The following is a 119,932-nucleotide window of genomic DNA, read 5'->3' on the forward strand; positions in this document are numbered from 1 at the left end:
ATCTTTGTGAATACTGAGTAAGACAACCAAACTAGACCATGAACTAAAAACACTGCTTTACACCACAATTTACAGCAATTACAACCCAGGTCAATAGCAAAGTTGGAACTAAATTTACTGGCCAACAGATCTTTGAAGGAAATAAGCTGTTTAATTATTTAATGATTTGGGAGAGGAGCTAAAGAGAAGGGAAATGCACAGAGTAAACATGTGGGAATGCAAACATTTGCATAGCATGGCAGCACAAGTGTGGACAGGAGAAATCCCAGTGTGGGTTTGCTGAGCTGTTTCCCACAGTACAGGGCAGGGAGGTACTGCATTTGCATAGGCAAATCGGGGCAGTTTTCCCTCTCTGCTCACCTCACTGTCAATTATTCATTTTTTATTTGATTGTTCTGTTTGTCTAGAACAGTCTTGCTGAGGGTTGTGTTTGTTCATGGAATAATAGGCTCAAACAGCCTCCAGCAGGAGGCCTCTGTCAGTGACTCTGAAGAGTCTTAGAAGTTTTTTCTTCCAAGTGTGCTCACTGAGCAGCAACACATTCCATAGGATCTGAGAGGTTTTACTGCCACAGTTTTATTTTTAATTCTTACTAAATATTCACCTGCTACACCTCTACCTTTGCCTTCTTTTTGTTTGATTAGGTTTTTGAATCAGCACAGTGTGATAGCTCACCATGAACAAGAGTTCAGCCTTTGCCCATTCCTTCAGTACCTTTCACACTGCAATTTCACAGAACTCAGAGGCCCAGCTGAGTGGGATGAAAGACTTTGAGATCAGTTTCTAAGCTGTGCCATAACTCAGAAACCTTTAACAAAATCTATACTTCGGGAAACCAAACAAAATTTGGGTTCTTAGCTAGCATCACTGCAAAAAAAGTAGCTTTTTCTATGAAACAAATCACGATGCATAAGCAAATGGAATATTGCATTTCTGAACTACTGCCAAGCAAGGAAGCAAACCCTAGGAAAGGATAACACTGGTGCTTTGAAGTGCAGCAAGGCTGAGAAAAAGTTTTTGACAGGTCTTAGGAAAGGACTTCTGCTCAGCTTGGCACATTTTGTTTGTGCCATCCTGAACTATACTGAGAATTACAAAGAGGACATGTGGAAGAAAAGAGACAAAGGTGTTTGTAAAGGGTCAAATAGTTCAACAGAAGCCATACAATAAATGGAAATTATAGACACAGTTTCATACATTCAATCATGTGTAGAATTTCAGTGACACGCCATTTAGGCTGTGTGTTAAACATCCTCAGGTAGGTAACACATGCTACAATGCACTGAAAACAGCACATTTTAAGCAACTTCTGTTCCATGTGCTCTGTGCGATTTTATTTGTAGGACTAATGAAAGGTATTCCTGTGACTCTCTCAGTAAAACTATTAGTACAAATGGAACCAACTCCTACAGTCACAGCATAATGCTAAAAAATTTAATAGGCTGTTTGGTAGGAGACAGACACAATAGATTCAGCTGTTGAAATGGTGACACTGACACTTTGCTCTTCGTTACCCGTGTTCTTATCTTTCCCCACAGAAAAATCAGTGTTGGATGCTGCAAGCTGTCAGTCTGTGGGTTTGTAGTTAGGCTGCACTGCAACGGCCCTGCTTCACAAAGAGGAATTTATTTTCCAGGAATATTTGTAATCTGTTGCTATTAAAGGTTTAATTAAATATAGCTTTAGGACACTAATTAACACATAATAATTACATGCTCTGACTCTCCTCCACACCCATCATCTAGCAAATATACAAGATTAAATCAAAATAGGCAAAATTAAATCAAAATTAAATCAAAAAAGTATATTCATGTCATGCCCTCTCTTCCTTCCCATTGAAGTCAACAATAAAGTTCTGAAATAATCAGGCAGAGAATTCTGTAGAGAATAAATTGCCTAAAAGTAAATTTTTGTATCCTGACAAGTCGGCATTACGTGACAGTTTTAGTATTCATTTATGGGTCACAGTTTTATTTTGAGTCCTGCTGACATTTTAAGGCACAAGGGACACACCAGGGAAAGGACACCTGAACGGAACTTTGCAGACACATTGTGTACCCTGAAACAATTAAAAAGAAAGATATGCAGTTGAAAAATAATTATCCAATCCAACAAAAACAAACCAATCCGTACATGAGATAAAACCCAATATAAATATGCCTTTCCAAGCAGGAAAGGGCCAGGCAGTTTTTTGCATCCTTCACAATTAATAGGCCAGAGCAATGTTTCCAGAGTTCTCTACTCCCTCAAGATTGCTTATCTAATCCATCTTTAATCCCTCTGTGTTTTCACCCAAGAGCAAGAGAAGAAAGCTCCACCATCTAGGCTCCCATCTTATTCTCTCCAATATTTATGAGATCAAAGAAATACTTGAACATGTTGCAAAGCATGACTAAGAAAAAAATATCATTCCTGACATGCCATCCCTATTACACCCACCCAGACAATTGTTTATTTGCAATGGCCTGGCCTTCTGCAAGGCTTTACAAGGGGTTTATCTGCCGTAGGAATTTGTTTCAGACAAGTCACTACTTAATGAAGCCACATCTGGAAGGAGGGATTGTTTTCCTCCTGCCATAGGCATTACCCTCTGAATCCTGTAGTGCTTTCCTGTCCCCGTCACTAGCACTGCAAGCAGCCTCCCCACAGCTTCGGTTCTTACACGGAGCAATGCGTGGGTGTCGCCGCGGTGCGCTACTCGCGGCCATAGGATTTAATTCCGGAAGACACGCATCCCATGGGGAGGGAGGTCCTTGGGAGCCGCACCAGGCCCTCCGAGCCCAGACCGGGCGCGGCACTCGGTGTTCTCGCGCGCCACCTGCCGGCAATGTATTGGTCACGGCCACCTCTGCCCTTCCAAGAGGAATTTTGCCTTCCAAAATTGCTACCCACAACGTCCAGCACCGCTCCTAAATCAAGCCTGTTGTGTTTATGCTGCTGCTGGTACCCCACCGTGGCTCAGCAGTTGATCCCAAGCCCCAAAGTGTAGGTCTCGACTACACGACTCTAAGCCCTGTGGTCATCTTGACCAGTGGTGAGGCTGATTCACCTCTTGCTATGAGATAAAAAAGTGTGTTTCATGCCAAGGTCTGGACTCAAAGCCATTAATCCCTCAAGACCGTGAATCCCTATGTCCCTGCAGCTCACAAACACGCAGATGTAAGACTCCAGTTCATGCCTATTCCTAGAAAGAGAGACTTACCCTCTGCAGACAAAGGCTGGGACACTGTTCTGGGAAGAACAAACGTGTTTGTACAGATCTCTGCCATTCCAAACCCAGCAGTATAAATACCTCTGAGAGTCAAATATTCCCATGAGGCACAAGAGACTTTGGCATTATCTGTGTGTGACAAACAGAATCTAAATTTACAAGCATATGAATCAAACAGGGAAATTCCAGAAGCATTTTAGAATGAGAAGACCATCGAGCTGCTTCTCTTCAAAAAAATCTCCTGCTACATGTAGGCTGTAGAATGAGGAAGAAATTCAGCCCTAAAATTCTCTGCTGATGACACAAAACTCAATTTGGAAACATTAGCTAAATAAAAATATAAACCTGTTCCTACAACCACAGCTATGAAGACAAATTGCATATACTCACCAAATGGAAATTAAAAGTATATTTAATAGCAGGGCTTAGCAGAAGCAAGTGTACAACTATTAAACCCTGTCATACTTTTTTTTTTGCCAAAGGATCAACCCTAAGAATAACTAAACCCATCCTGTAAGTATCTCAGTGCAAAGAGGATTCAGACATATGCAACCAATAAGGGATGTATTAATCCTGATGCATAAAATTATTTATATCCATACTCAGTGCTGAGGAAAATCCTGAATATAACCTTGTATTAAAATATTCCATGAGCAGCTGCCAGTTTCTGTTTGCACTTCAAATCCCAGCCTGGAATGCAACTTTTGGGATGCAAATTCACACAGCATTACTTGTCTGTGAGTCTAATTAAAGATACAGACCTGCTGCAAATGGCAGAGCAGTGCTGGTTCAGCTGCACATGGCAACAATCCTGCACTGCTGCTGTGCTCACACACAGTGTTCAATAACCCACCACACACTCTCTGCTCTTCTCTCCAATCCACTTTCAAATATCCCAAAGGAGAGAACTGGTCTCCCCTGAACAGCACTTCCATAATACCCACACTGTAAAGAAATGCTCCCTCCTAACCAGAATAATATAACTTTTCAGAGTTTTCAGTGCAATACTGATATGGCTGTAAACAATTCCATTCATTTTTTGGGCTTTTACGTCTCCTTCTACTGAAGAGCTCAGTGAAAAGAAGCTTTTTGTATACTAAAAGAAAAATCCTAAGAAACCAAAACAGACTCCCCTAGAGGAATTAAAAAGGCATACAAGCTATACAGCCACCAGATGATGGGCCACTGGATGACAGTCTTTATTCCCGGAAAATCAAAGCTATACCTGTCTTCTAACATTCCTTCAATCCTTTTTATGAATTCATGGTTGCTTTCTCAAGCATTCCCTGCTGTTCACTCAGAAACATTTACATTATTTGATTTTCACAGCTCAAGGAGTGCCTATGCTCCCTTAAATTTCTGTGTCATCTCCCACAGTTTTCTCCTGCTTTGTTTTTCTCCCATCTCAAAGTTCATAAATAATAGTAAACTTTCCTCTCCTCCTTCCTCACATGCATCCAGCTCTCCTCTTTCAGTTTTCCTTTCTATGCAGCACTACATTGTCCCTCTCTGCTCTTCTGTTCTTGAGCTATCAATCCTTTCACAAAGCAAAACCAACTATTTATGTACATGATGATGTGACAAATATGTTTTTATGGAATATCACAGCATCCATGGTACAAAATCACAGCTTCCCATCAAATGTGAGATCCCGGATGCTGTGCCCCAAAACATTAAATACCAGTTAAGTGTCTCCGCACAGAATCACCATCCCTTTTGCCAGCTCTTATCTCCTGTTCTTTCCATAGCATTTATTGCCTTGGATATGACTCTTAACTAATTTTTCTTCCTTTTCTGATGCCTTTCCACTTACCTTACCACTTTCTCCCCTGATCTAATAAATTCTATTTATTCCTCTTACTTGCTCTGAATTCTACATCGCATTTCAAAGAATTCCCTCTGTGAAGACTGATACAAACATAGCCAACTGTTCTTCTCAAGAGAAGAACTTCAAATTTGGACACAAAGTATAAAACCTTGGTTGAATATTTGTCCTGCAGCAGTGCCAAAACCACTTCCAGCAGTCCCCTGAAGCTTTGGGAGCACTCCCCAGCCCAAAGAGCATGTCTGTCAACATCATTATTCTGCTGCTCCCTTCACTGCCCATTTTAATGGAAAAACATGCAGGAGGAAGTTCTGATTTCTCTAGCACACTGCACAAGACCCCTGCTCACAAATAAGTCTTAAATTGCAGGACAACTATATACAGAAAAAAAGACAATCAGGGCTCCAAGGAATTTACTGTCAGAGATGGGACACAACATATGTAAATTTTCTACAAGGGAAGTAATGAGACACTAGTATTGGCCAACATGAGAAGTGTTAATCATACAATTATGACCAAGATTTTTGTCAGCATTGCTGTAAGAATTCATTTCAGAACTTTCAAAAAAAATGACCATGAAAACAGTTTGATCCAAACAAAGTAATTCTTAGCAATTAAGGGGAAACATTTTGCTGTTGATAGTAAGCTTGCCTGCAATGCAACTTCTAAAGATTAAGATTTTTTTTTTACTGTATCTGCCATAATGTAAAGTTTTTTTGCATAAAACAGCTAACAGAGAACAGCAGAAAAATTTATGTGAAGGAAAACCTGCATCCTTTATAAGATGTGATAAATATAAATGTCAGGCCAGCCAATCAATTTCAATTAACTGGAAATTAGAATTGCAAGGACAGACCTAATTAAGCCTACAGTGTGTTCTTGTTCTGGCACTGATAAAATAAAAGTAATAGCTATTAAATCAAATTATAATGAAGAGGTAATGTTACAAACTAAGAAACATTTTTCATTAGCATTAAGTTTAAAGAAATTTCAGTAACAAGTTCTTACTTTAACCAGCTTTGATGAAGGGATTAATACCATAAATGCAGCTGTAGAAATGTGAGGACGTATGTGGGGTTGTGCTTATACCTTTTTAAAATTTTCTCTCTCCTATAAGCGAATGATCACAGACACCATCTTCCCTACTTGCTAAACCAGCAACCAGAATCCTTCTGATCCTGGTTCTTGAGACAAGAGCCCCCAAGCCACAGAGCATGGTGTCGAGAGCCAAGGGGAGGAGAAGCCCTGAGTGCTGGCAGTGGCTCCTCAGGGTGCTGGGAGCTTTGGGGCTGGCCCAACACAGAGCTGATGAGATGCTTCATCCCAAGTTTACCAGGTAAAGTCACTTGTCTGGAACCTCAAGCACACCCTTCCAGGAGGATATCCACACTCCCCAGCACCTGGCACCACATTCCAACTGCTTACCTCTTGCAAAAGAGAGGGAAGGGAGCTGCTACAAAGGGAAAACTTGCAAAGCAACATTAACTGTAGTGCTTTGAAGGAGCCTCTGGCACAGTTCTGTACTGCAAGGCCAAATATCTTCTCTGAAACATGCACTAATATTCTCTCTCTCTTTCCTCCACTCTTTCCAGAGCCCTTGGGAAATCTCTCTCCTCCCACTCCTTACATCCTTCTGTTGCTCCTCTGCTGCTGAATGATCCCGTTGCCTGAGCAACCGCAGCCGAGGAGGGGAGGAGGGAGAGGGGCTTGGCCCAGTTGTGCACTCTGACCCTGCAGCAGCAGCCTCAGCTACTCAGGAAATGAGCAGCTCAGCTGAGGGAGCTGCAACCTCCTTATTGGTGCTGGGCATTTTGCAACCACTTTATATTTTTTGTGCAATTATTAATAAAATTACCTAACACTCAAGGCAGTCAAGCAAGTAGTTGTGCAGCTTATCTACACACTCAGATTATATTCTTAATGCAACCACATTTATTACTCTTCAATTTTGGTCCTAGTAGAACTCAGATGCACAAATTAACCAGCAATTAGTCTCCAGAATCAGAATCTGATCTAAAAATTTCAAATCATTATGCAATGCCGCTCTCCCCTCTGCTCTTTTCATTGTGTATTTTAGAATTCAGAAAAGTAACCAGAACAAAAATTGTCTATCAGTGACCTTTCCAGAGATCTACTTCAATATTTGTAGTGTGCTTTCTTTTTAACTTTGCTGTCTGTCTCTTGGTATTTGAGCAATATCAGGTGAAATGAGAATGTAGACTTGGTGCTATAGCTCTGCAAGAAATAATAATCTCTGCAATATATCCAGCAGAGATTTCTCTTCTAATATTGTTTTATTGGAAGAAATCCACTTTCTTTTTTTTCTTTTTTCTTTTTTTCTTTTTTTTTTTTTAATAGCATTCTTCCTATGTGGTTTTGTGTTCCTACAGTCTATGAAACTCCACGGGCTACCTCCCCGTCCCTTGATAGTTAATGATCAAAATGTTTGTAATTGGCTACTTGCTGCTCTGGCAATTCCAAGAGTTGTGCAGGTTTTCCTGCTTTTAAGCAACTCTCATTTGCTATGTCAAGCACAGAATAGTTTGTGCTGACATGTCTTAAATGACATTGCACTCTCTTTTTACTATCATTTAATTTTTACTCCTGAAGTAGAAGCAGTTAATTGCAGCTGGATGTTCCAGCTGCAACAGGTACTAATGGTGAGCTACTGGGAAATGATCTGACCTTTAAAATTTCATATCAATGTGAGCTTCATTCGAAATTAATTTACTCCATCTCATCCAAGTGCCTTCAGCAGCTGCATGCTTGCTAATCCTTCCCCCTGCACTGTATTTATAGAACTTTTAAATTAAAAAAAAATAGACTATGCTTATTTTTGCAGAGCATAAAATAGAGAACTGGAGTTCAAGCCTGACAGGCCCAACCACAAAAAGCTCAGAAGATAATCCTTCATTTTTTTTGCTCTGCTTTCCTCAGAGATAACCTACTTCCATATTCAGCTCTCCAGCAGAATAGCCAGACCGAGTATCATCAAAGCAAAACAGTCCAGAATTTATGGCTTACTAAAATCAGGGAGAAGCTTTAATTAATTAAGTCTTGAGTGCTGTGACTAGACAGCAGATTCCATCAATATATTTGGAATAAAACTACCAGGACTTCTCAGCGCATCTGGAAGTTTCAAAACAATCTGTCACAAGTGCTACTGTCTCTAGGCTTGGGAGAGCCTGGATCATTGGCCAGAGGTGCCTTTTCCAATGGCTTCAACAAAGCAGGTGGTTGTACCCAGCTTTGAGAGCTTTGAGGGCTGGAGGCCTCTCATTTTCCTTAATTGGGAATGCCTTTCTGGGTCTCCACAACTCCCCATTTCTTTATTAATTAAAACCGCTTCTTTTAAGGATTTTAAAATCAAATGGTTGAGGTAACTAAAGAACATAAAATGACAAAAACAATCAAAAGCATTCATGAAACAATTTTCAAAATGTAAGCCATTTTATGAGTCCTTAATGTCTGAACAGATTTTTTTGAAGCGTCTTGGAGCTGGTAGGAAGGGAGGTTTTCTTGGCATGGCTTGTCAGGAAACCGAGTCAGGAAAGGGATTCTTCAGCATGGATTAGCACTGTGGTGGCTGTTACCAGTGTGGTCAGCTGTGACTGAGCCTGTACATGGTAGAATAGGGGTGGTGTATCTGTTGGAACTCTAAATAGAAATCGTTAATTTTGAAGAAAAAAGCAAAAGTTGTTACCTTGGGAGATTTTTCTCCCCCACCCCCTCATATCTTCCCTCCCATTGCACTTAAAAGGAACTTTGGGAAAAGGGATTGGCAGCTGGGTGGCAAAGGTAGGGAGAAGCATGGCTGTAGGAGGGAGACCATGGAGAGGAAAGGGGTGTAGGAATTTGAGGGAACATAAAGAAAGGGTTTGGGAAATTTTTGAGAAGGCTTATTTTGTGGATGAAAAAAGGGGAAAGTGGGAGGGAAGTAGGGAGGCAGTAGGGAATGGGGGAGGGCACTTGAAGGAGTGTGACTTAGTCGTTCTGCAGGTTTTGCAAATAGAGTAATGGACTTTTGGTTGCAGGACGGATGATTGGTGTTTTGTGCTGTCTTTGCTTTTGGGTTGCTGCTGCGACTTGATGCCTGTTTGCTTTGGGCTTTATTTCTTTGGCTGTTGTGTGAGGGAGAATGTTTTTTAGGACATGGATAGTAGTTGCAGTTTGGTGTGTGAATGCTTCCTTGCACTGGGACTCCACTAGGCCCTGTAACATTGGCTGCTTGGGGGCCTTTTCTTCCCTGTACTGCATCAAATTCCACAAATTCTCCATCTCTTACAATTCGGAGATATTTTCTGGGGTTATTTTTTTTTTTAATTGCAGTTTGATGGACAAACACATCTTTGGTATCATTTTGGGTGATTAATCCGTATTTATTTTTCATATTGAACCATTTGACAGTTCCCAAAACTTTTGTGGCAATGACTTTACTTTTGCCAGTGAGTTTGTGTTCACGGCTGTGTTGTTGGACGTGCTGGTGTTGCCGTCGCTGTTGCGAGCAGGAAGCGGCGGGCGCGGAGCCCGAGCGGGGCGGCCGGCGCCGTGCCCGCAGTGCGGTGCGCACCGGCAGGGCTGGGTGCGTGAGGCTCAGCGGCGGGCGGGCGGTCCGCTTCTCCCGCTCTCTCTTCCGGCGGCACGGGCGAGGGGGCAGCGCAACTGACGCGAGGGCGATGCGGAGCGCTGGCGGTGCAGCTCGCACTGCCGCGGGTGGCGTGGCTTCCGGCGCGGAATTTCCTAGTCTAGACTGCTGCCCCTGGCTCCCGTTTCGCCGTTTGGCTTGGAGCCGGTGGGGTTGCTGAGGCGGCCCCGGGGAGGCCCCGGCCCGGGGTGGGGGGGGGTGGCCACGGGTTTTGTGGAGAATGGCGGCACTCGCCGTCCGCGCTGCGTCTGGCAGTGCCATGGCAACTGAGGCGAACACGTTCACTCCGTCAGACGCAGTCTCCTCTGGTGTCGCAGAGCTCCCCAAGCCGTACGACCACAGCGGGCTTCGCTCGTGCAACTGCAATTCGCAAGCTGGGTGCTGTGCTGCTAACTCCTCCACCCCTACTTCTGGGACCACGGCCGGGGAAACTGAGGGGAGGGGCCTGGGACCCGGGGGGCGGGGCGTCAGGGTCCCAAACAGGAAGGGAGGGACCCGACTCGGAAAGGGGAGTAAAGGGAAGAATGCGTGCCTTTATTTATGCGGTCTGCGCCATTTTGTGGAGCAGGACTAAGGGGAAAACTTGGAGAAGAAAACTTTTCTTGCGACAGGAGAGAGGGTGTAGGGAGAGGGGAACACGGAGGAGAGTTTTTTGGCTGGGGTTCAGCATTTCTTGAACATACATCAGAAAGCTGAACGCCTACAGCAACTGAAATAAACGAAGAGTTTTCATTACTGGAAACTTCATTTTGCAAGTTGCTCCCAGCCTCATTCCGAAAATTATCGTTTAGAAATGAGTTTTGTGGAACGTCAGGATAATGTTCAGACGACCAGTGTACAAAACAAGTCTCCCTTTAAAAACTCAGAATTGCTGCGATGAAGAATGTTTTTAAATTGGAGATGGACTTCCCGTTCTGAGTACATGTATCTTACTGGCATTTTCATCCCAAGTCTCTTCCCAGCACCCGAGATTAAAAGGAGAAAAAGTGAAGAGTGCCCCAAAGTTTCAAACTCACCACAGCCAAAAAGCACTTTCGGGGTGGTCCATCCAGATGCATTCACGGAGTAGAAGTCCCTGTTCGGGCGCCAGCTTTGGATAAATTCTGAAAACCTTACTCTCTTATCATATAAAATATTTGTGATTAAAAGCATGCAAAAAGCTTAGTTATGCCCATCTTAGTTCCATAAAACTTAGAGTAATACTTAAAAAAAAATCTCACAAATAAAAATAATACCATCACTTCCCAAGCTCTAATGAAATTTCTTAGTGAGGGGGTGGAGCAAAACCATCTTCTGTGTGGTAAGGGCACTGAGCTGGAAGTGGAGCTTGGATGGGCTTTGAACTTTTTCCAGTGATTAATGAATTAAAGACAGAAGATGAATAATGAACTAATTTTAAATCAGAAGAATTCCATGAAGCAGGAAGAACAGCTTATAACTCTCTTCTTCAGGTAAGTGTCCTGGGCATTAGGCTATGGAAGTAACCTCCCATTTCCACTCATTTCCATAGCTTTAATCTCCCATTTAGTAAGACCTTGTTCATTAACAGCTTAATTTCTGCATAAATCAAGGGTTAATGCTGTGGCTGCAGCACACCAGTCAAGTACAGACAAGAAGAAATTCAGCTTCTCACAGGTTGGCAGTAATAAATTGCATTGCACTTGTACATTTTGTTCATTCTTCAAGCATTGTAGAAACTCACAACTTCATCATATTTAGACCAGACAGTTTCATCCAAGTCAGGCACTGAGAAAATCATGAATTCTAAGTTTGACTAATTAAAAAATGGAAAAAAAAATAGGAGTACTGCCAGTATCCAAAATGTTTTGGAGTTTCTCTTACCAGTGAGTTTACAAGACAGCTTTCGTGCTTCTCTCATTGTGAAATCACCTACCTTTCCTTCAAAATAATATCTGAGATCAAAGGCAAAGGCAAAGTTCTGCATGGCATGGATCCTTACACTTGTTTGGGCATTTGCAGATGTCTAGCAACTAGCTTTTATGAAATTCCATTTCTTTTTTACATTTAGGGTGTTTGAATATTGCTAAAATATTACTTGGCTTTTACGGACAATCTCGGTAAAAGTACATTGACATCATGCTAGAGAATTTTTTAGAGAGGTGGTTTTTTTTCAAGATGAAGTGACTGAAAATTCTTGAGGTTACTGGATAAAGATACTGCATACATCTAAACTGGTTTAAATTTCAATGGATGATAAGAAACTGAGTCTTGGATTGGGAGGCACCAAGCTCTTCTGAAGGAAAGAGAGGCACACAAGGCCACTCCAGCACAACCCTTCCCAGTTTGCTTTAGATAGTATTCATTTGACACTGCACCTGCACTTTCTTACAGAGCTGGATTTCTAAAACTTCCAGATGATGCTGAATAAAAAGCAACTAACAAGTAAATATGTCAACAGCAGAATGACCTAACTCAGGCCTGCCTTTTGATCATGCATCCCTGATAGAAGTCCCTGCTTCACAGTGAAAATGGCTACAAAGGGGAAAAAAAAAGAATAAAGCATTGTGGTTTCATCCACCACTGTCTTGTTTGTTTTAACAAGCACTTTCATTTCTCAGCTGCTGCAAACATTAAATAAGGACCATGAAATCACTCTGGGGAGTGTGGCAGTTACGTCTACACTGCTTTCTTGCATGGTCAGCTTCTGTGCAGTAACAAAGTCAGTGAGTGACCTTTGCATTCACTGTTTTCACTCCTATGGTCAAAATCTGATCTATATTACACTATAAGTTGAGTTACGCTCTTAAGGGTTAGATACTTAAGGGCATATCACTCCACATGTAGAAAAGTGAACTTCCATGCCTTTTTCTACTCCTCATCTACACAATACTTCCAATACCTGTACATGAGTAATTCTTCTTTTACCTGCAGTTCTCCTGTGAATCCTAACTCCGCAGATTTATCCATACAATAAATATGCTTTTAAAGAGTGCCAAAATGCATTAAAACTGGAACAAACCAGCAGTTGCTATGTGTATCTTAATTTCTGAGATGTTATTTGGGAACACGTAGCAGTTACAACAGCAAATGGCATTCAGTATTCTTCCTGTTGATACTGGCTGTGGGCTGAAAGTTAAAAAGAGGCTCTGCTACCAGGCACACAGGGAGTCTGCAGTTGGGCATCTTTCCTTCCTTAAGGCTGAATTATCCATTTCTTAAGTTTAATATGATCCACATCCAGACAATTCCCACTGCAGCCCAAGGAGCAGATGGATGCATGTGACCAAAGCCTACATTTGTTCCAGGCAGGCATTTGTTGTTTTGACAGGATTTGTTAGATTATATTGATAATCTAATTTGTACTATGACTCTAGCAATGACCTAGCAGGGAACAAACAAAAAAGACCAAACACTGGGACATGCTTACACTGCATTCCCTTTGTCCAGCTCCCTCATGAGGGCCTGCTCAGAGCAGCTCACCCACACTGACTCCAAACCTTTGTGCGCACTACAGCAAGGACTCACCTGATGTACTGAAGCTGGCAACAGATGCATTAACTATTTCCATACCATTTCAGAGCTTTCTTCTCTTCTTCCAGTTCAAATACAAACGTGCACACATTCTCACACGGGCGTATTAAATGGACAAAGAGCTGGTACGTGTCGGTAGAAGAATTCTTAGCATCGTTTGTGATGCTCAGTGTTTCCTACACTGATTCTTCCCTTGCCTGCTGTCAGCGCTCCCTCTGTTGATGTGAAGAGGAACTGAATATCCTGATTTCCCTTCAAAGGTCCTAATGAATATCACTTATAGACTCTTACCAATATAAACCCTCATCGATACATTTATCATTTATCTGTCAACACAAATTCTTCATTTGCCTGCTGTAAGTGATCCCTCTGTTGACATGCAGAGGAACTACCAGCAAATGTGTTCCATCAGCCTGGCATCTTTCCCATCTCCAAGTATTCCATCCTGAGATAACTTTTCATGTTTATTTCCTCCACAAGAAATCTCTGTCTTAGCCCAGCCTTACAAAGTACCGGTGTTATAATTTGGAATAACAGTGGATACAAGAGAAAGTAAAACCCACATTTAAATATCCTGAATTTGCCCTAAAAAGCTTTTTACTATTCATATTAAAGATACTGCAGAACTCACACACTGATTTCAATATGGATTAGGAATCCAAAGACTGAGTTGAAAAAAATAAAGGTGATGAAATTAATGACACGTAAGAGAAATAGAGTGCATACTAATTTAAAAGGTTTAAAGGCCAAAATCCATGCTTGCACTCAAAATCATTTGTGAAACCCATAGCAGCAACAGATTGACAGAGGACCTGCAGGCACAAAAGTCAAGGGTAGTTTATTGGAGCAAGACCCAAAAGGCACATTGGATGCAAATAGTTATGTATGGATGCAGAAAACCTAATTTTCAGGAGTTTTGTCTTTAAATCCAAGCCCTTCCCTTAGCCAAGTCCAGGCAGATAATGTGTTAGCTTGTCTGCAGAGTGGTTTCCTGGCACTTGCTGCCAATGTGATTTGCTGCAGCTGTCTGCCCTTGGCTTGGGCTCCTGCTGCCTGGAGAGCTTCTGCCCCTGGGTCTGGCAGTGCAAGAAAAAGCTTCTCTGAAAAATTCCAGATCTTGGAACCAAGAAGGGTTCTGTTTATTTTTGTGTGTCCTGAGCACCAAGTGCTGAGGTTGAAGCTTGCCAAAGAGACAGCTCATAGAGGCTCCACTAAAAGCCAAGTGCTTGCAGAGTTCTCTCCAGGGAAAGCTGCCCAAAGGAGCACTTAATCCAAAGTCATCTGTAGGCTGGAATGGGAACTAAGTCAAAATTTCAAGTTTCAAAGTTTGTTATTAAAATTTTGTTGTGTTTTCTTTTTTTACTCATTTCTTCCAGTAGCCCAAACCCATCCTTTTTGTGATGGGCTGAGATAAAAACCAGCCCTCATAAATGAAAAATGTAGTTTTCTGTTGATAACACTGTTTTCAAAACTCACTGTCAAATTCTGTTGACAGTGAATTAATGCAGTGTTAGAACAGCTTTCCAACAGAAAGAAGCAATAATCTGAAAAATCAGCTAGCAAAATTATTCTGTATTTGTGTATGGTTACCTCTCCTTTTCCTTACGATAAAAAAATAAAGCCCCACTATGATCTTGACTGATTTCCCTGAACACTGTGGAAAAAGCTGAAATTAAAATTTAACCCTTTACTCGAAAACATAGGTACAAAGAACAATTTTTTTCTTTAAATAGAAATGTCCTAGAATGACAAAATTCAAGGAATACTAGAAGAGATGGTAACCTGAAAATCCTCCCATAAAATGGTCTGAAATATGGCCAGGAAATAAGAAGTAAAAATGGTGTCATCACTAAGCAACAACAGTATAAGGGAGAGAACATAAAGAAGAAAGAAAAGGACACATTTGACCATTGGCAAGTAAATTTCAGGGAGCTGGAAGTCCTTATAGTATACTGTTTTTCAAGTGAAATTACAGAAAACATAGCATCTGTGATTTGGAAGAACTAATTAATCAATGGCCAGAAAGAGAGCTATTTTTGAGTAGCAGTCACTCAGCAGGCTATAGGAGATGAGTTAATGAACGAATTTGTGTGTTTGATACCCAGGGATTACCTTAGCAATGAGATCCAAGCACCTAGAAATAGACTATTGCATTATAGGGGTTTTCAACAGCATCTAATGCCTTCCAGGACTCTGGGTGCTTTTGGAAAAGCCTCAACCTGTACGTTTTCATCTGTACACTCAGAAATAGATTTAAGGTTTGCTCGTCAGTTTTCACAACACACAGGACAGCTGAGCTCTGCAATTTCAATTCTTTTAGGGAAAAGGCAAAGGAAGAACCTCTGAAAATGGATGAAAATGGACTCCATGTGCACGGCTGCCACAGCAGCACTTTGACAAACACTGAAAGGGTCACCGAAAGAACTTCCAGTATCCTGGAGGGGCTGTATTCTGTGTGATGGCTGAACTGTGATCTTTCAAATTGCTACAGCACAGCACATAAACTTTTCGGATTTCCTTGTGAAATATCCAAGTGAGTCTCCAGCCGTCTCACCAGGGACATCACAAAATACAGAACATGGCAGGGCAGGATAACCACAGAACCATCTCATCAATTCAGACTTCAGAGCCAAATTCAGAGTCCAAACTGTTAAAGCCTTTAAAAACAGTAATAAAAAACTGTTAAGGGTTGGTTCTTTCCCTTTTCCCTCTGTGGAATTTTCCCCATTGTCATGCTAAGGTACCTGTTGACTGGGCCCTGGTGGCAAGGGGGAGGGGGAGAGAAGAGGGAAATCCTGCGAGATTCAAACAGCCAGAAGAGCAGAGGCTCTGGCTCGGCCCATTTCCCCCGTGGAGTTCAGACGAGAAGGACAATCGCTGCCTTGGTCCCATCCCCGTCATCTCAGTGCCGGGAGCCATCCTCACTGCTGTTGGACCCTGCACTGCTGACTTCTCGCTTTAACCTGCCACCATCCAGCACTCTGCTGAGCATCGGGACCGACACCGAGAGCGGAGGGCTCTCTCCATCTTTCTCTCCCCCTGGGACAGCGCTGCCATCACCCCCAGCCCTCCTGCAGCTCTGCGGGACCTGCCCGCCCCCAGCACCGGGAACTGCAGCTCAGGGAAAAGGTGCCTGCAGCCAGAAAGGACTGGGACTGAGTTACTGTTCTGTTTGTGGGTAATTTCATAGCTGTTGTTGTTCTTGTTTGTCTTGTTAGATATACTAGTAAAGAACTGTTATTCCTATCCCCATATCTTTGCCAGAGAGCTCCCTTAATTTCAAAATCATAATAATCTATAGGAAGGAAGGATCACATTTTTCAGTTCAAAGGGAGGCTTCTGCTTTCCTTAGCAAACACCTGTCTTTCAAACCAGGACAAAATCCCAAACCTAACAATCCAAAATTTTATAAACTAATATCTTTATATAAAAATATATTTTCTAAAATTGAGGATATTTTTTAAGAACTGAAAAGACCCCCTCAGGCAGATGATTTTTTTGTGAAACACCTTTTGCAGCATCAGTTAAATTCAGGTTTTCACGTTATCAAGGTTTTGTGCAATCATTAGCAGCTGTCATAAAAGGAGAAATATTTAAAAATATAAATTAAAGAGGCCAGAGACAATTAAAATATCAATGTCTTAATTTAAATAATGTATTTTGCACACATTTTAAATACTAATAATTTAAATATTAACAATTTATTAGAATTAATAATTTAGTTCAAGCTCCATTGCTCATTTCCTAAAGTATAATATATGTATATGTACACACATATATCTATAAATATATAGTATAACAGAGCTGAGTGCTCAGATTCCAGAGCTTTTAATCTCCCATGAAGAAAAAAAAAATTGCATTGCTTTAACCATTCTTGATTCTGGCAATAAACACCTCACATTCCCATTTGGCTGAAGTGAGGATATCCTTGCATACAGCAACATGCTGCCTTATCCATGGATGTATTTTTGGATATGATGTTATAGAGAGAGAATGAACAGGAGAACAACTTTCTGGAACACTCAAGTATGGCAGAATGAAAATAAAATGAATAGAGAAAATAATAGAGCAAGCTCCATGGTGCTGCTCTAAGTAAACAAAAAAAAAAAAGTCCCAAAAGTAAAGTAACTTTGTTCAAGATGATGAAAATGCAGAAAAATTTTCATGATAAGGCAGTCCCTAAATTCACCTGAGATTAAATAATCACTAATATTGATTAAAACTAAGGAAATCAGCACTTATTTGGACAGCTGCAGCAGCATATATTAACATATATTTTCTCTATGTGAGCACTAAATGTCTTTTGCACTTACAGCTGTAGAAAACCAAGGGAGCAGGGGCTGTGCGTTTTAGTATCTTAAAATACCAACCCAACTCAAGACATAAAAGCAGAGCCAGTATCCCTTTTTCTTATCAGTCTCAAAAACCAGGAATCTTGATTTATTCTAGGCCTTTCCCCTCTCAGTGTCTGAAAAAGGCAGACATAGGCAGGCAGGCATGAATCCCTCAGGAATTTCAGCAATAACCTTTGCGCAGAAGGGCTGGTAATGCTAACATGGGAATAAATGTAGGATAAATGCCATGGGTCTTTTTAGGTTTGTTGATTTTCTCCTGGTTTAGGACAGCTTTATAATTTCAAAACTCCTATAAAGTTAGGAAAAGTGGTTTTCAAGCATGAACCCTAGTACTATTCCTGGGATTATGAATTCATTGCAGTAACCCTGACTCTACTGCAGTATTTACAGGGCCACCAAAACCAGCTAAAATGTATCAATCCTTGATTTCTGTAACAACACAGAGGTCACAACCAGTCTGCTTGTGCCAATGGGAGATTAAAAAACAGCAAACCACTTTTCACACACTGTTAAGCGCTCATTTACTTGAAAACTATTTGCTGTCTTATGAAATGGACTATTGCATATAACATACCACTCCTTTACCCAACACAGCCTACATTCTCAGATTCTCATCAAAACACAGAAGGGTTGAAATTGTTAAAATGGCCCCTGCTGATTTATTCAAGCAGGTCCCGATTCTGCTTTGGCCTTTCCTATATTCGACTCATAAGCATAAAACCACCTAACAAGTCATTTCCAAATCGTGACTCAGGGCTCCTTTATTCCCAATTTACCTATGGCTTTTCTAGTTTTAAAAAAAATTGCCCACTTATACACCTGGAATTGATGTCGAGGAATCTGCAGGTGGCAAAATAGCTGTGAGGCATGTTTAAACTGCCTCCTCAGGAACCAGGATATCGAATTCTGGGATCTCACGCTGTGGAAAATCACAGGATCCCGGAATGGTTTGGGTGGGAAAGGACCATAAAGTTCACCCAGTCCCATCCCCCGCTATGGGCAGGGACACCTTCCACCAGACCAGGTTGCTCCAAGTCGTGTCCAACCTGGCCTTGGCAGAGACGCAAATACGACAAAAACCCGCTATCCCTAAAATAACAACTCCACCGACAGCCACTACAACAAACAGAACAGAGCCACACGGCTGAACAAGCCCTTCCTCACGGCTACTCCTCCTCTTTCCCTCACAACGGCCCCGCCTCATCCATCACAGCAGCTCCTCCTCCCCTTACGGCCACCGCGATGCACTGTGGGAGCCGCAGTTCTCGCCCACGCCTCCCGTGGAGGGACTACACCTCCCAGCAGGGGTGGCCCCGGCCGCCGCCGGCGGGGCATGCTGGGAGTCGTAGTCCCGGCGCCCCGTACGCCCTTCCCCTGCGGCGCGCACGGAAACCCCGTGCGTGGAGGCACGGCGCTCTCTTGGGCCACTGCCGCCATTCTGTGAGCAGCGCGGGCAGGCCACGCTCCGGCCCCGCCGCCCCTCCCCTCCTCGCCATGCAGATCTTCGTGAAGACCCTCACGGGGAAAACCATCACCCTCGAGGTGAGTCGCCGCCGCCGCCGGGCCGCGCCGGTGCGCCGAAACACGGGGATGCGCCGGTAAGGGCAGCGGAATGCGCCAGGAGAGCCCGGAATGTGTGGGCCGTCGCGGCCCTGCGCTGCCTGGGGCTGGTCCGACCACGCGGTGGGGGTCGGAATGGCTGCGGCGGCACCAGGCGTGTACCGGGAGCACCTCGTGGTTTTTCGGCCTTCGTAGGCTAATTAAAATGTGCAGCACGTTTTGATTCTGTTTTTGTGTCCCATAATAGGTTGAACCTTCTGATACCATAGAAAATGTAAAAGCGAAGATCCAGGACAAGGAGGGTGAGTTCTAAAGGCACTGACTATTATATATTGATATCAATCAGTATATGTTATATGTATTATTCTTATGTTGTATATATTATTCTGTCCTCAACTCCTGTGGATTGATGTCTGTCTCACACAGATGTAATTTCCTGCAGCAATCTTGGATTTTATTACAGCATACTATAGCTCAAGTCCCTCGTTTATTCCTGATTTGTGTCACCATTAGGCATCCCTCCGGATCAGCAGCGGCTGATCTTTGCTGGGAAGCAGCTGGAGGATGGACGCACGTTGTCCGACTACAACATTCAAAAAGTGAGTAGGAAAGGCAGGATACAGCAGTGCGGTGCCCAGGAACTGGCACGGGCGGAGCTGACTGATCTTTACTGCTGAAGCTAAGAAACATTTCTAATAAATTCACCCAAATCAAGGGATTGGAGTAGTGTTGATGCTGGGACGTTTGGATGCCATCTTAACAGCAGATAATCCTTTTAGAGCTTTCCTAAGTGTCTGGCACTTGAGATTTGCTTTTCTCTAAGCAGAAGGAAGAGGCCTGTTAAAATGCTGCACTTGCTTTGAGAAAGCATTTAGAGTCTGATTTTGTGTGCTTTACAAACAGGAGTCAACCCTTCACCTGGTGCTGAGACTTCGTGGTGGTGCTAAGAAAAGGAAGAAGAAGTCTTACACGACTCCCAAGAAGAACAAGCACAAGAGAAAGAAGGTTAAGCTTGCAGTGCTCAAGTACTACAAGGTAGGCAGAACTAGCTTGGGGGGAAACTTGATGGAAACTCAGCTCTCACCAGGGGAGATGTGGAGCCTCTAACCGGTTTGCACAGGTTCTGGTGTGTTTAAACTCCTTCTATTTGCAAATATCCCATGTGTTAAATAAAAACCACAATCTCTTGCAGTGGGGCACTTTGGACACATACCTCAAGAAGTTTGATGTAAATCCTGTTAGAAAAAACATTATGCCAGTAGAAAATGGCTCAGAATGATTATTGTTGCTGAAAGGTGGAGTTTATGTGAGCCCTTGCCTGTTTGTCCTTCCCAGGTGGATGAGAACGGCAAGATCAGCCGCCTGCGCCGGGAGTGCCCCTCGGAGGAGTGTGGGGCTGGAGTCTTCATGGCCAGTCACTTCGACAGACACTACTGTGGCAAGTGCTGTCTGACATACTGCTTCAATAAGCCAGAAGACAAGTAAATGTACCAGACAATAAAAACCTGTGCTTCTGTACAGCTGAAGGATTTATTTCTGTGGCACTGTGTTTCCTCTCTGCTGATCAGTGAGAAAAATCTGTGCACCTAGCTACCTGCCAGCTAGGGGAAATACTTGGTGTAAAACTGAAGCAGCAGTTTAAGAATACTGGGTACTAGTTGTAAAAAGAAAAAAACAAAACAAAAAAACCCCACCACCTAAGCTAACCTCAGAAATGGTGTCTTTAACATGAGATAGCTCTGATCTGGAAAAATAGGAAATTCAGAGATCTAGAGTCATGTTTGCAAGTGGGTCAGTACTAGAGAATGGGGTAGGGGAGGCCTGGTGACAAAATGCAGGCAACACTGAAATACTGCACAGCAGCACTGGGAGGGGAGAGAGGAGATGGCTCAGCTGTTTTGTAGCCAAGAGATTGTCATTAGAAATATTTTACCGTGGTGGTTTTGCACACTTGAAGTGCCTGTAGTTACCCTGATAGTTTACCCATGTTCCAGTGAGGGCAGCTGGTTGCTTGACATGATAGAAGAACAGAACATTTTGGATATAAAAATGTATCTGAAGTGCTCTGATGTAAAGAACAGCTCCTGTGCATCTCTGAAAGTTCATTTAATGGTAAGAGCTAAAGGCCAGCCAGGAACATAATAGATGTCCTTTAGTGTTCTTGTGTTATAATGCCTTTAAAATCCCGGGTCCCAGGAAGTTGTCTGTTGAACTTCTTTTTCTTCGTAACAGATAATTTCATCTCCAATACTGAACTCCAGATTTTTGTCCAAGCTCAATCCACAATCCATTCCTGTTTTTATTACCTGAACATCAACTTTATGGTGCTTCAGTGATGATAAACACCCTATAAAGAGAAAATGCATGGAATAGAGGCAACCAGCAGCAGAGCAGTGGTTTGGTTTGCCCTTCCTTCAGGATTAATGTTAAATTTTGTGGCTCCCCAAGGAGAGCAGGAAAATATAGGGACTGGGGGTGCTTGTGGTAAAATGGAAGTCAGACACCAGCTCCTTGTGGCAGGTAGATCCTGCGATGCTCCTACTTGCCTACTGGAGTGGGTGGTTGGAAAAAGGTCTGGGAACAATACACTGGTGTTAGGTAGCTTTCCTATCCATCCTGGACAGAATTCAGGATTTCTCTAGGATCCTGTGCACTGACTTCCCAGGGAACTAGGGAAAAAAACTAAACACAAATCCACATTTCGTGGCAATTCCACTCACCTTTCCAAATAACATCCCTATTACGGATTAGTTTAAACTTCATTTTTCTGTCCAGCAGCCCCTTGTGCACTCTGCATCCAGCCACTGGAATCCTGTTTCTTCCTACTGTGACTGAGAAAGTGTTGAGAACAGAAGCTTCCCCTAAAAGAGTAAAGTTGAAGTCCACAGGAATAACAAAAAGCACAAGGTGGAAGCAGGCTGCATTTTTCTACTTACCATGCTTTAAGATAAAAAAGCAGTTACAGACAAATTTAGTTTGCCACATTTTGAGGCAAAAATATATCGATGAAAACTCACCTATTGTAGTCTCCACCACAGTTGGGGGCAGCCTGCTGTTCAGCTCATCCTTCAAGTCTTCTATAAGTTTGTAGATAATGCTGTGAAGTTTAATTTTAATTCCTTTTTTATCAGCCAGCTTTTTGATACTTTGATTGGCTTTCACACTGAATCCAAATATTACACCTGATAAATGAAACAGCTGTCAAGTGATGACTACAAGGGATGAGTCTTTGAACAATTAAAGTGAAATTCTGCAGCACAGGGTACATTTTATTCCTGCTTCTCTTTTAATGGGGGACCATTTGCCTCCCACTATGGCTCATGGACTGCCACAAACCTATCAAAATAAATGGCCCAAAAAAAGCTCATCAAAGCTCACTGATGACAGAGCTGGAAGCATCAAAACAGAAAACAGCACACACAGTTTACATAAAGGGCACTGACCTCTCTTTTTGGGCTGGAAAACCAACTCTGTTGTCCAAATAAAGCTGGAAGTGAATTCTAAATGATTCCTGCCCACCTGTGGTGCAGGTGCAGTGACCTCACTCTACAGCAGGTGAGAATTATGGGGTATGAATAGCAACAACTGACTCAGTCCTAGATCCAGTTGCCTCACTGAGCAAAAGGAAAATATTTTCTAATCTGCTTTTCTAGCTTTGCCCCGTGTGAGCATCATAAAGCAGCCTGAGTCAAGAGCCAGAGTTTAAACTTAACTGAATTTCTGCCAAGAGCCTTTCCAGAGTCCTTCCATTTCCGTGAGACTTTCAGCCTCCCCTCCTGCACCAGTCTGATGTTCAAGGAAACATGTTAAAGATTCACAAAAGTGTACCTTACTGATGATGCTAATTATTACTGAGAAAACAAAACCCGACTAAGGCCTAACCATTTCAGTAAGTCAGTAATTTCAAAACTGTAAAATTATTTTTAAACACACACCATTAAATGCTTCAGCAAGACTGATGTCATTCTCACTGATATCTCCCATTCCAAAGTTGACAATCTCCAGTTTACATTCATCCTCACAATCGTAACTGTCCAGAATGTTCAGAATAGCTTCAACAGATCCATCCACATCACCTGCACAGATAAATGGAAGTACTGCTGGCTTGGTGTAAGTCAAAGACACAGAAATACAACTAATGTCAAATACAACTAATGTCAATTCCACACTGCAACAGAAGTCTTCTGACATCTGTCACTCTTACTGTATTTTGAGTACTATGTTAACACCCATCCAAAAAGTCTGTGAATTCCAAAAATAAACTGGATGAATACAAAAGGGTCAGAGGCTCTACATCTGCTGTCACTGTCAGGTCATGTATGCAGATTTTAAACTATAGTCATTGCTTGAATATCATTAAATGAGGTTAAACCAAGTTCCTCCTATCCCACTTTATCACATAACTGTTATTCTCCTGTATTTTGCTGATGCAAAATAGTTATAGCTTCTGGAGGGTTGTTTTTTTACATATATAAGGTTTTATATATGCGTAGTTGTATGTGTATATATATATATGTATTTATCTAGGGGTCTGTATGTATGGGTTTTACTCAGGAGCTCTGAGGTAAGTGCATTGGTCATGTTAAGTTTTCCTGCTGCTCTGGGCTGGCTGGTGGTGCATCCTCCTGACCACTGGATATTTTCTGATGCCTTGCTCTTATAACAGAAGTTCAATAACCAGTTTTAAACTGATCAAATTTCTGGTAACAGAAAGTGTGTTCAGTTTAGAGCTCTGTTTCATACTGAACATTTGAGAAGCACAGAACCAAAGAACAGCATACAGACAGGGACAGCACCTTTAACTATTAATGAGAGGGTATTTTCATCCATCTCTGTTCTCTCCTTAGGCCTTGAGAACATCAGATGCTTATTGGCCTTGTACAGCGCTGCCTTCCTCTGTCTCCAGGTCAGGTGGGCCAGCTTCTGCTGCTTCTTCTCATATTCCAACCTGTGTTCCTTTTGCTTTGCTTCAATAACTTCCACATCCTTCTTCATCCTCTCCTGTTGTTCAACATAGGTCCTCCAAGCAACAACTTCCTGTGCCCTTTGCTGGGCAGGAAGACAGAAACATTACCTTTAAAGCACTGCATCAGAGTAATCTGCAATTTCATTCTTTTGCATCTTCTCTACTGGCTCAGTCATTTTCCTTCACTTTTAACTATAGGTTTTGCTGCACAGATGGCAGAGAATGAGACAAGAGCTTTTCCTCCCTGAGCTACCACATGACTCAAGACCTATTTTTATATTATCTCTGCAATGCAGAAGAGAATTACTGTTCATTCTTTCAAGTGGTGTTTTTCCAGCTCTCACAACACCTACTTCAAGCTTCATTTTATGCATTTTCTTTTTGTCAGACAAGAGTTATGTCTCTCTCAACTTGAAACACTGATCTCCTCAAGTACTGGATTGCTCCAGTACAGATGAGGGCAGCCCAGCAGGGAAAGGTGGAAAAGAAAGAGGCAAAATGCAAACCCTCATTCCTCTTCCAGAGCATGTAGCTCAGGTCCCTCAATCCCCACATTCGACCTTTCATGGGATTACCCAGGTGATTAAAAGCTCTCACTTATTTTGTTACTCAGCTCCTTCCCATACTGGCAGCTGAAGAGTTCTTTCTGTACCTCAGACTCTACTTCAAGGATTTCATCTCCTGCTGAAGGGGATTCCTTCCAGCCCATGATTTCCACAGGGATGCCTGGTGAGGCTGCATCCACAGCTTTGCCATTCTCATTGAACAGGAAACGTACTTTTGCCCACGTCTTCCCTGCAACCAGAACACAGCCTTTCCTCAGAGTTCCTCTCTGGATGATGGCTGTGGTGAGGGGACTAGTGAAGAGCAGAGGAGAAAAGTAACAGACAAAATTCAACTGATGTTTTTCCCTGTCTTCATGGCCAGTGATCCATCACAGACAGAATATTCCTGTGATGATTTACTAGAGCACTCACCAAATTTTTCAGTGAGTTAAAAAGCCCCAAAATCTGTACTGTGCTCTTCATTTCTGCAGATGAATCCATAATCTGACATTTGTGAACCCAGCAACAGGACAATTTTACACATTAAGTGAATCCCCACCAAAAAAAACCCAAGCCCGAACAACAAATCCCAACAACTTTGTTAATTTCTAAAGAGGGTAGAACATACCTTGTTCATAGAACCTGCAAATGGACTAAGATACTTAAGGGTAGAAGGTCATGTTACACAAAACTTCTCAAGAATTTTGTATGCATTGACTGTTAACTTTATCATTCCTACTTTTTAAACAACATTTATAAAGGCACATCAGTTCCACTATTTAAAACTATTTCCTGTTGCAGGATTTTCATTTCAAGAATATGATGAATTTTGCCCCATCAGTTCATCACCTCTTGTGCTGCAGAGTGGTATTTCAAGGCTTTGGATAGGAACACTGCAAAGGAAGTGTTCCAGCTTTATTTACTGAGGCACATGTCCCCTGCCCAGCGTATCTGTGCTGTTACAAAGTGCTTCCCTGAAGCTGCAGAGGTGGCACTTGACTTACCCTTTCCCTTTGTCTTTCCAAGACTCAATAATTGTCCCTTCCACCAGTCCTGTCACATCTGCCTTCAGTTCCAACATTTCTGCCAGAGCAACAGTTGCCTCTGCCAAAACCATCAGGTTTTCCCCCTGCATAAAACCACACAAAAACACACATAAAGAATAAAGGAAGTGCCCAAGCAAAGTGAGACCAGAAGTTCAGCCCTTAGTTCCAAATTTCCCCACTGGAATGTGATGACATTTAATACCCAGGCAAGACTTCAGGACATCAGACACTAAAGTGTTGGACTGAATTACCAGTAGAAAAATTAGATATTACTGCTTGCTGGAAGTCTGAGCCACAAAATACATTTCAGTGTGTTTCAAATAATTCTGGCAAGAGCCAGTAGCACTGAGCTCATGACAAGATATCAAATACCAGGAAGAGAAGTATTTTATTTTCCAGCTACCAAATAAAAATGCATTTCTCTGCACACATTAGACACCCATGAATACCATCATTTTTTCTACCACAATCTTACCTTGAGTGCAGAAATATTTACAGCCTGAACATCACCTCCAAACTCTTCACAGACCACATCATGAGCCAGCAACTCCTTTTTTACTCTTTCAGGATCAACTTCAGGTTTGTCACATTTATTAATGGCCAGGATAAGAGGAACTAAAAAGAGAACACCCAAACTCAGCACCAACCAAACCAAAACCTGCTGCTACCACCACAGCTGCCAGAAGAGGTTAGAGCAAGTTATGGCCACTTAGAACAGATCATCTCACTTGGTGCCTCTTCCCTGAGCAGCCACTGAAATCTGAGCTACCAGGAGGAAGCTGGAGGAGTTATCCATGTAGAGAAGGTATAAAACCCCAAACAACAAATCCCTGTCTTGCTAAATATTTGTATTTTAGGATCTTTTTTGTATTACTGCAATGTTCAGTACATTTTCAAATATGGCAGGGGATGAAGAATGGGACTAGAACAGTTACTTTCCAAGTTCTGTGGATTCCAGTCCAAGGAGGTTTTTTTGAGAGGTAAAAGCAAGGTTCCCAAAGGCTCCCCACTCTGTACCTCCTGCATTTTTGGCATGCTGGATGGACTCTATGGTTTGCTGCATCACTCCATCATCTGCTGCCACCACCAGAATGACTATGTCAGTGATGTTGGTGCCTCTCGCCCGCATGGCTGAAAAGGCTGCATGGCCAGGAGTGTCAAGGAAGGTTATCTTCTCCCCAGAAGGCATGTGCACTGTGAACAAATGGTGCAGCTTAACATCAGCAACTCACCCAGCTTTATCTCATGTGGTGTAGATCAAGCATCACCCCTCTGAGAGCATTTTAATAATAATGACATATTTTTGGCAGTCAGGTAATTGTTGGCATGTAGGTCAAAGGTGCTGTGAAATCCTCAGGAATAACTAAGTGTCCTGGGATTTTCCATAACCAAGAATAGTCTAATGTCAGCTACTGAAGAATAATTTTAAAGTTCTATGTACATAGTTACAACAATGTACTTAGAACAAGGTATCAGCAACAGACATTTTATGTTATGGTTCCCTTTCTCACCATTTATGGGGCAACATTTTTACCCCAATGAACTGGCAGCAAGTCAGCCTGCTGTGTGAGATGGGGAGGAGACTGTGCTATACCTGAGCACAAGGACTTGGATCATACCAATAAAAGCCCCAATGTGTTGTGTGATGCCTCCTGCTTCCATCGACGCCACCTGGGTTTTCCGCAGGCTGTCCAGTAAAGTTGTTTTCCCATGATCCACGTGCCCCAGGATGGTGACAACTGGGGGCCGTGGGGTCAGTACTGCTGGGTCTGCAGGAGGTCTGTAATTGCAGCAAAAAACAAGGCTTGTAAAAAAATCCACTGGGCCATGGCCACCACACTCAATGCACTTGATGCCACCCAGCCTCCTCCCCAAACACCTGCAGAAAGAAGTAGAATAAAAAGACCCAAAAAGAACAGTTCACAACTTGCCTCTTCACAGCATCTGTGTTTTTTCTCTCCTTTTCCTCTTTCAGTTTTGCTGATTTATACTTCATTCCTGATTTTTGAACAACCATCTTGATGTGGTCCTCATTTAAGATGGAATCTGGTTCTACTGAATCAAGGTTAATGTCTGTGTACACCAGTGCTTCATAAATATGATCTGTAGCAAACATAAACACATTTAACAATTACATCCACAAAAACATGTGGGACAAAAAAAAATCCAACCCACATCATCAGACTTTTTCATTATTTTCTTTGTGCTATTAAGTATCATTCACCAAGCAGTTTTTCTTTGTTTAAATTTATCTAGAAGTTGCCATTAACCTATATACTTGCAGAGAAGAACTTTTTGCAGATTTACTGAAAATTACTACTCTGTTAGCTACTACAATCTTACTTTTCTACTCAGATATTAATGGCTTTCTTTTCCACTAGCTCCAAAAGAGAAAACAACTGAAACTCATCTAAAGCAAACAGAAAAGGAGTGATTCAAGGAGGAAGGAAATTTGATAAATCTGATCACATGCCACTTTCTTTGGTTGTAGAAACACAGAACATATTACAGTAGTCAAAAATTGTTGCAGGGAGCAATTCCAGACTTGCTGCTCCCAGTTAATCAAATGGGTGCTCCAATATAACACACATTGCTCCTGAACCCAAGATTCCTACTCCTACTCTGGATTTTGGGTTGAATCTCTTTAGCCTCGAGTTCTTAACAGGGTTCCAGCTCTGAGAAACCAGGGTGCAACGTTTTCCTTCTGGAATAACTTAGCCTCTGGGAACCACAAGGAGCAGCCTGCAGGGATCTGAGTCCTACTTTCCAGAAGGGACAGACAGACCTGGCTTCCTCACATTTAAATGTTTGCCCTGGTAATTTGGATGGCCCAACTTCTTTTCGCTTTAGCCTACACTGTGTCTCCCAGCATTTTCTTTGGGGTGGATCCACAACCACTAAGGCCACTGAAGCCAATTTTTCCTTTCCCACTGGTGGAAGGAGTGCAACAGATGTTGCTGTTTCATACTTCAGAGCAGTCTCTCACCTATGTCTTTGCCCATAGCTTGTGCCAGTTCCTCCACAGTCATCTTCTGCCTTATCTCCACTTCACCTTTCGTCAGCCGAATCTTCTTTTTCTGCGTTTTTGTCTCCTACATGGAATTAGACACATACACAGGAATATAAACTAAGAAATAACTAAAACAATACTAAAAATGGTCTCAAGCCATCTGAGGTAAACACATCTTCTTAACTAAAATACCAATTGATTACAATTAATCAATGAGCTAACACATCATAATGAATTTCAAATGTATAGCACACTACACTTAATCCTTCTGCATTTTTAACTTCTCAGAACAAGGCCAAAAATCAGTAAAACCCTTTCCATTTTTGTTTCCAATCATTTCCTCCTGTGTCAGCAAAAATTCATGATGCCATTGGTCCAAGTCAGTACTTGAGAGGAAATGGCAAAAAAATTACACATTAAGTATATTTTGTCTTATAGATTTGTAACAACTTCTCTATACTCATGAATAAAATATTTTTTTCCTTTTTAAAATAAAATGTTCAAACTGAGCTCTTGTACTTTCCACACAAACCCAGTGATTAGTGGATGTCCTTAATTACCTCCTTTGTCGCTAGATGTCTGCACTGTGATAAGGCAGCACTGATTAATCTGTGTTTTGGCCAGAACTGTGGATGCAGAAGGAGGGACCCCATGGGATATGCAGACAACTGCACAGGCTTCCATTGTGCTCCACAAACTTTCCTAGAGCACAGGGCACGCAGCTGCAGGTAAGCACCACGGAACTGCATCACATTTTCAAACCTCAGCAGCAACCCTTGGTTCATTTCCCCACTGAAAAACACAAAGCACACATTGAGATCAGTCTCGAGGCTCAAAGATCTTACTTCTCAGGATAAAATGGACAGGGACACAAGGCACAAATGTTATGTTTACAAACAGGCTTTTTAACACTGAAAAATTCAAACTGTTTAGGAACTGCTCCAGTTTTTCCGTTTCCTTCTGCCCTTCACCTTTCTCCACTACCCCACTGCAGACACATAGATCTATTAAGAGCTTACAGATCATTCATCTTTCTCCACTGACCTCTGATACAAACTACCCTGATATAAACTACCCATTGCAGGTTCTTTGACATTTCCTACAAAACCCCCACATTTGCAGTCCTCATGCTACACTGACAATTACCCAAGTGTCAGCAACCTCTCTAAGCCAGCAGAACACCCTGCAAAATGCCCTTCACCTGAGCATTTCAAGACAAAAGCACCACTGAAAGATCACAGCACGGCAGCGACACCAGCGCTGTCGCTAATATGTGGTCAGAGACCTCCTGTGAAGCTACGCCTGGCTCACCAATTAAGCTTCTGCCAGATCATCCCACATCTTATTTTAACCATCTGAACTTTGGTTTGAGTCGTTTTGCCAATTATCCCGTACAAGTCTCCTCCCCGAACTTCTTTTGCTCAGAGCTGCCTGTTCCGCGCTGGCTGCCCAGAGCAGCTTGGCTGCCACAATCCTGTAAGTGTCCAAGGCCAGGCTGGATGGCACTCCCTGGGATAGTGGGAGAGTCCCTGCTCACGGCAGGGGGTGGAGAAGGATGGTCTTTAAGGTCCCCTCCAACTCATTCTGTGTTTGTGTCCTGCTCAGCGATGGGATCTCTGTACCCTCCACGTCCCCTCTCACAGGTGTCCTTGTGTCAGTTCCAAAGGCAGGGAATGCTCCGGGCTCCTCTCAGAATGGCTGCGGGCCCTTTAAAACCTCCCTTACACCCGGATCCCTGCAGGAAGTGAGCGCATGACAAACTAACCAACCAAACCCAGGTATTTTGGTAGGCTTTTTTTAACCCTACAGAGAACCTTAAAGGGGCTGAAGCGGTAAAACTGAGCGAGCGGCGGAACTGCCACAAGACGCCGCGCACACACAAACAACACGAGGTTAAGGCCACACTGGCCCAGCACAAAGCGGCGAAACCCACGCCAGGCTCTGACTGTGGAAAACCCTTCCCAGCTCCCAGGGCGGAGCAGCAATACTCCCACTCTTGCCTCTCTCCATCGTTCTGGCTAATTAATACCTGTCAACTGCAGCCCGCCCTCCCCATAGGGGGGCAGCGCCTTTCTCCGAGTCGCCGGGTCCTGGCCTCGACAGCCCGAGGAATGAAGGAAGGAATGAGGGAAGAAAAGAAGGAAAGAAAGGGAAGAGGGAAGGGAAAGGACGCCACGCCCCCTCCGTGCCTCACGCCGGGCACGCCGCTCTCTGCGCACGCGCCGCGAGCTGGAGGGGGGAGGGGGCACTAGGCCACGGCGCAGGCGCAGCCACCACCCTGGGGGGGCGGGGCCTAGCCTCACGGGAGGCGGGAAATGCCCTCAGGGGAAGGGTAGAGGGATTCCCTCAGGAGAAGCGTGAATTGCCCTCAGACGAGGGGGCGACATGGGTCCCCTTGGGGGAGGAGGGAATTGTCCTCAGGGGAAGGGGGACATGGGTCCCCTCAAGGGATGCGGGAAATGCCTTCAGGACCCCCTCACGGGAAGTGGGACACGGAGCCCGTCACTATTCAGAGATTTTTCTGAGATTATGCCCATTCTAGGGTTTTGAAACTTACTTTTTAAAACATCTGTTTAGCTACACACTTAAATTTGTTTTACTCCTTCCTGTCAGGAGGCAGCAGCTTCTTCTTTGCAAAGCCTTCCCACCCGCATCCCATCTAGAGCTTTAACATGTTTGATTTTTAAGTCCTATCTAATTTGGCGTCTCTAAAATAGCGGCCACTTAAACAAAAGTAGCAAAAACAAAAATCTAAGAGGAAAAATCTTTAATGTTACCTGGTTAATGCTGGTTGTAAAACCCAGAGATAATTGCAAAGGGATTGGGACAGTGCTGATGCTGTGGCGATCCCTGTCCAGACACTGCAAATTGTTTGAGGAATAATGACCATAATCTCCTTTACATTATATTTTAGCTGTGTATTTCACACTCTTTGCCCATAATGTGGGACCTGTGATTTTCCATACGTTTTCAAGAGCCATAACTGCATGTTTTGCTGCCCTCGGTAGCTTTCCTACAAGCATTTGTTCATTTATGATGCTGAGTGTTGAAAAAAAAATACACATTCTGCATTTCAAAGGTGGGGTATTAATACCTTGAAACGCACAGGGCCCTTGAGTGTTTTTCCACGAGTGAAATGGAAAAAATAATATCAAAAATAGGGAGGGGAGGCTCAGGTGGGACGGAGACACATGATATCCGCGGCGTGAGCCGTGGGGGTTGTCGCTTAGCGAAAAGGAGTGCGAGTTTAAAGGATTTAAACCCGGTTCTGTATGGCGGGGTGCTGCCCGTAGGCGGGCCCGGGCGGGAAGGGGCTGGGGCGGGAAGAGAGGGACGGGAAGGGAAATGAAGCGATGGCAGCGGACTTGCGGGAGGCGCTGGAGCGGCGGCTGCGGAACCTGGGCATCGCCACCGTCACCGCCGAGCACCCCCAGGTATGGCAGCCTCTCGAAAATCCGGGAGTAAAGCCCTGCCTTGGCGCAGCGGGGTCAGAGCGGGATGTGGTTTTAGCACAAGTACCAGTGTGGAGGTTCTGGCGAGGCCTGGCGGAATGCTTGAGACATTTTTTTTGTCGCTTTGACTTCAGATCCACCACCTTCCCCACCGTAGTTTGAGGAGCGGCTGGCTCACCCACTTTTTTTCCCTGAAGTCGGCGGCATCCAAGATGCTCTCCAAGCTTTTCCTTGCTCCCAGTTACAAGCCAAGTGTGTGCGGAGCCACAAACGGGAGCATTTCCACCGCTGCCTTTAAAGCGAGACAAATGAGACAGAAAAGATTCTGAAAAGTCTGCCGGAGCAGTTCATCACATTTTTTTATTCGTGTTCTGTTAAAACTTATTCATAAAAGGGGCACAGCTTTTAGGCCGAGTAGAACATTCAGTGTTTTCTAAATATTTAAGGAAAGATACATGCCAGCACACGACTGGGAGTCTAATGGGACGTAAGAGTCTGACACCGCACTTGGTGCTGTTTTCCAGGTGTTCAATGTCCACACGTCCAACACATGAAAGGAGGTCACAGGAAAAAGTTGTTTCTTAAAAAGAAGAAAGGGTTATGGCTGGTGATGGTCAATTTAAACGAACTCGGTAAAAAAACTGGGTGTTGGAAGTTGAAACCTTAGGTTTGCTGATGAAAATGCCATGCTGGAAAAACTCAGAGTGGGTCAGGGTTGTGCCATGCTGCTCACCCTGTTCTGTGACCAGGATGATGTGAGGCTGGTGCTGGATGCTGCCTTGGTAGAAGGGGGCCACGAAAAATTCTATTTTCATCCAATGACAAATTCTGCAACCATGGCTTTAAGCCCCGATGACTTCCTGAAGTTTATGAGATCGACAGGCCACAATCCCATCATCGTACACTTCGATGAAGACATCGAGTAGAGAACTTCATTCTTCTATTACTACTCATAGATTTTGTAGAGCAAAACTGGTAAAAAATGTCATAAAAAAAACTGGGGAAAAAAATGGCTTACTCCTTTTTAATTTGTTTCAATTACATAAGTTTGTATTCTATAATCTGGTGAGAAAAAATACTCCCTTTCAATTATTAGAAGTTTAACAATGTTCTTAAAAAGACATTTTGCAATCTACCACTAAGTAGCTAGTAAGTAGAAAAGGCATTATTTAACTACTATTGTAGTGTTTGTCAGTAAATGGATAAAACTAGAATTTCCCAGGCATGGGACTTGGCCTTGAAGGTTTAAACTTGGCATCACTAGGGAAGAACAAATTCCAACTTGTAGATCAATATCCCCAGGATAGAGTGACTGTCCCTGCACCCATTTATGCCCTACTACACATTACTTTCTATTCTTTTTACCTAAAAATACAACTCACCTACACTACAGGAAATGCAATTGATTGTCATTTTTCAGTCACGGTGTGCTGAAGACAAAAGCAGCAGAAACTCCCTTGAGCCCAGTAAACATCCCATGGCAACGAGCACCACCCAAAACCCAAAGCCAGGGGAGCAGGGAGTGAGGGATGGAATCTGAAGGTGTTAGGGGTAAAGACTTGGATGCAGCCCAAGGAAAATGCCAGTACAAGCAGTCCCTCCAGGGCAAGAGCATCAGCACCGGCTGGGATGAACTGAAACCAAAACTACAAGAGCATTAATTAAAAACACGTAGGATTTGTGAACAACAAAACAAACAATTACTATAAACCTGAGCATGAAAATCATCATCTGCACTAAGGCAAGTTCCTTCCCTCACAGCCTTACTGGGGTTTCCTTCATCTGGAAGGACGTGGCACCTGTTCTCAGAGCTCTTGGTGACTGAATCCTTCACCACCCAGCAGTGTCAGTTCTCCACCTCTGACACACACAAAACCAACCCCATCTATGCTGGCAGTCATGCCCAGTGGGAAAGAAGTGACCAAAAATGCTGCAGCTGTAGGAAGAGTCACTAGAGAGATGCCCAGATTTTATAGACTGAAGGGAACATCTGGTATTTAGGAATACTGCATTGATGAATGAGCTCTGGACTGACAAATGCACCACTAAATTAACTCCACACCGATACATTAGGATGTGTCTTTAATATTAATCTTGCTCTCTCTCTGCCCTTCACTCTCCCTCCCCCTTAAAAGTTTTTTCTTTGTTGTACCCCAAAATCCCTTACCACTTCAAAAAAAGAATATTAGATTTGACTTGCCAAGGTTTTTAAATCTGCAATGTTTTAAATGTGACAAATTGTTTGAAGGATGTGCACAATCCTGGAATCTGCACTGCCTAAAGTGTGACTAACTTCATTCTCAGAAGGGATCCTGAGACTTGTCTCAGCAAAAGTAACTACTAGGCTTCAAATCTTCAAATATTACATTTGGCAAATCTAGAATGATTTTTTTTGTATTTACTTATGAAATCAGTGGGGGGTTTTTCTGTAATGATATAAAAATTATTGCAATTAGAAGCTACCCAGCTCTACACAAATCATACAGAACAAACTACACGTGGTCCAGAAAATTCTGCTACAGTTTTATCATTTTCCTTCCAGAAGAAATACTCACTGCACGCATCACCACAACACCAATCCCCTTCCAGTAACATCCGTTTCCAGAAAAGGTGTGTATAAATATCATCAGTTTCCAGAAAAAGTATGTATAAATATACACACACAAAATAAGAATAAAAATTACTTGGTTTGGCATTTTAATAACATCATTAATAAATGTATACAATGGCAAACATTAAAAAAATCAATATGTAAAGGAAATTACATTTTTAAATAAGAGCTTTTTAAGTTCAGTTTCACACCTTGGTACATTTCTTTAAGGCAGTTTTATTAATATCAAAGCATTATTTACATATACATCATCAGTTACCCCTAAAAATCACACATGAGCTCCTTTGTTAGGCTGCATCATGTCCTGGACAAAATTTAGAAATAATAATAATAATCACAGGTGTTGGGAATGTTACTAAATCCTCAGAGATTATCAGAAAAGTAAATAAAACACAGACATTGTATGGTATGAGAACCTCCTTTGTAACTTGGAGCCGGCAGTGCTGGGTTTGGGATTCTTGGGGTACAAAGGGGGTGTGTGTGCTCCTGTGGACATGGTCCCACAGCTGCCCTCTGCTTCCCTGGCACTGGGAGTAGCAGGAACTGTGAAGCTGCTCCCAAGTTAAATCTGCTATTTTTATTTCCCTTTAAGGGCACAGACTTGGGAAGGTTAAGAAAGAAAGAAGAAAAGGGGAATGGGCAGAGCACAGAGAGCCACGTGAACTTCTCTGCAAAGCCAAGGCAAGCCAAGCCAAGCCAAGAGCTTGGGAAGAGCTGAGCTGGTCAGTGAATGGGAGGGGGTCCCTGTGGGATGGAAAGGACACATCCAGATGTGCTCAGGGCAGTCACACGTGCCCAGCAGTGCTCCATGTGCGTGCCAGAGTCGTGACGGTGACAGTGAGTGTTCCCAGACACAGCCACCCGCTGGGATCCTGGCAGCATGGGCAGCATATGGCACTGCAGTTTCCTGGCTTAATGTGACAAGTGGCTCTGGCTGGGGGGGTTAGAGCTGCACCAGTCCTGTGTCAGCAGAGAGCGAGGAGAACCCAGACACAGGCCCTGAAATGAGCTTGAACATGCTGTGATTCAGAGTGCAGAGAGATTTCCTTCATCTTTATGGCATTTGAATTGTCTGTCATACCCACTATGCCCTTAGTATAGACCTTTTAGCCCATTTTATCACCAAAAACAATTTCAGAAGAAACTCATATTAAACAGACAGAAAATTTCCCGTTCTAAAGCTTATTGTGCATGCCTCTTTTTTCCCCTTTTTGAGAAAACTTCAAGCTTTTGAATCTGTTGAACTGCCTTCAGCAGTGAAGCTCACCTGAGGAAGCTGCAAGGTGACATTATACACCTGCCTGCTAGACACTGGGAGGTGACACAGGGAACTCAACCCTTTACATGAGAAACAGGAATGTGCTTACTGGCTTTAATAAAATAGAACCACTCATTTTGGGTCTCAGTTCCTGTCCCCTTGCTCTGAGCTCGCTGCAAATCTCTCCAGACAAATATATGCAACCACCAAATGTACCAATAACATTTTTTGACTTTAATATCAATCAATAATGAACAAAATGCATCTAGTAAAAGATAACCTTAGAGGGAACTGATTGTAAAATGCATATGATATTATTTACATTTCTTTTTGCCATCAAGAAACCTCCTAAGCTGCAATCAGCTCATGTCAAAAGACAAACAGTAAAAAAAAAAAAGAATTAGTCAATACACAAACATCTTAAGACAGTCTTATCCTGGAAATGGCATTTGTGGAAAACAGACTTATATTAAAATAAAAGTTGTAGAAAAATCAGACAGTTTCCTCTCAGAAACATCTGAACAGACATATGCAAAATAACTCGGGAATGTGAAAAAACACAAAGGACAAACAATGTCTCTATAATACCATTATCTCATGGCTCCCACTTCTGTAACCGAGCTTTTCCATGGATGTAAACAAATTTTTCTCTTGCAGTATGCAACGAAAATCAGCATAAACTTTTTTAAGAGCAATTTCATGCAGATTATGCTAACCAAATAAGGCAGTGAAGTGCCAGTAGCTGTAAGGTTTTTGTATCTGTATATACAGTCCATTTCAACAAAACTCTACAGCATTTCCTTTAGATTTACAGACGTAAATAGAAACTGCTAGTTTGGGGGAGTTTGGATGATTATTAGTAGAAGCTTAAGCAAATCGGTGGCTAATTTTGAAAACAGAATATGAAATAAGTTTTGCTTTTTTTTTTTTTTTCCCCCGGAGTAATTCTTGAGACCTAAAAATCCTTGGTCCTTAGGGAGATGAGAACTGTCCTTTATTCAGTAGATCTTAACAGTGCAATGTGCAATAACTCTTAAGACCATCTACACGTTTTCGGCAGTAGACTCCAGTAGAGCTCCTTGATTCAAGGAAGGAAGGAAGGTAGGTAGGTAGGTAGGTTTTATTTCTTGCCTGCTCTAGTCACGAAGAATGTAAAAAATTCCCTTAATTTTTATTAATGATTCCTACAGTCGCTGTCTTGTTACTTCAGATATAAAGGCTTCACACTGAGATACTGAAGGACACTTTTCTCTCTGTGTTCAGTCGAAAGGCAGAAAGAGAAAAGAATGTAAGAAAAGGCTTCAGGTGTAGAGGCACAACACACAGAGTTCAGTCACTAACAGCATGCACCAAAGGGGCTAAGGGAAGTCAAGAGGCCAGGACACCAAAAACAAGCTTTATAAAAAGGCAGATTCTGTGGGGTACTGAATACTCTGAGTTTTGTTCAACTAATTTTTCAGATTTGCCTGTTCCTGTCTAAAAACTGATTTCAGTATTATTTCCTGATGGGATTTCTTTCAACTTTCTTCTTTGGGAGATTGGAAAAATAAAAATAGATGTAATTTTTACAGGCAAAAGGCTGAGTGGGATGACGTTCCCTGCCTCTAAAAGAAACTCTGGAGAGCCACCCTCCTGGCCTAAGGAGTGAGCGCAAGAGAAGCCAGGTAAGCAAGCAGGATTTACATCTGGTTAATGCAATGTGCTCTGGGGCTGAGATGGAATGCTGTTAGTTTGCTGTAAATGAAATTCATCTCATTTACAGGTTGGGCAGGAAACTCACCACTTGGCCCACAGCTCAGGTAGTGGGTAATAGAATTAGGAGCTTTGTTGCTCCCTAGACCTGCTTTTTGAATTTCTGCTTTCTGGGATAGCTTCCACATCTGCAGAGAAAAGCATTTCAGGTTATTAATTGTGTTTATCAGGACATAAAAAAATACCCTCATGCATTGAAACACATTCTACTCATTAGGAGAGCAAAAGGATACATAAACACTTTCTGGGTGTTTTTAAGAGGAAAGGACAGAGGAGAGGGACAGAAGAAACTCACTGTGAGTGCTTGCTCATCTACACTCACTGACATTCATCTTAGCATTTACAACAGCCAGGTGTTATTCCTAAAGCCACAGTCAGATATCTGTCACCTTCAGCTGCACCAACCCTACATTTCTGCATTAATGGAAAGCAAAAGCAATAATAAGGTGCAATCACAGCTGACTGACCCTAGCAGAGAACTTCATTCACTGGAGTTTGAGCTGCTGCACACCGACGGAAATGTTCATGTTCAGTTCCACAAACCACAAAACTGTCTTTGCATGCAACAGCTTGAACATGCAAAATGCAGCATCTGAATTCACCAGTCACTGAAAGCAAAGCATCAAGCAAACCCTGAGTCAGGCAAACCCTGAGCCAGGCAAACCTCAGCTGTGAGCAAATGGCTGAGCCTCAACAAGAAAACCTTTCTGGGCAGCAGCCACAGATTTAGTGTTTATCAGGGTCATGCAAAATCCTAACTTAGCACTGTCCAAGGCAGCAGGAACCAAGGAGTGAGCAAGGGCTCCATGTGTTTCACAGCCTGCCATGCACAAGGCTGAGGAGCAGCAGGTATTGTGAATGGAAAGAATTCTATGGAACCTTCCACTGTTTGAACACAGGCATCCATGAACTTCTTGTTAAAAACCAGTAAGTGGAGAAAAAAGGATAATCCTTTCATCCATTACAACATTTTCTTTCTCTCATATGTAACAAATAAATATTGGGAAGTTATTATTCAGAGCCACTGAACACTCTCTTGCAGAATACTTCTGCTGCTGCCCAACTCAGTGGAACAAAACAAGTTATTCTCCTCAGAACTGAAACACAGTTCATTGCAAATTTACAAACCAAAGTAGAGTGGCTTGAGCTGGACAAGGTTAGTCTCCAACTCCAGCAGATTGGAGACACTAGTGTCCAGGACACTTATGTTTGGCTATTCCAAAGCCCTTGGGGTTTGAGAGGGACAAGACTGGAAGTTTTTGTAGGTGTGACTGTAAGGACCTGAGCAAGAAGAGGAAGCAATGGCACACCCGAGACTTCTGCAGCCAGAGCTGATCTAGAGCAGCTACACATCTTGTCCTGACCACTGTCTCTGCAGGGCACAGGGAACAAAAGCCAGGCCCTGACAACAAAGGGTGAGTTTGTATTAAATGCTCTCAGAGCTAGGATTACAATTCCTTAAACAACTGCAAAATGCCTTGTGCACACATCGCTTGGGATACCCGGTGCTCTTCACCTCCCACATAATCCCAACTCAACTGCAAGTGAACTGGAGTGAAGTCAAACGGCATGACCCAAGCCCAGAAAACTAGTCTTGCTCTGTGAGAAATTAAGATTATGTATCACAGATTTCTCATTCTTTTGCTGCTGAGATAGTTCCAGAGAGAACACAGCAATAACTGACCCAGCACTGGAAGAAGTGAGAGATTTATCAGCCCAGTGACAACGAGGGGTGCAGACCTGGGGAAGGATAGTGTCACACCCTCAAACAGCTATTTTATTCTCCACAAACATTCAATATTCTCCAAAATGCAGGACTTCCCATCCCACAGAAAACAGAGCCCTTCCAGACTCCCACATGGCATATCTGCTGTTCTTCCTTGGGGGAGCTATGGATTCACTGCCCCTCCCTAATTAAGCACGAAGGAATTAGAAGTTCAGCCACACAGTGGTTCTTTGACTGCCACAAAACTGCTGGCAGAATAAATGCAATTACACAAAACAGAGTGTGACATTTGTCATTTTCAATATATATATTTCAATTTTAATTGTTTTCCCTCTAGCTATACCATCATTCAAATTTTTGTAACGTATTTTAGCTCCCAAAACTCGCATAACCAATGTCCTCTTGAAAAGAAGTGCTCATGTCCAAAGCCTTGTGTAATTATAGCTTAAATATGATATAATTTTAAACTCTGTTTAAATTTACATTTACCATTGTGAAGTTTCAAGCATGTGCAGAAACAGTGGCACATAAAGTAATTACTTCTCAACATTTTTCCTTTAGCCTCTCACTAGAATTTAAGGAGTTATTTCCTGAAGTATTCATATCCTCCCATAACCTTGCAAGCAACTTTGTTATTTCTTCCTTTATTTGACTGCATTAATTTAACATATTCTGTTATTTTGTTACACCATTTGTTCTCTATTTTATCAGTGGTACTTCCCATTGGCAAGAAAAAATGAATTTCCACCATACTCAAGGCAGTTTTTTGTTCCTATACATGACAAGGAGCCTGTTATTTGACCCTTGATAAAAGCAAACACTTCACCATACTTGTACCCACAACTGGAAAGACAAAGCAGACCAAAGGGAAAAGGTGGAAAAGGTCATTTGTTCATGACAAGTGCTGTGTATCACATAACAATATACCACCTCTTTGAAAGAATTATCATTTCTGTTTAGGATTATGAATGATCTGCATGTTTATTACTCAATATGGAGAGTAATTAATATTTACTGTGCAAACTAGAAGCACTGAAGTATTTTGATTATTGGCATTTGTGCCTCATGCATTTACGCCATGATACGGCATAAATAAAAAGGGTGAGAAGACACTGACATCTCTCCAAATGTTTCTTTCCATTAGTACCTCATTTATGAAAGAAGAGGGGGGAAAAAAAAAGGTTTTTTTCAGTCCAAGCGGATGATCAGTGATAGCCCTGAGAGCTGGAGCACCACTGCCAGTGCTGTCCTTGTCCCAGGAACGCTGTTCCCTGCACCGTTCTGGCCATGCACTTGCTTTAACATGCAGCATTAACCGACAGGAAAACACCAAAGTATTTGCAATGTGTGACAAATAAAAATAAGAGCTTGTATTATAAAGGCATGCAAAGTATACACAGTGCAATTACTGTTTCATGCAGGCTTTGGTGGGATTACAATTCCACATTCAAACATGCCACAGTCTGCAGGGAATGACCACCCTGTGGATAAACCAGGAACATTTCCTTCATTGGAGGGAAGTTTTCTCTCTCATCCAGTGGACATGGAGAACACCTCTATGGCACGTTGGGCATATAGATGTATTTAACAACACAACTTTCTTTCACACACAACCATACTCATACCACAGGGTCTGGTTATCTTCTGAGACCAGCAGCGGGGACTGGGCCGTGCCAGAGGCAGGGACAGGGTCCCTGGTCAGAGCTGCCTGCGGGTTCCCCTGAGCCTTTGGAGCAGCACAAGGCTGTTCCTGGCTCCTCAACAATGACCTAAAGGCCGACATGTTTGCCTGGTCAGCTGCTTTGGAGGCAGGTCTCGGGGGCAATCCGCTGATATTGCTGACTAACTCGGTGTTGAGGGATAAAAACGGCTGGGGTGCAGTAAAGGAGCCTGCGCTGCCATTCCCAGAGCCGCTGGCTTTATCCCAGAACACGCACGCACTCAGCAAAGTCCTCTCACGACAATCTGGCCTTTCCATCCTGGAAGGCATGGGAAGCTCAGAGGTACCTCCTAAATGGTGTGGTGTGAGCAAGGGAGCTGGCTCCCCCCTGGCAGGCACACAGTGAACACAAGGAGAGGACACCCGCAGTGCCGGGTACTCACTGGAGCTGGGTGGAGCATTCCTGTCCACCGGGGCCGGGGCTGCATCCACAGACACGGGCGGCCTACTGTCCTTAGACAAAAAATCATGGATGCTTGTCCTTCGGGTGCTTCCTTCTGCTGTGGAAATCACGCTGCTGGCACGAGGTAAGGTGGCATAGGGGTTGCAGTCCCGGGATTGTCGTTGGGTCACAGTTGCTTGGATCTTTTCTTTCATGGACCGCGCCTTCCCTGGGGCGCTGGGGGTGAATTTGATTGAAGAGCTACTGAAGCAGAGATCTTCAGCCTTCCGGAGGTTGGGCCTTACCAGCTGTTCTGGTTTAAGGGATCGTCCATCTGAGAAATCCACTGTGTTTCTGACACTCAGGGATCTGATGATCCCACAGCCAGCCCCTGGCTGCTTGTGCAGCTTCTCCCTCCCTGCCAACTCCGCAGACTCAGACAAGCTTCTCATCACTTCGTCTAAAAGGTTCTCTTCGCTTGCAGATTTCATCTGTGAAAACAGGGAAACTCAAGTTTCTGAACTGCAATTTTTGTGGACATAAATGTAGAACAATTCTATAAAGAGTTAGGTTTCTCTTTTTAATTTCTCAGGTCTCAAAGCAGTATTAAAACATTTACCATGCATCCTCAGGAGTTCTCTGTACAGTTTACAAAAAAAAAGATTTCAGGTGAATGATATTCAGGCTCAGTGAAGAAAGAATGCAGTTGTTTTCGAAATGGTACCAGAGACAGTTGGAAAGAATTAAGCTAAGAGTGGAAGGAAACCCCTTGAATACCCTTCCACCCAGAATGAGTCTGTGAGGCTAAGAAAGGGATTCTGGGATTTGTGGACAGCAGTGGGCCTGGCTCGATGACTTATGTGGGGTTTCTTATTTTGTATTGCCAGAAGAATATTGTATAATGTTTAAACCCCAAAAATCCTCTCAGGGACATCACGGGTGAGAGCCATTTTAAGTACCCAACAAAAAAATGCAGAATCTTCTCCAGATCTGTGTCACCTGCCCCAGACAGTCCTGGATCCTCACACCTGAGAGGCCCCAGTCACAGTGACTGGCTGGCTTTATCCTGCAGCAGGATATCCTACAGGAGTTTGGGCAGATCTGCTCAAGAACCAGGGATGAAGAACCTGGAATACCAGCAGAGATGAGGTGATTTGGGACTTCTTAGAAACTGTCACTGATTTACAGAAACATTCCCTTCATTCATTGAAATCACTCCAGATTTCAATAAGCTCCAAGGTCACTTCTCATTTCACGGTACTGTTAAAAAGATGAAACTGAAGCAGACAAGAGTCTCCTCAGGGAATGAAATCCAACATGTTCCTTGCTGTTGATGCAGGACAGACATGACAGCAGCTGCTGCTGGACTGGAAGAAGACTGAGCCCACTCTGAGCCTGGTGTCCCATAAACTGGACAGCTCTGTCAGCACAGGTCAACTTTCCTACCCAACCCAGGCACCACTGAGGGTACAGCTGCATAATTCCAGATTTCCTGCTGGTGGAGCTGGACAGTGCATCAGGAGATAGTGCCTGTGACCCCTCAATGCAGGTGTGACCAATTGCTCCAAGAAATCTGTAAGGAATTCTACTCATTGTACCGTGCATTAGTTCTGAGCCCACAGATGGGGCACTGTGTGGTTAAATACTCTTAGACTGACCTCACTGGAGTTACTCTTGTTGCTTTCTTCCAGGAACTGCTGCAAGGTGACCACTTCACTGCCAGGGGAAGCTGTTTTGGTGTGTTTGCCGTGACTGTCGGCCATGTCGGGCGTCCTGTGCTGGAGCACAGGGCTGGACCTCGTGTGGCCCTTCAGGTACTGGATGGGGCTGCTGCTGCTGCTGGACCAGGCCTCGTGCTCGTGGAGCAGGCTGAACTCCCCACTGCTGTGGCTCTGGGGCCTGCTCTGGCTGTTCATTGCACCTGCTTTGGAGGGAAGGCAGTAAGTATTTCCATTAGAAATACACCAAAATACTGTCAACCTCTATAACCCTACTCCAATCCAGAATGTCACCAGACTCAGTTAGCATTCATTGCATTTAAAAGATTTTTAAAAAGTCCAGTTGTTATTTTTTACCCTGTAAAATTCTACTCCCCTGACTTACCTTTTGCAACTCTTCAAACATAGCATGATTTTTTAATAAAAACTACCTTTCACTTATAATCTGGGCCTCCACCTATGTAATATTACATTTCGAGAGACATCTCCACTCTTGTTCAGCATCGCTGAGAGGCACAGGGTAATTAAATGTTAAAGGAAATACAGAGGATTGAGTGGAAAGAAAATATTTTCTCCAACAAGAAGTACTCAGGAATGCTGCTTCTCCAAAAATCCCTGCTTTTACTCCTAGTTTGTTACAACTGGGACCTGAGGGAAGCACATGGTGTTAGATGCAAAATAAATTCCACAACATCAGTTCATTTTATTTGTCTGTAATTACGAATTGCTTAAAAAATACTGATGGATAATCCAGTATTTCCAGCTTCACATCACTCCTGAGAAATGAAATTAAGTCTCAACCAAGATAAACTGTTTATGGTGGAAATGCGTAATCCTATATAGACACTGGAATGAGGAGGACCTCAAGGAATCTTTTACAGAAGGGAGCAGTCTAACAGATATAAAATAAAATATTAGAAATACTCAGCTAGCATTCATTCCTACATTTCCAAACAAACAAGATGCAAACCATGAACATTAAAAGAGGTCTTGAGCTGGCAGTGTTCTAGTCTAGTCTGTACAACACCCTCCAGCCAAAAAAAACACAAGATACAAAAATGTATCAGGGTTCTTAGAGAACTGCACATTTAGAGAATACTGACAAATCCAGGGATGTTACCAATCTATTAAAACCAAAATACAAAGGTTTCCAGCATGAATCACAAATGCCATTTTGTGCAGTTGTACAGCTCACAGAGGCAGTGCAGTGCAGGAGGATGCTTGGAGACAAAAAAAAAAAAAAAAAAAAAAAAAAAAAAAAAAAAAAAAAAAAAGCAACTTCTCAGCTTAAAAAGCTTTTAAAGTAATTTGGGGGGGAATTCTTATTTTGTAACAATGTTATCCGGGTTAGGTTTGGTTTAAAATAGTAACTTAAAAACTGACACCACCCTTTTAATGCTTATTAAAACCATAAAATACCTGTGCTTCTCATCTGGAGAATGAAGGCTGTGAAACACTCAAGGAAGCACATGCTGTGGTGTGCAGTGGGAGTTGTTTGGCTGGGGGGTTTTTGAACCTCTACAGATGATTTTACAGAGAAAAGAATGGAAATGAAGCACGGATGTGAATTCATCCCCAGCATACCTTTGACTTCATGGAGTGAAGCATTGTTATTGCTATTGCTAGTGGATGTCCTGCCACTATCAAGGCTGGCTGGTCTGGAAGCTGAATGGAAAATTAGGAGACACCGTGATGAACATTTTAGCAGAGGACATGGCACCTTCACATTCTGCTGACAGAATGCTCAGAGGATCATGCACGACCTCCCAGGCTGAACATGCCCATGGCAACAAAGTGGTTTCTTACAGATCAGAAAGCGAAGGAATTTCCAGGTGGTCCAAGAGGACACTTTGGAAAAGGGCACTACAGGAATAGCGAGGTACAGAGGAGAAGAAAAGAGAGAGAGTGTAGTTTAGAATTGAAATAGAGTGCTCAGGGTGGGAGCAGGACTCAGACAGGGGCATGCAGGGGCTGCTGTTCTCAGGTCACTTACAACAGATCTGACAGGGAATCCTGAACAGGGCTGGAATGCCATGGACAGGAGGAGCAAGAGCATCTGCACAGCTAAAGTGCTGTACTCCTAAGCCAATACAAGGGAAATGCACTGTTAGTAGCCTCAAAAATGTTTGCTGCTTGTACCAATTGTAAGTGTTTATAGTACAGTTAAAACTTCACTTCTATTAATAGCCTATTTTTCACTTCAAAGCTTTGCTTGAAGGAACACGTAAGGAGTTTATAAACTACAGCACATGGCAAATTTGGGGTACGCTGAACAACAAACATTGAAAACTCAGGCCAGATTTGGATTTGCTTTTTTAAGATTGAAATGCTAACTTCCTTTATTTACTGTCAACTGCGAATGGAAATTGAAACATTTTCCCAGTAAAAGGGAAAACATTTTTATCCTGTTCAGATGCACTTCACAAATACTTTCTACCAGAGATACAGAACATCTGTCTGATCTAGTAGTTACGAGAGAAAGGAGAATCTGAAGAAATGATACAATACATTTGAAAGATATGAAAATCAGAGAGAGTATGCTCATTGCTGCACGTCATGCTCATTGCTGCATGTCATTCACTGCATTCTCACAAATTCATTAACATTCACATCATACATCCTTAATTAATTTCATTAAAGCTCACATCTTACCATGAACTCTTGATCCTGTACTAGAATCATCACTTATACCTTGTGGACTTACATCTTCAAAGGATGCAGTATCTACACACAGAGACATAAAGGAAGATTTAAAATAAAATAAAGTGGAAAGATTATTAAAATACATATAATTTGTAAAATGGTAAAAATTAAAATATTTTTCAAAGCAATCAACTTCTACTTAGGAAACATTCTGTAGGAAAAGCCTTGAAGCATTTTATAACTGCAGTTATTAAACCAGTTCATTATCTTAGCACCACAACTCAATTATTAAGATTGAAAGGACTTAAAACATTAATATTCACATAGTTACATCAGGGAGCAAAAAGCTTCTACCTATACCTTTATTATTTAGCAACTGCTTGGATCTGAAGCCTGTGGAGGAGTTGACAGTGGCAAAGTTGATAGCTGTAGTAGAGAAGGCCATAGCTCCCAATTCCTTCCTCCTTTTACCAGTGGATATATCATCAGGACCCTCCAGATGCTCAGAACTACCTGTCCATTGTCCTCCTGCCAGGACCATGGACTGCACCAGGTCATTCATGGCTGGGATGCAAATGAAAGCAAATGATCAGCATGGGCAATGAACCTGCTTGGGTATTGCAAAGGTCGGACAGTTCTTTAAGCATTTAAAGCCCCCGCAGCTGTCAGGAGCAAACCACACCCCAGGTACTGCATGCAAGTGGCTGGGCCGGGGGGAGGGGGGGTTGGAAGGCAGGGAGGGAGGCAGGGGGGGTTCAGGCTCCTGAGACCAGGGAGGTGCTCAAAACAGCTTTGTCAGGGATCACCATGCGCTGGATGCTGTTAGAAGCTCTGCTTGCTGTGAGAAAATGGGATGAGCGGGGATAAAACTGGGTGCTCATAGAATGGAGTGCCAGTGCTCACACAGGATCCTTGTACAGTGCAGGTTACTGCAGGCACACTGGGGTTTACAGAGCAACAGAGAGAGGATCTGAAAAATACCACAGCTGATGATATTCACCTTTACTTCCCCACACTCGAGAAAACTGTCCACCCCTCATTAGAAAATAAAACAAAAGAAATCAATGCAGCATTCTGGCAACGAGAACTGATGAACACTCACAGAGTGACAGACCACCAGAGAGCCTTGCACAATCTCCTATACTTGCTTTAAACAAAAAAACAAACAAAACAAAACAAACAAACAAAAAAAGCCAAACAAAAAAACCAACAAAACCCAAAAATTACAGTGACTTCTTAACAAAAGGCTTATGAAACGTGTTGTTTAAAACTATTTCCATTAATACAGTGCACTGTAAATTCATATACACATGGGGCCATGTGTATATAGACAGCCATGTATACAAATATATGCAGTCACAATGCACTGAATAGATTATATGCGTGTGCATGGCAACCCGTGGCTACGTGTGTGTGCACAGCTGCACAGACATAAAGTATTCAGTGCCAAAGTTTTTTGTTTAAAAAAAAGAGGGGGGGGTGGGGGAAAGAAAAAGTAAAAAGCTCCAGCTCCTTGTACCGTAGCAGGACTCGCACGTTGCAAAAGAGGAGGAAAAACAGAGCGCAGTCCAGGGAGAGGTTAGTGAAAAATTAGTAATGGAAGCCAGTGTAGCCATTGAGAAGAAGCTGAACTGTCATAAATCTTACACATGGAGCGACGGTAGAAGGCCTTCATTTTGTCTTTTTCCTTCGGTCTGTTCCTCAAAAAGGGCAGTCTTTTCAGTGCACCCACTTTTATGTCATAGCATGAGGAAAAACGGAAACAGGGAAATGAAAGAAAAAAAGGGAGAAGAACAGATGGAAGTTAAATGTTGAAACTAAGGACAGAAATGAATGTCTGAGTTTAAGCTAGGTATGCTATGCTAAAAGCTATCATTCTTCTGCTTCTGGGTGATAATGAAATATGAAAGTACACTGAAACAGGAAAACTTCTGTAGGTAACTCAGAAATGCACTGAAAATTACAGTGCAGAGGGCAATACAGTTTGAAGCTCTTGAAAAAATAAGTTTAACTTCTTTGCAGGCGATTCCAAGAATTGACCACTATGAAAAATAACTTTTTTTTGAACATAAAGAAAAATGTGAAGCCAAAAAAAGAGCTGAAAGTGAAAGCAACTCTAAGTACAATTTCTATGTTAACATATGTTCTCATAATTATTTTGGGGAGCTAATAACATCTGTAATGCTTTGCCTCCACATCTAAGAGGACAGAGTCTTCATCAGTCTCCAGTTCTTCCATTCTGTGCTCATTAATAACTCTGGACATCTACTGTCTCATAGAAAACCTGCAAGGGCCTTCTGGTCAATGTAATTTGTGGGCAGTATTTTGGTAAAATACAAAAATCAATCTGCTTCAAATGTGCAAAGACTTTAGATGAAAAAACACCAAAGGAAAAAACAAAAAAACCAAAACAGCAAAAGAAAATCCGAATGTGAGTGTCGCTGTAACGTTTTGGGAGGGCCAAGGAAAACTGAGTTAAAGTCTACCGGGAGAATTACTGAGTTAAAATTACAAACAGTATTAAAAGAGGGAGGAGGGGGAAGTCACGAGTTAATCTTGTCCTTGGGGTCAGAACTCTGCATTAGGAACTGCTGACTTGGCTTGGGGAAGTCTGGGGCTCATGCCAGGCACAGGAGCCACCATGGAAAGATCCAGAAGGTGAAAAAGGATGGAATTACCCAAAGCAGTGATTTCTGCAGAGGTCTGCAGGACCATGCTCTGCCTGGTTTGTCTCTGCAGCCCCTTTTGGGAGGTGTGCCCTGCTCCCCCAGCCTGGCACACAGCAGTTCTGTGTACAGAGCAGTGCATATATATCATATATACCATTTACAAGTGCACATGAGCTACCCTGGCAGTGAAACATTCCCTGTTCCTCCCTCTCCATTAGCTCTTCCTGTGTCTGCATCCACAGGAACAGGTTCACAAACCAATCTAACCACAGAAGTCATTCTGTTCTATTTCTACTTTTTGTCATCAAGATGACACAGAAAAAAAAATCCTCAGTAATTTCTAAAATCCTTTACAGAAAAAAAACCTCACCTCTCTGTAATTCTTTATGGAAGCTAACTGAACTCCTCTTCACTAAAAACTCCTTAATCTTATGAAAAAGTAACCAGAGGATGCTCAAGGAGCATTTGAGTCACCTGTCCTTCCTGTCCAATAACACAGATCCCCTCCAAAAGAGCTGATTTATGGGTCTCAGCAACAGTGCCCACCAGGAACCTCCCCTGCAACCACTCATGTCCTGGAAATCCTGCATGAAAAACCAAAATGCTTGGATGGGAAACCATGTCAGTAATGTCTGCACAGAATTCACCTCAAGAAATGTCCTGGAATAGTAATAATAATAATAATAATAATAATAATAATAATAATAATAATAATAATAATAATAAATACTGGGAAGGCATAGCTATAGCAGAAATCAACTGCTTTTTTTTCTTTTTAGTATTCCATGAACACCTTCTTGCTTTCTGAGCTCAGAATGAATGATGAGTATTGCAGAATTCCTCAACTGAAAAGGAAACATCCCATCTTGTAACTCTCCTGCTTGCCTGCAATCCTTTGGGGAATTCTGCTTTAGAACCCTCTCACTGTTTTCTTCATGCACAGAAGAAACTACAAGGCAGAAACCTTAAAAAAGCCTTGGTATTGGAAAATGGAGCCCTTATTCCCTCTGTGACACAGTGTGTCTGCTCCTGGTGTTCCCAGTGGAGATGGGAATTTACTAATGGCCCTAATTCCTTGGGAACTTGTTCATGTCCTGGAATGGCTAAAGTGGAAGCCAGCAAAGGATATCTGTATTTCTCCACAGAAAACAAAAATCCCCTCTGCCTGCCTTGGGTTTTCTCTAGAAAAGCTCAGAATGGCCCCATCCATCCAGAGGAAAAGCTCTGCACAGAGCATGTGTCAGATCCACAGCACTCAGCTGATCATTGGGGTAATCGATAATTTGGGGTAGCACCTGGGAAGAAGGAGACTGTACTTCTCCAGCAGGCATGAAAAGCCAAGGTGAAACCCTGCTGTCAGCAGCACACACTTCTTATAGCATTAACCTGTGCTGGGACAGCAAAAGCCCTCCTGGCATCCCCTCCTTTCCACAGGGATCACACACAGGCTCTGGTCACTCTGTGAGACCTCAACTGGTGTTCTCTGAGAGCAGGGTAACCTGATTTTTGTGCCAAGATCATCTTTCTCAGGGAAATAACAGCTCTCCTGGAAACATTTGGCTTGACAAAGTGGCCTGTGCTGGGAAAACACAAACTCCATCACCAGCCACGGAAGAGGAAAAACGACAGATGTGACACACAGCAAATACTTTTGAAACCAGTATCTCTGACAGGGAATGAGGGATGCGAGCCCTGTGTATCCTGGAAATCTCTTGTGTCAGATACTCAGTCCTGCAGCTCAGAACATCTCTTGTTTGTGTCCGGGAAGGTGAGCTGCCTTCTCAAGGACACTCACGACATTTCACCTCGGCAGCTCACACTGGAACCAGCTCCTTCCCCAGTTCTGGAGGTCAGGGTGGCACAGAGCTCTTCCAGAGCCAGAGCTGCCTTCAGCCAGCACAGAGAGCTCCAACACCTGAGCACTGGCACAAACAAGTGGCACTCACACGTTTGCTCCCTCCTGTAGCTCCTTTCAGTGCAAGCTGCTACCGTCAAACTGCTTCCCACGGAACAAAAAAGCTCCCAGATCCCAAGATTTAGGACTTACAGTCACTCCAGGAGCAGAAGAAACAGACTGCAAGATGTGAACCATCACCAGTCACACCGAGATATTCTCTCTGCTTTGAGAGGCAAAAACTGTCTCAGATCTCTGTCTCAGAGACTGTCAGAGCAGAGTTGACACAAGTCACATCTGAACTCTCTCCAAAACTCTGGTTTCCATGGCGACATGTGTAATGGAGGAAGGTTAGGATCCGGAACTAGATCAGCCCTTCCAGTTTGTGGATAAATACACTGGGATTAAGGGAAAACATGAACAAGGTCCATGGAGTAGAAAATTAATGAGGTCTGAACAGCTTCAAACCTCTTTTGAGGCCCAGCCACCGTAACTGCAGCCATGGCTCCCCAGGAGGGTAACTGCACACTACAAGGTCCCAAGGATCATGCAACGAAAACTGTCACAGGAAAAGCCCTTCCAGAACATGACATTGCTGACACAGATGCAGATGGGCTGAACCACAGTGTGCACACTCTCAGTTCCCACTGACACACATCCAGGACAGCTTCAGTCACTCCCCAGTTGCACACCACTCACAGTTTGTATGTAAAAGCAACAGTTGCTTTTTAAACAAATTTAAAAGTACCTGTTTTGAAGCTTACACTGAAAAAGGCCCAGCTCCCTGAAGGGATAACTTAGTAATAGAAGTGCTAAAATGTACCTTGAACAAATTTTCTTCAGTTATTAAAAAAATATAGATCTGATTTTAACTTTTACCAAAACAGCACTTCTTCGAACGTTTTTAGCTTTGACTAATTCTGCAAGAAGCACAGAAGAAAAAAAACCCACATCTTAATGGCTGTAATAATTCAGCTGGCACAAACCCCAGACATGCTGTCTTCTGAACCCCAACACATTACATTTAAAAGTAGTAGTTCAAAGGTTGGAAGTGACTGTTAATGCACATGGATTCTGATGCTTTTACATGCACAGCCAAAATGCCTTTGGTGCATAGTTATTAAATAGAACCATTAAATTCTGAAAACTTGGCTGCAATTATATCTCTCAAGTTGTGAGAAACTGGGCAGTTTATGATTCATGCCAAGAGTGAAGAACAAAAAACACAGATAATAAATAATAATACACAGAATCTGGCCTTATATATCATGGGCACCTAAATGGGATGGCCAACAAATCTTTCAAGGTGAGCAAATAGAATATTCCAGGCACAATCTAATCACACTTCTGTAAGCCCTTGTTCTCCCTCTCGAGCACTTCACTCCAATTTCAGGATCAGTAGCAATTCCTGCATTTTTAACAGATTGTGTTTCTACATTAACACTTCTTGTTGCATATCAAAATTTCATTGTTGGTTTTGTGAGATGCTGGGGGAACACCTTCAGACAGAAAGTGTTTTTAGCAGCTCAAGGATGTTAGTACAGCCACAGCTTGGAAAACACTTCCAAGACAAGGGGAAAGAGTCATGCTGGGACAACAGGGAGAAACTGAAAGGGTCCTTGTGGTGACACCTGACATTCTATCCCAAATCCTGCTCACCTGACCCAGTACAAGTGCCTGCTTCATCTTACCCAGGCACTGTGGGAGTGTATTTTAACACTTGCATCTTTAGATACAGAAATGCTCAAAAACTAGTTCTGCCCAAACACTTCAAGGAGTTTGCAAGAACTTCTGCCCTTAATAAATTAATTCAGGCTTCATTCCTAGAGACCTGAAAACGACCTTTACAAATACTCCACAACACGTAGACTTTTCCAACGTTTTGCCAAGGTTTATTCACGGAACGAAGCGGTTCGCAGTACTCACTGCTACTCTTTTTGGTGCCCAGGGTCTGCCCATCCTCCAGAGAATTGGAGCCCACAGAGGAGCTGTCCTGGCTGTCCTGGTGGGGAAGTTGCAGGAATCCCTCGCTGGACTCGGAGCGCGTGGGCATCAGTGTCACCGACTTGAGGCGCTCACGGTTCCCATCCTTCTTGGACTTGATCAGCTTCCTCATCTTCAGTGTGATCCAGTTGCCCCTCCTGTCATCAACATAGCACATTCACTGCATTTATAACACACTGCTTAGGCCTGCAGAGTCTCCTAATTTGTAAGCAAGACACAGACGTGATTCTGATCCTGTGAATGTCATTTTCAGCGGGAACATAACAGGTCTGTCATGCTCTAAGAGCTGGGTTTTATTTCACATCATGTTCACCAGTACCTTCTTGGTGGAGATGGCTCGTAAAATTTGTACTGATCCATTATCTTCTCCTCCAGTTTCTCCTTCTGCCGCCTCAATTCATTTAGTTTGTCACTGCAAACAGAAATTAATGGCAATTTTTGCTTCACAAATGTACACAGGACGCGTGGGCAGCACGTTCCTCTGGGAATCTGTTATCTGAAAACTGTCACCTTCTGTGAGGAGTTCTTACATAATACTTGTTTCTTATTGAAAAAGCAAGAGATACAGCAAACAATCAGCCTTAGAGTTAACTTCATGATACAGAATGGAATAAAATTTCATTTGCCTTTATTACACATTCCTCCTTTTTCAGTGAAGTGCTGTATTATTTAGATAAGCACATTTTCTCAAGTCCACTAAAGAAGTTTAGATTACAAATCTACATATTGATCTATAATGTATGTAGACTCACATATGAATGTATCAATCTACAAATACAGTGATTACAAATCTAAACATTGCCAGTAGTAGAATGAGGAATAAATACAGTTTTTATTCCTCATTTCCATGATCAGTAATGAACACAGTTGCACTGATCCTTTAGAACTACAAATACCACGTTCATATTTAGAGTTATTTGCCTTACATTTATCACTGAAACTCTTATTTTGAAGAGAAGCATTTCAGAAGCAGCACATGTGTTAAATTCTATATATAACATAAGCTTTAAAAAAAAAAAGCAGGTATTGGTATCATTGCCCTAATGACAGTGATTTCCTTGTCTTCACAACTCACATGTACTGCCTTTGCTCTACATGGAAGAGATCCTTGCTTTCCATGTTCTGCTCCAGTAATGTTCTGTTCTGTAGCATTAAGGTCTGGATTTGATCCAGCAGGTGTCTGTTTTCCTCCTCCAGGTTTCCTTTAAGTTGGCTGAGCAGCTGTTAAAACAGATGAAATTACCCATGCATTTATATGTGAGTGTACTTTACACACAGATCATGAGATTATTGAGACAATTTAGGACTACAGAGGGATTCTTTCTGAGAGTCAAATCAAACTCAAAATTAAATCACGAATCAACTGATAAAGGCCTCTTTTGATGCTTTAAATAATTTAAACCTGTTTTCTGAATATGAGCCTGAAATTCTGTATTGCCTGTACAGTAGGTAAATTAATTAGTCTTTAGATCCACTTCATTATCTATAAATGACTGATACTCCAACACTTCATATGATTCTGTGAACTTATAAATACAGTTATAAAAATATTCCAGTGACTCCAGCCATTACAAACAGCAGAATTTCCACATACCTCACACTGATTATTTAGTTTTGTTGATGTAATATCCAGTTGCTGATACTGTTCTTTGAGTTTGGAAAACTCTGCTTCCAACCGTGTTTGCTCCAGTTTGGAATTGTTCAACAATGTTTTCAGATTCTTGTGGTCAGTTTGGAGCACTTCATTCTCCCTCAGGAGCTGACTGTACGTGTGAGTGAGCCTGGGATGAAGAGACACCATCAAAGAGTGCTGGAAATGAATTTGTTACCCACACTCCCTCTGAAACATGACGTTTCCAACTACTCCATAAAACACACACACAAATTCCTTACTGTCAAGTCCTGTTAGTTATCTCAGCCTTGTTTTCCTAGGAATGTGTTCTGCCTTTGAGCCAAGCACTGTTCTCTGTATGTTTAAACACAAAGCAGCATCTCTACATCACAACTGGTTTTAAGATGCCACTTTTCAGAATAAAAACATTTTACAAAACAGCAAGGATTTCTTGCCAACACAAAACAGGAATGGCCCAAACTTTAGCCCAAAATCGTGGAGGTTACACATTTCCATTCGTGGGCCCCTTTGTCCCCTCCTGGGCCTTGCCATACCCTTTGTCCCACATGTCCCCTTAGGATATTAGGATTATTTTTGTGGGAGCATGAGTATCTGGAACAGCAGCATCAGGTATTGAAGAAATGCCAAGACCACACCACTTGTTTAGGCTGTGCCGGCAAGGTGCTCAAGTGCCAGAATTCTCTTTACCTTTCATTTTCATTCCGAAGTTTTTTATACTCTGCTGCCACAGTCTCATGTTTCTCACTTTGCTGCAGCATTTTGTCCTGCTCTGTCTTGAGAACCTTCTCCAGCTGTTCCAGCTGCACTTTCTGTTTCAGCAATTGATTGTACCTGCAAAGACAAAATTTGTGGAATGACCAAATAAACAAAAAAGGAATTTTGATGAAATGGGCTCTGCTAAATTTCAAATCTTAGTAACTAAATGAGGGTAATTTTATTCATTTTATCATTGTATTAGAGAGTGATTTCTGCTGATAGCATTTACCTATCCTCCAAGGCCTTGTGCTCCACCTCCAAGTTTTTGTGAGCAGCCTTGAGGCTGCCGTGCTTGACGACGAGGGACTCGTGAAATCATAGTGATTAACCAATGGTGATTTTATTAATTTTATTAATTCTATATTCTAGTCTATATTTTATTCATTCTGTATTAGTGATTTCTGCTGACAGTATTTACCTATCCTCCAAGTCCTTGTGCTCCACCTCCAGGTTTTTGTGAGCAGCCTTGAGGCTGCCGTGCTTGGCAATGAGGGACTCGTACTCGGCAGCCTGGCGCTCGTGCAGCTGCTCCAGGCGCTCGTGGTCCTTGAGCAGGGCCTCGTAGAGCCCCTTCAGGTCCTCGCGCTCCTTCAGCACCGCCTCGTTCTCGCTCTCCAGGGCCGACTGCTGGATCAGCAGCTGCGCGTTCTGGTTCATCAGGGACGTGCTCTGCGAGTTCAGCGTGGAATTCTCTACCTGCAGCCAGGAGCAGGGGCACAGCCTGGGTTATTTTAGCTCCCCACTTCAACATTTCTTGGGTTTAACCCTCAGCAACCTTCTGGTTGTTCCACTGGATGCCTTTTGGTTCCAAGGATGTTTTTTAGCAGAAAGGGTTGAAGCATGTGATTAAACTGACAGGGTTGGATCAAATTATTATTTACCTTTCAACATCTGTTAAAATGGGGCCATTTCCCTCCAGCACCAAGTTACCCTGGAGAAATGAATCACCAGTGATCCTAATAACAGCCGAATCCATGACAAGACTAAAATAAAAGGAACTTTCACACTGGCATGGAGATTTATTCTTAAAAAAAATAAAATCTGTACTGTCACCATAAAATCTTCATGGTATCCATGCACTGCTTTGCAATAAGAGCTCCAACAGGAGCATCCATTTAACAGAGAGAGGGAGATAAATAATAGCACCTGGAAGGAACTGCCCATGTTCTGTTCTGTGCTCTTTTGTGGAACTGCACCAGTTCTCCAACAGCTGTCCCAGAATAGTATTAACGTGTATTAATATACTGAAGCCTTCAACATTAGACAGTTTAAAAAAGCCCCAACCATCTAACAACTTCACTTTTTGTGCCTCTGGAAAAATCTCTGGATGTCTTATAGAATAAGATATCCTTTGTCATAATGCTTGTCACCTGACCTGTACCAGCTTCCTTCTCTTTCCTGTTCAAGGGATGAAAACCACAAACTACTGAGCCTTCTAATACCCTTGGGGTACCTGTTAAGTAAAAAAAAAAAAAAGAAATACATCTCTCACTCCAGTTCCCGCTGTTACCAGGGAACAAATCCTTTCCTGCTGTAACTGCAGTGTTCTTTGTTACAGATGAGAAAGTTGAACCTTTCACTGGAAATGAAGTCATGTCTGATAGCATGGGCGTGCTGGGAAACTTCCCAGGCTGAATCTGAGTTTGGTTAGGTCAGAATTCCCAGTTACCCTTTTCAGATATCCTTTCCCCTGGCTGCTCCTTACAGGTATCAGGAGGAAGAGAAGAATGAGTTGCCCAGGGACAGTTTTGGCACAGCTTAGGTAGAACAGCTCAGTCTACGCTTCAGTTTTAGCCAACAGTTCATCACTTTGATTTTCCTGAACATATTTCAACTTCCACTTGGATTTGCAGTTCATGGAGAATTGTCTTGCCAGAGAGGAAAGGCCTGAGCTGCTGGGCATGAGGCAGAAGAGGAACTACAAAGATTCCTAGCTTACTTTTTTTATTTGATGAAGGGAATTACAAAGTACTCAGAGAGCTCTGAATCCCAGCAATCCCCTCCCATCTGGTTAAATGGGACATTTCCATGTCATATCCACTGGTTTTAAAAACTAGAGGAGGCACAGGGTGTGCACCAATGTCCTGTTTCATCATGGCAGCAGAAAGTGCATCCATGGGACAACGTTCTGCTTTCCAGGAAGAGCCAGGAGGAGACTCCATGCATCCACCAAATGCATTCTTTGTTTCATTTAAACAGTCCTTGACATCTTGATTTCCATCAGCCCTCCATCCTTTCTGACACGCTTTACTATTTTTGCTGCCTTGTGGGGTTTTTATCCCCTCTTGAAGGGGTTTTGATTCTTAGAACTCCAAAAAGCATTAAATCCATTAACAAGAATATTTAACGTTTAAAGAAAAAAAGATATATATTTAATAACTCTATTAAACTATAAGAACGATATCTGAATTTTGGCCAGAAGACCTGCAAGACTCTGGGGACAATCTTTTTTGTAATTTCCATGGTCACACAATACCTTTTTTTACTGCCTTGCAATTATCTAAATTGATGTCTTCATATTTATGTAGCTTTCCATTTTCTTTTGGTTTTTTTTTTAAGATTTTCCATATTTAAGTGTCTTGATTTTCTTCTTCGGCATGGCTTTACTTTTTTTTTTTTGGATATTTATAAATATAAAGTTTTTTAGAATATGGTTGGACACACTGCTTCCCGGACCTAATTTAGATGTATAAATACAATAAAAAACCAAGGAATCTTGGAAACTGGATAAGAGACTCTACTCTGCTTCCAAGTATGAAGTCAAGATTTTACACTGGACAAGGGATTAAAACCAATTTCTAATTATTCATCAGCAAACAAACTATTATTTGACTGCACATCACCTTCTTTCCCACGTCTCTCCAGGAAGCCAAATGTGATTTTAAAGCCAACTATAATGATGCATTTTAAATTCTCCTTCAGAAAAAAAACAAACCTCTATTTTATTTTTGAAAGCAAACTAAGGCAGCATTACCTGCAGCTTGGCATTCTGAGTTTGCAGAGTTGTGTTCTGCTCCTGCAGGGACACAGTCTGTCTCTGCAGGGCCAGGATCTGGGCCTGCAGGTTGTTGTTCTGTGTCTCGTGCTGCTTGAGCTGCGTTTTCAGTGCCTGCTTCTCTGCCTGCAGCGTTGCGTTCTGGGGGGTTAAAATCACACAAAACCTCAGCTCACAGCTGTTCCAGGAACTCCTCAAGATAAAGCAGAAGTGTTTTCCAGGCCATAGAAAGCAGCAGGACTGTACAGAGATTTACAGGGTGGGATAAACTTGCACAACAAACACACTTAGGGGGGAATTCATCACTGGAAAAGCAGATAACAGATGTTGCACCTACAGAGGAACAGGAGAGGAACCTCCAGGACTGGTGTAAATGGGGATTATCTAACAGGGATTTGAGAGAGAGCTGTGGATTCAAAAGGGCAAATTCAGGTTTTCACATTTTCTTTTTAAATTCCTGTCAAGTGTTTTATTGCATCCCACAGAGCAGAATCCAGCTGTTACATGCACTGTATTTAATTCAGATTCTGCTTGGGATGGAAACGAGGTGATCAATTAGTGTCTTAACAGCACCCTCATTTGCATTACAGCTCAACACAAATAATTACCACCAGAATGATATTTAAAATACATCTTACATTCCTCTCCACCTCGATTAATCTATCTTTAACTTTCAATAATTCTCTAGTAGTCTCCTGATTTTCTTTCTCCCACTTATTGACAGACTGATTTTCTTCTCCACTTCTTGGAGAATTCTGAACCATCCTTTCCTCTTCTTGTCTTTGCTTGAGAGCTTCATAGTTCTTCTTCACCTGGAATTATTAAAACAACTTAGGTTAGGGTTAGCATTTTCCATTTGGTATGTCCAAATTTATTAATTACCTGATCACGCCCCTTCTCAAAGAACAGGAAGTGCTGTTACTGTATTTGTAAATTTGTTTCTGTACAAGTTTGGGGAGATGATGTACGAATTATTTATGGTTATGGACAGCTTAATGCAACAAACAGCAGGACTCTATTTTCTATTTCATTTCAGTGCTTTTTAACTGCATCCCCCAACTTTCATACTAAAACTCTACAACCAAGGTGAAAGAATTTCCTTTTCTAACCAATCTACTCAGGCCGCCCAAGGTAGGCCAGAAAATGTAGCTGGAGATGACATCCCAAATCAAATCAACTCCAGGTTATTTATCCAGCTGACATTTTCACAGCCAGTGAATAAACTCAGCAATTTTTCATGTGATTTCAACACAATCTTAAAAGCCTTCACACACCATTGTCCTGCTTTCTATCGCCTGAATGATGCCCATTTTTTGCTGTCTTACCCAAAAAGTATAGAAATAATAACAGCTCATTTAATATTATTGAAAAATGCCTGCTTCCTTACTGTTTTCAGTTCCTGACGCAGCTGCTGGTTCAAATTTGTTGATTCTTCCAAACGAGCCTCCAAAGCAGCAATTTTTTCTTCTTTTATTTCCAGAGACTTCTTGAGCGTGGATTCTAATTTGGACTCCAAAAGCTTGTACCTACTGGCCAACAAGAAGAAAGTCTGTATTTCAAATAATTATTTGAGGTATTCAAATTCCAGGATGTTTTAGAGCAGATCCATAGCTACATTCAAACACCCCAAAGTGCTGTTGTCGAAAGTATGAAGACAACTCAGCATCCACAGCAAGTAAAATAAAAAATAAATAACCAGAAGATGGTTGTCAAAACCATTTTTGACTCCTCCTATCTTTTAAAACATGTTAGACCCAGCAAAAGACCCCTTCAGGCCCACCAGGGGAGGTGCTGGGTTTCTCTGCATCATTAGTGAGTGGTGCCTGCAGTCTCCCTGGCTCCACTCCAGCAAATCCAGCGGGAACCTGAACTCAATTACAATGTGAAGTATTTGGAGAGCAAGATTTTCATCAGTTCCCATTTCCAGCCAGCTCCAAAGGGGGAGGACAGGGAAGGAGATGGAGCATGGGATAGTCCAGGTGCACACTCATCTGGTGCATTACTGTGCAAATTGCTCACTCAGACCAGCTGCTGATATTTTAAGGCTGTTGCCACCCTTGATGTGCAAAGTTTCCATTTTTATTCATATTCACAATACTGTAGGGCACCTAAACACACCCAAAATGTCTATTTGAGCAAGAAGCAGTCAGATTGAACTGTATTAATTTAGAACTGTACATTCATTATGGGAAATACCAAAACCCACACTTATTAATCACTTCTAAGCAGTTCAGTCCCTGTGTGTGGCTCAGAATCTGGAGAATATCCCACTCCTCCCCATAGCTGGATAAAATGAACCTAACCACTGATATCTCCCCTTTCCAATCCTGGCTGCTGAAAGATGCATCAGTTTAGTGAGGGGAATAAACTGCAGGAGACTCCTGAATGGACAACAGCATCAGATCCAGTCAGGAACTGGAGCAGAAGACCAATGGGAGAGAATTAATAAGCAGAAAGCTGTCCAGTAGCATCATTCAGCAGGAGGAAAATCTGAGATTTTTCAGTTATGACAACCAATTCCCAAGGATTTACAGAACAGTAGGGAGCCTGTGACTAGTAGAATATATCGTATTTCACCTTCTTCAGCTGAAGCACAGATTTGGCTACAAGTAATTCTTGCTACTGAAAAATGATGCAATTCTATCGAAAGCAAAGGAGGAAAAATAGTTAATAGCAGAGATCCAATACCCACTTACACTTTGAACAATAAGAGATGGTACAAGCTTTTTAATGTAACTGCAAGTTGGGTTATTTTGGATTCAGAGTCAACATCCATAAATCTGTTTGTCCAAGGACAGCAGGCAAGAGAAAATGGAAAACCCTTCAAAGTCATAAAACGTGGCCAGTTTAGACCTCAACAGAAAGACTCTGAGGTGCTACCAAGATAATCTCTTAAAAACCACAAGTAGCTCTTTGCAATCAGGAGCAGGAAAATGGTACATTTTTAATTTCCATCATCAAAATGATGGAGGCAGATGAAAAACTACACTGAGAAGTAGTTGTATCCCTAATGAACTCAGCTCTTCACAGCCCTGATGAAAGAGTTGGTAACAATTCACCTACCTATTTTTATGCAAGGAAAGCAATCCACGTATCTTTGGGATGAATGAAGAAGTCGAGAACAACGTAAAATCAGGATATTTATTGGCAGAACAAAATTTCAAACCAATCCTAGTTTTCACTTTGAAAACAAACACTGCCCTTTCATGATCCTCCAGCTCTACATGGAGCTTGGGAAGAGAAGCTCAAGCCAACAGCAGAGCCCAACCACTTCTAACCTAGAACTTGATTAAATATTGCTCCATTTGGGCTTCACCTAAGTTTGAGCTTCACCTTGGATCAAGGACTGGTGCATTTCTGTTGGGTATATTTATCTAAGGACACACCAAATATTTATCAAGTGCTGCATGTGGCACAGAAATGTTTAAATCAGAAAAAATCCAACCAGTCCAAGTTCTAACAGCTTTTCCTGAACTCATCTGGGAGCTGAGAAATGCAGGTGTGAAAAGCACCAGCAGAAACCAAGAAAGAGTAACACATTCACCTACAGGAGCCTGGCACCACCTCTGTGACAGAGTACAGGGAAAGGGAAGCTGGATTCAAACCCCAAGGGTTATTTGGGTTCCTCTGGACACAGAAGGCCCCATATCAATCTCCAGGCTCATGACAATCAGTTGCAATAACTGATCACGTCAGAAGAACTGCACTGGGAAGCAAAGCTTGGCTGGAAGCCCACACCAGTCTGCTCTGCTCCTGCCACTAACTGCCCTAAATCCCTGCAGGATAAGGCAAGGGAAGGAAATGCAGCAGAGGAAACAGATGCCAGGGCAGCAGCTGCTCTTAAGTGGCAGGTGTGAAGGAGTGGTGGAGTCACCACCAAGTTCTGGAGACACTCAAGCACTACATACTTCCCAGCCATGCAAAGTGGGAACGCAGCTTCCTTTAGGGTGGAAGAATCAGAAGGAAATGGTTGTATGGAAAGAGTGAGACAGTTTAAGGTAAGCACTAAAAGCCATTTGTGTCAGACAGACAGACAGAAAGGAAAAAAAACAACTACTTTGAGCTAATTATCTTTTACTGCTACTGTTGCTGACTAGAGCATAAAACATTTTAATTATAATTAACTATCTTCTGACATACTTCAGTGAGTCTCTTAGCAACAAAAAGTGCAACTCACTGTCACAGTCACAGAATGTGAAAGCATATCAACTAATTAATTTGCAAAAGTATCAAGTTCCTTTTTGGGTCCGAGAGTGTGCCTTGAAAACCTAAGAGCATGCATAGAACCAGTCTGCAAAACCAGTTTATGAATAAAAAAGATCCTCATTTGTCCTCTTTGTCATGCAGGCCCTACAATTCTCACCTGTCATCACTGCTCTGCTCATCGTGCAGGAGACGCTCCTTGTTCAAGCCAATTTTTTCGAGCTCATGGGCCAGTTTTTCTAGATCATTGTTCATCTGCTGAGTCTTCAGTTTCTCATTCACCAAGTCCTTGCACAGAAAAAAAACTACAGTCAGTGTTTTCAGTGAAATAAAGTAACGTAGTCTTAGTTCTAGAATGTTTTATCACTATGTGACTGGAATAATTCAACTTTAAGTCTTCTTCCAGTTGTCAGCTTTCAGCCATAGCAGACCTTAGGTTGTAAAATAGGATTTCTCTGTGCTCTCTTTCTTTCCCTTTAGAACTTTTCTTTAAATTTGGTCTGGAACACGGGAGTGAAGGGGAAACATTCCAGCAATACAATATTCTTACTTTTCATGACTGTGATTACAGAAATTTTGATTATTTAATGCATAAAGGCGTTAATAGTGCACAGATTAAAGCAGAAAAAATGCCCAAATCAGAAACCCAAATATAATTTCTGTACATTATAAACAGATTATGATGGGAATTGAAACTCCTTTGTGTTTACCTCTCTCAAAGTGACCAGGGTTTTCTTATCAATGGTAGCTCTTTTCACCAGTTCCTTGTTTTCCTTTTCCAGTTCTTTCAGGCGCAGAGACGACTCTTTATATACAACGATTTCTTTAAACAGAGATTTATTTTCCCTTTCCAGGTTACTGATTTTGACATTATTTTCTTCTAAGGTACTATCTTTAATTTCTGCTTGCTGTCGAAGCCTTTTATTTTCCTTTTCCAGCTGTTTCTTATCCTTTTCCAGTTGAGAAGTCTCTTGTTCCAACAACTTATTTTCCTTTTCCAACTGCTCCAGGCGCTTACTAGAGATTTTTAACTCTTCCAAGTTCTTTTGCAGGGTCTGATTTTCAGTCTCTAAATCTTGTAATTCGCTCTCTAACTGCTGAATCTTCTTATTGCTGTTTTCCAGGGCTTTCTGTAGCCTTTGGTTTTCTGAGTCCAGGCCTTGGTAACTGACTTCCAAGCGTTCAGTCTTCTTAAAAGAGGCTTTCATCAGTTCAAGGCTTTTTTTGAGCTGCTCCTTTTCACTCTCCAGCTCCTTATTTTCTAACTGTAACTGTGCCACTTTAATGCTTGTACACTTCAAGGATTCAATTGTCCTCCGTAACTCTAAATTTTCTTCATCCAGTTGCGAATTCTCCTTTTCTAAGGATTCTAATTGAAAAGTGAGGTTTTTCAGGCTATCCAAGGTTTTTTTCAGCTTTCTGTTCTCCATCTCCAGGTCAGAGTTCTCTTGTTCTAAGGCCTCGATCTTCTCACAAGTGATTTTTAGGTTGGTGATTTTCTTCTGTAATAACTCATTTTCCTTCTCCAGACGATGCAGCTCGTTCTCTAATTCTTCTGCTCTCTCCCCTTTCTCTTTGTAGTGTTCCAGCTCTTTCCTAACTTGTTTTTTTTCAAATTCAATCTTATTCAACTTACTGCTGGTCTCTTTGATAGACTCATGGAGGATTTTATTTTCCTTTTCAATTTCTTTCATTCTTGCCTCAGCACTGATTTGTGAGCGCTGCCTTAGAGAAGACACAGTTTGATTCAAGTGTTCATTTTCTTGTTCTAAGAGTTTAATCTAATTTGGGTAGAAAAATGGCAAAGTGATAAACAATGTGCCAACACAAAATTGCTTCCATATATAAACTAAAAGATACTCATCGTATCATATTTACCTTTTAAGTGAAAGGAAATCTCTTACTCTGCTAATACTTATGTGGAGAATTACAAACATTATTTCAAGTTTGATGACAAAGAAAATCTCTAAATCTCTTCCTCCTGAATATTAACAGATGAACATAAACCCTAAACTAATAAAGCACAAATCAAATGAAAGTTTTACACACTGCCTAGCACATTTAATTTCCATTTGTGTTTACCCTTGTTTGGATTATTTTTTCTTACACGCTGTGATTTCCAGAGTTGTGTGTCCACAAAGAACAGGACTGCAGCAAGTTCTAAACCAAACCTGAGATGGAGGGAGGTGTGGGAGCCACAAAAACATCTTTATTTTATTTGGAAAAGGTCGAGGTGATGGGTGGGAGATGAGGGAATCCTGACTGCAGTCAAAAACAATTTGAGAAGAAACATGCCAAAGTTACACTGATTTTTGAGTTAAAAAGAACCTTTGGATATACTGTTGCAAACTAGCTTCAGAATAAGTAAATCATACTGGAATTATTTTCCTAGGAATCATTTTCCCAGATCTACCTCAAGGATAAAGGTAGAACTTACACCTCAATTTTTAGTATTTCTTGACTTTTTAGGTTGCTCCAAATCATTTGGAATTATGTGGGCATGTAACACCACACAGCAGAATCCAGCAAAACTGTCTGGGAGAAAAAGCAGAAGTGCTGCTTGCAGCAAAAAACAGACTGAGAAATTATAGGCTGTTCTTCCATAGTGAAATCTCCATTGAACTATTAATTACAGATCCACAGCTCTGCTCCCATCAGTGACAAACTGCTCTGGAATATTCACCAAAAACTTGTTAACAGGTGCCTAAAAACACAACTCTGGAGCACCTGGCATGACACTGAATTACTGTCCGTTGTGCTTCTATAATCCCAATTCTACAAAAAATCCTGATAAAGGCCTCCAAGATTTTGGATGAGATCAAATGAACCTCCTACAGTTGACTCTAGTAAGTGTCAACACAGGATTTTGGAAGAGATATGGAAGATGCTGTTGACCCATTAGCAGTTAAGTGTATTACTTTTAAGTAGAAATAGTCCCACTAAAATATAAGTCTTAAAACAAATACATATGTTTAAATGAAAGTAAACCTTCCATGCCAAGCGTTTTTTGGGTTTTTTCCCCCTCCCATTTTTCTTCCTTCTGGAATTTCATTTACTGATTAAACAGGGCCTTTAAAAATATTCAGCATTTTTTGAAATATAGTATTCTGCATTTCAAAAGACTGTACTTTAAATTAAACTGAATGGCCTTGTCATCAGGAGATATAAATATAATTTATAAAAGCTAAAGGCAGTTCTAATTCTGAAGGACTGAATTCCTAAATCTGGGACTTGCAGAACTCTTTTTCCTGGTGCCAGTGCTATCCACCAGGCACAAGTACATCTTTTACAAAGATTCAGTTGCCAGTTTTTGGCAGCCACAAACCAATCCAGGTGGTCACAGCAGGAAGCCATCCCAGTGCACGGCAGAATTATGGAGCTGGACCCAAGGCTGCTGGAATTCCCATCATTACTCCAGCATCACTCCACACACTGCCAGCTGCCTGGGGCCTGTTCTCCTCCTCTGGGAACTGTCTGGCCTCTGTCCAAAGTTGCCAATTTTCTCTCCTGGCTGGGTTACACCATCCAAGCCACTCCAGCAGATGCCCACAGAAGTGTTTCAAGCACCATAAAGCTCTGAACCCACCAGGAAAGCCCCAGCCAGAAATGAGTCACATCTCTCACTGCCTGCAGCTCTCAGCAAAGCTGTTTTCCTGCAGGAACCTCCTTTTGGCAAATTCACTACATTTACAATCCCTTCATGTCTGTAAAATCCTACAAAAGGAGACCAGCAGAGCACAAAGCAGCATTAAAAACTTTTGGTTCTGCTACTCACTTGTCGCTCGGAGTTCTCTTGAAGTGCTTCAAGCGTCTTTTCAAGCTGGGCTTTTTCTTTCATCAGATCTTTACTCTGATTTTGACTGTTCTGAAGACTTTGTTTCTCCTGGCTAATTTCATTCTCCAGCTCTTCAAGCTGGGAAGAGAAACAGAAGTTTTAAGATGTACTTAAAATGACAGTATTAGCTGCGTTGAAGGCAGCCTCATAGAAATGAATAAAAAAGCTTAAAGGAAAAAATAAAACAGAATTTTCTAATCTTTAATTGAAACATTAATTTCTTCTGGGAGTACATTTACTCCTGTCAGAATTTTCTCCCTGGCTCAGACCACTGTATCTGTAAAGTACTTTAGTGTAAAATAAAAGGGTCAAATTTTCTCAGGCTCTGGATATTTCCTAAAGCATCATCTTTTTCTCTCAAAATTCCATTTTAGTGAGATATATATTGCTCCTCCAAGACCCTTTTAACTTAGGAAGGCTGAATGTTGTTTGATCTTACTTAACTATTTCAGGAGATAATTAGATGACTCCTTGGGAATTAAATATATCTGTTTGTTTTGTCAAATGGCTCCAACTTGCAGAGAGCAAAACTATTTAAAATTTAAAATACCCATGCATGATCTCTCTGTCACATTTAAGTGGTAACAAGCTGAGCTGAACAGTATTTGTGTGTTTTTTACATCTATTCCTTCCTTTTGGGCATGGCACAGAGGCTGCTCCAAAAAACACCAGCTTCTTAGGAATCAGGAACCTTATGGAAGCATGAAATACAGTAGGGATTTCTTTAATTTTCTTTCTTTTTAAAATTATTTCTTACCCACTCTAAGAATAGTCTTTCACCTGAAATAGCAGCTGAAGTCAAAGCTATTTCAGGAACTTTAGACATTTTCACTCCACTGTAATTAGTCCCAGCTTTTTTTTTTCCCCTAATTTTATTTTTCTATAAATACCACTGACTAAATTATTCTATTTGATACACATAATTTGAGAAGAGAAGTATTGTAGCTCAGCACAGTTGAAGCTGACAAACTCCTCAATTCCTTGACCCACCTTCTCCCTTCCTCAGCTAAAATGAGGACACAGGACAAAGTTTTCAGCTCAGACTTATCACTCACTCTCCACCTCTGCACTCACACTTTCTTCTGCTTCATAATTACCAAAATTAATGCTCTCCAGTATTCTAAGCCACTTTCATTACTCACCATATCCTCAATATTATTATTATATTATTATTTTTCCCCCTCACTGGTCTAAGACCTTTCTGAATAAACACACTCTCACATATTAAAAAAAGAGATAAACCTGTTGGAAATGTGGTTTTATTTTTTTACCATAAAATTGCTAACACTCTAACTCCACTTAGACCCTTGTAATGTCTTCCCCAAAATAACAGCAATTCATAAAATCACCCTTTAGGAAGAAAATAGCACAGAACATTTGGCAACTCTCTCACACACAATCCAAGCACACCCTGACCTTTACCTTCTTGCTAAGTCTTTGGTTTTCTTTTTCCATTTTCAGAATCCTTGAACTGCTGCCTTCCACAGAGCCCACCGCACCTTGCAGCTCTTCCACTGTCTTCAGCAAACTTTGGTTTTCCATTTCCAGCTTCAGCAACCTGCTGGATGTCAGCTCATTCACCTCATGGCCCAGTGATTTCTGGGGCACTGCAAGAGAAAAACACCAGTATTAAAATGAAAGGTAATATTTTACTTATATGCATTCTTAAATTTGGAGGATTTAACAGCCTTTCCAATGCCTTCTTGATGATCAGAGCTGATTAGGATTAGAAATATCAGAAATTAAAATATATTCCACTCTCCTAATGTTCCTAATCACAGCACAGATTAGTTTCCCACAGCTCAGGATACACCTCTAAATTCCACAAGTGCCTTGCAGTTTATACCCCAACATGTTACACTGGAAGAATCAATTTTTACCACAGCTCTTCTCCTTAACTTTGGGAACAGCAACGCAAGAAGACTCATGATCTGTGTTGCAGAGTACAGAAGTCTGAATGGCAAAATAATGTAATTTCAAGGTATGTATGGAGTTTACACCACTATTTAACTAAATAAGAACCACAAGAACAGATTTCTCATGTAGGCTGTATCTCCATGCATACATAGCAATCAGCATTTCATTTACTAATATTACCCAGCCTCTGAGATTTCCATTTCAATCACTTTGCACGTATTGACTTTGTTTACCTTCAGAAAGTTCAGTTGTCCTGTTTATCTGCTCCAGCTCCCAGCCAAGATGCAAAGATTCATCCATACTTTGTTTCTGAGCCATTTCTAGGGTCATATTTTCCTCCATGAGCTCCTCAATCTTCTTTCTGTCCATATCACGCTCCTTGAAAATTATTTCACAAGTATTTCACAAGTTAAAAGTTTGCATACATGCAAAGTTTTATTATCTATATTCTTGTATTAATATCCATATTCTATTATCTTTATTATGTTGTCACAGGGAAGGGGAAAGTGCTTTTTCTGATCTATCTCGACAGACAGATGGGGAGAAACTGGCAGAAGTTGGGAGAACTGGGAAGGGAACAGTAAAAAGACGATTACAAAGAACCTCTTCTCCTCAAAACCTACAGCAATTAATCCCTGCTCTTCCAAAATTTACCTCTCACTGAATATTAGAAAGCAAAGTGCATGTCACAATATCTAAGTGACAACTGAGTCACATCAAGCCTATTGCTCTTTAATATCTGCATTTATCATCACATTCTTTCCTCTGCTATTTTGAAGGCTTTTATTAAAAATGGAAATTAAATTCTATGTGTCTCAGTTGCCTTTGCCACCCTCCCCTGGCACTCACCATCTCCATATCATGCAATTTAGCTTTCAGTTGTAAATTCTCTTTTTCTAACTCGTGCAGTTTATCTGAACGGGCTCGGGTCCCCTCTAATTGATCTTCCAACATTGTCTTCGTTTCTAGCAGCACTTGATTGTCTTCCTTCAACTCCTGCAAAAATGGAGCAACAACAACAAATTAATCCAAACCAGAACTATTCCCCTGCTCATACAAACTTTGATACACATCACAACCACTTTCAGAAACCTGAACTAAAACCAGGAGCTGTAAAAGACTTCTTATAAAAAAACACATTTACTGCAATTCCATATAAATGCAACTTACGATTTTCTGTGAGAATAAAATTTGACAAAAATGAAATAAAATACTTCCTAAGTCACTGAGAGCTAATAAGGTGTTGATAATTATAATCAAACCATCAGAATCTTTGTCATTTGGGCTGTGATCTGGAAAGAAGTACTGCATGTACAGCCCAAAATTAGGTCACTAGGCCCAAAGTCAGGCCATGATGCTGAAAATACATCCACAGTCTTAAAATACAACTAGTCAAAGGGCCTGAGCAGCTTTAATTTTGATACACAGCGGATGTTTTAATAGCATCTTATGAAAGTAATGCATAAAATACGTAATTGGCAACTTTCCTCATGATATAAAGACAAAACTTTTTGAACTTCAGCACACAGTCAGCTGCAAAATCGGGAAAAAGATCACACAAATATCCTTCATATTCCTCCCTACGCAAATATTAAGTTAACTCATAATTATTAGGAAGAAAACCCAACTAATTAACATCTGTCTGTACTAAAACATGCTTGAAATATCCAATAGTTTACAAGCTATAAAAACATATTGATAATTTTTAGGGGGCTTAATAGTTTAAACATTCTATGCAAATGAAACTTCCACTGTTGTCAAATCCTGTACACTAATCTGCTTTCCTTTGCTAAGTTTTACACCATATGGCACTTGCCCATCAAATCTGGCATTTACAGACAGAATGACGGCCTGATAAATGCCTGCATGTTGATTTGTCTCCTAAATTACTAACTGATGCCAGAAGTCTAAGTTCACCTTGCCTGGTGTTCGTACACTATTTTTTAGTGTATTTTATACCATTATCCTGTACTCATTTATATGAACAGCCTTCACTTTCTCAACACTTGACTTAAAAAATTGCTTTCCCTTGAGAGACCTACAAGAGGAGAAGGAAATTATTATATTTATAGCATTTTCTGGATTCTCAATCCATCCTTCACAGAGGCTTCCACTGGCCTTGCTAGCTTAGAGTTCTGGTGAACAATGCTGACTTCCATTAGACATGGAGACAATTCCCTAAAAATTGGAATCTGTCACGAAAAACCTGACTGCCATATCCCAGAGCAAGATGTTACAACCCTTTCTCACATTCCAATGCTTTAACCTCCAAATTAAAGCGCTGAAAAACATTGAAAATGCCCCAGCCAAGAGAATAATGTTGTTCCTGGGTGATTTTCCCCCTGGGTTTATTCACCTCCACCCTGGCTTTGTAGAACTCGATGTCATGGAGCCTCTCTTTGTAGCGGCTGACTTCACTCTCCAGCTTGTCCACACGGATCGCCTTCTCCCGCAGTGCGTCCAGCTCGTCCCTGTACACCCTGGCAGAGCGGGCATCTGACAGCAGGTTCATGTTCTGGGACAAAGGGAGACACAGCAATGTGCTTTGTGCTCTTTTTAGCTATTTTTATTTTATTTCTTATTTTGGGATTAAATGCATTGGTCGGTATTTCCGGTTTTGGACTAAGATGTTTATTAATTTTTATTTATATTACAAACTGTGAGTTTTACAGCACTTTAAGCTAACAATGTAAAAATGGAGACATATTTATTTCTTTACAACCCTTTTAAGGGTAAATTGTCTAATTAAGAAAAACTATCTAAATTGGTTTTATTTTTAACCTAATAACTAACTACATGTAGTCTGCAATGCAGGCTTTTTTATTCAATTACATGAAATTACCCAAACCCATGAAGGGGAAGGGAAAGAAGAAGACGGGAGGAAAAGAAGAAGGGAGGAAAAGTAGAAACTTCCACCTCAAAACTTTCATCTTGCTTTATACTTATTACTTGTATTCTAAAACTTCAAGTTTTCCACCATGTGATATTACACACTTCTATTCAAACTATACACTCATGATCCCAGTTTTATCATTCTGGAAGCCTTCCAATTCTGGAAGCCTTCTCCATGGCCTCAAGTCAAAAGCAGTTTTTTCTTGGGGGTCACTGCCTGTCAGCACAGAAAGTCTAAAATTCTCAGTTTCCAGGGCTCCAACACAGGATTACAGGCAAGACTGGACAGAATGTGATGAAGGATAACACAGTTCCTTCATTGCTGAAATTAAGGGAATGCAGAGGGGTATTGGTTAATTCTGAGAAACACAAAGAAAAAAATTGAATATACTGGAGAGGATTGTAGATGATGTATTTCCAAAGAAAACTGCACCGGCCTTTTTCAAGGACTCACTGCAATTATACATATTGCATATCTGTGTATGTATTTAGGGTTTTCCTCTCATCACCACACAAAGTGTAAAGAAAAATCAGACAAAATTGGAAAATTTTTCATTTCAAGAAGATCCTTTCAGAGGATGCACTGGTGGCAAACTGTTTGAATGAAGAAGCAAATAAAAATAGAGATGAAATACTCATCTAAGTCAGGGGCATTTTTTCCCATCATAATATACCAAATCAAGGAATAAATGACACAAGATCAGGTTCAGAGTGCAAAATAAAAAAAAATAAACCTGAAAACATAATTAATATCAGAGAAAGAGTGGTGAGTTGTTCTGGTGGTAGCAACTTTTCTTAAAATAATAAAATTATTAAATCCACACCTCTTGCTGAAGCCTCTTCAGTTCAGCTTCCATCTGTTCCAATTCTTGTTTACAGTCAAGCAGCTGCTCAGTCTTTTCCTCACTTGAAGAAGAAAACACAAACCAGTTAAACATGGCCATGAAACCTGCTCATGATCAACAAGTTTGGCAAAAAAAATGCTGTTATTTCTGAGGCTTCCACCTTTTTAACCCATAATTTCAGGGATATCAGAGTGTAAAACTTAGGGTTGCCATTATGACAGTTATTCTTTTGGTTTTAGTCTTTATCTAGTATTTTAAATGTTGTTAGACTTTTCACAGTTCTTTAAATTGTTGTTTCCTGCTCTCCCAGGGTAGAAAACAGAGTGTAGTAAGGGAATTTCTGCAACAAGTGATTTTGTGTAAGAAAGCACAGACAACACACATCAATGTGTATCAGGAGATCCACATCCAAAAGCCAAATCAGAATAATTTCAAATTGCACATTCAAAAGGTCCAAATTCTTTCCAGGAGAACCAGACACTGACCCCTTGTCACAATCAAGTAAAGCCAGTTTTAAAAGCACTTTTATTGTTCTGTCATTTTTCCTTTTCTTGCAGAGAAGAATTAAGGTGTTTAGGTGTCTTTAGTCAACTGAAGAAGATACTGCTTAATAAGCTCAGTAATTTCATGAAATACACAATGAATTTTAATTTCATGGAAACAACAGTGTCTGTTTTAGTCTACTCACAAACCTGTGACAAGAACAACTTGACACAGAATGCTACAATTCTTACAGGACTCATTCTTAACTTCCAACTCATTTCCCAGTCCTTAAAAAATGAGTTTGTTAAACCATGAGTAAACGCAAAGGAAATCTTTAATTCTCTCACAGACAAAGAACACTTGATGTTCAAAATGCAACTGCACCTCCAAGCAAACTGTATTTGGTGTTGAATAATCTACTGATATAGAATATTCTTAAAAGATATATTGTATATTCAAATGCATTACTGTATTATTCCACAATTTGGAAATACAAGTAAGAAACAAAAGTGGAAAGGGGGAAATAAGAGAATTTAATGGACTGAAATGTACAATATTGCCTCAAAGCAATCATACCAACAAAAAATACGTATGTTTTCAACAAAACTTGAGCAATTGTTTTTAAAAATGAGCCAATTTCACCATGTATGATCTTGTTGGAAAAGGTCACTGAGCCTACAAGCACAGGAGGCTCAGCTCTGCAAAGCTCAGTGCAACAGCCCTGTCACAGCTTTCCCCCTCCAGAGGTGCTCAGAAACCAGGCACAAACACAAATTTATTCCTGATTTCTGTAACTTTTCCATCAGCATCCATATTCCTGTTATTGTTCTACATGGGAACACACAGAACACAACACTCAGAAAATGAGGTGTGCAATTTCCAGCTTTCAAGTTTATGTATTGCCTGGTTTGCATCCAACTGAAAAATAATCTTTACAGACCTTTTAAATGAAATTACATCAATTACACTGCTTATTAAACCAGGCATGAAGGTTCACTGCCAAAAACAGATTTTATGAGTATTTTCAAACCTGGAATGAATGTAACTTGAAATTTATCAAACAGATGCAGCATTTGACATTAAATACTGCAGACTAAAGTTAATTCATCCAAGTTTGGTATTTTAAGATACTGCAAGGGAAATTATTTACCAACTGAATTGAAGTAAGAATGTAAAATGTGGACTGTTCTGAGCCATCAGTGTTCCCCTAATTGCACGCTTCAGCTACAGACTGGAGAGGATTGGACTAAATTATACAGAACATACCAGTGTTCACTGTTTAGGCTATCTATTAACTGTCAATCAAACTAATAACAGCAATTTTTTCACTAATTTTCTTGGTGCAGCTGTTCATGGAATATCCTGGGCGGGCTCATTGCAGGAGACACATAATAATACAGACATCAGGAAAAAAGAGCCCCATCTTTTGTCCTCTGTGCCTCACAAAGACCATGCTGGAGTGGGGGAAGGGGATCCTCAGAGTAAATCAACAAGATCCTTCAGCCAGCCAGCTAGAAATGATCTGATCAACAAACTCTGGGAATTGTGACTTATGTTACCTTCAGCTTGTAATTTAATTTACCTGCCTCCTCTCTCCGTTGTTGAATAATAATGAAAAAAAAAAAATCTTTATTTACGCTGTTTCTACACACATTGAATCTCTTCAGATTCAGCATTTTAATTCAGAACACACACACTTCACTCTCCTAAAACAACTGACACATTGCTACAGGGAGAAGCAGATTCTCCACAGGTCTGTTATTGATCTTTTCTTAAATAACTCCTCATTCTGCTCAGATTTGCTCTTTGACTATGAAGACAAAGTGCCCACAGATACCTACATGATCAGCAACAGTTTTCAGAAGAAAGCAAGTGTTGTGCAGACAAGAAATCTTTTACACAGGAACAAAGAAGTAGGAAACAGAAAAGCATTCTAATGGAATTTTTTTGTCCTATCTGCAATGAATTCAAACCATGAATTAAACACTAGTGAGTATTTCTTGTATTTCAGAATCATGCTGCTAAGAGAAGGAATCACCTCCAGGTGATTTAAAGATCACCTGGTTTGAGAACAAAATGCTGCTATTTGGGAGACTTCCACCTTTAATCCATTATTTCAGGGACATCAGAGTGCAAAATTTAGCTCAAAACATCATTATGAATACAAACAGACGCAAAGTTGTATTTGTCCCACAGGTCTACAAATCTTCTTGTGTTATAAAAACACCCCACCTGGGTAGCACTTGAAAGGATGAAGAACAGGTATGAAGAAGGAAGGGTTTGGGAAGGATCTGAGTGGGAATTGGTACTCACAGCTCCTGCCTGAGCCTCCTGATTTTGGCCTTGGCGTCGGCGAGCTCCACGCTCAGGTGTTGCCGGCTCTCAGTGCGCTTCATGCCGGGGGAGCTGCACGGTGACTGTGCTGCTGAGGCGTGGGGCAGGAAACGGAGACAGTCCCGCTCCTCTGACAGCTCGATGATGGTCTGTGGAGGCAGAGCACAGCCAAAAGTCCACAGTGGCACTCTCAGAGCCAGCCCTGGCTGTACCATTCATACCAAACACTGCAATGGCACAACAACGATGGCAAGGTTTGGGCCGTCAAGGAAGTCAAAAGCTCTACCTTCATCTCTATGCCTCAAACAAAGAGCCACAGCTCTTGACCAGGACCTTCTGCCATTTTATTTTTCACCTGAGACTTTGAAGCCCGCAAAATGACCAGTGCTCAGAACAGACTGGGTAATGAAAGGTGTGAATTCCTTGAAGAACACCACCTCTTGAAAATAAAGATGAGCACGTTATCTCTAAATGAAGTCGTGTTCTTCAGTGAGCAGCAGCATCCTTGACATATGAATAAAGCATCAGATCTACAGGAATATTCCTATTTTCCTCTAAATAAAATTATTTTCACCCCTGATTTCCCCCTATAAATAAAGGTGCTAGGTAAATATGAACATCTCTCATAGTTTAAAGTGTTTTTCCTTCGCTTTGCACAAAGGCATCACCCCCATCCTCTACCCTCTGTTTTATTCCTACCAAGGCTGTAATATGGAAAAACTGCCTAAGGAATATCTGGAATAATTGCAACATTGATACATCCACTCTACTGAGGGGCAGATCTGGGACCACCGAGAAGATTCACAGCTCAGAATTTTTATTAAATACATTTCTGTTCCTTGAGTCTAACACAGTACCACAACTGCCTCATGATAAGCCTGCAAAACCTCCTCTGCTGGTATGGACTTGGCTTTATCCCCGTCAAACCTGGACAATGGGAATAGAACAGGCAGCTTTCAGTGACTGGCTTGCCAATTGATGGGTTATTGATTCCTGGTAAATGCAGCTGATACAGCTTTGGATTCCCTGTTTTCAGCTACCAGTGAATGTTGAGCTGTTTCCCACTCTGGCTACATGGAAAAGATCACCTATTATCATTCCTACTTTATTCTTATTTTATCTTTCCTACATTATTTAACAAATATGCACAAAAGAACTCCCTGAAACAACAGTCTGGCAGTCAGGAATCCTTGCTTTAACATGTCAGAAGAAAATTAAACTGTTAGTTATAAAAATCCTGAGTTGCACTATCTCAAAAAAAACCAAAAAATTAAAAAAATTTTTTTGTACTTCTCTTAAGTACCAACCCACATCCATACCTCTGAGTGCTCATCTCTTTCATCTATAAGTCTTTTTAAATGCAATGCCATATTTTTCAGGAGAGGCTCAACATACTCTTGCGTCAGCACAATGACATCCATCCACTGCAGGTCAAACACATTTTCCTGGTTATGAGTTACCTACATGGGGTGAAATGAAAGAGGAAAAACACCCTCTTGAAATTTTAAGTAGAAAGGAAGCATAAAGAAATTAAAGCTGCAACTCTACTGGTTAAATTCTCTGGACAAGGTATGAAAAAACATTTAAAATATATTTAATTGTATGTAAAGGAAGAGTTTTTTGTCTGCCTGGAAGAAGCACCTTATCCTTCTGGCAAGGTGACAATAACAGTATAAATTACCTATCACGTACATTTGATTGGAATTACATTTTATAAAGAAATTTGCATATAAAAATTGCACTAAACTACATTTGCTGTATGTAACTGAGAAATCCATGAAGCAACAAACTTGATTTCTGGTACTGCTCTAAAAATATAATCCAAGAATGCTCCATCATGAAATCTTTTTCTGAATCAAGTGAAAAAATAAAGCCTTTTTTGCTTACTGCAACCACTCAATATGCAAATCACGTATGTGCTTTACTTGCTATTGAACGTGTGCAATAATCCTTTTTCCTGCAATACAACATTCCACCTCAAAAAAAATCCCCAAAATTAAAAGCAAAACCCCCCAAAATACCTCCTGAATATGGGCTGCAACAGCTGCTCTGGTATCAAAATCCAGACTTTGGATTCTTTCAATAAATTCTTCTTTCTTCTGACACTAAAAATAGAGACATCTACTTTGTACACATTTATATGTATAATCACAAGTACTTGCATTCATCTTTTGTATTTCTAAGAGCCAGAACTTACAAAGCTGATATTGCAATGGTCACAGGGCTAATAACTTTCAATACTAATTTCAATACTAATACTAAAACAAGTTGAAATGGGACAAGGAAGAAGTTTCTTAAAATTGTGACTTATTCAAATTCTGTGATAGTTTATTAAATACATGAAATAGTGCAGTGAGTTAATTTTCAGTGCTTTACCATTTCCTTCCTTTTCTTTCAATATCAGGTAAATTAACACAATTGAAATTAATAACCCATTAGAAGGTTTGGTGATATTGGAGGTATTTGTGCAATAAGCACAGGGCTGTAGCCATTTAATTAAAATTCAGCATATTCCAATTCTTCAAGGAATGCAACTGTACCACCAAAGGAAGGAAAGTTTTATACCACCCCAAGTACTAAAATAGTAAGAAATGAGATCAGTACTTCAAAAGTTCCATAGAGACAAACATCATTAAGCTCACCTGAACTGCACAACCAAGCAAAAGCAGGAGGAGCTTTTTCACTTCTTCAGTACCTGGCTCTAAGAAGAAAACAAGAAAAAATGGTAACTCTAAAACTGTAATTAGAGCTTCTTCTCCTATAGCTCAGAAAACACAAGTTTTTCTCTTTATTTCTATATAATTTGTGTTAACCTAGTTTAGAAAACAACCAGACGAGCTTTCAGCTCAGTCCTTTTTTGCCATTTAACTGCTGACATCTAGAGTTACCAAACACCTTACCAGCCATAACAACTTCAAATGGAAAAAACAAAATTCAGCCCTTTAAAAAAGCAAGACTTCAGAGTGACATTTTTAGAAGTGTTTTGGAGACCTACAAGCAAGTTTCAATGATAATCTCAGGTATCTCAAGATAATTACTACAGTGCTTAAAATTCCTGCCACTCCCAAGCTGGAAGTTTAGGTGACAAGTACATTTAAATTCCTTACAAAGCTATATTAGATATTCATCTGCACATCCAAAAAATCTAAATGTATTTCCACATCTGGCCTTAAGCATCTTAATCTCCTTAAGAAGCTTAAGTTAAAGAACTCTGTTTAAAGATTAATAAAAATGTTCCTTATTTTTTATGTTCACAATGTCCTCATCTTCCTACTAAATACAGAAATATATTCTATGTCCAGAACATAAATGCCATGAAGCAAACGCTTCAAGGATGACAAAACAGTTCAGGCACTGACTCAAGCTGCTCCTTTTAGAGGGAGCTACATGATGCGTATAATCCCAATGAACATGGACTACTGCAATTTTTCAAGAGGTTTCTCAGGTAGATAAATACATTGCAAAAAAAAAAAAAACAAACTAAAAAAAAACAAAACAAAAAAAAGCCAACAAAAAAAAACATGGACTCAAATGGGAGATTTTTAATCATTTATTCAGACTTCTTGTATTCCAAAGGCTCGAGCTGCCAAGTCTTTTATGGGGAAACAGAAAAACCATCAAGGAATGTGCTTCACCAGAAGCTGCTTCAGCTGAAGAAGGGGAATTCCACCTGGCTGTGTCTTTATCGGTATCAATAAAGGTTAACAGGAATACTGTAACAGGAGGAATCCATGCCAACACCTCCTAGCCTACTTTCACTTATCCCAATAAACTACCACACTTTTTTTAGTTTTTTTCTGTGACTCCAGTAGGGAGCTGAAACACCTTCAAGAATATTGTCCAAACATAACAATTTTTTTTAATGTGAGGGCTACACTATAGGAAAGTCCAAATTTTCTCACAAATCCAAGAAAAGTCCCACAGAAGAGCAAAGCACACATCAGCAGGGCTGCCAAATCTCAGATCTCAAAAGACAAAAGACACCTCCTTCAAAATGACCAAATCATAAAACTGAATGTATACAACTGAACGCAGTATTATCTCTGTGGGGTTTGACAGCGCACTTTCAATAAAATATCATCTTATACACAATATTATTACGACATTTTCTCTCAGTATCCTGAACAGAATAAAAAATGTCACTACAGAACAATACTATGACCTGCGTTTTTTTTTTTTTTAAATCTGTTTTTCCAGTATATCTGGTTTCTAGGCAAATCCATGGAGGCAAGAAAGTCTGGAATCAAAATTATAAAAGCAGGATGCATTCTGCTCTTTTGGAAAGGAAGAGACCACATTCACACTTCTTGGTGCATATGACAGCAACTGCACATATAAAAACTGAAAAAGCTGTGACCTCGGAAGCAAAAGCGGCAATATTCAAAAGCACAAAGTAAAACGCAAAATAATTCAAGCAAGGAACCTACAGAGATGGGATACATGCAGATGTAATACGGAATATACCAATGTTATGGGGACTGGGAAGTGAGGAAACACAGATGGTTCTTCTGGCTCATGAGGAACCCCCTGTCCCACAGACACAGCAGTGTGGCAGAGAAGACGTCCCAAAGAAATAAAAAACAGCCAGGGGAAACTACACAGCCTGTTAGAGCAGTTCCTGACCTCTCTGCTGAGGTGTCAGAACATCAGGAGGAGAACACCTGGGGTACATTAGACCCAAGTAAATAAATTCTGCCCAATCCATAGTGGCTCCATGCAGGCCAGGTGTGTCTGCTCCGTGCTTCTTGAATTGAGAGCATGGTGCAGAGATTCCCAAGTGGCTGTGCACAGTCAGCTGGCTCCACACAGGCTAATTTTCTTGGTCTGAAAATTGCAACTCTCAGAGCTGGAAGCAGAGAAGGTGGGAGCATGGAGAAGACAGTGTCAGTTCAGGGGAGGAAACAAGAAGGTAATTGCAATATTTTTCAGGTAAGGATGCAAGAGAAGCGGGAGAGTGTGGAGGAAGTAGAAACAAGGATCAGGAGCTGGATCAAGTGAGATGCACTGAGCTGCCAATTCCCTCAGCAGTGACACAGGTAAAGAAAGTTGGAAGTGCAGCAGCTGGGAGTATATGAAACAATAATTTGTGCCATCAGTGGTTCACCAGTCACTGGGAAATGCACTCAGTACAAATCCTAGGGAGAGCCAGGGCTGAGGCTGGGACAGAACACATTTTTTAGAGTGTGGACCCTTTGTGTGGACAAAGAAAATCATTATTACATCATTACTCATCATTAATAAACTGCTTATTTGATAAAGTATTTACACAATCTTCTGTTGAAAGGCTCGACCCTATAGGAGTTTTATTTCCAGTGAAAGAATATAAATTATCACACCAGTATACATTTTTATCTTAGCCAAAAGTAAACTTACCAGAAAAAGGATTTTTGCCAATTATTAGCACATTTGGCAAAGACATCATGATCAACTGCTGCAAAGTCTCCTATAAAAGTTAATTAAAACACTATTTACATCACATGTACCGAATGAAAGCAAACATCAAATATCAACAGCCAATAAAGAGAAATCAGTATCAATTAAACACTTTTAACATTTTTTAGGACTTCATGCATACATTTCATACAATACCTAATTATTTGCATTCTAATTAAAAAAAAACCTTACAAATGTCAGTTATTTCTACAGAAGCTTTGTTTTACTGGTTTGCACAATCATCTCACACAGCAAAATCCTCTTGTGGCAATGAGCTGGCTTAGGGATCTTAAGCCAAAGAGGTCCCGAGTCTCAGAATGCAGCAAAAATTCTTGAAATTTATTATGTTCATGTTTCCCTGACTTATTGGTACATATTTATTTTATTGGCTCTAAGGCAAATTTCTACTGCAATTTCCTTTACTTTATGGTTTCTTTGGCCTCACCAAACTCGTGGATGTGAAAATCCCAGGGATTTTTGCTGTGGTGACACTGGGCAAGCTGTGAATATAAAGGTGTAAATTCCTGTCTGCACAATCACATGGAATTTTAGCTTGGAAGTGGCACACATCAGGCAGCAGCTCTGCCTCTCTGTTCCATGGATTCCATCAGTGGAGCTCCTGTAATGGCTGTAATCAGGTCAAATCCCCAGTCTAGACAGATCCTAATTCTCCTGAAGCAGAACAGTCTTTCTCCTGTTCCCAGATGTTTATTCCCAGCAGATGCCATCCTATTGTCAGGCTGTTTTTCCACAGTGATAGATCTATTACTATATAAAATGCTCCTACTCAAAAGCAACATATTCCACAAGAGCCCAAGGCACATATCAGGTGTCACACTGTAAGCAACAACCTAACAAGTCCACTTGCTTTAGGTCAAATTGAAAAAACAACATAGTATTTCTTTGTAGAAATTATTAGCTACAGCTATACTTGAAAGCTCCCACCAGTTAATACACAACATCAAAATGATACCAGAATTGATTAATAGTAGACTGAAAAATATACACTCCCTCTGGACACGCCTAAGGCAGATTATTAGGAAGGAGAAAACAGCTTTGACCCCCTCAAATATCATGAGATTCAACCAGCTGTGACACCTGTACTTCTCAGACTTTGATGAAGACAATTTTCAAATAAAAATAAGACACACAGAGCACCACAGGATGTTTTAAAATCAATATAAAACAGATAAAATAGAGTTAATTTAATGAGTACTGACAGCTACTATGAAAGAAAATCACATATTTTTAGAATGGTTTTTGGTGGTGTTTATTTTTGTATCTCAAATAATTCCATGATGCTTTAATAAAGCCAATCATGTATCAAAGCAGAGTTATGAGCAACATAACCAAAATGTGTATGCTGAATGGACGTGATCACCTGTTTCCTTACAACACCTCTGCCTTGCTTCAGAGATGTTGACACCTTCGACACTTGGTGTTAACCTCAGCACTGGCTTTGCTTGCATTAACTTTTACAGTTCCTTGAGTTTATTCCTAGAGTTTATTTCACTGAAGATTTTCACGTCCTCAGTCAAATCTGCTGAGAGTCATGGACAGTCACTGGATTAAACCTCTTAAGCCCACCAAAAATTTAGAATCACTTGTCTTGAACTAACTGCTGAGAAAAGTTCCACACTCATACACTGCCAAAAAATGTGCACACTCAAATTACTGGTTGAGGACCAGAACTGTAACTGACAAAGAACATGCAGGAACAACAACAACAAGAACAACAACAAAACAAAACAAAAAACAAACAAACAAACAAAAAAACCCCACAAAACACAACCCTGACCAATCTAACGCAACACTTTAATTTTGAATGTTATATTAATGTTATATGTTATAACCTGTACCAGTGCAGGTTTTTTGACAAGCACATCCACAGCACTGCTGTGATTTTTTCACTAAACTGAGAGAAGGTTTTCCACAGATGTTCTAAAATCACGTGGAACAAACCAGCATGGACAAGCTCACAATGAGAAGTGTTAAAGAGTTAGGTTAACAAAATGCTAAAGGTTCCAAATTCCCACATTAATCAATGTCTGATTACAACACCCAATACAATCTTTTCTAGGTACCCTGAGTGCTCTCCTGTTCCCTCCCCTGGGATCCCAGGCATCCCCAGAAAACATCCCCAGGCATGGTGCCTGCACACTCAGCCTTCAGCAGCACTGGGCTGTGAGGCTCCTGCCTCACCCCAGGATAAGGGAGGTCTCTCAATTTGATTCCAAGGCATCCATCAAGCCCCAGCTTTCCTGCCCTGGGGAATTTCGCAGGTGACAGGAACTCAACTGACCCCTCTGTAAAACAGCCCATCCTTTAACACTTCAACTACCTACTTCAACTACTTCACAAAGGACAAACCTCCCTGCAGGCGCTGCAGGGAATTAATATCTACACAAAGAAAAAGCAATTTTAGATTAAAAGGAGCTCTCCAGTTTGGAGAGTAAACGCCTTTACTCCTGCTAGAAACACCAGCCCTTCAATGTTTGCATGGTGACCAAAACCCTGAAAGATTTTGGAGGGAAAAGGGAGAAAAGTACATAAAACAGTTAAAAGGGCAGTTTAGTATAGCTTAGACAATTAAAGGCATGGTGATTGATTTTACTATTTCTTCAAAAAGAGGTTGTTTTTTTTTTTTTACTTTTAAAAAAATCTAGCAAACTTATTTCTATCACAAAGGTTTGGAGTAACATCCACAGTCCTGTACCTAAAATGCCAGCAATTCTGCCTGGTACTGCAGCACTTGGACTGGTGATACCATGAGGTCAGTGCAAGACAGCAAATGCTTTGTGTGCCAATAAAGATCAATCCTGTCAGTGCTTGTGCCTTCTGTTGCACCAGTTGTGGAACACTAAATGCCTGGTGGAAAACAACTTCCATTAGGAAAAGGAAAACCATATGGTCCCTAGCAGGCTGCACATATATCCATGTGCAGGGGCTCCCAAGGAGAGAAGGGTGGGAAGCACTGGGAAAAGGTTCTGTGGCAGGTCAGGGCAGTGACAACTAGGAATTCTCACTGCACTAGGAGTTTTGGGAAGGACATGCTATGTCTGAGCACAGCAGGAACAGCAGATTCCAGCACAGGCTGGCCAGGAGGTATGGGGAGAGGCAGAGCAATGGTTTTCTCCCAGGTCTGGGCTTTCCTGGCAGGAAGGAGTGTGGAAGGGCACTAAAAGCCACAAGGAAGGGACACTGGTGACAGCTGCACTGCCCACCTGTGCTGTAGCCATATGTACAACAACCCATCCAGCTCAGCAATCAGCAGGCACAGGACCAGCTCCTACTACTGCACCAAACTTCAGTTCAGAACTTCTCTCACCGCCCTGACTTAGATCCTCACTGAATTTATTACAAATTCCAAAAGTAATTCTAAGCCCAGTAAATTTCATCATGTTTTTCTAACAAAAATTCCATTCACAAGACTGAATGCACATGTAATAATCTCTCTCAGTGGCACAAAACTTGCTTCAACTCAGAAAATAGCAATCAATAATACTGAATGCACCACAGGAGTAACAGAACTCACAGACTATCTATTCTATAAACAGATGATCATTCATAGAAAACTGTCCACACCACCTTTATACCTGTAAATAGTGATAAAAAAATTGACCAGATATCTAAACAATCATCCATCCACCTATCTCTTGTTGATCTTATTCCTGTTAACCTTAAAGCCATAATTATAGAACAAAATTTAGAAATACCAGGTAAAACATAACACAACAAACAATTACTGACCTGATAGTAAGTTTTTATTTGTTTCACCAAAACAGACAAATTTTGAATTCTTAATGATGCATCATTGTTGACTTTTTTGTTTATCCTCTGATTAGCAGACTTTGGATTGCTGCGAAAAGAAAAAAAGAACAAATTAAACATGTTGAATGTTAATCTTTAAAGCTTTCTCTATAAAGCAAATGTGCCAGCACAGCCATTCCTTTTCTTGATTACCATGCTTTGTTTTCCTCTCCACAAATCAATAAGGAGTTGTGGAAGATGAAAAGAGCTTGAAATGTGTCTCTGACACAGCCAGCCAGCTCCACATTCTTGTTTTCCATCAATGCAGCCTGAAACTGGGAGCACCCACAATTCCCAAGAAATGGGTCTAATAGGAAAGTTCTTGTGGCTATATGTTGGTATGTCGCTACCATGAGGAACAAAATGTAATTTTTTAACTTCTAGAATGATGATGAATATGAAACACACCATGCTAACACACACTAAACTATAAATATAAATGTATTTACAGATTTTTAAATATATTTACAGGTTGTTAAAATGTGTCAACAAAGGGATTATTAATTGGAGTTTTTTGTCATGTAATATCATATACTACCAGATTTTTCTCTGGTTTGTCTTTGCTTCAGGGAAGAAATCAATCACTTTTTCCTTCACAAAGCAGGAAGGATCTGAGGAAATGCAGATGAGTCACCCTTTTCTAATACCTCCTAATACACACAGGATAGCATGACAACCATTCATTCACTGGGATTTCTCATGGAAAACCATGCAGAATCACAGCACTCTCCCATGACACTCTCTGAAATGTTTAAAAAATTCCTAAGGGATGGGTTATGTGAAATTTCTCACTTTTACAGATTCTTGATACAGTTGCACAATGCAGCTTTTGATATTTAATGGTATTATTGTCTTGTTTATTATTATTATCAGACAAATGAGAGCTGGCTGGGATGCTGCACTTAAAAAGCAAACTATCAACTTTCCCCTGTCAAACCAGGGCTCCCTGCAGGGATATGCGTCCGCTGGCTCTGGTTTCATTCTACATTGTCATTAATGATATAAACAATGGAATACAGAATACACTTTCCAGAATGGCCACTGGCAAACTTTGGGAGGGAAAAAAAAAACAAAACCAAAAAACATCCTTCAAAAAATACTATGGCAATGGAGAATGATCCTAGTAATGTGCAAAAATAATGGAATTCAGTAACTCACACACAGGCAAAGGATTAGAGTCAGAATCAAATGCACAAAGAGAAGTCATTTGCTATGAAACAAAAATGACCTGAACATTGTGTTATCATGACTTCCTCTGATGCAATTTGTCCCTTTGATTGGCAGCTTCACATACTCTCTATACAAAAATTATTTTTCATTTATATATGTTAGCTACACAAACTTTATTTGCCTTTTACAGCTTGCTTAACTTTTAGCATATTAGATTTTTTTCGAAAGATATATTTATGTCTTTTCTTCAGTTTACTGCTACCAGCATTTCCCAGCTTGTAAGCACAAATAGAAATAAGAGAAAAAAAAAACACTGCTGGGAAAGGAAGTCAGGTCATACGAAAAAATGCACCTCCAATACAGACATTTTTAAAAGAAGAGTAGTAGGCACAATAACTTCTTTCTGTATTAATTATTATAAATCTAGGAAAATTAGGACAGGGGTAATTGCCTCATTCCTAAATGCTCATCACCACGTTCCTAAAAATATTACTAACAATTAAAATACATTTTAGAAAATATTAGCCAAACCACATGACTAAGATGTGACCTTGGGTTTATTAGTTCAGCCAACATGTAGCTTTAAAAGCAACCAACTGGGCTAAAAATAATTATGCTTTGCAGATGCACAATTGCAGAACTGGACTCCTTTCCACATTGAATTCATTCAAATTTGTTAAAATCAGAAGAGAAAATCCACAATAAATCCTGCTGACCTACAGAGATCAGCTGAAATCTCCTATTTCTACATACATATCTCCAAAAGGCCGATTTGAGCCCTTAATCTTCATCTTTAATCTTAATGACCATGGGATTATCTCTGGGCTTTTTCATCATCTTCAGCAGCATTTCTACAGCCACCCATTTCAGATGTCTCTCCCTTTAGAGCACTCAAAACAGAGCACAGGGGTTTCCTGGATATTGTACCAGCTCTTATTTTAGCATCTGCACCAAAATTAGTGTGCAACCAGAACTCAAAACACAAACATCATAAAAGCTCAGGCTTTCCATTTTCTCATTTCCAAAGCTGCATTAGGATACTGAGATTGAACCTGGCTGAACAAATCTTCAACATTTGGATAGCACTGGATCTTCATGACACCAGGGGATCAGCCCAGCCAGCATGGAAGTTTGGGCTGCTTTAACAACCTCACCTGCCTCTACGACAAACTGACCTGCTTAGTGCCAAAATTATTCATTCCTGTAGCTTAAAACAGAAAGTTGGGGAGGTTGTTTTTGTTTTGTTTTAGTTTGGCTTTTTATCATTGGCTGAAATTGCAGGAAGCAGGTTACTGAGATTGTGAACTTTTGCTGGGAAAGCTTGGGCCACAGATATGCTCTGAAACATATTTTTACCACTTGGAAAAGCCACTGTCCAGTTTCAAGATGCTCTGCTAGAGCAGATAATCAGCAGTTAAAATCAGAATGTGAGCCTTTGGACAACCTTGTGCACAGAAAATATTTATTTTAATAATTTTAAACTTTCCCAGAAGATTACAGCAAAGGGTCTAACAGAAACCCCAAACTCCAAGTTCCCCTAACATTTTGCAGCAGAACTTAAAAGTAGGCAGTGGTAAAAAGAAGTTTAACCCACTGTTTATTAAGGTTCAATAAAAGCATGGTAGTGAGATATCAGTACTAACACTACTATCTCTACCAACTATTTTTAGTTTAATTAAACATGTACCCTCAATAACTCACTTTTGATAGCAGATTCCTTTTTCTGTTTTTTTTGATAATGAATGTTCTCTTGGCTCATTATTCTTCAACCACAGGAAGTCAGTTGTCTTTGACACTCTCAATTAATACATGTTAGCCATGACTAGGATGAGTGACTTGGACAGAGAATTGTTTCCACTTCTTCCCAGAGTGAAATCCTGTTCTAAGCACCATCCAGTGCAAACAGGACTTCACCTCTGTGCTACAGTAACTGAGATCTTTCTAACCACATTATGTCATTAAATGATCATAAACAGAGACTGTCTATAGGCTACCTACTAAAATGAAAACAAACATTGAAAACCAGGGATTCTTTTGCCAAGTGACCTCTGTACTGGTGTTTAGCCCAGCTCCCTAATCTTCAGTCACTGATTTATTTCTACCTTTCAGATTGTGTTACAGCTGTCAGGTTTGGGTATGGAACAGCCAAGCACAGACCTGACAAATCCCTCCTCACACCACTGCTGTGAAAGGACCATGATTAGGTTCTTGAACAGGAGATTCCTTATTTTTAAAAAAATAACTAAACACACTTTCACTTCCAATACTTATAAGCAGGTCTTATTTTCTCAAATGCACTAAAAGGCATTTTAAATATTATTTATTTAGTCACTATAGTTCATCATTTTGGTGTTGATGTCTTAATTTGTCCCTCTCAAAGAGGAAATAATATAGCAGGGATGTTGGCTACACATTTCCATTTTATGTTGTTTGTAGAACTAGAAGTTTTCCAGGCTGGTCCAAGTCATGGCATACTAATATTTTTTCAGTAAGCATGAAGTCTGACATGCAACTATTCTTCATACAGAAAGATAAAATCCTAAACTTGAACTGCCAAAACATTCTAAGAGCATCTTTAAACTCATCTACAGTTCTTGAAAATTAATTTATCAAATATTTTAATGAAGTAGTTGGACCCATATGTTCAATTGTTGAATTTTACGACCACTAAAATGTTTATAATGATTACATTTTTGTTAATGCAAAACAATTCTGTTTATTAGAATTCATTAGGCCCAGTGACACTGAAATAAACTTCTGGAAACACAGGATGCAAACTCAATAATTTTGAGGGTAAAAAGGTCGATTTTTGAACCAGTTCAAGACACAGCTTTAAAAAGCAGCTTTTTAAAACCCTAAGGTTCTGGTGGCTACTAGAAACATTTTTAAGACCATCCATGCTTTGAAGTGCTCTTTTTATGAGGTGGGGATACTGAGCTGCTTCAGTGGCAAACAGCCCAGCAAAATAGGGCAAATCTGTCTAGAAGTCGATACGAAGCAGAGCAGTAAAAGATACCCTTAAGCAATTTTACATTTAAAAGCAACCTACTTATGACAAGATACATTAATTTCAATTGCAATAAAACCAGACAGGAGCATCTATCCCAATAATGTATTAGTTTAAAACTCCTGATTACAGAGAGAACTTCAGTGATTTTGAAATACTACCAGTGTCATGAATCACAAATTGAGACTTCATATAATCAGGGATTATGTGTCTTTAATTTTTCATTGACCAAAATCTATCAGAAATGGGAATGTGATACCTTAATGGCCTCATGCTTAAATCTATGCAGACTGAAAACCAGTTGTGTCCTCCCTTACCATCTGTTCCTTGATGGTACTTAATCATTAAGTCTGGTATCATAACACTCCCTAATTTGAAATATACCATTGTTTGAATGTATTCGGTGAGTTCAGTGAAATACTACCCTGTGCTTTAGCTTACAGCAGCACAGCATTCACTTGTACAAATCAATGCTGCATGCCTAATAAAATTTATTTTCTACAAAGTCCTTTTAACTGGAATGCAGGGGTTCACTCTTGGTATCTGCCAAATATTTCAGTAATTACTGATAACAGAATTTTGGGATAGACTTCAACTAATAAAGCACCATCTTCATTATTTACTAATAAGCATGCTCAAAATGTGTTTTACAAAGAGATTTAGTCCAATGGTGCCCTTTTATTGACAAAGCAATTATAAAGTCAAAACAAAACCTGAGAAAAATTGGTGAATCTTCAAACTGCTTAAACATTTGACAATCTAGGTTGGACAACACCTGTATTTCTACCCTCAAGTCCACCAGTGTACAGCTGAAATGGCCACATAGTTCAGCAGGTATCTGCTCAAACATCTGAAGACAACCCAAGCACTGAGATACCCTTTGCCACAAAACCAGTATTAATACCTCATTTTCAAGACACCCTGCTAAGTCTGCACTTAGCATGGACTGTCTGTGTGTTCAACAGCTGCACCCAACATTTTCTGCCTCGTGATCATGTGAGCTTTGGGAAGCAGGCCTAACACCAAAAGTCTTTTGGCTCTTGCACAAAACCCCACTTCCCAGGATTATATCCAGCATCATAAACTTCTAGGAGACTGAATCCCTATGCTACTTAGAGATAAAAAACAACCAAACCACAACCAACTGGCCTAACCCAGAGTGCCTGGTGGGATCCCAGGGAGCACTGCCAAGAACATTTCCGTGGATACTGAGCAGACGCAGACAGCTTCCCTGTGCCAGCCTCAGCTCAGCATCTGAGCAGCTCAACTGGTCCCAGGGCACTGCCAGCACAGGAGCTGCACGTTCTCAACGCTGCAGGGTGCTGGAAGAGCTGTGTCCTGCCCCTGTGTCACCCTGCTCCACGGATGGGGACCTGCAGCACATCACAACCTCTGTAGGAAGAGGCATCCCTTCACATCCCCACATTCCCAGGTTTACATGGGAATGTGCCACCAGCCAGGCAAAACCATAGCTCATTCAACAGGTCTGCTGACTGATCTTTCATTTCTTCCTCCCAGGGTTTAAAAATAAAAACACAAAGTCCCGAACAGCCCCGATTCATTTTTGTTCTCTTTTCCCTAACTGCAGTAAGGAAGATGTATGCAGGTGAGTTAAATGTATTAGAAAACAAGAAAGGAGATAAAGCAGTTCCCCTGTCGTTGACTAAGCCCACTCTTGTGGAAAAGGCCAAAAACCCCCCCAAACCCCTTAATTTCCAAGTTTATAGAGCAACCACTGTCCTTACTATCAAATGGTATGAAATAACTTAATTACTGTTGTTTCACCTTGACCTTGACTATTCTTTTCCTATCACACTAAAAAGTGTGATATAAAAAAAATACAATATATTAAAAAAATAAAGCTTTCTGCCAAAAATTGAACCTAGTGAGTCATTTGCTGACTGCACCAAGAAAGCTGGGTGAGCTCCCCACAACAATTCAATGAATGTGGAGCAGCCTCTGCTCCACAGCTGGCAAAAGGTTATCTGTGTGCCACCAAATTAACAAGTGTCATTCACAGAAAGGAAAATCTATAGGATTCAGAGCAGCACAGAACACTTAACACACAAACACACCTAGGTATTAAAAATTTGAGAATTCCTAGAAGAAACATCAACAAATTTTTCTTACTGAGGAAAAACACACGAGAACCAGAAAGTCTGACAAAGACACCCCAACAAATCTAAGTAACGGTCAAAGGACATCTTGTTGGTTTGCTTGGTTGGTTTTGGAGAGTTTAACTACAGACAGTTTAGCAGGAAATATCACTTGAAAAGGGAGAATCGAACTGCTGTAGTACTTGCACCACACAGTTTTCCAAATTAAACTAAACCCAAAAAGTGCCCATGGATGCAAGAGTGTACAGGCCAAAGGAGAGGAAAGCAAGAGAATGGACATGCCACAGAAGTAAAATACTGAGGATCGTGAAGTCTGAATTTCTGACTTCTACTTCAAGCAACTACTACTTCTTATAGCAACTGCTTGCTATTTTCCCCTCTCAGAGCCAACATTTTTTACTTCTGAAATGGGTCCAAATTTTCAAGACCCATTCAGTTCAGTACCAATTAACAGAGCAGTTGAGAACTACTTGACTTTGTGACGATCTCCTGGAAGTGACTGCTCACCAGAAGGCTGCAAACATTGCCACCCTCAGCAATCCTGGGACAACAGCAACATCAGCTTTACACAAAAGCACTGCCAGATCTGCATTACAAGGTGCAGCATGACTTGGTACCAAACACTGCAGGGCACTGCAGTCAGGAAATGGTTTCACAGTGCACCTTGGGAAACCTGCAATCCAAAAAAAAAAAAAAGCCCAAAAATACCTGCAAACATGCAGGTATTAGTCTGGAAGAAACATCAAGTTACTGAAAGAAGAAGAATAGGGCCAGAAAGTTGTCATCACTGCCAGGAAGCAGCCAACAGTACAAAAGGGAAGAAAATAAACACTTATTGCCCTGAGCAAATTACATTTGTAGAGCTAACATGCCTTCTAAGACATTTAAAATATCAATATAAGGGGAAACTACCATGTAGAATTTAAAAACAATATACATTTATGCAGTCTTCATTATTTAAGCTTTAAAAAAAAAAACGTTTAAGAGGAGCTTTTAAGCACAAATTTTTTTCTTCTGTCCTAAGTAACAGCACCACAACAGCATGTACTTTTGCTTTATTTGATAATCAGAGCACTACCAAAAATTATTTCTCCTTTGAAATATTTGGAAAAATGTTCACTCATTTCACTCTTGATTTTAAACTTGGCTGGAGTTACAAATTCTCAAAAAAAGGAAATCAGTTCTTGCTTCAGAGTTACAATAGTCTGACCACAGATAAACACCTCAGTTCTCAGCATTAAGAACTACAGGAAATACTGATGTGTGATCAGCCAAGTGAGATGGCACCAAAGCAACACAAATATTGCCGTTTTATTGACTAGAAAGATCTTCAGCTGTAAAAAGAGCACCAACAGATTTCCACAAAATACTTTTGGTTGAAACACTTCGACTGCAGGTAATTTCCTTTCTTATGGAGGGAAATATACCCTCTACAAGTAAATTATTAATAATGAAATGCATATTTTCATCTTTCTCTACACCCGTTTTTAGACTAGTGACAATGTGACATTGTCTGCATTCTCTCATGTTTCCTAATATCTGTATTCTGGTTTTGCCCAGCACACACAATACTCCAAATACACAGCAAGTGCATTCCCAAGCTACCAGGAAATTTCAGCAGACACATTTTGCTCAGTGGCTTATTTAAGAAAAACAAAGATATCACACAGAAGAAAAACTAGAGCAAATATTCCCCTGAAGCTTAAACCAAGATAAAATTCTGTAATAAACCTAAGTGGATGGTCTTCTGTCACTATAGGAAATGAAGCAAGTAGTGGAGTGTCTCTAAATGTGTGAAGATTCATCCAATGGCCAGGAATACAACAGGCACCAGTTATGTGTTCATCCCTTACATTTTCCCATCCAAAAATACAACACCAGACAATTCTTGCTTGGGTCAAGCAGTAGCCTGGCTTCAATTCAAAGCCTTGGAATCAATTAATCCCATGAAAGGAAAGGGAGGCATTTTGCAAACAGTCCTCAAAAACAACTGCCTCTGGAGCATCTTCAGGAAAAAGACTGGACTCTAAAACAAAGTAAACATACACAGAGACTCTCACACAGCTATTCCCAAAGAATCTTTGACCACTGAAGTCATGTGCTCTAACAAAGCAGAACTTTGGAAAAATGTCTTGATCCCTAAGTAATTGCTACCTAGGGAAAATAGTGCATTATGAAAGACAAGGAAGGCAACAAATTGCTGTTTAGCTTAGAGAGAAAAAAAAAAGGAATCAAAAATAAGAGGAACATATGAACAAACAGAAAACTCAGAAGTCCCTTCCTAACAGAAGAACAAATGAGGAAAATCTAGAATTAAATCTCCAATATGACGTAGGATGAGCTTGATTTAACACCCAAATTCAGTCAATTAGGTTAGTTTTTAAAAGAAAGATCAGAGCACAGCAATACTTTGCAAAGGTTGTGGTGGAGAAATGCCCAGACCAGCCACTGAAATCTGAAGCAGCACAGCCTTGCCACTGAAGGGTTCAAGCTGATCAGCCAGGCATCTGTAGCCAACTTCAAACTCTGGATTTTACTGCTGCTGTTATTCTCATAGAGTGCTTTGAAACAGCATGAAGAACATCAAATGCAAAATTCTCTGAAAAAGAAACTGCAAAGCCATAGTGAATCTATGTTCCTTCCTTGCCAAAATGCTTTCACTGCTGAGACAAGTTATTTTAATATTAGACCTAAGATGACTATTTATGGAACAAATTGACAGGCTTAACAGAAACCTCTGTATGTATTAACAACTAGTTTTTAATTAAATTTTTATTCCCTGGCCCAAGGTAGTAGCCTAGAGCAAGGATGGGGTTAGTAGCAGGCTACCAGAAGAAATAAGGAGACAGAGTCAAAGAAAGATAACCAAGATAGCACATGAAGGAGAGAGAAAAAAGTGGATGTGTACGTGTAAAAGAAGGTTAGATAATTTCATTCTTGATGTTCAGAATTTTGCAAGGAACAAGAGTGAACTGCAGAGCAGTTTCCTGCTCAGAAATGTATCAGTGTAGCCAGGATGAAGGGGACATCAGCTGTGGAAAAGGGTACAAAAACATAACAAAAACTAGTAAAACAGAGACAAGATCAAGCAATTAAAGCTTGATCAACCAATGCATTTTTCCCCTTTATCAAAAACCCAAGCACTTCACAAGTAGACGTATCAGCCTGTGTCCACCCCACCTGCCCAATTAAGAGCTCACTGCAGGCCAATGGTGTACAATTATTCATCATTACACTGCTTTCCTTTTCTCTAATCAAAAGGGTTTAATTCCAACAGTCCTGGTGCACACTGTGCTGGACCACTTATTAAAGAATTTGCTTCTTTACAAAAAAAAAGTGACTGTTACAAATTCAGCTTTCCTGAAGAAAAATCTCAGCCCTGCTGCTGCAGAACTACTCTTGGGAGCAACAACTCTCACAAAGCCCAAGTGACACCTTGCACCTGTTGAAATACTGACAGAACACATCTGGGAAGTGTGAATCTATACCACGAAGTGATGAAGGTGTGGACTTAGTAATATCTGACTTAATAATATCTGTGGACTTAATAATATCTGACCTTTTCTCTAAAACATGTGTTCCTACTTCTGCTGCTAAAGTCATGGATTTCCTTTTCCGCAAAACTCTTTTCCATTTCCCCACCCAGCCAGAGCCTGGCTGAAGCTGCCTCTCCCACCTTGGTCTGCCCAAGAAGGAGTTAACTGGATTGAGTGGCTGTTGCTGCACTCTTTCACAGAGCCAGGCAGCTGGCTCCAGCACTGCAGACAGAGTCCAGTTTTCAGGGAAAGAAGATATAGGAAAGCCAGAAGTATGGGCTGGCAGGCTCAACTGCTCAGTAAAAAGCACACAACTGAAGGCTGAGAGCTCAGAACAGCAGCCAAGGAAGCTGTCCACATTCTAGGCACACACCACCAGCGTGGTAGGAAGAAACAGGCAGCCAGTCCACCTGGAAAATCTGATGGTGTGAAAGGCCTGCAAGTGGCTTCAGTCAGCAAAACACAGGGGGAGAATGGTAAAAGGGGAAAAACCCAGGAGAAGAATAAAAGACTTCATCTTTGAAGTAGTTTTCAGCATGTCTGCATGCAAAGACTGATATGGAAAGTATCACTTAACTTATGTAATTAAAACCAAAGTTATAAACAGCACACTGGGATGAAAGCAGCCAGGTTTTCCAGACAGTGGATTAAATGAATTCAGTTCCAGAGTTTGGTTCTGTACATCACCAACTCTGCACACAGTCTGGGTCCCCATAGTTCCTTTAAAGCAGATTTATTTCCACAAATACAAAGCACAGTAAAATAAAACAATTAAAGCTAAAATACTGTTTCAAGTCTTTGTTGCTTGACCAAATATTAATGGTGGTGGTAAATGCAATGAAAGCCCCCATCTTGTAACTACTTGCAGATGTCTCATCTTATGCCTAGGAATCAGCAAGACTCTTGTCAGTTTGGGAACCACAGCTCATACTAAAAGACTTTCATCATTTCTTACCCAATCCTATTGGAATTCAGTTAACAAGTATCAGAGAGCAAGGCCTATCAAAAATGGAAATAAATGCCACTCAGAAAACAAGTGTTTCTGTAAAAATACTGAGATGCTTTTGCACCAGAGGAGTCTATAAACAGTACAGGGCTAAGACTATTAAAAAAAACCCTGAGGTGGTGTTAATCAGGTTCGGGCAAAGTATCTCCAGGACAACTGAGTACTATTTTACTGCAGTTGTACTTGGGTGTGCAACAGGTGACTAATTCATTGAATTACACTGGTTCACTGATTTCAGTACCATACACAATAGATTCTACTCAAGCCTATGAGCAATTTATAAAGATAATTTTAGAAACATTATGATACAGAGGTGCAGTGAAGGCATGAAGCATTCCTGGCTTGCCCCTCCACCTCCCTGCCATGGCAGAACACCACTGCACTGATCTCTCATGTGCTGATTTATTTCCAAGAAGCATGACCCCTTTTTGTATCAAAGAGCACAAAGATAAAGGCTCAGATTTAGAAAGACAGATGGGTTTCTATCCTCAAGTATCAGATACTGACTGATCCCAGCAGAAGGTAAGTAACCAGATACTTCTAAAGAACAGGACCTAAATTTAAACAGGAAATTAGAAACATTCTCTTAAGTTAAGAGCTAATACTATAAACACTGGGACTCTCCTTAATTAAAAAAAAAATAAAAATAATGACTAAATTGGCCTGTAGCATCTCCAGCAGGGAAGAGCCCTTCAGATGTAATTGGACACTGAGCAGAATCTGTGCAATTTTCACATGTCCTGAAACATTCAAAGGTAAAAACAATGTACAAGGAATGTAATGAATTCTCTCATGGATAAGGTACTAATAAACTCAGTGCTGATAAATCCCAGCATAAGCATCCCGCAACTATTCCAATGCTGACCTTTCTTCCCTGTCTGAATCATTGTAGAAAATAAAGTTGATCCAGACAAGCACAAGGAGAAACAAATGCTGGACTCTCACTTGTAGATGATGGAGGGCAGGATTAACTCTTTTCTAACTGAACAAAAAACCATCTCCAACTAACAAAGCCACTCTCCTTTCTTTTTTTTTTATTTTGACTGTGTAACTGTTTACAAACTATGCCTAATCCAATATTAACACTCACTTTTATTGACACAGAATTTGTTTTTCCAACATTTGGCAAGAATAAAGTCAATATTAAAGTAAATGTGCAGCAGGACCACAGCACCTCTAACAGCCCCCACTTGCCATAGCTCCTTACCACAGACCTCTAGTTTTCATGTGAAGTGACTGAGCTTTAAAAAAACAACAAAACAAACAACCAAAAACAATTCCCCAACCCGAACACTCTGGAGGAAAACACTCTTCTTTTGAAGTCACATGACACAAGTTTTTCTGCCACATTTCCTCAATATATGGTAGCAACGAATTAAAGGAAAATAAAAGAGAAATAAAAATGGAAAACACTGGAGATAATCTGTATTGATGATTAGTTAGAGCCAGATCTTTGAAATGTTTTTTAGCAAATGAAGACACTTGCTTAATAGGTGGATATTCAAAGTGAGCAGGACTAAAAGTTAACACGTTTCCATAGTGACTTCACCACAGACAGGACCACACCTCAAAACATGAAACAGTTTTTCCCCTATTTCAATCCTGGCACAAAACCCAAAACAAAGTGAACTTTCCCAAAACATGGATAGAGTTCTAAGAGGCAATCCTAAGCAATAAACAGCCGTGATACATCTCAGTTCCCAAAGACCTTCCAGTGTAGTGATGTATTTCTAAAATTAATTATATTTGTACACCAATGCTTTTCCACACACCTCCAGTTTGAGGCAGTTTTCACTGTTCTGAGTATCAAACGAATTTTTTTTTAATTTACATCTCCAAAAGTTATTTTTTACACACACGCACACTCCCCACAATGCTTCCTAAGTACAGTAATCATGGCATGAGTCAAGGATGCACAAAGTCACAGCCAAATTCAACACACAGTGCCTTAGGCATGGGAATGTTCCTTCTCCACAGTTTTCCATTCCACATACATGCATCAGGTATCAATTTGTACTCAGTATTAAAAACTGACTGAAAAAAAGTTTAACTTCAGGACTATATTCTTCAAAATCACCTTGTCTGAGTGCTAAATTTGCCTTCCAGCTGTCCAACATTTTTATCCCAGAGAAGCTTTATATATCAAATGCATGGCCACAGCTGAGAATCTATTTGCTTTATGTAGTCCAAGAAAAAAAGAAAGTTGTAAAATAAAAATAGTATTCTTCAGTGAAATGCATAACTTAAAATTCTTATTGAAATCTTCCAGAATCCACTCTGATTTTTTTTTCCAAAAACCAAGTTTTCCATGTTTTTCAACATCAGAGTGAGTATTAGAAGCGAATACTTGGGTGTCTTAGCTGTACAGAAGTAGGTGACAAAGAAAATACTAGCTTCAAAAGGCTGTGAATTCACACGTAAATGTGGTGAAGTGTTGCTCTTTTGACACAGATTAGCTCCCCAAGCTGAACACCAAGTGTAAAAACTTGCAAAGCACTAAATATGAAAAAAAGCTATAAGCAGAGCAAGAGGATGCCCATCCCTGAGCAGTGCTCCTGAGAACAGCTGCCAACACGAGCTGCTCACACACTGATGGATGTACCCAGCTAGCCATAAGCCACAGCTTTTCACACCATTACAAAAAATTAATATATTTATCTGCAGAGACTCAAAATATATTTTAAAAAAGGTACGTAGACATTTTTGCACTAGTAACACTTTTAAGATTATATCACTAGACACCTGACAAGTGCTACTCTCCAGCATGACAGTAGTGGGCAACATTTCAGTCAAAATCATGATTAACAGAGAGCCACTGTAAAGGATTTTTTTCTGACAACCAGAGTTTCCAATAAGCAGTTTATAAACCCATGTAAAAACGTTTCTTCTCCGTAAACACTCTACACTCACAATTAAAACATCAGTTTTACTGTTCAACTGCTATCCACTCTAATTTGGAAGCACGGGAATGAAGAGGAAGGAGTTTAAGGGCAGTCCTTTTGCTCAGTGAACAATCTCATGTGAGTTGCATGCCATCCTTAAGTTGCATGTCACGTGCACCAAGATATAGATTACAACCTTATTAGCCAAGCAAATTTATTCAAAATTTTCTTTAAGAGCATGACTTACAGCAGGATGAACCTTTTTTATGCCTCTCAGTGGAAATCTGGGAAACTACTTACAGTCATCCCATTTTCCAATAAGTTCTACAATGATGATTCAGCCTGTATCACACTATACATCCTGCAAATACATTGCTTGGACATTCAGCTGTGCAGAGTCTCCTCTTAACTCCCCACATGACCATGTCATACACAAATGAAAGTTATTCACCAAGGCAAATAAACCCTTTTCCCCTCTCTCCCCTTATTTTTCATAAGGCAGCAAAAAAAAAAAAATCCCAAAAAAACCCACAAACAAAACAAACAAACCAACCAAAAAAAAAAAAAAAAAATCAAGAAATAAACCAGCAAAAAATTACCCCAAGGCAGCGCTCGCGCACACTCACATTTGCAGCATGACTTCGTTCAGATATACTCCATCCACCAGCGCCACATATTCCTCCAGGTTGGTCCCATTTCCTCCAGCCAGCGGTCCGAATGTCTTCACCTGGAACAGAACCAGCAGCAGCACCGTGACACCAACTCCACCTCGCTCCCCTCTCGAGGCTCTCCTCTAACAATGAGCAAATAAAACAGGGAACGTGCGAGGGGAAAATGTACTCTTACCCAGGTGACAAGAGGGCTCGACATGAACTGCTCCAGAAGGGGTGTGAAGATCTCGTTCTCCATTTCACAAAAAACTGGTTAACATCAATGCAGCTCCTCTGATGCGAAAAATTAAAGGTAAGTCCTCCACTGCAGCAACTCTCTAGAACGCTCCAAGGATTCAGCTGCAGTGAGTGAACCCCATTTTTACCGAGCGATGCAACAGTAACAAAAGTCAGTGCACTGTCAAGCGGGATTTTTCTTCCTCATTCAAGAAAAAATGCATCTGAAAGTCCATCTACGCGTATTTCAGCCTTTCCATTGATACCTCTCCCTTCCTACATAGCGAAGGGGTGGAAGGAAGGAAGGAAAAGAAAAGAGGGAGGCAGCCTAGCTACCGGGATTCTGCACCAGACAAAAAAAAAAAATTAAAAAAAAAGGAAGGAAAAAATCTGCTTCAGCAGCGCCAGCGCCTCAGAAAGGAAGGAAAAATTACAGCCGAACTCCGCAAGCTCATCCTGCCCCTTCCCCACAAAAAAAGCCGCAAATCCGGGCGAGCGGAGCAGCGACCCCCACCCCTCTGGCAGCCAAGCCCCCCGGGCTGTGACTGCACCAGAACCCCGCTGCCCCCCCCCGCGATGTCGCCGGAGGGATCAGGGGCTATTTTAAATCAGTTCCCTTTTCTATCCCTTCCCTTTTAACACTGAACTTCGAGGCCAGAGAGCGGCAGGATCGGCACACGCCGCCCAGCCCCGCAGCCTCGCCCTTCCCCCGCGCTGGCCGCTCCCCCCAGGCTCCGCTCTCCCTTCGCCGCTCCCGGAGCGCCCCCCGACCCCTCCCCAGCTGTTCTCCAGCCGCTCTCCCCACCACTCTCACCGTACCACCTCCGCTCCACACCTCCGTCCTCCCGAACTGCGGGGCAACCTCGCCTCAGCCAGCACGGCCGCGCCGCATCGCTCGCCGCCACCCCCGCCTCCCTCGTCCCCCTCCTTCCCTCCCTGCCTGCCTCCCGCTCTCCCCGTTCAGAGACCGACACCAGCATGCGGATCCTTCCGCCCGCAGCCGGGTATCCCTCCGCCGCTGCTCGGGGATGGCGGCGCGGTGAGAAAGGGGCGGGGCTGCGCCCAAAACCACTGCGGGGCTCGCGCTTGGCGCGCGCGCGCCATTTGCGTCTGCGGGCAGCGCTCGGCCGTCGGTGCAAGGGGGGAGGGCGGATGGGCGCTTCGTCCCTTCCCCACTCTGGGAATAAAGGTGCCCCTGAAAGATGATAATGCTCTTCTAATCCCCCTTTTGGAGGGAATAGAGATGCTTGTGAGGGCGTGCTCTTCCATTCCCCTCTTGTGGAATAAAGATGCCCGTGAGGGGGAAAACTCGGCGTGGGAGGGATATTCTCCATTTTCCTTAGGAGATAAAGATGCCTGTGAGGGGAAAAAGTGTGGGGGGGGAAGATGCTTTTTCATTCTCCTTTGAGGAATAAAGGTGCCCGCGAGGGGAAAACTCGGCCCCCAAGAATTAATGTGCCCGTAAGGGGGAAAAGCGTGGGAGAGAGGGAGAGGCTCTTGGGAAATGAAGGTGCCCGTGAGGGAGAAGAGTGTGAGGGAGGGAAATGCTCTTCCATTCCCCCCTAGGGAATAATGACGCCCGTGAGGGGAAAACTTGGCGCAGGAGGGATATTCTCCATTTCCCGTGGGAGAATAAATGTGCCCGTAAAGGGAAAAGCACGTGAGGGAGAGAGGGAGATGCTCTCCCATTCCCCTTTGGGGGAATAAAGGTGCCCTTGAGGGAAGGAAAAAGCACGGGAGGGACAGGCTCTTCAAATCAATCACGTCTTGGGAAATGAAGGTGCCCGTGAAGGGGAAAGGGTGGTAAGGAGATGCACTTCCATTCCCTCCTTTGGAGAATGAAGGTACCCATGAGGGAAAAGAGTGTGACGGAGGGAAATGTTCTTCCATTCCCCCCTTAGGGAGGAAAGGTGCCGGTGAAAGAAAAACTCGGCACGGGAGGGATAGTCTCCATTTCCTTTAGGAGAATAAAGGTGCCCGTGAGGAGAAAAGCATGGGAGGGAGAGAGTGGGGAAGGGAGATGCTCTTGCATTCCCCTTGGGGGAATAAAGGTGAATAAAAGTGCCTGTAAGGGGTGAACTTGGTGTGGGAGGGAAATACTCTTCCATTCCCCTCTTATGGAATAAATATGACCGCGAGGGGAGAAGGAGATGCTTTTCCATTCCCCTCTCAGGGAATAAAGGTACCCATAAGGGAAAAGCTCAGTGTGGGAGAGAGATGACTTTTCATTCCCCTTTTAGGGAGTAAAGGTATCAGTGAGGGGGAAAGTGTGTGAGGAAAAGATGCTCCTTCATTCTCCTTTGGGGAATAAAGATGCCTATGAGGGAAAAACTCAGTGCAGGAACAAGATGTTCTTCCATTATCCTTTTTGAGAATAAAGGTGCCTGTGAGGGGAAAATCTCATGCCCTCAGGAAGTGGAATCCAGAAGCAAGGCAGGTTTTTCCCTTAGGAAGTGGAATCCAGAAGCAGGGCAGGTTTTCTCCTCAGAGGGTGGAATCCTGACACGCCCGTGTTAAGGTAAAATCCAACTTAATGGAAAGGTTTTGTGGGTAATCAGGATGACAAGCAGTGTGCTGGCCTGATCCATTGTCCCCTCCCTGAGCCTCCTCCTGCTACTTGTGCTTCCAGTATTCAATCCTGCATTAATATGCATGGATTATATATCTGCTTAATACATCATATGGTTCATTGACAAAGCATTTTACAAAATCTCAAACTAAATCCAGCTTCTCTTCTGTGTGGCATAAATTAAACTGCAACAGCATTTTTCCAAATGTCTTTAGTTTTTCACACCAAATTAAAAAAAAAAAAAAACAAGTCCCACAAAACATTGCAACAGAAGTGACTGAAATTAAGTGCTTTTGAAAAAAATCAAGTAACAGCTAAACAGATAAGGGTTTTCTTAACCCAAATACCAGATAGACATTTTTTCTAATGTCCAAAATTGGGGAAAAAAACAATTCCAGTTGTGATTTGTTTCCCACGAAGAACGCCTAAGTAACAGATTAGAAAAATAAATTACGCACCTTGTAATATTATTCTGTCTTTTGCATTCTAAGGATTTTTTTTTTAATTTAGACAATATTGCATAGTTAAATGACTTTGGTTCTCACAGTTCTATTTTTTCAGCAAAAATCAGGTCTTTCCCTCCCAAACCAGACCTCTAGACTGAACTCGGCCCTCCCGTGAAACAAAAGAAATAAGGAAGGGCAAAGGAAAACTCTGTAGTCTTGGTTCTGAATAAGAACCTGGTGATCCACGGGTGAAATAACTTGCCATAATAAATTCCCAGCCCTTAAAGGCAGCCATAAAAACATTTTTGTACAAGCCTGACCAACCAACTGCTCTGCTCCCTGTGTCAGGCAGCAGTCTGTAAACATGCAATTGTGCCCACAATGCCATGGAACTTCCCTGGCTCATCCCCTTGTTTCTTGCGGGCTCTAATTAGGCAGTAATGACTTTGGCATAAAGCAGTTTCTGGGAATTAGAACCCAGCCAGTGGAAGTTGATAGCCCATGCAGTAGTAATAGCAGCTGGCTCACAGAAACCATGTAATACTGAGATTCCCTAGCATTCAAAATCGAATTAAATGGTTTTAGGTGTTTTTGCTTCCATCCAGATCATGCAGTTGGCCTGAGTGCTCAGCATGGCTGTTGATCACCGTTCCTGCAGAAAGACTGCCACATTTTAGATATGAAATGCGTTTTGTTTTCTTTTTTCTTTCTTTTTTTTTTCGTAGACTAAGAGCCCTGAAAACCTGTGAAGAAGCTCTTAAGTTTCTTCTAAGTAGCTGCCACTTCGTCCCACCAAATGTGAGAACATTTACCTCCTTTTCAAGTACACCAGGGTGAACCGGGCAGATGTTTGCAGTGGAGTCAGAGCCAGGAGAACCTGGAGCCACCTCCGTGAGGTGAGACAACTCGCCCTAGGACAGGAAGCTGTCAGCCTTTGATTGCCGAGACCTTGTTTGACAGACAACCCTGAAAATGAATTAAAATGTTTGTCTTTCGAGTTATTTCTCTGATCCCGAGCTGAATACGGAAGGCTTTCATTTTCAGCGTAGCTGTGGGGAGTCCCAGGAGTATTGTTCTAGGAAATACTTAGAACTCATAGCTCTACAGGGCTGTAACCTGTAGCTTGTGATATATTTGGCTGCATTGTTTTAGCACTTTTTACCTGGGAAGGCTCCTAAAAGAAAGCTTGATGACTGCACTTACAGTGGTAAATCCCAGAAGCTGAGGAAGCTGACAACTGAAGCTATCTGACCCAGAAACAGAGGAGAAACATTATTATAAAACTGAAGTTTTAATATTATTTTAATATTAAATATTAAAGTAATAAATATAAAGTTTCAATATTATTTAAACCATTCTAAGAATGTACATTCAGGAATACTTCAGAACTAAAAAAAGTACCCTTTTTATAATTTTAAAAAATGCATAGAGAAAAATTTTGTTCATTCACATCTCATTTTCTGGAACAGCACTGTCAGTATGTAATACAGAGTGTGGCCTACTGTTTCTGAAAAAACATATTTAGAGATTACCTTGTTGTTTGAAGAGCAATGTTTGTTCTTGTACAGGTAAAGCATCCCCATCTCCTTTCTTTTGCATCTCCCATGTACTACAAAGACTCTACATAGAAGACATGGAAATTATAAATGATCTGTGCCTAGATCCCAAATCTGCAAATTACAGAGTTGCATCATCTTCTCAGTGAACTTTTTTTGCTCGTGGCATCATTTCCTGTACCTGCTATTGCAAAATAAAAATAGAAAAAGGATATTTAGAAAAAACCTTGAGTCTGCAGACAGCAGGGAAGTGTGACCATGCACAGCCCCGCTCTACCTTGAACAGGTCTGTCAAAACATTTCTGGTCAGTCCTGCCCCCAGTGAGCCAAGAGAGGGGACAGTTTGGGGAGTAGATGACAACCAACCTGCTCTTTTTAGCTGATGCAAGACGCAGTGGTTTTCTCTTCCTCTGGAGCACCAGCAACGGAAAGAGGTAACGCTGCTCTCGCCGCTGGCTCCGCCTCCCAGTCAGCCCTGCTGGGTGAACGGCCTTTGCGTGGTGGGACTCCAGAACACGGGAGAAAACAGGGACCAAGTGTAGGTGTCCGGGATCCGCAGCAGGGTTATGAAACCACGGCCAAAACTGGAATGTTCTGAATATGGGCTGGCTTGATAGGACAGTGTCTAGTGAAAACTGCAAGCCAGTGACAAGGACAGCCACCTTCTTAGTTGTGTGTGCTCCCAGAGAATCCCATTTCCCTGTCAAACCAAGACTATAGGAATAGATGGGGCAATAATGAGTAAGGGCACTGAGGGGTTGAGCCTTTTTAAGTATGGCTATGAATTCCAAAAGATGCCACAAGTACAGTGGACTGAAAATCATTTTTTGTCCCACAGGAGTTGGGAAGAAGGGGAAATCCCTCTGTAACATTAATAAAGAACTGAAAATTCTTGAAGATTTCTTCCCTGCTACAGTGTTTGCTCTGACATGACCAAAATTCCCCATCAACTTTAAGGGAACTTCCTGAGAAAATTGTAAGTAATCTAAAAACAAGAGTATTTTAAGTGAAAAACTAAGAAGAAAACAGTAGGGGCTTGGAGAAAGTTGGTGTTGTCCATTTAATGTTTTACAGATCCCAGACATTTTACAGTTTGCATCCAGCTGTAGCAAATAACAAGAACTTAGTACAGAGACAGCAGACAAAGAACACCCTGTGTGGATACCAGTGTCAAATGCATCAGAATTTCCTGTCGGGCACAATGTTCATGGCACAAACAGCTACTGACCATTTCTAGCCATGCCTGCCTAATATATCCACACTTCCCTTTGAGGGCTAGGTGGACTGCACTTAAAAGGTGGAACATTTGGTAAAACTGTCACATTTCATACTGGTATTCATCTGAGGAGGGAGAAGTGTACAGCTTTTTGTTACCCTTCAATCAGTTGGACAGGCGGGAAGAATGTTACTGTGGCAGGCCAACTGATGTGATCAGAAATAAACCAAGTATTTATCTTGAGTTTTAAATTTAATAGCCATTCCTAAGTTTTCCCATAGTTTAACTCTTCGAAGGGTGTCAGAGAAATACTCCCTTTCAAAGAAAATTAATTTGAACTTAGTATTGCAATTCAGCTCTTTTTCCTGTTTAGCCAGTAAAACATTTATCTGTGAACTCCAAGACTGTCTAACAACACTGTGAATTTCCCTTTGTTATTTGCTGCATATAAAGGAAATAGATTGTTATTTTTCTAAAAGCAAGCGTTGAGTATTACAGCAAGAACAGCACTTAGCAGGACAATAGCTTTGGTACTCACTTCTGCTGTGGCCAGTGGAGTGAGACTGAGCAAAAGCTCTTGCTGTCATGCCTTCTGTCAGATGAGATCCTGCCAGTATGAGCAGGGTTTCTTATGAATTGGGTCAGAAAGATGAATTACAGAGCACACTCCGTGTTTCCTCTGATGAGGAGCAAAGTGCAGCCCAGGCTGCTCATTGCTAGCAGTCCCACCTGCCCATGGATCTGCAGATCCATGGCTTAGGGAAGCAAGACACTGGAATTATATCAACAGCACTAGTCCATCTCGGATCCCTGATGGGCAGAAACATTGAGCTGGTTTTCTTCTCTGGTGTTTTCCTTCAGCATGGACCACTCTCCCCATTCAGTTCCACAAAGCAGAAGAGGTTTTGCATCCCCAGGAAAGACTTTTGTACCTCTTAAAACTATGTTTGCCTCAGTTTTGCTTTATTATGACATTAATTTGCTTTCCTTCCCACAACACCATGTTGGAGGTAATTGGCTTCCGGTCCTTTGCCATGGACTCCTGCTGTTGCCTCCCTGCTTTCACCCACGTTTTGCACTCTTGGTGTCACTTGACCCCAGTAGCTTGAGCAGTGCTGCTGTGAGACCCAGATTTCTGAGCTCAGCAGAGGTTATTAAATTCCAGAGCCCTGCATTACCTCTGATGTTAGTATGTCTCATTAGAGAGGCATTCCTCACCAGCTGGAGGTGGATCTTCCCAAGGTCAGGAAATAATGAACTGGGTGGAGAACATTTCTGTCCTTGAGGTTTCCATTTGTGTACATGGACTTAGTTATGAAAAAAAATTTACAGCACTAAGAATGCAGCTGTAGTAGAATCCTTTCTGTTCAAACCTCTGCTCTTCTGAGCTCCCTCCCTCAGGATTACCCTATTCATTTTCATGTCTGATTTTACCCCTGGTTATTTGTCAAATTATTTATGTCTGAAAACAGCTTTTCTCTCCATGAAATACTGGTGAAACAATTAAAAGCTTTTAAGATATCCCTATTTTGCCTTTGGGAAAATCACTTGTTAAGCTTATAGGACAAGAAAACACAAGTTATTTACTGCATTACATTTAAAAGGCTGATATTAAAATATATGAACTAATAAACATAAAAAGTCATTAAAAAGTAATTAATGCTGGATTTCAAAAATGGTAATTATACTTATTAGATAGCATTTCTGATGAAGCTTCTTGAAAGAGGGTGGATTCTTGAGTCATCTAAAACTGGGAGCAACTCACTCAGTCATGCCTCTTTCAGACACCACCATTAACTGCATGACCCCTTTGTTTGCATGAAGTCCAGAGGGTTCAGTTCATTGTGGCACCAGTTGGATTGTGGATTTAACTGGAGATGAACACAAAATTGGAATTATTATGTATGCTCATCTCATATGCATTTTTTTATCCAAATCTACCACCCTATAATATTTCTAACTGAAGTATTTTTCTACAACAGGTAATTTTTCTCCTGCTAAAAGCTACAGTGATACATTTGATAATTTTATTTAGGCTTTTCCAAACCACTATCATCAACAGCTATTCCCTGCCTATCCCTTTCTAGTGCCTAAATATCTCCCTCAGTGCATTCTTTTTGCCAGGTTTATGTACCTACAAAATGCTCTATTTTTCCCTTAGGTGTTCATACAATATTGTAGTTCTTTATGATTTTTACATTCCATTCTGTAAAACAATTTCTGAATTAAGGGTAGAGTGTGTAGTGGCTGAAAGGCCGAAGGATGGTTCAGCTAAATACTAAATTTCCTTCTGATTTCAGGCTTATACTGAGATGTCAGTTGTCTGGGCTATTTTTAAAGTATATTATGAAGCAATTTAACACACTTCTGATTTTTATTGCTAAAATTAATAAGCAATTACTCAAAATTACTACTGAAGCAGGGTGCCCAGGGGAGTGGCGGAGTCCCCATCCCTGGAGGGATTTGAGCCATGCAGAGGTAGCACTTGAGGACGTGGTTTAGTGGTGGCCTTGGCAGTGCTGGGAGAATGGTTGGACTCAAAGATATTTTCCAATCTAAAGGAGTCTATGATTTGCTTGATTTTTTTTTTAATAAGTAAGATTAGAATTCTGATTTCTGTGTATATCAGTCTTGATTTCAGCGCTTGATAATTCTTGTGTGGGCCAGAGAAGGTTTAATTTTTCTTAAGGTTATTACTTTTAAATATTAGTAACAGTCAAAAATATATAAAGTATTAAAATAGAATAGATATATTAATAGACAAAGTAGAAGATTGTAGCCCTTTTCATACAGAAAATGCTCTACTAAGATAATGAATAGTTTGAAATTTATTTCTTCCTGCTTTACAATCTATAGGATATTTTTGATCATAGAATTAGTCCGCCTTAACAGTCTTCCTTAAAAAGATGAGATTATTCAGCTTATTCAGGCTGTATCTCTGCAAAAGGAAAACACCTTAACAAAGAATGGTTTGTTGCTGACCTGCAGCTGGTTATGGTATTTCATCTGAAAGCCTATTTAAGTCCTTAATGGTAACATTTATTCCCTCTCCCTCAGAGGAGTATTTTACAAACAAAATTAATTAACGAATGAGGACAGCCAATTTTGTGCTACAGTTGAGGCTGACAGTCACTCAAAAGGGGTGTTGGCAATAATAATCATCATTATCAAGCACAGAGTGGTCTCCTGCCTCTGATGAGATCCCTGCTGGAGCTGCAGCTCCCAGCCTGGGTGACTGTGGAGCACAGAGAGCACGGAGCCACTGGCAGGAAAGCAGAGGCTGCTGCAGAGGGCTGCTGTACTAATAGCTGGAAATAGCCCACAAGTAACCTCCGACTCAAATTATCCTCCTCTGCTCCCTGGAGACTTCCCCCAGTTCATCCACACTTCCATTAAAAAGATGACCGACATGCTTCCAGCTTGTGAGGCCTTTTTTTATTTTTTTTTTTTTTGTATTTCAGAGCTGATCCTTTTACACTGAGTGGAAATACGTGTTGTAAATGATTCAGATTGACTTGACTTCATAACTGCTCTGAGCTCAGATCTTCTGCCCTGTCTAGTTCTTTTACTGCTTCTGCCCTGATGCAGTTAAGTAGAAGCAGAGAGCAGTGAAGTATTAGGAGTTCTGTAGTTCCCTTTGTACCGGTGACATGGACTGTGTTTAAGAAATTAGTCAGGCATTTAGGAACTGCTAATCCTTCTTGTGAAGAATGCAAGACTTGTTCTTCCAAGGAATTCCTCACTCAAGAGCCCATGACATAGTTCAGTTTTACCTACTAAATGTTCTTGCAGCAAGACAAAAAAAGCAAAAATAGGTGTTTAATGTAATTTTCTTCCCTTTCCACTAATTTTTCTTGGGCTCTCTTGTGATGGCATTGTTATGATAAATAATATATTTTTATATCTGCTCTTTGAAAAAGTAATAATTGTGCTTATTAATAATGATAACAAAGAGAACTCCAAGTGGTCAAGAAGCTTAACGGTATAAAAATTTAGAAATAATTTCAGTCCAATTATTGTGGGCTTGGTAAATGGACACAAGCAGGAAGCTTCCTCCAAATTACCAAATAAATTATTCCCTAGGTATCTCAGATTTCCCAATCACTGTGGGTTATACATCATAACCTGCAACAGCCTGAAAGACACAACTTCACATACAGTGACAGTTTATTTTCTCCCTCCTTTTACATACAAAAAAGTAATGGTTACAAAAGAAATAAGAAAACAATGAGACAGGTAAGTCAACTAAACCCCAGATAATGACCTTTCATTCCTACTATGACCCTATTTTAAGTGAAAGTCAAAATTCTGGCAGTAGAGACTATATAATTAGATTTACTTTATATCAGAATTACATAATTGAAGCTCCTTTGCTTTATGTAACACTTATTTTAGCTTATTTTTAATCGTGACTTGAAAGTCATTCTAGGAGCTCCTTAAGCTCTTTTAGTCAGTCTACTACAAAGGAAAATCAAGAAGAAACTGTACCTCCTCTACATTGTGCTTAAACCAAGAGTGCCCCCATGAGGATTTTTTTATGTACATGTATGCATAGGAGTAGACAGCTTGAGGGTGACTGTTCAACTGCGAGGGAAATTAAACTTAGTACTTTTTCGTATAAATAAAGTCCAGAAGGTTGGACATAGTATTTCTACAGATTTTTTTTTTTTTAATTAGGCTGATGTGAATCCAACAGGCCTTTTTGCTTCCAAACATCTCTGTAATTTTGGCTAATCCTAACACTACATAATTAAAATGCCCACCTCCACAAAGCAATATAAAAGTCTACCAAATCTTAACAAAAGTAACAGTGCTGGTTTGCAGTTTGCTTTAATTTAAAAGATGAAAATAGGAAAAAGCCTTCAGAAATAATGGCAGGTAAGAAAGATTTCAGAAATATACAAGATTTATTATGATATACCACATTATGAGCAGAAAAAAAAAGTTCCCTGGCATGGAAAAAGTATAAGAGGAACATCACATGAGAAATTCTGAAAGTGTCATGTAAAAAACCTCCTAAGAGAAGTGCTGATTTGAAAATCAAAGAGTTGCTTCTGTTCCAGGGTGTGCCCACATAGGGGAATGGAACAAATTAATTGTACTGAGCTCAGTTACTGCTGATTGAAACGCTCTGAATCCATAGGATAGATGCAGGCAGTGACTGGCACGGTATCACAAAGCTGCTTCTGTACAGAGTGGGGGTTTGAAGGCACAGGGAGCTGGTACTGCCTTTGATATGGATGCCTCAGAGCTGTACTTTAGCTTGCAGTCTTCCTGCTGCTTTACCACCCAGGCTGCCTCCTCAGCAGCCCAGCAGCCTGCTCTGGGATCTGCTGTCACCCTCAGAGCCTTCATGTCCTTTGTACTTACCGACTGGCATTAGGCTCAAAGAGCCTTATGCAAAGGGCTGGCTGAACCCTGAGGAGCAGCAAATGCTCCAGTGGGCCCTGATAATAAATCTCTCAGCCCTTTTATCTGCCAGCTCTTGACTCCTGCTCACACCCAAAGATGCAGACCTGTAATTGAGATATTGGTGATTATGTTGTGGCTGTATAGCATCAGCTTTACGCTTCACTTGCTGTGCACCTGAAAAAAAATAACCCTTTCCCTGTGTATCTCCAGCCACTTGCTCCAAACCCATCCAAACACCACTCAGCCTGTCACAAACTGTCACCTTCTCTTTCCAAGCTCCCTGTCCTGACTTCTTTGTGTCAGACCTCCTCACCCATGTATTCTGTGGTGAACAGTGAAGGCCTGGTAGAAAAACCCACTTCACTCACTTGTAGCTTTTGCTCAACAACTCCCTTATCTCATTCCTTCATGTTGGTTGAGCTTCAGAGTTTGCTACTCTGGAAGTACTTCCCTTTCCCATCCACTATTCCCTCTGGCATCCTGGATTTACAAATGAAAACCCTGCCACAGAAAGTGTTCACTCAGCCAAACACCTTGTGAATGTTTGAATCATTTCATCCTATTACAGATTAATACATAACACCGAGACCTTCTGGAGGCATTTTTCCAAGTAAAAGTATGGTGTTTCATCCCTACAAAAGCTTTCAGGACCTATTTTTCTCATACAAAAGCATTCTGGCACAAAAATGAATACAAACAGCAAGGAGCCAGTAATATTAATATCAAACATGCTAAAGTCTATTTATTTCAGTGAAAACCCTGTGTATTTCTGCAGGGAATGTAAAATTGAATTTCAAGTACAGGAAGTGCTCTATTACTACTCTGGCACCACAGTGCAGAGCTGCTTTGTTGTTTGCTCTAAAATAGTAAACTAAGCCTGTCCAGCCAAGCAAAGTGTCAGGAAGGAGCCTTCTGATCCCTAGCTCCAAAATGGATCTGGCTGCAACGAGCACTTTTCCTACTTTGTCACAGTGAACACGTTACTGTATTAAGATTCGCAGCAGAGTCTTAAATGCAATTTCCAACCTCCCCCCAACACTTGTCCTCCATCCGACTTCCCTCATGGCCTAAAGTCTTGCCAGAATTTCTGCCAAGAGTGCAGAGGCACTGATTAGCTTCACCCCTTGAACCTCAGAGCCCCATTTGCCAGCCCACCGTGCATGTGTACAAACCAGCAGAACTCCATAAAACCTCACAGAGAAACATCAGGGCAAACACTTCTGTACAGACACTGAGCTCTGAGGAACCAGTACCGGGAACTGCCTAAGAACACATAACAATCGCCACCCTACCCCCAAAAACCTCAACCCCAAGACAATAAAACCCCAAGAGCCCTAACCACAAACAAACAGAGAGTGATAATCCTGGTCTGCCAAGATCCCCAAAGTTCCTTCATTTTGGGGATAATGGTTTATCTCCAATGCTGGCCAGGTCCACCTTTCTCCTTGCAGGCTACTGAAAACAAAAGTTCATGGCTGACTTCTGAACCCTTCAGCTGAAAGCACAGGTGGCTTTCATTCCTCTCCAGAAAGCAGAACTAGGACTGGACAGAAAAAGCTAGGGCAAAAAGCTTTGTGTAGCGATAACTTCCTGCTCTCCATCTTCCACTGTCAAACTAATTTGAAATCACGATTTTTGTTTTATTGCTCATTTCACCTCATTCCCTGTCTTCGTTTCCTTCAAAATTTAAGTAGCCTGCTTGTTCACACCCGTGTAAAGCTTGGTGACAAGTTTTATACACTTGATATATTTGGCAAGTTTTCCAAGGTTAAAAAGCATAAGCAAGGTATGCAGGGGGTGAAGGAAGTCCTCTGCAATGACAGCATAGCCCCCAGCTCTGAACTCTACTGTGAGATAATCCATGATTCAGTCACAAAATAACCCAGAGTTACACACAGCATCATTTGATAATGAAAATTCTATAAAAGCACAGTTGCCAAATAGAGAGGGATTTTAATAATAACATTAAAGCACAAGTAAAAATCCCATAGTCCACAAAGACAAACTACTTAATAAATAACTCACGGTACTTTCATAAAAATCAACCATTAAAAGTTACAGTGCTTAATGAAAGCAATGCACACACTGGAGTCCTGAAGTGTGTCCTCCAAGTAAGAACAGGAGCAGCCCTGCTTATGCTGCTATCATTTAACCTGTTCATGAAGCTGTGAAAAGCTCTGCTCTTCATCTCACAGCTCTGGATTGTATGCTTTCCTGAGGTCACATCTACTGGTGTGGCAGCTGTATCCAGATATTCATGGGGATACAGCTCAGTGAGTATTTATTTTTTGTACATCCAATTGATTTGTCTGTTTCAGCAGTAGAAAGCACAGTTTATGTGAGGCACTCCAGTGCATTGTCCTCCTTGGGTTTTTTTTTTTGGCTCTTATAATCAACAATACAATGCAATTAGCCAAAGTTCTTGGGGGCAATGGAAACATGTGCATAATAAAACTCAGAAACACAAACTCCAGTTCTTCCCCAGAGCCCCCAGGACCAGCACCTTGTCTGTAAATGCCTTATGGAAAGCCAAGCCCTGAGGTAACACTAAATGACTCAAACCAAACTCATGTCTCAAATAAATTCTCTTTTGCACTGTGCAGTCGAGGAAACTCCAAGTCTGGGCAGCCTTCAGATCTCTTCTAGTCCCACTCGCCACATAGCCCCAGGTAACACTTCAGTAATCCTAATATTGAGAAGTCCTTTTAAAGGGAAATTCTACAGAGAAATTAAAAATGCATAATTCTGCCAGTGGTAAAAACTGAGGAGAAAGTGAAACCTGCTCATGGCTGCAGAACTCATGCCAGAAGAGATTAGAATAACAAAGCTCACAGGCTTCAGATCAAACCACACACTTCACCTTGTTGTAGTTCATCTTCCATCAATAACAACCAGCTCAAACTGGACAGAAAAATCTAAAATGTTACAAGGCTTTTTAGAATTCAAGAAGTGCAGACACCACAGTAAAAACCAATGGCAAAAACACTGCAGCAATTACTAAAGCACTGGTTCAATGTGTGTGGAGAAAACACCTATGAAAAGCATATATGGGAATAAATCCTATTGCTGCTAAATAAAGAACAAAATTTGCTTCAGGAAAATATATGAAATCAGGTTTATGGATATTTCAGGTAAATGTGTGGGTAAAATGTGCATGCTTTGTGGCAAGTGTATAAACAAAAAAAATCTAAAAAAAGAGAAGAAATAATATTCTTGTAGTTCTAGTATCTCTTATTTTCACAAGCTATAAAGACAAAGCATTAGATGTTGGACACTTGTGATGCTTTTAAGATTAGATGATTTAGCTAAGAAACATTATTATTATAGGTAAAACAATGGCATATGCTTATTATTAGATAATTTTTTGGGAATGGCCTCTCAGGCACAATGGGTTCTGTTCAGCCTTACATTTGTATAAAACCTTCAAGTTACAAGAGAAAAGAACAACTTTATAAAATGAAATAAAATTACCTAAATAGGAAGATCTTTACAAGTTCCTGCAGAAGCTCAATATCCCAGAGGGGAGGAAAATGGAGATAACTCACAATTCCTTACTGGCACTTACTTCCTTAAAAGCACTTCTTCAATGTGTCTGCACTGCTCAGAACCAATTTCTCTCCTAGTTTAGCTTTCACTAAAATATAGTGAAGTCCCTGAAATATAACGTGTTTAACAAAAAAAAAAAAAAAAAATCCCCACAATAAATTGTTGTCATAACTATTTTAATTTTCAACTCTTTATACAGAAGTCACATTTAATTCTGTCTACTGAACTGAAAGAAAAGGCCTTTGCACCACAGGTTTTCAGAAGCTTGAGCTCAGTGTTCTCCTTTATTAAAAAAAAAAATCCCTCCCAAACTAAAATTTATAAAAACAAACTGGAAAAGTTACATTAAGTTTATTAAGGAAAAAAATATTTATAGCTGTTGCAGTAGCAAGACTATTACAAACTAGGTGGATGAAAGAATTAAAGCCTAAACAAAAGAGTAGTTAAAAATAATACTGTTTAACTGTTAATCTGATAATTGCACTTTTGCCAGTATCCTTTAGATTGCTCAAAAGCTACAAAATTATTCATATTGAAGAAATTAGAAGTGACGTAAAAACCACTTCTGCCAATAGGTAAGAAGTGATCTCCCTCACTTCTTGCCTCTTTATTTATAAATAGATAAATAAATTTATAAATTCAGCAATGGATCAAAAAAGGCATTCAGTAAAAAAGAAGGCAGATATTCTCAAGATTCAGGAATTTTAAACTTCTTCTGACATAAAGAATTCAGTGGAACACAGAGACTGGAAAGGCTTGACAAAGTTTGCCTGTCAGTGTGTGAGCATATATATACACATATATATCTGTATGTAAAAATATATACATATATTTATATATTTTTAAAAATACATATACTTGCTCAAAACATATACTTGCTTAGAAAAGATAGAAAATCAAGCAAAAAATGCTTTTTGTGACTAAGACAAGGGAGCATTTCCTGCATCATATTTTGAATTATTAACAACTAAACCACCAGTTCCAGTGTTTCCCCTGACATCTCTGGACAGAACATAATCATATCAGGCAGTTTCCTGTCAGGTGATGTGATAATTGATAAAAGATTCATGTTAATCATAAAAGTATTGGGGTTTGTATAAACCAGAACACTTAGGTCTGAAATGAAGTGCGGACATTAGACAGAGAAAAATATATATGATTAAATCATTCTGTTTAAATCCCCATTATGAATATTGTGGTTTTTAGTAAATTGTATTCAACACCCGTTTGCTAAACGAGGTTTTCCCACAGCCTGAAATATTTTGCAAAATCAGATTTCCTGCCTTTGTGTAACCAATTGCAACCTATCTGCTAAGACCAAACTTCCCACTTCTGCTGTCCTTTATCTACCAAAACCAGGAGGTTACTTGACAAATTGTCCGGCGATTTCACACAAGCGGTCCCACAGATGTTTTTTGACCATCACTGTTTACCTGGCAGAATTATGACAACAAAAAAATAACAATTATTGATTACTACAAGGAAAACCATACTATAAAAAGGAGCTGCAAACCAAGGTTCGACAGAGCGTGGAGTGGGTGGTGACCACTCAGGTTCCCCAGCGCTGCTTGCTCGTCTATATCAAATAAAGCAATCTAAATTTTGCTAAATATCGAGACTTTGTTTCTCATTTATAACAGATGATAAAATTTATTTGATTACAGAGGACAGAACTTCCTCATACTCGTTACTGCAGCAGTTTTTCTTGTAACTGTGATGAAACACTTTAACTTTTTAAGCAAAAAATAGGAAGAGAATATCCTATCACACTAGTGATGCTCTCAGACCACAAAAGTAGCTGTAGAAATGGAAGAGCTGATGGTGAAAAAAAGTGGCCTGTGAAAGGAAAAGCTGAAGCTTTTCCAGTGCAGATTCTTATTTAAATGATGATCAGGTACTTCTCTGCAGTTCTGAGAGCACAGGATTTTTACCTTTGAGAAAAAATAGTGAGGAAATAAATTAGCCTTCACCTAGCACTGAAAATATGCGCAGGTAAAATCTCATTAATGGCTGCAAGAGTTCTTGAGCAAGACCAAGCCTGAGCCTGATGTAAGGAACTGGAACTGCCACTGTTTGTGGTCATTAAAATCTTCCAAAAAGGATGAAGAGGTTCTTTTTGTTTGTTAGTTTGTTTGTTTTTTTTTCCTTACCACTGACATGCACCAGTAAGGCAAGTGTTATAAATGTTATTCTATCTGTCCAATTTACCAAACAACAAGAATAAATTTAGCAGCAATTTTTTTAATAGTAGCAATTGTATATAAATGAATATAATCAAATATATTAAATACACATATTTAAAAATATACAAAATCTGGCAGTGAATAATCCAATATAATTAATGTCGGAAGAAACACGGGAGACGAGTCTCAAGCTATCATGATCAACAAGTCTCGTTTATTATGCGCTAGATGATTACTTTTATACATGCAATAATTAGCTCATGCATATTGCAAACTTATAGCTCTTCATTGGTTATACTGTTCATGACGCATATGACCTTCGCAGTTGCCAGTTCCTCTATTTTATTTACTTTTCTGCATTCCTTCTGTTTTCAACACCCTTGTTGTTGTATGATATCTGTGCTCAAGGATACTGTGTCCCTGCAGGCAGTCACATAGGCCATGGCTACACTTTGACCAGCCTGATTGTATTGTGGCCTTTGCAACGCAACTATTCTTCTGTTATGCTCTCCACACTTCCCCCGTTTTCTTTTTGTGCCAGTAGGGATGTGTTCCCTCTCTGATCTATAGCTTGCATTATTGCTGCCTGTAAGCACTTAAAAAGGCATGGCACTATAATAAGCATCCCAAAAATTACAATCCCGATTATGATTAAATGTTGCAATACGGACGACAGCCAGGGACCTAAACCAAGACTTTTTATCCAGTCTTCAAGCGCAAACCCAGAGTTTTGTTGTAAGTGTGTGGTTAGTGTATGTAATTGCTGCAATTGTGTGTGTATGGAAACAGAGTGGTCTGATAAGAGAAACACCATAATCTCCCACCTGTTGCCTGTTGATGTACCCAAGTGTCTCGACCACAACACCCACAATGTATCAGCACCCAGGCATGATGATATTGGTCTCTACAGCTTAAGCATCCATAAAACCTTATCTCATCGGCATGATAATTGGCTAAGCAAGCAAGCAAATATGCTAATTGGTCTGCTGTCTTTGGCTCTATAATAGCTGGGCTAAATATTGTCCACAAAAAGGGTCGGTGCGGTTGAATCAGCAGCTCCAACTGCAGGGGTAGGTTCCTGATGGTCTCCACCTTGTGGCCGGTTCGCTGGCCTAGTCCAGCGTGCAGGGATCCACTCGGGCCCTTTTATTTGGCTCTCCTCTGTTAATTGCTGGTAGTGTAAACGCAAAACGCTTGGTGTCGCTCGGGTGTAGTGGAATCGTGAAAAAACAGTCTTTTAAGTCAATGATGAGAATGGGCCAATTTTCAGGCAGCATGGTCGGATTAGGGAGACCTGGTTGAAGGGCCCCCATTGGCTCCATCTGGTCATTTACAGCTCTTAGGTCGTGGAGCAATTGATATTTTCCAGATTTCTTTTTTATTACAAAAATAGGTGTGTTCCATGGGCTGGTAGACAATTTTAAATGTCCTTGTTGAAATTGTTCTTGTACCAGCTGATGTGCATGTTTTAGACTTTCCCTTTTTAAAGGCCATTGCTTTACCATCACAGGTTCGTTAGTGGTCCAGGTGAGTGGGAGCGGGAAAGTTCAAGCAATGGTAGCTACCCTAAAGGGTGTTCATTAGTGAGAACAAGTCCCAATTGCAATAGTACGTCACGCCCAATTAAACATTGTACTGTGGGAGGAAGTGTGGCTATTGAAAAAGATGCCATTGCTTGTTTACCTTCTATTTCTACGGTGAGGACGGGAGCGCGGTTAGCCAGTGTCATTCCTCCGATGCCGGTTACGGTGGTTGTTGCAGCTTGTACCAGCCAGTTGGAAGGCCATTCTGCAGGGGAAATAATACAAGAGTCTGCACCTGTATCCAATAGTCCAGTCAGCTTAATGCTTTGGCCTTGAAAATGTAACCGACAAGGCTGCTTGGGGCGTGTTGACAGGTCTAATGTGAGCAATGTCAGTCCTCCGGTGGAGCCAAAACCCCCTTGTGCTCTAGGCTCTTGTTGTAAGGGAGTTATTTCTCTGGTTAATTGTGGGAGCGGTACCAATTGAGCCAACCTTTGCCCTTTTGTGATTTTTATTGGGGGATAGGGGGTATGGACCATGATCATGATTTCCCCTTCGTAGTCTAAGTCTATAACGCCAGGCAAAACAAAAAGTCCCAACACTGACGCAGATGAACGACCCAAAAGTAGTCCCCCCACAGGTTGTCCGTTTATTAAAATAGGTCCAATGAGTCCTGTGGGAATTTTGTGTGGCATTGTGGTTAGGATTGTGATGTCTACTGAGGCTGCCACGTCCATGCCGAGGCTCCCGCTGGTGGCTGGCTGCAGTTGTTGGCTGGTCCTGACGGCATCGCAGCTGCAACTTGTGTCCCCGCGCGGCCGCTGCTCGCGCTGTTTCTCAAGTTTCCCGACTTTCAGCGACAAGCATTGCTGTTATGCGTGTTGGACTGGCACTTCCCGCACCAGACTCCTGTCGCAGCACATTCTCGTCGAATATGTCCACTACTGCCGCAGTGGAAATATTTTATTTTGCTGTCTCCATTAGGATGGGAGCGATGGTTGATTACTGCCGCTTGGAGGGGTGCAAGAGCTGCCATGACTTGAGTCTGTGAAGATTTTGCCTGCTCTTGTAGCGCTTTTGCCTGTTCCTGCAACCCCTCTCCTATCTTTTGTAGGGCATTAACTAAAAAGACTTGCGAGCCTGAGGGGAGGGAGGCAGCCCTTTCCAATAAATCTGCAATTTGCCAATCTCCTGGCATAGAACTTATAAGATTTCGAAGCAGCTGTATTGCAGTTTTGCATTACACACTGTTTCAATAGGGCCCCCTGCATATAATCTTGTACCCCGGCTTTTTCTATTGCTTCTATGACCTTATCTACAAAAGCTCCCAGTGGTTCTTCCCTTCCCTGTTTTATGCCCATATAAATAGGTACTCCTCCTGGACTTTTAATTATCCTCATGGCCCTCCTTGCTACATTCATAGCTTCCCGACATTTATCTGGACCCATTAGTGCCTGTGCTTCAACCCGCAAATAGGCCCCCAACCCCATCAACTCTTCCACCGTCAGGCCATGCAACGGGTCTCCTGGGGCTCTCTGTACATTGGCCGATGCCATGGCCTCTTGCTGCCAATGTGCATTGAACAGCATTAACTGATGAGGTGTATAAATCAATCGTGCCAGACCCCTTATATCCGAAGGTAACATAATATAGGAGTTAAAAAGATAGTCCAGCATTTGTCTAACGGGTTCACTAGTGACTCCATAACTTCCCACTGTGGCACGCAATTATGCTAAAAGCTTCCAATCCAGTGTTGTAATAGCCGCCTGCAATCCTCCCTGAGGACTGTGAGTAAAAACAACTGGAAATGCAAGAGACTCGGTGGCGGCCTCGACAAGGTCAGAGTCTCCCTTTTCCACCCCCTGACGAGCTAACGCTGCCCACAGCTCGCGCCTCTCCCTTGCCATGGCCTCCGCAAGGTCAGATTTTTCCTCAGGGACAGGCTCAGGGCTCGTTGGGGCTTTCGGAGCTCGGGGGGGGTCACAGGGAGGCGGCCAATTTGGCTCGCTTCCTGGGTCTGCTGAATCCTCAACAGGGGGTGCAGACGGAGCTGGCGGCACTGAAGCCGGTAAATTTACAGTGGTAAAGGTGGGAGGATTTGGAGCACTAGCATTCCATTGCAGGTCATAATTTTTATTTCTCTCTTGGGCTGTCACTACCTCCTGTGCCGCTCTTTTTTCCGCCCGACTCATCAAGAGTTCATTGTGTACTACTTTCCACAATTTGCTTATCTTTTTTGCCGGTTTATCATCTTCTAGCACTAATTCCCACAACTTATCCCCAAACCGTCTCCATTCTGATAATTCGTGCACAGTATGAGGGTTTATAAAATACCCATACGAATAAGCATACTGCAAAAGGGAGGGGAGTTCCTTGGCTAAGTCTATCCCTTTAATTTGCCTCTTTCTTAAGAAGGCTGTAAATAAGTCATATGCCGCTTGCCTGTCCATACTCACGTCAGCGCTGTTGCAGCCCCTCCAGGCTTCGGCAGCACGTACCGGCCCAGCCCACCGCTGTGGTCGCTTAGGACACAGAGCACTTTCTTTTTTAGCTCTGTAGTCGTCCCTCTAGCTGCAGGACCCAGACCCAACATGTTCTCCGAAGTTCGTGGCGTATCACGTTTATCATGTCGATGGTCACCATTTGTCGGAGGAAACACGGGAGACGAGTCTCAAGCTATCATGATCAACAAGTCTCGTTTATTATGCGCTAGATGATTACTTTTATACATGCAATAATTAGCTCATGCATATTGCAAACTTATAGCTCTTCATTGGTTATACTGTTCATGACGCATATGACCTTCGCAGTTGCCAATTCCTCTATTTTATTTACTTTTCTGCATTCCTTCTGTTTTCAACACCCTTGTTGTTGTATGATATCTGTGCTCAAGGATACTGTGTCCCTGCAGGCAGTCACATAGGCCATGGCTACACTTTGACCAGCCTGATTGTATCGTGGCCTTTGCAACGCAACTATTCTTCTGTTATGCTCTCCACAAATTAAGGTTTGTATAAAGCATAAGCAAAGCTGACCGAGGATACGGGGAGGGCCCTGCACTTCCTCATGTATCAAACAAGCCAAAAATGCTAATACATATTAATACAGAACTTTCTGGAAAACTCCTCCTAGTTTCTATTCCTAAAATCTGCGTCACTATATTGTGTTGCACATGCTCTACTAATAGTTAGGGGTCTCTCATCCTTTTCGGGGTCTTATTTCTGATGAAGGGTGTTTGTCTTCATCAGTGTCCACT

The 119,932-nt window shown here is 41.2% G+C and overlaps 4 protein-coding genes across 10 annotated transcripts; 2 read left to right on the forward strand and 2 right to left on the reverse strand.

Moving 5' to 3' along the window:
- The first annotated feature begins 18,889 nt into the window (after positions 1-18,889).
- Positions 18,890-20,621, forward strand: RPS27A (ribosomal protein S27a). Its single transcript, XM_062489404.1, has 5 exons — positions 18,890-19,070; positions 19,336-19,390; positions 19,602-19,687; positions 19,992-20,123; positions 20,424-20,621. Exons 1-5 carry the CDS (start codon positions 19,023-19,025, stop codon positions 20,571-20,573), a joined length of 471 nt encoding a protein of 156 aa, XP_062345388.1. The 5' UTR covers positions 18,890-19,022; the 3' UTR covers positions 20,574-20,621.
- Positions 20,622-21,179: 558 nt separating this feature from the next.
- MTIF2 (mitochondrial translational initiation factor 2) lies at positions 21,180-30,750 on the reverse strand. Of its 4 annotated transcripts, XM_062489408.1 has the most exons (14): positions 30,685-30,750; positions 29,216-29,447; positions 28,632-28,737; positions 27,577-27,748; positions 27,265-27,425; positions 26,663-26,839; positions 26,121-26,260; positions 25,604-25,728; positions 24,707-24,911; positions 23,885-24,137; positions 23,024-23,164; positions 22,106-22,270; positions 21,809-21,949; positions 21,180-21,435 (listed from the first exon to the last, which is right to left on the reverse strand). In XM_062489408.1, exons 2-14 carry the CDS (start codon positions 29,438-29,440, stop codon positions 21,266-21,268), a joined length of 2,181 nt encoding a protein of 726 aa, XP_062345392.1. In that variant the 5' UTR covers positions 29,441-29,447; positions 30,685-30,750; the 3' UTR covers positions 21,180-21,265. The 4 variants fall into 4 exon arrangements, 3 of the variants coding, with proteins under 3 accessions (XP_062345392.1, XP_062345390.1, XP_062345391.1); XM_062489406.1 differs by lacking the exons at positions 26,663-26,839; positions 30,685-30,750 and having other exon boundaries at positions 29,216-29,440; XR_009933044.1 differs by lacking the exons at positions 21,180-21,435; positions 30,685-30,750 and having other exon boundaries at positions 21,897-21,949; positions 22,106-22,286; positions 29,216-29,440.
- A 1,258-nt stretch (positions 30,751-32,008) lies between these two features.
- LOC134042248 (prolyl-tRNA synthetase associated domain-containing protein 1-like) lies at positions 32,009-33,033 on the forward strand. Its single transcript, XM_062489409.1, is given in 3 exon segments — positions 32,009-32,107; positions 32,637-32,741; positions 32,743-33,033. Coding segments are annotated over 3 exon segments (495 nt in total).
- A 4,729-nt stretch (positions 33,034-37,762) lies between these two features.
- On the reverse strand, positions 37,763-99,048 carry CCDC88A (coiled-coil domain containing 88A). 4 transcript variants are annotated; one of them, XM_062489414.1, is made up of 33 exons: positions 98,185-99,048; positions 97,965-98,065; positions 83,561-83,669; positions 79,751-79,820; positions 77,020-77,078; positions 76,399-76,482; positions 75,697-75,837; positions 74,357-74,526; positions 71,540-71,621; positions 70,180-70,338; positions 68,673-68,819; positions 68,057-68,201; positions 67,329-67,513; positions 65,847-65,984; positions 62,782-63,852; positions 62,232-62,359; positions 59,256-59,394; positions 58,507-58,680; positions 57,848-58,009; positions 55,292-55,569; positions 54,805-54,948; positions 54,079-54,265; positions 53,560-53,705; positions 52,804-52,896; positions 52,407-52,621; positions 47,565-47,648; positions 46,278-46,481; positions 45,927-45,998; positions 44,859-44,939; positions 43,215-43,480; positions 41,932-42,047; positions 41,558-41,694; positions 37,763-37,856 (listed from the first exon to the last, which is right to left on the reverse strand). In XM_062489414.1, exons 1-33 carry the CDS (start codon positions 98,245-98,247, stop codon positions 37,792-37,794), a joined length of 5,415 nt encoding a protein of 1,804 aa, XP_062345398.1. In that variant the 5' UTR covers positions 98,248-99,048; the 3' UTR covers positions 37,763-37,791. The 4 variants fall into 4 exon arrangements, with proteins under 4 accessions (XP_062345398.1, XP_062345396.1, XP_062345395.1 ...); XM_062489412.1 differs by having other exon boundaries at positions 41,558-42,047; XM_062489411.1 differs by having other exon boundaries at positions 41,558-42,047; positions 59,256-59,397.
- Between the last annotated feature and the right edge of the window lie 20,884 nt (positions 99,049-119,932).

This window comes from Cinclus cinclus, chromosome 3 (genome assembly GCF_963662255.1).
Source record: "Cinclus cinclus chromosome 3, bCinCin1.1, whole genome shotgun sequence".
In the NCBI taxonomy this organism is placed as follows: domain Eukaryota; kingdom Metazoa; phylum Chordata; class Aves; order Passeriformes; family Cinclidae; genus Cinclus; species Cinclus cinclus.

Bases quoted from the DNA above. Each gene is read 5' to 3' on its own strand.
- RPS27A (XM_062489404.1), top strand. From the start codon at position 19,023: ATGCAGATCTTCGTGAAGACCCTCACGGGGAAAACCATCACCCTCGAG. The intron at 19,071-19,335 runs GTGAGTCGCCGC...GTCCCATAATAG, and splicing joins GGAAAACCATCACCCTCGAG to GTTGAACCTTCTGATACCAT. The intron at 20,124-20,423 runs GTAGGCAGAACT...TGTCCTTCCCAG, and splicing joins CAGTGCTCAAGTACTACAAG to GTGGATGAGAACGGCAAGAT.
- MTIF2 (XM_062489408.1), bottom strand. From the start codon at position 29,440: ATGAACCAAGGGTTGCTGCTGAGGTTTGAAAATGTGATGCAGTTCCGT. The intron at 27,749-28,631 runs GTGAGAGACTGC...TGTTTGCTACAG, and splicing joins AGCTATGGGCAAAGACATAG to ATCATATTTATGAAGCACTG. The intron at 25,729-26,120 runs GTAAGATTGTGG...GGTTTTATGCAG, and splicing joins TAAATATTTCTGCACTCAAG to GGGGAAAACCTGATGGTTTT.
- CCDC88A (XM_062489411.1), bottom strand. From the start codon at position 98,247: ATGGAGAACGAGATCTTCACACCCCTTCTGGAGCAGTTCATGTCGAGC. The intron at 58,681-59,255 runs GTAAGGAAGCAG...TAATAATTCCAG, and splicing joins TGCGTCAGGAACTGAAAACA to GTGAAGAAGAACTATGAAGC. The intron at 53,706-54,078 runs GTATGTGGAAAT...CTGTTTTAACAG, and splicing joins AACTAAATAATCAGTGTGAG to CTGCTCAGCCAACTTAAAGG.